Consider the following 144,179-nt stretch of genomic DNA (forward strand, 5'->3'; position numbering starts at 1 on the left):
CAAAATATTCACATGTAAGTAGTCCATCCATATGCAATTTGAGAGTGATTAAATGAATTCATCTGATACTCTGAACTTCATAGTTTATAGCTCTGATTTCAAGGCATTTTTCAGATTATGAGTAGATAAATCTGTCATTTGTAATCGACTCGAGCTCTTCTTGCCTTCAAGTCATTTTCCCACAGGTACACCAAAATGAAAGGGCAGGTGGAAAGTATCTAAAAGCTTCAATTTTGCCTGCGTAAGCTTCAACCTCTATGACTTACGTTTTTAAAACCCAACAGCACAAGGGATCCAACAAATTACAATCTAAATGTAACGCACAGTTGAAATGCCACATGAATCTGCTCCAGCTCCCAGATGCCAGTTGCTGAACCACAAACTGACTCTTAATGATCCCTTAGAAGCTGTCACTAATTTTTGTGAACCAGAACAATGGCTTCTAAATAAGGACTCTAAAGCTCTGGAGATCAATAACTGGGGAATACCTTGGAAAGTTCTGACCCTCTAAAATACCCCGAGGACAAGGAAATGCTTCCTAGAAAGGGTTTAAAAGTAAAAAAGTACATATGTACTAAATACTTGTGAGATAAAACAATGGCAATCCCTACATTTATATCCCACGCTCTAAATATAGCTCACTAAAGGCTTAAAGGAATGAGAAATAACAAGTACAATAAATACATGTTTAAAGGAACCCAGTAAAATAAGCATGTGATCTTGAGTCCAGCATTTTTAAAATTGTTGAGATCAGCTCTAAATGGAAACTAGGTCTCTGGTCTAAATAACAGTGTGCACAGAGAAATATTCTGCTTCAGTTTAGCATTTCCTGTCTGTATTAGTTTCTAGCAGAAGCCTGAGTCTTCACAGTTTAGATTCTGAAGCAGGGGTCTCTAAGTAAAACACCTTCAGTGCCCCGGCAGATAAGGCAAGTGTGAAAGAGCCTCCGTAGTCTGTGGCCAAACCAGAATCTAAATGCCTGAAGTCGTTCTGGTTAAATTAAAAAACAGAAACAAAATAAAAGGCACTGCTTCACATAATATATCTCAAGGCTAAGTCTGGCGCCAGATCAGGAGTTAGTCATGCTTGAACTAGAGATAAGAAAATGGAAGGAAGTGGAAATGTCAAAGTGTAGAAGTGATTATTGATAATTTTTAGTAAAACCAACAGAAATGTAACTACTTGCCTAAAAAAGAAAAGAAGACACCTCCCCAAAGCATTTGCAGAAACTTCTGTATAACAAGTTGAGTTTCATTCCCTCTAGTGCCCAAGTGACTTCTTGTAGTAAATTTGAAGCTTTGTTAAATATTTAAGTCCTCTAGCCCTTCAGACACCACTGACACACTAACTGGTCCCTAAGTGGCTGAAGAGAACTAATAGAAACAGAATGCCAGGGAGTAAACCAAGCAAAGGGAGAATTTTAAACAAAAGCAGAGAATGCTAACAGAGTTTCTGTGATCTAGGAAATGTTGCAGGATACTTCTTTCTCCCTTCCTTACTGGAATTTTGCCACCGGGAAGAACACCTGTGACATTTGCACTGATGACTTGATGGGATCAAGAAGCAACTTTGATTCCACTCTTATAAGCCCGAACTCCGTCTTTTCTCAATGGCGAGTGGTCTGCGAATCCTTGGAAGATTATGATACCCTGGGAACCCTTTGTAACAGTAAGTTCCAAATGACAACTAGGATTCAGAATTGCCTGTTAGGTAAAGTGATTAAATGTGCTGCCTGAAGGCTCTTCATTCTACTAAGGACTTCAGACTAAAATCCACGTTTATTATGGAGAGTTGATGTACAAATATTCACTAAGTACCTAGGACAGTCAAGGCAATCTGGGGTGCTCCAGGGGAAAAAGAAAGTGCCTATACATTTTTCCATTGCTTTCCTTGAACAACTTGGTCAGTGCATTGCTCACTTTCTTATTTTGGAAATGTCTATTTTGTATTAATTAATCCTCTTAGTAAGCTCAGCACTGCTTAGTAGTCATGTGTCTTGTGTTGGAATTTCACAGAAAATGTTTCCCTAGGAAATGTGAAATATGCAGAAAGAGTTGGAAGTGCCCTGGGAGTAAAAAATACATACAATAATAATTACTATTATTATTATATAATGATTATTACTATTATTTTATGTTATTATAATATATTATTTTTACTATTATGTTAATCTGGTCAGAAGGTTAAAAAACCAAAAGGTGACATGGAGGATGCCTTTAATAAAAGAAAGATACTGTACAGAAGATGTCTGCCAACTAGCTCTTTCCAGCTCTCCCAAAGTGAATACAAAAAGAGAATGATTAACCAGTTTTCCTAGCATCCTTTCTCCAGTGGTCTGAATGCCATCTCTGCCACAGGTCACGTTTCTGTCCTATGTGGATCAGCTCCCGTGAAGCTTTCTGTTCTCTTCCTTAGATCCTATTTTTACTGTCTCTCTTGCTGCTAACTAATTATCAGAGTCTTTTTATCCCATCTTATTTTTCTTCTTCAGGCACGTCTGGCTATTTTGAACTTTTGTTCTTCCATATAAAAACTAGAATTATTGGAATTTATTTTTTATTTTATTATTATACTAATAACATTTATTCTGCACATATTCCTTTAGGCACCAAATATTAAATTACTTTGTAACTTAAATAGAGAATATTTTAAATAGAGCAAAGAAATTAAGTAGATTTTTCACCATTAGAAAATTATTTAGCCATATATAGGAATAAGAGAAGTAAATGTATATAAAATTTTATTCTGTAGAAGTTTAAAAATTAAAATAAAACTTTGTTTGGCATGCTGAATGAGATAAAATTGAGGAGCAGTATGTCTTTAGATACCAAAACATTCACCTCTCTCTGACTGTGATTTTTTTTTTTAATTTGTTTGCACATGGACAACTTCTGCCATTGCACCTATTAACATCCTATGGATTGGAGTCCTGTGGGATTTCCATGCAGGAATGAATGAAAAGTTCAGAGTGTCTGAAGTAGAAAGCAAATTTAAGAAGTATAGTGAAGAAAGAGCATGTTTTTCATGTGATGAATTAAAGGTGATATTTTAGTGGCTGGAAGAATGTTAGATGTCAATAATTAACTCTTTCAGTAAACCAAATTGGTACATTTATGGAATACTGGAAAGATACTGTCCAGAAAGCATATGAGGACATAAGCATGCAATGTCTAAGGAAGGTTTGATCTAAAGCTGTACAGGTATGGGTGTCTTGTAAAAGATGATCAGTGAAACCACAGGAATGGATAATTTCATCCAAGAAGAAAAGTAGAGAGAGGCAAGAATTACCGTGAGGATTAAATCAGATATCTTATTAAAGTATGTGATACCATATCAGACACATTAATATGTGTTCAATAAAATGTTATTTTCCTTTTTTCTTTCACTGGCCTAATAAATAAAACAGTTCTTGTCTAGCTTCCTATCCTTCCCGCCATCCACTACACCCTTACATTGCCACATACCCTAGGCAAGCTGTTCACCTAACAGGCCCTCTTGTACAATCAACCTGATCTTTTCATAAATCAATATACACCAAACAACCATTTGGCTTTAATTATATGCCAGTGCTGGATCAAGACTGGAGGACACACTGGTGATCAAGAAAAGAGTTTGTGCTCCGATGGGGCTTATATGATGCATAGAAGAAAGCTTATCTCTTTTATTATTACCTCTGCTTAAAATGTTTGACTTGAAAAATCTGTCTTATTTCACCTCTGGCAATTTTCCTCAGTCCTTCAGGGCTCTTTGCAAATCTCTCTACCTAATGAAGGCTTCCTGAAGCCACCCAACTGGGAAGAATTGATTCTCTCACTTACACTCCCCCCCCCCCCCCCCCCCGCCTTCCCTCCCTTCCCTATTTCTCCTTCTCTCCCTCCCTGTCTCCCCAAAGGCATCGCTGTATCTCTAGGGGTACATATTATCCCTAGTACAGCAGCTCTTTGTTTACCTGTTTATCTTACTGCCCTTAAAATGTTTCAATTATTTTCCACGTTAATTGCTGAAAAATATGTGGTGATTGCAATACAGACCGCTTCCCAAAGAGATTTAAGGTTGTTTTAATTTTATTTCTCTGAAGGCTTGAAAGAGCATTCAAGTACAAAATTTCATATGTGTATGAAATATGGATTTCAGTGTAGAGTTCTGGTTTATGAGATTATGTTGGTAGGATTTAATTTTCCATGGAATTTTCATTTTAATGTGTTCTCTTGAAAAAAGCATATGTTGATTTAACAAATACAAGGACATCTATCTGTTATTGTGATCATCTTTTCCTCAGGTGATTTTGTGTATCACATATTTTCCCTATTCACAGAAGTTGGACATGATAACTTATTTCCTCACTTTAATGCCACTAAATATGCACTTTAAAAATTTCCTCTTCTACCAAGGAAACCCTGTTTTTCAGTGTTCGTGCTATGTATACAAATTTGAAAAGCAAAGCTAAGATCTCTAAATGTTCTATACATGTTCACCGTTTCCCATCTTTTCCCCAGGCACTGAGGGTAGGCCAATTAGGAGAAATCCAGCTGGAAACGTGGCTAGACCAATGGTGCAACGTCTTCCTGAACCACAGGATGTCACTCAGTGCTTGGAAGTTGGTTTATTTGACACACCTCCTTTTTATTCCACTTCTACAAACAGTTTCCGAAACACAGTGGAAGGCAAGTAAAAATCGGTGCTCTGAATTGACCTAGTTGTTACACGGAAAACTATTCAAATTCAAATCTCTTTGAAAAAAACCTTTGAATGCCATATGTATCCTGTAAGTTTATGTGAATAGGGCCGCCTATTATGATATAATCACAATTCTCTGCTTAAAAAAAGAACTTTCTTAAAGAAAAGTGTGAGACCCTGAAACTTTTTATCATAGGAGAAGCCCTTGGAAATGATTCTGTTAAAATACCTAAAAGGTATTAAACTCAAATTTCTGTTAGGTAGCTGGCCAATATGTGTATAACTATATCAAATTCTAGTATAGGCAAATAATATTCAAGACTTGGAGAGATTATTAATTTTTTTCTTAAAAAATATAATAAAAAATCCTGAACATAAGTTGCCATCTACTAAAGCCTGGTTTGGACACCTGTTTTATTTAGGTATCATCCTGCAACTTTTATTAAGATCTATAAAAATTAGAACTTGCATCTAGAGGTATTTAATTTGGTTTTCCTTGCTTAATTCAAAGTACTTTAAAGCTGAGAAACTGAGGTCCAAAGAAGTGAAATGAATTTCCAAAGATATCCAGCTAGTTAGTAACAGAGCACAGATTCAAATCCAAATTTTCTAAGTCCTCTAAAATAAATTATATTTCATTTATAATTATTTTATAAAATAATTTACTTTATAAAATAAATTTTGATACCCCTAAATTATTCATGATACATATTTAAAGTTTTAAAAGAGTAGAATCACATTTAACTTTATTATAAACTTGTTATTGTCAAATTTTACCTTAAATACAGCATTGCACATGTTAGACCGCCCTCCCCCAACCAATAAAAGGGACTAGATCTCTCTTTCCCATAATCTGAGATACCTGATGTATAGATCCGATAATTATTTTCAATTATCTCCCTTTTTATCATCAAAATTATCTGCCATTCTTTCCTATCTTTATGTTAATTTTCATAACTACAATGATACACTGACTTGGAGATGACTCAATAAATAATAACCGTATTTTGACTAAGCTGGTATTTATAAACTAAGACTATAAGTAGTGATTTCATACAGAATTTGCAGATTGTGTCTTACTGATGCCCAATCAAAAGACAAATTGTACTGATTTCCTGGCAGAATGCATGAAAAGATTAGTGCTTAACCACCTGCTGTGTACATTACAGACAATCTTTAAACGTTTTATGAGTCAAAAAATAATGGAATAAACATATAAAAAATGAGTAAATGAATAACTATAATTATACAACTGAGTTAATGTATTTCAAATTCTAATTTTGTTTTATAATATACAGCCCTTCCCTGCTATTCCCGCTCTGGTCCTTCAAGCTAACTACACACACTTGTAACTCCATCCCACATCAGAGACTATCTATTTTTGTTTGTGATCTATCCTTGTCTTCTCTCTAATATGTATTCATGAACAATATATATATGTGAGTATATATGGGAAATATATATGTTATATATAATATGGGAAATGTATATATTATATATAATAGATATATAATATGTGGATTATATATAAAATGGGAATATATATATGATCCACATGTGAAATATATATAATATGGAAATGTATTTGGAGAAGATATATATATATAGAATACAGATCATTCTCAAAAGTTCTATAAACGTTTTGACAGCAGTCTTTTCAGATATTTAAAACTAGCACAGAGATGGTAAGAAAGCTCTGAGAAACTGTAACTTCTCCACAAAAATAATTTTCTAAAAATAAACATGCTGACAGTCATTCAAAAGGAATAAGGTAGGAGACTAAAGTAACATCTGGCAATTTAAGCTCCAGGACAGAGTGGTGTTCTCCCAATTGTATCAGCAGTTTTTGTAGAAGCTAGAGCTTTCCACTATCTTTATTTCCATGTAGACCAATGTTACCCTTGTCAAAATAGAGTGTTCTATATATTTTGACTGGTAGTCTTTGCAGGTCATTATTTTTAACCTAGAGGCTACATTTAGAATGTCATGCCACTAGCTTCAAACTAACCTAGCTCTCGGTACAGCAAACACATGTCACCAACCATAGGTACAGAGAAGCAGTGCTATTACACTAAGGTAAAAATTGGCCTGACAAGCTTAGGAAAAATTGTTTCCCAATATAATCACTGCTTTGAACTTGAAAAGTTAGATATGTGTAATGGTTTTTACTATTCTCATCCTTGTTTTTGTATCTAGGTTACAGTGATCCCACAGGAAGGTATGACCCTACTGTGCGAAGCCTTCACAATTTGGCTCATCTATTCCTGAATGGAACCGGGGGGCAAACTCATTTATCTCCCAATGATCCTATTTTTGTCCTCCTACATACTTTCACTGATGCAGTCTTTGATGAATGGCTGAGGAGATATACTGCTGGTAAAACTCTTTCATATGCTTTTTGCAGGCTCAGCAAAGGAGATTGTTCAGATGGCATAGTTACCACTTTAGGCTAAGCATCTGGCACATTTAAACTACACTTAACAATAGGATAAAATAGCTCTAATATCTAGCCATTTCCAACTATTCTAAACCACTTTGAAAAGGCAGATGAGAAGTCTCTCAGAATAGTAATTGTAAGATGATACTTATTAACATTCAATAGGACTAAAAAGGTAATCCCTTCTCCTTTTTACCATGTAAAGATGACTACCATGTTTCCCCAATTTTTCTTTCTCATATCTTCCAATGAACATCCTCATTGTTTTTTAATATGAATGCAAAAACCTTAAAGAGCTCTTCTTTGATACCCCAAAAGACAGAAAAAATACACTCATAATCCACAGTTCTGATTCTTATTACTTTACGGCCTCTCACAAATGGAAATTTTATTCAACTTGAAAAGTTAATGTTAGTTTTTATATCACACTGTAGAAAATCTCTTTTAAGTTCATTGTAATGCATTTTTAAAATATTATTTAAAGGCTACTTTCTCTTCACTCAGCTGAGAGGGTTGTATTACTATTCAAACAATGAATGTGCTTTTACTGGTTAAAACATCATAAATTTTCACATTTTAAAAGTGTTCTAAGTTTTGTCTTATGTGCCTTTACTTCGTCATGCACATAAACATAATATTGGAGATTAACTATCTACTGATTCATTTATTCATTCAGCCATCTCTTACTTCTGTGCTGTGTGTGTATGTGTGTGTGTGTGTGTATGTGTGTGTGTGTGTGTGTGAGAGAGAGAGAGAGAGAGAGAGAGAGAGAGAGAGAGAGAGAGAGAGAGAGAGAGAGAGAGAATACAATAGAAACCGCTAATCTAACCTGATTTGGACCATTAATTGATGAGTTGGTCAAAGTAGTTTGTTTCATCTGAAAACAATTTAAGAAATAAATAGCTTAAATACAAATATTTATTCACTTATCAATCTTCTATGAATTCACTGATTGGAGTTCCATCTGATTTTTCATGTGTATTTATACACATACATACAACCAAAATGAATTGTCTATAATTTACAGTGTCTGTTTCTTAAAAGTGAAACAAGAAATTAACAACCCTTGTGATGCAATCTGAGTACAGTATTATTCTAAATTTTCATAATGCTCCCCTAACCCTTAAAAATCATAGTTGCTCATTCCTAATTCTATAGCAACGTTGCAACCACTTATTCTTAATAAATCTTTCCAAAGCATTCCATTTATTTATTATAAAAACAACATCCTCCTCTTTTTACAATCATAATTATCGATTTACGTGTGTTTTGTTATATTACTTTTATTTCAATAACAAATAACTAGAATTAGTAGGTTTAGAAATGAACATAACTAACTTTTGTTAAACATACACTGCTGGAAACTAGACAGCAATGTATAAACTGACAATAAGCATATGTAAATAAATATAGAGTATGTTATATGGGGGAAAGTCTTTGTAGACAAGTAAAATCAGGAAAGGGGATAGGCAGTACTGCGTAAGTATATGGAGAAAAACGCTCCCAAGACAAAGGAACAAAGGAGCCACTGTGGCTGGAGCAGAGTGGGGAGTGGGGAGAAAACGGAGGGAGATGACAAGGTCAGAGAGAAAACAGGGGGCAGATCCTTAAAGACATTGGGTTTAACTCTCAGACAGAAGGGGAGCCATTGAAGGGTCTGACACAGGGAAGCAACATTGCAATCCAATTGCTATTGTTATTTTTATTCTTCTTCTTTTCCTCCACTTATTTTAATGGACATAACTTTTTTATGCAGCTGTAACTGGACTAGGTTGAGGCCAATTCAGTAAAGATGAAGTGGGAAGTTTAAAAATGATCTAAGTTATTAGCTTTAACATCTAACTTTAACAAATAATTAACAGGAGTAGTGCCTTGAGGCCAGGAACCTTGTCTTTTGTTTAATGCTATACCCCATGTGCCTAGATCAGTGCCTGGCATTAGCCTGGCTCAATAGATTTCAGTGGATAAATATTTAATTAGCATTAATTCATAGTACATTTAAAATCACTAGATTTTAAATTTAAAGTTACAAAAATATAAACACTACCTGCCATTTCTATGATCAATTTTTCTTCAGAGTAGATGCTAAAATACTCTCCTGTGCTTCACAGGATCACAGTGACTGTCCAGGTAATATACTTCTTGCGAACAGAAAACCTAATATTTCACTAGCCTTCTCACATATTCCAGCTCTTTTAAATGTATTTCCACTAATGTCCTACCCAAACCCACTTCCAACTCTGGTTTTGTGACATTCCATTTGGCATTTAATTGTACCAATATAAACAACAACAACAACAACAAAAAGGAATGATCTTTTGTCACAAAGAGTATATCACTCCTTTTATCTGTGATAACAGAAACTTACTAATAATATAAATGCCTATGATTTTTATTTAAGTAGAAAGATGAAAGGCGGCAGGAAGCAAATAGGATTCTAGGACCTTGATTCAAAGTGTTAAGTGCTTTTTGTTAACAGAGTAAAACCCAGGGAATAAGTTAATATTTATTTCTCTAATTAAACAGAAAAATGAAAAATACTAAACAGAAATAGTCATAGTCAAGGACAAACCTCATTAGCTACAGTGTCTCTCATATTTAAATCATAGATGATACTACAGCAAATTACAGGTCCAATCTTTTATTTAGCTTTGAAAAGTAAGTTTAATGAATTTTATTCAAATTAGTTTCTGTAATATAAAACAACTAATGATCATCATAGATAAGAAAAGACTAAAATTTCCTTATTTTTAAACTCTCTTTTTGTGTTGGATGACATGTTAGTGCTGTACTCAAAGCATCTGAGCTCTGTTTTATGCAATTCCCTGTTCTGCTGTAGTGAAATATTTTTATGTCTTTACTCAGTGTAAAATATGAAAGAATTTTTAATGTTACCCTTGAATACTTTGGGTCACCTTCAGAACATAATAATAATGTATTAATATTAGCTTGAGTTTGTCTATTAACAAGGTGTCTTTGACATATTTTAGATATATCCACATTTCCATTGGAAAATGCCCCTATTGGACATAACAGACAATACAATATGGTACCATTTTGGCCTCCAATTACCAACATAGAAATGTTTGTTACTGCTCCAGACAACCTGGGATACACTTATGAAGTTCAATGGTCAAGTGAGTACTGAAAATGTATTTTTACTGTGGAAATTTCCGAAAGCAAATTTGTCACCCTTAAAGTAATCACATTTTTCTGAGATAAAGTAATCCACAGTTTTCCACTTGGATTTAGAAGCTTTCATTTGAATTTTTATTTGTGGATAAAGAGACTGAATTTAACATTTGTTGAGAGTCCACTCTGACCTGGTATTGAGCTGATTACATACCACACTATTTCATTTAATCCTTACAACCCTCTGAGGCAAGCATTAAAATCCTCATTTTACAAATAAGGAAGACGAGGCTTAGAGGGAGTAATTGTCAAGGATCACCTTTCTAGTGAGCATAGAGAATGAGTCTTGAGCTTAGCCCTGTGTAATATGCCCTTATTTTTCTACTGCATAATGTTGCTTCCGTTTATTTAGCCTAAAAAAAAAAAAAAAGAGATGGAGATATTCTGAGCTGTTTTTTCTGAGGTTTTGAAATTCAAAACTTTCTCTTTTAATTTTAAATACCTTTCTTAACAAAGGCAGTGGGGTACAGTGGAAGAGCACAGGATCTGGATCCTGAAAGACCTGGGCTCCAAAACCAACTCTACTGCATACTAACCAAATGACCTTGGGCAAGTGACTCAAACTCTGAGCCATCGTTTCCTTTAGAATGAATATAATAACTATCCCAGTAGGGCTCACTATGAGAAATTGTGCTTTGAAGATGCCAGGTGCCATAACAGGCGATATAGCCAATAAAAATTAAATATGAGTACTTTGTAAAGTGCCTGGAACAGTGCCTCTGTTAGGGTATCCAATTTGGGGTGGCAACTGTTTTATTATTTATTTTTTGCTCTCGTTTTCTTTTTCACACAGGTCGGAATTTTAGTATTTCTGAGATTGTTACCATAGCGGTAATTGCTGCTTTATTACTGGTTGCAGTCATTTTTGTGGGTGCTTCTTGTCTGATTCGTGCCAGAAGAAATATGGATGAAGCAAATCAGTCTCTCCTTACTGATCAGTATCAACACTATGTTGAAGAATATGAAAAAATCCAGAATCCTAATCAGTCTGTGGTGTAATTACAAGTGGTATATTCTCTTATGCATTACTATCATAAAACCATATGGTTGAAAAATAATAGGTTGAGTTAGTAACTGTATTTTCTTTCATTCCGTTATTTCCGTCCTTGTGCATGCACATGCTGGAATTCAAAGCACCAGATACTATTTTCCAGAACTGGGGAAAGTCACAATATTTTCAATGTTTTCTATTTTTCAGTTCTATTTATAATGGTAGGTTGCACCCATTCTATGGTATTTAAGCAGATAGTATGAAGATTTGGGGCATGTTTTGAAGGTCAACTATATGACAATATAAATAAGTTGTTGTACTTTGTTCATATTGTAAAGAAAAATCATGATTGATCGTAAACCCCTGATTAAAATACATGAGTAGGATGCAAATGAACTTATTTACGAAGCAGAAACAGACTCACAAACATAGAAAACAAACTTTCAGTTACCAGCTGGGAAAGGGGGTGGGGGAGGGATACAGAAGGAGTTGTGATTAGCAGATACAAACTACTATACATAAAATAGATAAACAACAAGGTCCTACTGTATAGCACAGGGAACTATATTCAATATCCTATAATAAACCATAATGGAAAAGAATATGTATATACATGTATAACTGAACCACTTTGCTGTACACCAGAAACTAACACAACATTGTAAATCAACTACACTTCAATAAAAAATTAAAAAAAAAAAAAGAGTAGACATTTCTACAATGTCAAGATGTAAATACATTTCCATTCATTGACACTGGCCAACAGATATAAAGGAAGCTACATTTGTAGTTTAAATTAATTATGTGACATTATAAATGGGATCCCAATTAACTTTTCCAAACTGATCTTCCCCTTTGATCATCAGCCTATATTATTTAGTTTAAGGTTCAAGGCCACAACAAAATCACAATCTTTGTCACACTTTGGAGAGGTAAAAGCTTTACTTTGTTTAAAAGACTGTCAATAGTGCCTATGCTTGCAGCGGTGTTTTCCTACCTCAATTCACTGAAAAAAGAACTACCCATCCATGCATTTCACCTCCCACTTCCTCTTCTAGTTTCTTAGAGGTCCACAAGGAAGGCATAAATGTAGAGAATATGTGTCATAGTGCTCTACAAATAGCATCAGTTCATGGTGTTTAATTCAAATACCATTTTCTTGTCATTTATCAGCCTTTTATATATTTTCAAAACAAAATATTAAAATATTATTTCGTCAGTCTCCCTTTTCTGTACAATTCTGCGAGAACGTCATTCTTTAATTTCTTCCTATCTTTTAACAAAATATTTTTTCTCTTTTTGATCTTGTATTACAGAAACAATATTCCCAATGAAGAACTCTTATAGGCTGGTTATATGAACAAACATTTTAATGAAAATTGGTTGAAAAGAAATAATATCAGTAATAATTATACACTATAGAAAATGGGTAGTCTCATATTCCCAACTCAATAAACAGAAACAAGATTAAAGTTATATACACCTGATTGGTTACTGGGTTTCCTGCTATTAAGCAATCTTCAGGCTATGTACACAAGATAAACAGACGAAACGTGTTAGTGAAAGAGAATGTATATAACAACAATATTGTTTTAACTTTCAAAGAGGATTACTCAGTTGGTTCTCTCGAATACATTTTGATTTATTAAAATCTTATGTACTCAAAGCTTTTCAGATAAATTATTGTACAATGTAAGGTTTATTTTTATATAAACATCAATGAAACTGAGTTCCTTACTTCATATTTTTGGAGATTTACTAAGTACTCATTTCATAAACATGTATCAAGCACACACTACGGATTTGGGGAGGGGAAAGTCAGGAACATAAAATTAAGGTGACATTTGACTTGGGCCTTAAGGAATACCATTGAATTTACCAAATATAAGAGTAGAGAATGAGATTCCATGCAGAAGTGACAGCATGAGCAAAGTCACAGAAGTTTGAAAGAGCATGGAACATTCAAAACTATAAAGCAGGTCAGCGTGGTTAGAGCACAGTTTTCATGGAGGGGAGAAGAAATATAAATTGGGAATAAAATCAGTGTCCTATGCGCAATCCTCAGAAATTTGGAATTCATTCTATTTGAATTCCAAATTTGGAATGAGAGAACAGGGGACAGTCACAAAGTATGTCTGAGAAAGATAACGGTGGAGGTAATATTTTTAAATAATGATGATTAAGAATGATTTGGGGGCTTCCCTGGTGGCGCAGTGGTTGAGAGTCCGCCTCCGCCTGCCGATGCGGGGGACGCGGGTTCGTGCCCCGGTCCGGGAAGATCCCACATGCCACGGAGTGGCTGGGCCTGTGAGCCATGGCCGCTAAGCCTGCGCATCCGGAGCCTGTGCTCCGCAACGGGAGAGGCCACAACAGTGAGAGGCCCGCGTACCGCAAAAAAAAAAAAAAAAAAAGAATGATTTGGAATGGCCAGAGTACAAACGAAGAGACTAGTTAATATCAAATAGTTCATGGGAGAGAGGAGGAGAGCCTGTCCCGAAACATGAGCATTAATTCTAAGAAATCCTAACTCTAATAGAGAGCTACACCCATTACCTTATAAATATAGCTTTGATAATTTCTCCCTAAATGTGCTGCTTTATTTTTCTTTTACTCAAGGACTTCTTTCTATTTATTTTACAGCTCTGTAAGATCTTAAGACTTATCTTGATCAGGTAACCATTCCTCCCCCTATAATATGCTACATTATTCATTGTAAATAATACTCTTCTGCAATCTTGGAGATTTTTCACTGGTTCTCAGTCCTCCAGCCCTCTTATAAAACACAGTAAATGAAATTATTATGTACTCACTGGAAAGCACACTGCATACCACTTAAACCCACTCTTTCCTGTTGCATAAGCATACATTGCATGCCAATACCACAAACTGAGCTGAGCTTTATAGTCTAAACAGAGGTAAAAATGCCTGATTGGACCTTCCTATATAATCAAGAATGAAAAGCTATTACTTTTGTATCCCTCTGAAGTTATATCCTGTCTTCTTTCCTATAAGCAGATTTCAGAGATGGTGCTCACTTACAGCTCCATGTAATCTTTAAAACTGGATGCAGGGAGAAAGAAGATTTGTCTATTAAAATAACTGTTCCAAGATTTGTTATGAGACACTTGTTCTGAGCTCAGTCCATGAAGACCCAGTAACATCATGCATTTTGTTCTTCGCCATTTCCTAGTCAAAATCATTACACAAGCAACCAATCAATGGAAGATCAAGTTGGGCACAGAGAGCTAATATGAAACAGAAAAAAGAAAAAAAATGTAAATATGTTAACAAACCAAGAACAGAGCTTGATATGAAAGAACTGAAATGTAAAAGGAAAAATGCAAAATCTCCCACTTTGAAAGCACAATTGAAAAATTAAAGGGTAGAACAAGACAGAAGCTAGCAAGAGATTTTAGTGAATTTCAAGGCCAGTATAAGGCAATAGTGCAATGCAACCAATAAAGTCGGGGGAGGAATGCTATGTGATTGATAAAGAGGAAAGAAATACTATGGAAGTGCTAAGGTATTATGCGTCACTAACACAGGAACAGAAATCTGTGGTGTCTGAGTCACATCTGGAGTATTTATTTGACTTAAAGGTCACGGTTTAAGAGAAACACTAACAAACTGGAACATGCCTCTCCATCTTTTAAGTGATACAATGACTAGCCCAAGAGAGAAACTTGGAAGTCACCCTTGAATTCTACCATTTCTCTCAATCCTCACATCCAATTAATTAATCATCTTGATAATACTATTGGTCAGTATCTCCTGGGCACTGAACCCATCATCTAAGACAATGCTTCTCAGTTGGAGAGCAATTTACCCCCAGGAGACATCTGGGGGTGGGGCATTCTATGGGCATCTAATGGGCACAGGCCAGGGGTGCTACTGAACATCCAACAATGCACAAAACAGCCCTCCAGATCAAAAAATATTCCAGCCCAAAATGTCAATAGTGCTGAGGTTAAGAAAACCTGATCTAAGGCCACAAGTATAAACAAGGTTCATAGTGCTTGTGGCCTCACAGAGCTTGAAAGAAAATGAAAAGAGATGAAAGAGAATGGCAAAGCCAATGCACTGTATTAGGAATGCATTATTTTCTCACAAACTAGGAAGTCTGAAAGGCAGAGCCCAAGGGAAGTAAGACAGCACAATGATGCCTTCAAGAGTACAGGCTCTTTATAACTTTTCTCCAGCACCTTTAGTGTGTGGTTTTTACCTTTTTATTTATACTCTCAGTGCTGTGAAATGGCTGCCACATCTCTAGACTTTATATCTATCCCACATAGAAATTTTCTTTTTATTTGGAAATAGATATCCTCCCAAATTCTGCCTATATTGCATTAGAAGTCTATCCCATGGCAGGAGAGTATAAAAAATTGAGGGAGTTTTTTGTTGGTGGTGGTTTGTTGTTTGGCTGGTTACTATCCTGAATAAAATCAGAATCCTAATCGTAAGGGATAAGAAAGAAAGAATCTGGAATTGTGGCAGCTGGGAGTGCTGCCACAGCAATAAACAAGCAAAAACAATCAAGATATGTAATAATTATAGCAGAATGAAAGAAACACACAGTGTGCTTTTCTTTAAAAAAAAAAAACAATCTGGTGGTGGAGGGTGGCATCTAATTGATAGATGATTAAGGAAAATCAGCTAAAGAACTGAAAATTAAGCTGAAACCTAGAGGATGAGAAAATTGCTGGAAAAGTACACTGAACAGGTCTATGATAAAAGCTGAATCCCCACTGTCCTCAATAGAATGTTAAAACATGCTACCACTAATTTTTTTTAAGGTAATAAATATACTGTTTCTGTTTAGAAATAAAGAGGCAAAATCCAAACAATCAACTTGAAGTGTGAATTGTATGTGGGGAAGATTGGAGCAGAGGCCAATTGTACTTGTTCATGAACCCTGACTTTTTGAAAGGAAGTTTTAAAGAAAAGAGTGACTTTTTTTGAAATCTCAGTAAAGAATGATTGATTTCAAAATTTATGTCACTAAGCAGAAGTTTATTCTTAATTTTTCCACCTATGAAATAGGAAACTTTAGACTTTGAATTGGGGGACGAAGGAAAGAAAGGACAATGAATAAAATCTGTCGTGGCTCTCAAATAGAAATGAGTAAAACTGGTCATCAATCAGTTAGATTAAGTAAATCCCATGTAGAAATACACTCTTGTATTTTTTTTATGTAGGCTTCAAAACAGACCTTCTGACATGCTGTAAAATGTATTTCTGCAATGTTCTTCTAATCTTTGGATTTAGTCAGCCTTTTATTAATATATCTGCTAAAAGGTGAATAGAATCTGACCACAAGATGGCAGCTTTGAACACATTTCAAAATGTTGATTATGAACATCAAATGTCTCCAACTGAAACGAACAGTGAAGACATCTGCTCTTCCTCTTCTGGTTTAAAAAAATGTTCATGTGATCCTTGAAAGCAGAAGAAATGCAGTTTTTCATTTTGTTAGAAAAATGGTCTGTGAGATTAATAATCTCCACACGGCTGAAATTCCCAACTGAATAATAATGACAAAAATGTGTCTTCTTATTGACTAGAACTCTCTTGTATACATTATCCTCCTTTATCACGATCACTTATCATCAGGCCACAAAATGAAGAGTGAGGGGCAGATCACCCAGATGGGTTTCACATACAATAGATGATTACGTCAGCACCAAAGACACTGATAACTTGTGACAAGGGTGAAAGGGCTAGTCAGCTGTGGGAATCAGCTCTACTCAGCCCCTGAGACTACACATAATGAAAGTCATGGCTAACTTTGCAAATGTATGCCTAAAGCTGTCAAAGAAAAACTGGCCTAATAGAAGGCTAAAGAGAATATCAATTCATTTTAACTTACCTTGAAAAAAATCCAACCTAGGCAATAGATGCAAGAATACAACCAACTCCTGCACAGTCTCCTAAATTTACCAATTGTCAACATTTTGCACATTTCCTTTGTCACTCTATTTTCATATTACCTGTGTACATATCATGATTAATATTTTTCCTGAACAAGACTGAAAGTAAGTAGCAGGTATTGTGACTTTTTATCCCTATTTCTGTGTGTCCCCTGAGAAGAATGGTAATGGCATCCTCTTACACAATCCAATTGTCAAATTCAGGAAATTTAACATGGTTACAATATTATTTTCTAATATACAGTCCATATGAAATTGTTCCAATTGTTGAGTCTTTTACAGTAATTTTTTTAAATAACCAATTTAATACTTTAAAGAAGAAATAAACAAATAGCATGATATAAAAATGTTAAATACGTAAGAAAAACTTATTTAACTCAAGTTGAGTAAACCCAAAGAGTAGAAAAAGGGGGGACCTTCTATTAAATTCCTTTTTAAAAAAGTACTCAACATCTGATTGAAATAGGCAAATTATAGGACAACTCTAAAACCAGACAGCCCTAGTTTGGCCTCATGTCTATTCTACTTATTAGCAATGTGTCACTGAGCAAGTTGCGTTACTTCTCTATGCCTCAGTTTTCTTATCTGTAACAGAAAGGCAGTTCTTTCAAAACAGAAATTTTTAGAACATTAAAAATGACTTTATATGGTAAGTACATCTCCCAATGCCTGGAATGCAGTAGGTGCTTACTAAATTCTATCTTTCATTCCTAGAATCTTGAAAACTTAACTCTTCCCGACAACTTCCTTAAAAACTAGTTTGGCAAAAAAGAATTCATGCTCCAAAGTTAAATCTCGTGGTTCATGAAGCCACGTTGCACACTGGTTTCCAACTGAACGCTCTCATCCCACTGCCATCGAGGGCATGTCACAGCTAATTATCTGTCATCACGCCCTGTTGCATAGGCAGTACCTTGCCTGCTGCTGCTGGGACCTCGCTGCTGTCTGTTGATTCATTTGCATTGCCTCCTGAGTGTCTCTGCTGTGTATGGATCACACAGAATGAAGCCCAGGGGCCAACTGGCAGGCCCATCTGAATTGTGGAACATATCTAAAGCCCCTCCTCATTACTTAGTGAGTAATGCGGGGGATGTTCGCTGGTTCACACACCCTGGCAACGTAAACGGTCATCTGCTGCCTCATCTGCTTTTCCGCGTCTGGGGTGCAGGACCAGATCGGCTGAGGAACTTTGCTAGCACTTATGCAAATAGCTATGGGAGTTCCTGGGTTTGGCAACGTTTCCTTTCAGTAGCCTCATTTGTGGCTGCACCGTCTGCCTCTTTTGTGCTTCCACAGCTTTGTAAGGCGACCTCAAAATAGATCTCTCCCATACTCATGTTGCGTTTATGCCCCTTTACCACAGAAAGACTATAAAACTCTTCTCAATACGTTTAATACACCCTGTTTAGTGACTGATGTTTCTGTTTAAGCCCTAAAAGAACATATATTTAAGAATGAATCACACTAGGTATATCTAGTTTTCCAAATTAAGGGGGAATGCATTCCCCAATTTAAAGTACATAAATAAAATTTTAATGTATGCATAGACATGGAACAATGAGGCCTAAATTGTTAGACATACACATGTAATATCATAATTTTGTACCAATACTATTCTTCCAAATACATTACATAATACATCTTCTTAAAAAAAACAAATTTGCTTCGAATTTTTAAAATTATTTTCAAATTACCAGCTTCGTAGACCAACTATGGAATCTGCAACAGCACATTAATAAATGACAAGGATACAATATAATCTTGATATAAATTCTTATTCCATTAATGGATGAAGTTTCTTAATTTTTTCTCTTTTTTTCACGTGCTATAATTTTTACTATGAGATACTCCTATAGAAACTAAATTCAAAGTTTGCTTAGAAAAGAAGGAAAAAATAAAGCATTATAGTAAGCCACAACTGTGGGAACTTGATCTACAAGGGACTGGGAAAAGCACTGCAAATAAGTGATACTTAAAACTGATTTCCTCTAGGTGGCAGTAGAGTCCCAGAACGTAAACCTTAACGTTAATGAAAAACTAAGAGCACGGCAAAATAATTGTTTATGCCAGTCCATACTATTTATACATTTGAAAGATTTTTCTTTTGAAAACTGAGCTAAATTTACAACTGTGAATGTTCATCTGCAGATGACATAGTGGATTTTGTACAAGAAAGAACAAAATGTGGCTATGATATATTTCAGCAAACATACATTGTTTTCCATGTCTTTTTTGGCACTGTAAGGCCCTATCATTCATTATTGGATATTGTGATTTACCTTCTCCTTTACAGAGACATTAATGTTTTAAAAACTCAATAAACTTTATCTTAGATAATTACTGATATCCATTACAATAACTGGACTCAATTCAGCAATGCCCATTGGCATGGAGGCTTGAATTATATATTTTTCACCAACAGTGTAGATTTGTTTAATTAGGATAACACAGAATTTTAAAAGTAACATAACATACAAAGATTCTAATGAGTGTGTAGTTGATGTGTATCACAAAATGTACTCAGTTGAAACACTAGACTCCCCATTCCCTCAGCCATAGAAAATTCTTCTCTTTCTTCTCTCCAAATAGTTTCCTGAGTCGTCTATATATCATCCTGATGTCTCCCAGTGATAAGACCAGAAGTAATAGTGACATATCTTCACCCACAGATTTAATGCATTTCAGAAATTCATTACACCCTACCTCTTAATTTTTCTCCAAACTTTATTTGGAAAATGTCAAACCCTCAGAAAACTGAAAAAGCAAAACAATGAACACTGACATACACATACATACATCTATTTCATCAGTTATTAACATTTTATGGCATGTTTTACCACTCTAAGCAAATACCTTGACATATAATTTTAAGTAGAACATATTTCTGAGTAATAGAAAATTGTTATTAATCAAAAACTTTGGTAGTGTAAATAAGCCTGACAGTTACTCATGAAGTCTTCAGTCTAATTACTATACTATATTACACATACAGGGTTCCTGTTTGTATGCACGTGTCTAGTTGCCTACTGGGATGATTTGTAGTCCCCAGAAAGGGCTGGAGATCTGAACACAGAGCAATCAGGGAACACTAAGATGATAGGATATTTGCAAACACTTTCAGAGCTCACATTACAGAGCCAGCACATTATTCTGTAATCTGAGGAGGGAGAAGGCTAGATGACCTGGGTTACCAACCTATAAGGGTCTGGAAGACATCACTGGAAAAATTCAGAAAAAAAATCGTTCTGATGACCTCATAGACAACTCCTTCTATTTATGGCAAAATGCAAAGTGGTCCCTCTCTGATCAAATGAGATCAGAAATTTTTTTCTTTTAAATGAAACTAATCTAAACTCTATAATGGAAGTGACCCTGCCTATTAAATAAATGAATATACTGTATATTTTTTCATTAACAGTTTGAAATGGCTGACAAATTATTAGCCTGTCCTGGGCACCAAATCTTAGTCCTATTCAATTTTCTTCCATAGCTCTATGGCCAACTATACTGACCATGTCTCTCTCACAGTTGTTAAAGTTCACGTATCAAAGTTCTCCAGAGAATAAGACTGAAACTCTGCCCACTTTTTTTGAGGCTTTATTTTGTACTTTGTCCAAACATAAAAAGAAAAATTTCTCTCTTTGCTTAAGTAAAAGGTTTCCGGTTTTTTGTTTCTTTTTAATAACTCAGGAGATCTCTACAGTAATTATTTTATGAGTTTAAAATACTGTTTTACCAGAACGGACATCATCACAAAATCTACAAACAATAAACGCTGGAGAGGGTGTGGAGAAAAGGGAACCCTCTTGCACTGTTGGTGGGAATGTAAATTGATACAGCCACTATGGAGAACAGTATGGAGGTTCCTTAAAAAACTAAAAACAGAACTACCATACAACCCAGCAATCCCACTACTGGGCATGTACCCTGAGAAAACCATAATTCAAAATGACTCATGTACCAAAATGTTCATTGCAGCACTATTTATAACAGCCAGGACATGGAAGCAACCTAAGTGTCCATCGACAGATGAATGGATAAAGAAGATGTGGCACATATACACAATGGAATATTACTCAGCCATAAAAAGAACAAAACTGAGTTATTTGTAGTGAGGTGGATGGACCTAGAGTCTGTCATACAGAGTGAAGTAAGTCAGAAAGAAAAAACAAATACCGTATGCTAACACATATATATGGAATCTAAAAAAAAAAAATGGTTCTGATGAACCTAGGGGCAGGACAGGAATAAAGACGCAGACGTAGAGAATGGACTTGAGGACACGGGGTGGGGAAAGGGTAAGCTGGGATGAAGTGAGAGAGTAGCATTGACATATATACACTACCAAATGTAAACTAGATAGCTAGTGGGAAGCAGCTGCATAGCACAGGGAGATCAGCTTGGTGCTTTGTGACCACCTAGAAGGGTGGGATAGGGAGTGTGGGAAGGAGGCGCAAGAGGGAGGGGATATGGGGATATATGTATATACATAGCTGATTCACTTTGTTATAAAGCAGAAACTAACACACCATTGTAAAGCAATTATACTCCAATAAAGACGTTTAAAAAAATGCACACAATTTAAGTGTTAAAAAAAAAGAAAAATGGCTCCCAAAGATATCCAGGTCCTAATTGCTGGAACCTGTGAATGTTACCTTTTATGACAAAATGGATTTTTGCATTTTGTCAAATCTATCCGCCAGCAGACTGATTTACTAAATCTCAACTATCTCCCCGCTCCACTTATAACAATCAGTAACCTGCAATCTTCTCAGCATGGCATCCTCAGCCAGTCTTCTGGGACCAGTCTCGGATTGCTTTGCAGACCCATCTTCTGTCTCTGCTGCTTCCCAAATTTTAAGTTCTAGGATTACAAATTACTTGCTTTTCTGAAAAACCAATGTTTTTTCTTAGTTCTGTGCTATCGTTCATGATGCCCCTCCGGTCCACCATCTCTGCCCCTGACTGCTTCTCAGGCGAGAATCCTCCACTGAGAGCATCACCTCCTCTAAGGCTCAGTGCCCCTCTGCACCTCAATTTGCCCAAGGTATATCCTTGGCAATTTCCATGCTAGCAGCCTGGCAATATTGTGTGTTCTTTGAGGGAAGAAATCATATCTTACTTATTTTTGTGACCAGATACCCTGCAGGTCACCTAGCCCCCAGTGTAGAAACATGTAGAATATCAAACTGAACAAAACTGAGTCGAGTGAACTTGAAGGTGAGGCTTCCACATCTTCTAACCTCCACCAGATGGCACTATTTTATTTTCAGTGGAGACCAAATCACAAAACGAGGAAGAAGTACAGTGTTCAGAGCATTTGTATATACCCATGCACATGTATGTACGTTATGTAGTGTGGAACTCTTTTCACTGCTACCCATTTATACTAATGCAAAATACGGACAGTCAATTTAGGTACTTCCTTTTTGATCTTTACAAAAGCATAGTTGAAAAAAATATTATTAAATTACCAGGCAGTTAATTATCATCAATCTTCCTGAACAAACGGGACCTGGTGTCCTTTTCATTTATAGTGTTATCACCCAAAGGTTTTCAAGAGTAGAACTGACAGTGAATTTCCACTCTTGAGATGATTCGAGTTATTCCCAACTAGAGAGACAGGAGGATGGAAAGATTGGGGGGCTTATAAGCAAAGAGCCCTTGCTTTGTACGATTTTAAAGATTCATGATCTCAAGTATAGAAGCTGGATAATGATGCTTACCTTTAAATGGATATTAAAAGATTAAACGTTATGTAACCTATAATACATTTAAAATACTCAGCACAGTGAAGAAACTGAAGACATGGATGATGATTATTATTAGAGAAATAAGATGGAGCAAGAAACTTAGGAATTTCATCTGGTCTTAAAGTTTGTTAAAAGGTCAACTGAGGCATATTAAAAATTTAAAGAGTTCATCTGAGCAAAAACCAGTGGGAATAGGGCCAAACTACCAAACAGGAAGGAGTTAGGAGCTCTCTGCAGAGAGGAGCCAGTAGGAAGACTTATAGAGAGAAAGGGGGGAAGGAAAGCAAGGAAATGGTTTGATTGGCTAGAGCTTGAAGCCTACTTGGCTGTGTGTGATTGGTTGTCCTTAGCATTTGAATTTCGTAACCTTGAGGCATTTACAGGCTGAGATTTTGGTTTGCTTTTATGCAGACTGCCATGGCATTAGAGCCACCTTTGTCTAAAGGCATCCTGGTTTGATTAATTTAGCAAGTTTTAAAAATTCAAACTGCTTTTGCTTTCAAAAGACTGCCTGGGCTAGAATCTGTTTCAACCACTGTTTTGATGTGTAACACGTCACCCAAGCCTATTATTCTCAGCTGTAAAATGAACCTTGTAGCAATCTCTGCCACCTGACTGCTAGAGGGACTGACTTAGAAATTAGCTATTAGTTTAACGGTAATGGTGCAGCAAGAGTGGTAGAAGTCTAGGATGTAGCAAATTATTTGCCCAAAGCTCTATCCATTAATCCCAAACCATGGTCTAAACCTGAAATTTCAGTTCAGAATGCTGAGCCCACCAGTGGTGCTGCGTTCAGATAAATGGTGTTTAGCCGTTTCAAGCGGGTTCAAAAATTGAACTTAATGTATGTTTTCTGCCCTCTGTCTCCTACAAGAAGGTGATCTTTCTCTTTAAGGAAGCAAAACCCTTTTGCCTCATCTGGATATTTACACGGCAAATGCAAACATACAGGTACTGCCTTAATTCCTATGCCGGTGCTTCCCCTAGTTGAGTGGAAAAAATGTTTAATGACAATGTCATTGATAGCAATAATATTCTGTTTGGGAGTTCTGCCCTTCCTACTTAGAGATTAGGCACTTCTCTCTTAAATAAGAAACAGAAGAAACCTGGCACCTTTTTAAACAAAAACTTAACTACCAAGAAAATTATCCATCTTACTTATTAGTCACCACTTCCCACTTGGGTGTTGACTACTAAGTATGCAGACTGCCTACCACTTCCAGGGGTGGAACAGAAAGCATGGGGAAGTGACTATCTGAGCAACGAATTTCTCCTTCAATAATTAGTTAATTCCTAAAATTCCACAGTTAAAGATTCATTCTTCGGGCTTAAAACCTTTGGCCCCTGGTAAACATATACAAGGGCAGGTACACTTGAAGTCTTATCAGTTATTTGCATCTAAATATGAGTAATCTGATCAGATCCCTTCCCCCTTTAAGGTTTTGAAAAGGTAGGAATGGAGAAAGCATAAAGTCTCCAAAAGCTGGAGGGCAAGCGGGAGGCTGTTGTGGGTACACTTGATTTTAAATACTCTCAACCATGCCCTGAAGGTCATATTTTTAAGACAGTTACTCACATTTTATAGATAAAATGAAGCTCAGATAGGCCATGTAAAATCAAGTGACAGAGCTTACACAGGCATACCTCGGATATAATGCAGGTTCTCTTCCAGACCACGGAAAGAATGCAAGCCACATGAATTTTTTAGTTCCTTAGTGCATATGAAAGTTAAGTTTATACTGTACTGCAGTCTAGTAGGTGTGCAATAGCATTATGTCTAAAAGGAAAACAATGTACATACCCTAATTTAAAAATACTTTATTGCTGAAAAATGTTAACCATCATCTGAGCTTCAGCGGGTCATCATCTTTTTGCTGATGGAGGCTGGTGCCGCAATGTCGACGACTGATCAAGGTGGTGACGGCTGAAGGGTGGGTGGCTGTGGAAATTTCTTAAAATAAGACAACAATGAAGTTTGCTGCATGGATTGACTCTTCCTTTCATGAACCATTTCTCTGTAGCATGCAATGCTGTTTGATAGCATTTTACCCACAGTAGAACTTGCTTCAAAACTGGAGTCGACCCACTCCAACCCTGCTGCTGGTTTATTAACTAAGCTTATGTAATATTTTAAATCCTTTGTTGGAATTTCATCAATCTTCACAGCATCTTTGCAGGGAGATTCTATCTCAAGAAACCACTTTCTTGGCTCATCCATAAGAAGCAACTCTTCATCCATCCAAGTTTTATCACGAGCTTGCAGCAGTTCAGCCACATCTTCAGGCTTCACTTCTAATTCTAGTTCTTTGGCTGTTTCCACCACATCTGCAGTTACTCCCTCCACTGAAGTCCTGAACCCCTCAAAGTCATCTGTGAGGGTTGGAGTCAACTTATTCCAAACTCTTGTTAATTGTGATATTTTGACTTCTTCCCATAAATCAATAATGTTCTTAATGGCATCTAGAATGGTGAATGCTTTCCAGAAGGTTTTCAACTTACTTTGCCCAGATCCATCAGAGGAATCACTATTTATGGCAGCTACAGCCTTACAAAATGTATTTCTTAAATAATAAGACTTCAAAATTGAAATTACTCCTTAACCGTGGGCTGAGAATGGATGTTATGTTAGTAGACATGAAAACAATATTAATCTCTTTATACATCTTTATCAGAGCTCTTGGGTGACCAGGTACACTGTCAGTAAGCAGTAATAGTTTGAAAGGAATCTTTTTTTTTCTGAGCAGTAGGTCTCACCAGTGGGCTTAAAATATTTAGTAAGCCATGTTGTCAGCAGAGATGCTGTCATTCAGGCTTTGTTAGTCCATTTATAGAGCACAGGCAGAGTAGGTCCAGCCAAATTCTTAAGGGCCCTAGGATTTTCAGACTGGTACATGAGCACTGGCTTCAACTTCAAGTCACCAGTTATATGAGCCCCGAGCAAGAGAGTCAGCCTGTCCTTTGAAGCGTTCAAGCCAGGAGCTGACTTCTGCTCTCTCGCTATGAAAGTCCTAGATGGCGTCTTCTTCTAATATGGCAGTTTAGTCTACATTGAAAACCTGTTGTTTAGCGAGGCCACCTTCATTAGTGACCTTAGCTAGCTCTCCTGGATAACTTGCTACGGCTTTTACATCAGCACTTGCTTTATTCACCTTGCACTTTTACTTTATGGAAACCCTTGGGCTTTTTCCCTTAAACCTCATGAACCAACCTCTGCTAGCTTCAGACTTTTCTTCTGCAGTTTTCTCACCTCTTTTGGCTTTTGTAGAATTGGAGAGTTAGGGCCTGGCTCTGGATTTGGTTTTGGCTTAAGGGAATCTTGTGGCTGGTTTGATCTTCTATCCAGATGGCTAAAATTTTCTCCATAACAGTAGTAAGGCTTGGTTCACTTTCTTATTCATGTATTCACTGGAGTTGCACTTTTAATTTTCTTCCAGAATGTTTCCTTTGCATTCACAACTTGTCTAACTGGCACAAGAGGCCTAGCTTTCGGCCTGTCTCAACTTTCAACATGCCTAATCACTTCTCAACATTTTCACTAAGAGTAATCATTTCTAACTTTCGATTTAAAGTGAGAGACTCGCGACCCTTCTTTTACTTGAACACTCAGGGTTATTAATTGATCTAGTTTCAACATTGTTTTGTTTCAGGGAATAGGCAAGCCCAAGGAGATGGAGAAAGATGGGGGGAAAGCTAGTCCATTAGATTAAGTTTGCCATCTTATATGGGCATGGTTCACAGTGCCCCAAAACAATTACAATAGTAACATCAAAGATCACTGGTCACAGGTCACCATAACAAATATAACAACAATGAAAAAGTTTGAAATATTGCGAGAAGTACCAAAATGTGACAGACACAAACTGAGCAAATGGTGTTGGAAAAATGGCGCGAATAGACTTGTCTGACGCAGGGTTGCCACAAACCTTCAACTTGTAAAAAACACAGTATCTGCAAAGCGCAAAAAAGTGAGGTGCAATAAAATGAGGTGTATCTGTATTCAGATGAAATCTGTATCTCTAAATTATACATATTCAAAGTGCAGACTGTGAGACCAAGGGAAGACTGACTTTATCAATGCCACAGTTCTGTGCTGAATGCTCTGTCTCACCCTTTTTATACTTATACAAGGCTGCCAGATTATGGACAGTTAAAGGAAAAGGAACTCTCTAAATAAAAAGCCCATGTTAAAATGGCAACCACAACTTTACAGCTCTTTTCCATACATCTAGATCTTTCTCCCTTGTCATTCCATACATGTTATTAAGTTTAATTTAATATATGTAAGAAACTCGAAGGATGTGTTTCAAATTCTAGTCTATCTTCCTGCAGCTATGAGGGTTCACAGAAAATATCAAAACTAGGAGTTAATTACTTTAGGAACTTTTCTCCACAACCAGAAACTATTTCATTTGCTATCCAGCTTTTTCTCCCCCAACTCAAAGCAACTACAACGTACAAGAGATGTCATAAGGGAATCTAAAATGATACTATACTGCTTTCTTTCACAAAACTGAATATAGAAGTTGAAAGTGACCTCTGTTACGACTCTTGAAGAAATTTCACCATCAGAGCTTGACATATCTAATAGCATTTTGCACAAGTGATGGCTCTATCATGAAGTTTTCAGCATTTCTGTCATTGTGTTTGACAGGTGGTAAAACACATTTCTACGAGTAAAAGAACAAGAGTGAATTTATCAAAATCTTTTCTAAGCCAGTAACGTTTGTTAGTGCAATGCCAGGCCAGATCTCATACATCACCTTCAAAAGTCAACCATTTTGTTAAAATTCAACAATGATACAGGACCTGTTCAGTACTCATGATCCACGGTGCAATTTTCTTATTTGTCTACTAACGTGGTTTTCTAAAGTGCTTTTTTCAGTTGACTAACCGAAGCAATGAAAAAAATCTTTTTCGAGTAAAGAACTTATAGAATGTGGCAAGGTTTATTTATTTGTTCACTGGTTTAATTCACTCAATAAGTAATATGTTACCAGCCTACTGTGCATAAGGCAGTATGAGTTGACAAATATGTGTAAGATATGTGTAAGTACAGGCTTTGGTCCCAAGAAACTTACAGAAAATGTACATACGAAAACAACCGCGAAAAGCAGTGTATAATAAGGGAGTAGCCAAATAACCTTGCCTTGCTGAGCCTTCCACTAAACTATGGTAGGAGTCAAATGTCTACAGGAGGCACAAGTTGTTATCAATGAGTGAAATACTTAAAAAAAAAAAAATACACACTTGAAAAGGGAAGCTGCCATTCAATCTAAGCTTATTGTTATCATGCAACTATGCAAGTGCAAGATTGTCGGGTCTTATTATTTTTCAAAAGAAAATCCAGGGCTTCCCTGGTGGCACAGTGGTTGAGAGTCCACCCGCCGATGCGGGGGACACGGGTTCGCGCCCCGGTCCGGGGAGATCCCACCTGCCGCGGAGCGGCTGGGCCCGTGAGCCATGGCCGCTGGGCCTGTGCGTCCGGAGCCTGTGCTCCACAGCGGGAGAGGTCACAGCAGTGAGAGGCCCGCGTACCGCAAAAAAAAAAGAAAAAGAAAATCCAGATTTTTATGTGGAAATCTACCGTTATTTAATTAGTGTCATCTATAGGTTTTTTAAAATACTGTGTAAATTAAACACACACACAGGACAAAATAAAAATCAGTTTGCAAATTCTGTAGTTTTCAAGAGAGCAAGGAACCACATCTGACCAGCGTGTCCTAGAAAGACTGTGCCAAAGGCAATATTTTAGTTGTGTCTTTAAGAGGAAATAAAATTGTCAAAAGATGGTAGGAAAAATAAGCAATCCAAATGGAGACAAAGGTTTCAAGAATGGGAAGGCACCTGGAAAATATATTTAGGAAACAGATAAGTAGGTTTCTTTTTCTAATATCTTCAGAATTCTTTATGATGTGATCATAGTGAACTATTCATCTCTTAAAAATTAATGATGACAATATAGTAGAACCTTAAAATTTAAACCATTTTGAAAGAGCTGTTTTTTCTTATTGTTACAAAATGAAATGTGTTCAAGTTAAGAAAATAATGTCATCCTTATGCTATCACCTAAATATGACAACTGTTAACATTTTGTTAAATTAAAATAATAATAACATTTACTATATTTTGAGCACTGTACCAAGCACTCTGCAAGGCTTCACCTCATTTTATGTAAATATAGATTTTAAGCCCAAACTGATTATCATATGTATACTGTTTTTAACTCATTTATACACAAAAATATTACGAATATCATTCTATGTCATTATATCTTCTTCCACAGTGTCATCTTTTAATTCCTGCTCATTATTCCATCGTATTAGTGATTTTCTATTTAACCCGTTCTCTATTGGTTGATATTTAAGATGTTTGCAGTTTTTCTCTCTACAAAGTATCGATTTTGATGAATCCAACCAAAAGAAAAGATCTAATTCAAACTGCTAAAACCACATTAAATGGCTTATTAAGGCTCGCGTAACTGGTTAAAATCCAGATGTAGGGCACTGGTCAGCTACGTTTAAATCAGAGCTAAGACTCCATTTCTCTCAGATCCTTTTGGCCCTGCTTTTGCCAAAGGTCCACTCAGTCCTTTGGTGGTGAAGAAAAATGATAGCAGCAGTTCTGGGCTTTACATTCAAATACATCCAGAAGAACAGAAACCACCTCTTCCAGTGCCCCTGGCAAATGTCCTCTTATGTCTCATATACCCACTTATGAACCGTTTCCTGAGATGCGCAGAAAGCCATCAATAGGTTGGCATAGGCCAGTGTTTCCAAATAATCATTGGAAACAGAAAGCAGATTTACCCAGTGAGGCTCAACTTCAGGACTGGAATAGAAAAACGTTAGCCCTAAAATAATAGGGGTGTGATGGATAATTGAATGCAAGTTTAAAATTCTTGAGAAGGGGAAAATAGATTGGATAAGCAACCAGTGATGTTCACGACAATAAATAATGCAACAGACACCTTTAGGAAAGGAAAGGTGGAGAGACCATGTGATTGTACACAACAATTATTTCCTGAGGAGTCATTCCAAGAAGAGGAATTGCTAAAGCAAAGGAGATTGTTTTTAATGTGGGTTTGGGGGTTTTGTTTTTGTTTCTTTATGTAATGTTAAACTGCCAACCAGAATTGCTACACCAGTTTATGTCCCCTCCAACAGTGTCTGAATTCCAGGAAAGAAGTGTCTATTAGTCTGGCACAAAAGTGAATGCAACTGTTACTTGATAAGACTAGAAACATTGGTCGGGCTGAACTGTGGACATCCGTAAATGCCGGAATCAGGAATTTGAACTTTACTAAGTATTTAAATATTTTAACTCCTTTTTAAAATTTGACATGCTACTTTTTCTTAAAAGGGTTTTGAAAGGGCTTAAAATAAAGGATAAATATACAACAATATCAATTAAATATAAATTTGGGAGAGTGAGAAGACAAGCCACAAACTGGGAGAAAATATTTCCAAAAGACACATCTAATAAAGGACTGTGATCCAAAATATATGAAGATCTCTTAAAACAACAGTAAGAAAACAGGCAACTCTACTAAAAAAAAAAAAGGGGGCAAAAGACCTTAACAGATGTCTCACCAAAGAAGATATATAGATGGCAAGTAAGTATATGAAAAGATGTTCAACACCGTATGTTATTAGGGAACTAAAAATTAAAATAACAATGAGATAGCACTACATACCTATTAGAATTACCAAATCCAAAACACTCATGACAACAAATGCTGACGAGGACGTAGAGAAACAGGAACTCAAATTTACTGCAGATGGGAATGCAAAATGGTACCACCACTTTTGGAACACAGTCTGGTAGTTTCTTACAAAACTAAACACCAATCCATTAGTCATGCTCCTTGGTATCTACCCAAATGACCCTCACATGGATGTTTATATCAAGTTTATTCATAAATGCCAAAATTTGGAAGCAACCGAGATGTCCTTCAGTAAATGAATTAATAAACTGCAGTACATCCAGACAAAGGAATATATTCAAGCCATGAAAAGGCATGGAGGAAACTTAAATGCATATTAACACTAAGTGAAAAAAAGCCAATCTGAAAAGGCTAATATGATTCTGTTGGACAGTCTGAAAAAGGCAGTAAAGAGATTAGTGGTTGCCAGGGGTTTGGGAGAAGTGAGGGATGACAGAGGATTTTTAGAGCAGTGAAAATACTCTGTACGATACTATAATGGTGGATATATTTCACTATACTTTGTTAAAACCCATAGACAGTACAACACCAAGAGTGAACCATAAATTCTGAACTTCGGATGGTAATGATGTGTCAGTGTAGGTTTATCAATTGTAGCAAATGTACTACTCTAGTGGGTGGATAATGGGGAAGGCTGCACATGTGTGGTGATGGGGGTATATGGGTAATCTCTGTATTTTCTGCTCAATTTTACTATGAACTTAAAACTGCTCTAAAAATAAAGTGTGTGTGTGTATATACACACACGGCTTTTTTTTTCTTTTGCAAAAGAGACTGGCACATACTTTAGAAGATTAAACCTGCATTATTGCTGAGGAAGAAGTGAAAGTCAATGAAGCTGGTGGAAAGAGACATGTACAAAGCTGCTGAAATTGTCCACATAGAAGTCATAACATATTAAATTAGGAGGGTGCCAGTAGACTACAATAGGCTACACATGGGAAGTAGAAGAAACACTAAGATTTGCCGGTTGATTGCATGCTGATATGTAGGGGACAATGTGTAATTTCTCATCTATATTTTTACTCAGACATACTAAATTATTTAGCATTCTCTAAATAATACCATGTTCTTTCATGCCTCGTATCTTGTACCATCTATTCTCGAAGATTAACATATATCTTATCTTGACAGAGTAAGGCTAAGATATCAGATCTGCCACTGACTGGCTGTGTGACCTTGGGCAAGTTAATTCCCATTTTGAATCTCAGTTTCTTCACCCATAAAACTCAGGCAATAAAATAAAAATATACATTTCATAGGACTGTTGAGCTAATTAACTGAGATAATATAAAATATCAAGCAAAGTGCCAGGAACATACTCAATGTACAATTTTTTTTTCCCCTTTTCCAATGATCCTTCAAAACACACATACACGCACACACAGAGGCTGACTCTGGTGACCTTGTTTACTCTCTACCCAGCTCTTTTTAAAAACTTGCTCTTGGTGTAAAGACCTGATACAGTGATTCCTATAAAAGTGTAAATAACTGGTAACTCGTGGAGTGTTCCTTGAGGTATTTCCCAGGTAATCTAGGCTGTAAGCCAACAAAGAAAAAAAAATTTCAATCTATAACTGAAATTTAAGTATAAGGTGATGACTGCAAAAGGTATTCTCCTAGGCAGGAATCTTTTCCATATTCCATAAATGCTTTCTACCTGCTGCTACTCCCCTCCGCCCCAAATCACCCAAACATCACAGCTTTACATTGCTACACTTTCCTGAGGTCATTTTATTAGACTGAACAAGCAACAAACCTATCTGGGTCAGGACAGAATAAGAGGAACTAAGGAATCTTCCTTTCCTGAGATATCCTAAGTAAACTTGCACTCAGGAGGCAGGAAGTTACACAAATACTTTTGGGGGATTTCCTAAAGGTGGTTATTGAGAACCAACTATAATTTTCAAAGCAGCAGCATTGGGCATGAGAGTGCAGCAGCAACAAGATATAATGCTATACACAAAAGTACACGCACATTCAGTAGCTCTAAATATGGGCAACAGGACAAAGACCATTGTTCCACCTTCCCAATTCCATCTGCTTGCACTCAAAAAGGTAATTTAAAATGCTTTATATATGATACCTACAGGCATCAAGGACAATGAAACAGGGATAAAACTTTTAAGAATATTTATAGTTTAACTGCCCCAATATTTTGCTCATATTCCCAAAGTTGCACATCTAATCACCAGTTTTTTAATGTTTAATCATATATTTTCCCTGTGCATTTCATGTATTGTTATTTAAATTTTTAATTAATAAATTGTGTTTAATAAATTAGTTTTTTTAAGTCTGTTAGTATAAGAATGAATGATCAGAAATTCCATAGAATGATCAGGTTATTTTGATGAAATATTAATAAACTGCTTTCAGAAAAATATACTTACTCTGCTGAACTAAAGTGACATAATTCAAGTGCTTTTTTTTTTTTTCTAATGTAGGCATGAGTTTACTGTGGATCTGTGTTAAATTTAAGTAACTGGTCTGATTACAAAGTTGAATATTTGGTTTGGTCTAAGCTCCAAGTGTAGAGACAAGCTCTGTGCAACCCTGGAGCTTTAGAATCACAGCAGCTGATCCAGCCTCCTCATTAAGGGAATCAAATTAGACACTCAACGTGTTGGCACCTCCAAGCCTCGGAGATTCCCCTAGAACTCTCACTAGAGTTTTCCACCTCACTTCTGTTTTTCCATCTGAATGAACCATTCCTACCAGGTGACTGGCCCAGCAATGACCTCATTTTGAAGGTGAGCCCTCAACACGATCATGTAGAAGCATTGCACTGTGACTCAGGTACATCCTTGTAATTACACCTTAAATCAGCACACCTGTGGTTTTCCTCAGTTGGGTGGCAGGGCACCGGAAAGTGATGGATATTTTAGTAATATTCCACATAATATTTATACATGCTTAAAAGAAACAAATACCTTGTTTTAGTCTAAATGAGTTGCAAACTAATACTGGATGAGTGGTGGCAGACATCAAAGATTTCAAAAAACTTATAGAAGAAAGAGCCAAAGTTAGAAAAATCTTTAAATTAATTTACAATAGTATTTTCCTGAGTATTAGAAGATTCATGCTGTGGAATTTTATTTCATTGTGGAAGACAAGCATGGCATCAGAGAATAGTTTGTGAATGACTACGACCCAACAAACATAGTGTAAAACAACTGTAACACTGCCCATAGTGTAACGTGGACAAAAAGTGTAGCATCTGTGAAATTTACTGAGAAATTATAGTAGGGAGAGTGGTCCTGTGTCTATAAGGACACTGACTTGAGGGATATGAGTTCTCTTACAAAATATTTGCTTCTTAGTCTCAAAGTTAGGCCAAAAGTCCACCAATAGAGTCTAGTTCTTCTGTTTAGCTTTAGTAAAATGAGGTTCTATCACTCTATTTACAGCCATTAAACAATGGTATCAATGCAGAAAATGTGTGGTAATTTAGGCTACTGGGAACTTTTAAGTCTAAAGACACAAAGCCTCTTTGGTTGAACTCCTCTTAAGCCATATAATTTGACTGGATTTTGAAGGAAATTTGGGCCCAGGGTGAATCAATTTGATAATTCTGATAATGTGTTCTTGGAACTCATTTATTATTATTATTATTATTATTATTATTATTATTATTAGAATGAAGCTCATTACTCCCCATTACTCTTAATGAGCTCATTTTTAAATGAACCTAGTCTCTCTTTCCCTCAGAGATCCTTTAGGAATCTTAACCAGATGGTGAAGCAGTAACATCTGCTGCTCATTTTAGATCTTCTTAATGGGACTTTTGCAGTTCTCAACAACAGAATCATTTCATATGGAGCCTCAGTCTTCAATAGCACCCTTTAAAAAGAATGTTTAATAGTCCTCTTGACCTATGTAATTTGTTATGAAAAGACAGTAGCTCTACCTCATGTTTAGGTGTGGGCTGAATAAGAAATGTCATGAACCAAATTTGGGATCATGTTAACCTCTTGCCAGCTTTGTGGTCATCTTCTCACAAAATCTGTGAAGACTAGAGCCCTATTACTTCAAGACTGGCATAAGGCTGGCTTTAATTATTTCTATCCCAGGGAGGATTTCCTCAACCAAGCCTGCCTTGGAAAGCTGTACTTCTCTCAGGTCACTGCCCTGTCTCTGGTCACTCTAGCCTTACACATGCCTGGATGACAAAAGGCTGTGCACGATGTGGTTGCCACCACTGGGCTCACCTGTTTCCTCCAAGTGTGGTCTATGGACAACTCATCAGAATCACTTGAGGGTGCTTGCTAAAAATGCAGAGTATTGGATCTCAGCGTACATCTACTGAATCACAGTCTCTGAGGGTGGTGCCCAGGAAGCTACTTACAAGCTGCCCAAGGGAATATTATAAGCATTCACTTGAGAACAAGAGAGAAAGTAGGATGATAATATGCCAGTCCAGAGATAACAGTAGTTATCTCAATGTGGTGTCTAGTTATCCTTAGGAGATTAATTTGGTCTGAAAATAAATTTAAATGTAGAGGGTTTTATATTTCTTTCTGTGGATTTAGAAACTCTCTAACTCAATGAAACCCATGTCTTTAAAGCTGACTTAAATCTAGCAGACTGAGTACTGGTTCATCTAGATTTTAGGATTTTTATGTTCCTACTTAAAATTGCCTTCAACTTGACTTTGCAGCAGAAAAATATGAAAGCATTTCATGTCCAGCTATATCATTAAATCTGCTGTGTAACTTTAAGCCAATAGGAACATCTGGGAACCAAGCTCTATTACAAGTCAAGTTTTGAGTTTGTTGCCATGGGCATCCAGGAACCAGTTTTATGCTGCTCTAGGAGGAAATGAGAAAAATGTTAGTAGAAGGGATGCTTTAGTGGTGACATATGCTTCTGTGCATGTTTTATAGCTCTCAGTACAATTACGGGAGTTACACTACCTTTGCTTAGCAACCATGTTTCTTGTGTGGTCATTTTCATTTTCATTTCATTTCATTAATGTGCAGCTGGTTAAATATTTCTTTAACTACCAGTAAAAAAATAAACACTTCAGGCTGTGAGATTACAGCCCGGATAAATTAGAGGGAGAGGGCAGGAGGGAGTGAGGAAGAGAAGGAACGGACTAGACAGCTCAACTGACACTCAGCTCAGGAATCTGGTCTCTGACTCCATTTCGGAGAGGGCAGTGTCCAAAGGACGCTGAGGGCAATGGAAGGAGCTGGACTACAAGATAGGATGCCAGTCTGCTCATTCTACCCTCCTACTATTTGTGGGATCAGATAAATATTTTAAATCTCCAACCTATGTCCTTTTCTATAATGTAAAGGAACTGAACTGAAGTGTCTCAAGAATTCCTTTCATTTCTAACATTCTAGAACTAAATATAGAAAACTTGATCCAACTTAGTAGAAAAGTAAACTACATCACAGGAATGAATTTATTTGATTTAAATTCATTCTCAACCACATGGATCAGTAGTTCAGCAATTTTTATGGATGGGAAGCTCTTTTCTTAAAGAAAACACAATAAATCCCACGTGAAAGTATTTCTATTTTGGTTATAGATGGATTAAAAAACAAAATCTAATTCTATCAGAAATCCACAAATACACTTAAGTAAAATTGTATTAATCATAACAGCATCCACGAACTCTTGAAAAATAGCACCTAAAAAATAAAACTGATTCAGTGTAAAAGCAGTTCTTAGTTTTTATATAAAGATTCTCTGATTCCTTGAAATAACTCCAAAAATACGTGGGAAATTACCAAAACAGACTATGAGAAATAAACCTGAGCATCCCTAAATAGAAGCTAGATCTTTTCATCTCAAGGAGACATCAAAAAGTAGGGAACCACCCAAACATAATGGCCAGGGCAGTCTTTCTGAGGAGGTGATATTTGAGGCTGAAACCTAAAGGAACAGAAAGATCTAGGCACACAGAGCTGGAGGAAGAGCATTCCAGAAAGTACCACCTGTGAAAGGCTCAGAAGGTAGAACCTACTGGGCTTGCAGTGCTAAGGGTGGGGTGGCGTGACTTTGGAGAGATAGATGAGTGCTATAAAGCAGAGTTTTCTGGTTCACTGTAAAGAGCGTGGATTTAAGACTAAGCACAAGTATGGAGTGGGACATGTAAGCAGATGTAAGCTTTTATATATAGAATGTATGAACAACAGGGTCCTACTATACAGCACAGAGAACTATATTCAATGTCCCAGGATAAACTATAGTGGAAAAGAATATATAAAAAAAGAATGCATATATATGTATAACTGAATCCCTTTGCTGTACAGCAGAAATTAACACATTGTAAATCAACTATACTTCAATAGAAAAGAAATTGAAAAAAACAGACTAAGCACAAGGAGAAAATAGCGAAAGATTTTAAGCAAGATAGTGACACAATGCAGCTACATTCTGAGAAAAATACATTCCATTGCTATGTGGGTAATGGATTGGGATGGGGAAAGAGACCAAATGAAAAGGCCAGCAGAGACTTGTGGTGTAGTCCAAGTAAAAGATGATGTTCATCTAGAATAAAGGTGAAGACAGGAAAGATAGAAATGGAAGAATGTGAGATCATGTGGAGTTAACAAGACGTGATGATAGATTGAGTACTAGGGATAAAGGAAATTGGGCAAGCAGAAATGACTTCTAGTTTTCTGGCTGGGTGATAATTCTTCTGAGATGTAAGTGAGGAAATAAGCAGAGTGGGGGAAAATACAAATGATACTTGATAATTTTCTAATAAATTGCCTATGCAATTATTATTTGGAAAATAAAGAAGAGAATGAACAGGAAACACTAGATGCTAAAGGAGAATATGTTCATTGACTGCAATTTTTTTTTTTCAGATTAAAAGCATTCTTAGAGATCTGCAAGGTTTCTCTTAATTTGGACGTCAGTCTTTTAATGAAAATCCCCTTCCCACAGTTTGGTAGAACCTTCAACCTTCACTGTCTATAGTGGCCTGACTCTTGTCCCACTTGTAGCCTAGGTTCCCAGTGGGGCCTTGTGTTTTGGTTACTGGCAGCCTTGAGCTGAAGGCAGCATGATGGAATGGGGAGTGGTAAGAGGCTGCTTATTAACTAATCATGACAATATCCACCCACCCTCTGACTTCATTTCTGCTTTAATGGAAGGGGGATAAGTAGGTGGATATGGCTCTAGGGTTGTCTAACTAAGAAATGTGAGACTAAATTATTATCTTAAACCTAGCAGATGCTGGAAAATGCAAGAAAGAACACTTTCCACATTTTAATTCAGAAAAATTTCAGTACAGAAGAAATTTTTAAAAATTGTACAGTGAACACATACATACCCACCACCTAGATTTTATCAGTAATATTTTAGCAAAGGTGCTTTATATAGATAAAGGTATCTATCCATTTATCCATCCCTCTATCCATTTATTAATTTATCTTAATTTTTAATGGATTTCAAAGTAAATTGTGAATAATAGTATACTTCCCACCATGCATATTCCAGTATGCATATCATTAAATACAATCAATGTTTGTTTTTCTTTCAATGAAAAATTATACATGTAATGCACAATTGTTAACTGTACATTCACTGAATTTTGACAAATCTATATATCTCTGTAAACCAAAGCCCTTTCAAAATATAGAAAATTAACATGATTCCAGAAATATTTCTCATACTCCTTCACATTCAATCTCTACTTCCACCTCCACAGAGGCAACCACTGTTCTCATTTTTTTCCATTCTAGAATTAATAGAAAGGAATTCATAGAGAATATACTCCTTTATGTCTGTTTTTGTTGTTGTTGTTGTTTTGCGGTACGCAGGCCTTTCACTGCTGTGGCCTCTCCCGTTGCAGAGCACAGGCTCCGGACGTGCAGGCTCAGCGGCCATGGCTCATGGGCCCAGCCACTCCGCGGCGCGTGGGATCTTCCCGGACCGGGGCACGAACCCGTGTCCTCTGCATCGGCAGGCGGACTCTCAACCACTGTGCCACCAAGGAAGCCCTGTATTTTTTTTTTTTTTTAACTCAGCATACTGTTTTTGAAATTCATCCATGTTGTTGTGTATATCAGTATTTCATTCCTTTTTATTGATGAGTAGTATTCCAATGTATGAATATACCATAGTTTGTTTATCCATTCTCCTATTTGATGGATATCTGAAATATTCCAGGTTTTGCTATTATGGATAAAACTGCTATGAATATTCTTAAACAAGTCTTTTTGTGTACGTATATTTTTAGTCTCTTGCATAAATAACTAAGATTAGAATTGCAGAGTCATAATGTAGTTGCATGTTTAGATTTTTAAGTAATGTCCAGAACTCTTCCGAAATTAGTTGTACCATTTTACATTCCAACCAGTAAGAGTTCCAGTTGCTCCACACTCTTACCAACATTTGGTTTATCTTTTTTTAAAATTCTAGACACCTCAGTGAGTTTATAATGGTATTTCATTGTGGTTTGAATTTCCCTCATGACTAATGGTGCTGACCATTTTTTGTTATGTTTATTACCATCTGTGTAACTTCTTTTTATGAAATAACTGTTCAAATCTTTTGCCTGTTTTTTAATTGGGTTGTCTGTGTTTTTATTATTAAGTTGTAAGAGTTCTTTATCCATCTAACACCAGTTCTTTGTCAGATACATGTTTGCAAATATTTTTCCTGGCCTGTGACTATTTATTTTCCTAATGATGTCTGCTAATAATCAGACGTCTTAAATTTCAATGAAGTCTAATTTATCATTTTTTTCTTTTATGGTTATTGCTTTCTATGACACAAATAACCTTTGTTTACCACTGAATCAAAAAGATTCCTCCATGTTTTTTCCCAAAGCTCTGTAGTTTTAGCTCTAAGATCATAGCTATATGATTCATTTTTAATTTATTTTGGGGTATGGAGTAAGACAAAGATCAAGTTTCTTTTCTTTTTTTTTTTTAAATGAATATCGAGTTACTTGGTACCATTTGCTGAAAACACTTCCTTCCCCGGGCAAGTAATTACATTCCCACCACGCATTGCTTATCCTGAATTGTACTTCTTTGAAATACCTTTTTTTTTTGGCCAATTTTATGCGCTTATTTACTTTAAAGAGAAATGTAAAACAAGTGAGCAGTTTTCACTTTGTGTAAATATTATAGAACTTGCTTCATCCTCCCCCAGCAAAGCCAGTCATAAAAGACCAGTTGAATCTGACCCATGTTGTCATCTTCCTCTCATAGACAAATGCTGTTTATTACACTGAATAGAACAGCTCTGTACACTCGGATGATTCAGAGATCCTGGAAAATGAGGAGTTAGCTTTGATTCATGGGGCACTTCTTTCAGTGCTACTTACTAGTTGTGGTTTGTGGCTCATCTCCTACCACTCCCTGACAAACACCCTGCCCTCAACAATTCTGAAATACTTATTCCCAGAAAAGCCCAGGCTTTTCTCACTTCTAGGGATCTGCACGTGCTATTATCATTGCCCATAACGCCCTTGTCCTAATGCCTAAGGAACTCTATTCATATCACAGGGAGCTTTCCTCAACCTCCTCATCAATGTGAAATATTCCCTCCTAGATGCTCCCATGCACATAGGTCATAATGTATTATATCACTTATCCATATTCCTCTGATTATTCGTTCTATATTTCTCTCTCCTCCCCACACATGGCCTTCTCATCATGAACCTCTGGAAAGTATAAATCTAATCTATCTTTCTCTGTACCCCAGTAAGTTACAATAATAAACACAACAATAGTAGATTTGCTGGATGAAAAAATTTTAATCTTCTGATATAGTTTAAATTTCAAATCTCTTCCACCTTACACTTAAGTATATTTATATTTATATTTACTAGATCTCACAGCCTGACCATTTGGTTTGGAAACTGTAATCATCTTCCTATATCCTAGAATAGACCAAAAAAACTTCCTTGAAAGAATAACAAACACCTAGTGTTTGAAGTTCCCTTATATATGGAGATTGGAAGAATAACTGTAGTAGGATATTTGAGGTACATCTCAAAGAAGTGTCTTACGTATAGCCTATTGTTTTCCTAATTAAATTTCTTCTAATACACTGTTTGAGATTCTGTAAAGAAAGTACACTAATACGTAGATGGAGTCCCAACTCTGCTATTTACTAGCTATGTGTAAATATCAGTGAGGACAGGCTGGGTTTTGCTGCAGTAATAGCAGTCTTGAACATCGTAGTTGTCTCACTCACATTACAAGACTCATCATGGATCAGCACAACGCTTTTTCATGTTGCCATCACTCTAAAAATGAGAAATACTGCCCATCATCGATACAAAGGGAAAAAGAGACATGGCAATCGGTACCCTGACTCCTGGAGCTTCTTCCTGGGAATGTCACTCACATTATTAATGGCCACTCCTGAATTCATCAGAGCATAGTCTTCAATTAGGGGGGAAATTTGGAATGCATTATTTGGCAAAATTAAATCTACTAAATAAATAACTTTAGGGAAAACACATTCTATCTGAATCTCAGTTTCCTCACACATAAAACGATAACTATGCAATGATAATAAAACTACTTCATAGGGTTATATGGATTAACAGAGATAATGATTTAAAAAAAAAACACTTAGCACAATACCTAGCATGTAATTACTACTCAGTAAATGTGTGTTTAAAACATTAAGAAGAAAGAACCTCAGTTTCTGTATCTTTCAAATAAGTAATAGACTGATAGAGCTCCATGGTATCTGGGGTTTTAGCTGGGTGGTTAAAAGAGCTAGAGATGATTAGGATGGCTCAATTGTGGACATGTGCCTAGGGTCTTCATGCTTTTACATGTGGAGTCTGTTGGGCTGAAATATGCAAGATGTTCACATGCCCAGTGCCTGGGCCAGGACAGGTATAACTTCCGGGGGCTGGTCTGCATTACTCTCTGGCCACACATGGGGGACTCAAGGTAGCCTCAAACTTACATGGCCACCAGCTTCTCCCAGAACAAACATTACGACAATAAGCGTTCCAAAAGGCCCAGAAAGAAGATGTAAGGCTTCCTCTGATATAGCTTCAGAGGTCTGGAATATCACTTTTAATGTATTTTGTTAGTCAAGCAAATCACTAAGGCCAGCAGTGTTCTTATATCTTCACTAAAATAAGCTGAAAAACTAGGGTTTGCTACAGGAAAAAACATTATAACATTATAATATAAAAAACATTATAATAGTGGTTTATTTATTTTGCATTTCCCTAATGGCTAATGAGGTTGAACATCTTTTCATGTGCTTATTTGATATCCATGTGTGTTCTGTAGTAAAGTGTTCAGATTGTTGACCAATTTTTAAATTGGGCTGTTTGTTTTCTTATTAAGTTTTGAGAGGTCTTTAAAGATATATCCTAAATATGTATGTCTTTTGTCAAATATGTGATTTATAATTATTTTCCCAGTCTATAGTTATCTTGTTATTCTCTTTATAGGGCTTTTGTAAAACAAAGTTTTTAAAGATTGATGAAGTTTAATTTACTGAGATTTTCTTTTCTTTTACGGATCATGCTTTTGGTGTCAGATCTAAGAAAACTTTGCTTAATTCAAAGTCACAGATTTTCTCCTATACTTTCTTCTAAAAGTTTTGAAGTTCTACATTTTAAAGTCAAATCTATAAACCATCTTTGGTTAATTTTGTGTATTGTGAGGCATAGGTCACAGTTCATTTTTGTTGCAGATGGATGCCCAGTTTTTCCAACACAATCTACTAAAAGGAGTATCTTTTTCCATTGAATTGCCTTTGCACCTTTGTCAAAAATAAATTTACCACACTGAGTATATTTTTGGACTCTAGTCTGTTTCATTAATCTATCTGCCTATCCCTTTCCTAATATCACACTATCTTGATTAGTGTGAATAACACTGCATTATCTTGATAGCTGAATAACATGTTTTAAAATAAGGTAATTTGAACCCTCTTTGTTCTTCTTTTAAAAATTAATTGTTCTAGTTCTTTCCTCCTCTCCATATAAATTTTAGAATCAACTATCTAAATATGTACAAAATCATGCTAGTATTTTGATTTGTATAGCATTAAACCTATAAATCTGTCGGGGAAGAATTGGTACTTAACTACGTTGAGTATTCCAATCCATGAGCCCTGTATTATCTCTCTATTTACTTAGGCTTTTGGGGTTTTTTTTTTCAATTCTTTCTTAAACCTGCATTTTGTAATTTTTGACATACAGATCCTGCACATTTTGCTAGATTTATACTTAAGTATTTCCTTTATTTGGAGGTACATAAAAGGTATTTTTATTGTAATTATTATTGATAGTATAAAGAAATAATGATTTTGTACGATGACATTGTACAATGAGAACCTGTTCAACTCAGTTACTAGCTCCAGGAGCTTTATTATGGATTCTGCGGGATTTTCTTAAGAAGACCATCACATTATCTGAAAACAGGGATAATTTCAATTTTTCTTTCCTGTGGGTATATGTGCTTTTTTTTTTTTTTTCTTGCCCTCATGTACTGACTAAATAGGCATGCAGAGAGTGGACATCCTGCCTTATTCAAAATCTTAGAAATAAATAATTTGGCCTTTCATCATTAAGTATGATGTTAGTGAAGGGGTTTTTTTGGTAAATGTCCTTTATCAGCTTAAGGAAGTTCCCTTCTTTTCCTAGTTTCCTCAGAGATTTTTTCATGAATACATGTTAAGTTTTGTCAAATGTTGTTTCTGCATGAATAACTATGAACCTGTGGTTTAACTTTTTAGTCTATGAATATGGTGGATTACACAAATTGTTTTTCAAATGTTGAACTAGCCTTGCATCCCAGGATAAATCTCACTCGTTGTTATATATTCTTTTTATATGTGACTAGATTTTGAATTGCTAATATTTTGTTGAGGATTTTTGTGGCTATGTTCATGAGGGAAATTGGTCTCTAGTTTTCTTGTACTGTCTTTTGGCATCCGGGAAATTCTGCCCTCATAAAATGAGTTTGGAAGTATTCTCTCTTCTTTAATTTCTTGGAAGATATTGTGTAGAGCTGGTGTTATTCCTTCACATGTTTGGCAGAATTCACCATTGAAACCATCTGGAACTGGAGATCTCTTTTTTGGAAAACTTTAAGCTGCAAATTCAATTTCTCTAATAGACATAGCTCTATTCATGTTATCTACTTTTTTAAAAAAATCATTTTAGTTATTTTTTAAGGCTGCATTGGGTCTTCTTTGCTGCGCACGGGCTTTCTCTAGTTGCGGCGAGTGGGGGCTAGCTACTCTTCATTGCGGTGCGCAGGCTTCTCACCGTGGTGCCTTCTCTTGTTGCGTAGCACAGGCTCTGGCGTGTGGGCTTCAGTAGTTGTGGCTCACGGGCTCAGTAGTTGTGGCTCACGGGCTCTAGAGAGCAGGCTCAGTAGTTGTGGTGAGTGGGCTTAGCTGCTCCACACCATGTGGGATCTTCCTGGACCAGGGCTCAAACCCATGTCCCCTGCATTGGCAGGCGGATTCTTAACCACTGCGCCACCAGGGAAGCCCCCATGTTATCTACTCTTTTGGTGAGTTTTAGTATTTTGCAGCTTTCAAGGAATTGACCCACTTTATCTACATTATTAAATGTATGTACATAGAATTGTCCTTGGTATTTTCTTATTAACATTTTAATGTCTGTAATGATATATTCTCTTTCATTGCTAGTAATGATAATTATGTCTTTCTTGATAATTTCAGTTAGAGATTTATCAACTTTATTGATTCTAAGAAACAGCTTTTGATTCCACTGATTTTTTTCTCTATTTTGTTCTGTTTTCTATTTATTTCTGACCTAACCTTTATTTAATTCTTTCTGACTTCTTCAGGTTAATATTGCTCTGCATTTTCCAGTTTCTTAAGGTGGAAACTTAAATTGTTGATTTGGGACTTTTCTTCTTTTCCAATACAAGCATTCAATGCTATAAATTTCCTTCAGAGCACTGTTATAGCTTCATTCCTTACATTTTTATATATTGTACTTACATTTTAGTTCAGGTCAAAATAGTATATTTTCTAATTTCCCTTGAGGTTTCATCTTTGACCTCATGGATTATATAGAAGAATGTTTTTATTTGAGGATTTTCCAGATATCTTTCTGTTACTGATTTCTAATTTAATTAAATTGTTTTCAGAGAATGTACTTTGTATGAATTCACTTCTTTCACATTTGTTAAGTTTTATTTTATGATGTAAGATTTGGTCTACATTGATGAATGTTTCTTGGACACCCAAAAAGAATGTATATTCTACTGTAGTTAGGTGGAGTGTCCTATGAATATCAGAGAGACCCAACTGGCTGATGGTGATGTTCAGTTCTTTATACTTCTTGACTTAATATTAACTTGTTTTATCAAATACTAAGAGAGAAGTCATCACAGCCATAATTGTGGATCTATTTCTTGTTTCAGATCTATCCATTCTCGCTTCATGTATTTGATGTTTTGTTAAGACTGTACATATTTAGAATCATTAGGTCTTATTAATGAACTTATACCATTATGTAATAACCTTTTTTTTTTTTTTTTTTTTTTTTTTGCGATACGCGGACCTCTCACTGTTGTGGCCTCTCCTGTTGCGGAGCACAGGCTCCGGACGCGCAGGCTCAGTGGCCATGGCTCACGGGCCCAGCCGCTCCGCGGCATGTGGGATCTTCCCTGACCGGGCACGAACCAGTGTCCCCCGCATCGGCAGGCGGCCTCTCAACCACTGCACCACCAGGGAAGCCCTGTAATAACCTTTTTTATTCTTGGCAGTTTTCCTTGCTCTGAAGCCTATTTTGTCTGATATAAATATAGACTCTCCAGCTGTCTTTTGATTGGTGCTTGAATTGTATCTTTCTTCATCCTTTTATTTTTAACCTATGTAGCTTACTTAAATCCAACGGATAATGTTGAATTGGTGTAGTTGCTTTTGCTGTTGTTGTTTCTGTAGGCTGGTCACATATTTTGACTCACATTCTGTGGACTGTGGTTCCAATATCAATTCACTATCCAAAGCCTTTGCTAGGCCATTTACAGCTGTCCTGTGTGTCCCTCACCCAGCAGCCAGTCTAGGACTTGGGCTGTAGTCTACCCCACAGTTCTGTTCTCAAAGCATTTAACATGCTTTTTAGCTTCAGATCCACCCCTGGCTCAGGAGTGAGCACAAGAATTCATATACATTTTATGGGATCATTTTCTCAGGCTGTCTCCTCCCAACTAATTTGCTCATTTAAAAAAATGTAATCTTACCAAATTAGCAAAACATCAACTAACCATTCTTGTTCTTCACTCAACTTGAGTTCTACTGAAGCTGTCAGATAAAGACACCCAAACTTTTATATCACTGCTTCAGGGTCTTCTACTCAACTCCACCCTAAATGACTCTTAGGGATTTATTCAATATTTCCTTAGTCAACTTTCTTTTCTCTCTCTCTCTCTCTCTCTCTCTCAGTGGAAATGTCCACCAGAACACACTCTCTCCTGGCCCAGTGACTACCATGTATCTATTATCTACCTCCTGGCAATAGTGAGTTTTGCCTATGTCTTCATCTTACTTTCTCAGATCCAGTTCATGTGAGGAAAAGCACACCAATACCCTGTTGGACAGCCTCCCTCCTTTTCACGAGCAGTGAACTGTGTTGATCTTTGTGCACACTGTCACCAGAGAGCCCACCATCTGAACACCAGAACTGGTCCTAAACCAAAGTGCTTAAGTGGGAGATGTGTCTCGAGTTGCCTGCTGCACTCTGTCTCTGCTTGCAGTTCCTTTCTTGTCCTCTCAGCACTTAGCTCAAGCTATTTAACTGACCAGAATTCCCAGGCTTGCCTGCTCTCTGGTATAAGAGAGAAAATTATTAGGATAAATGAAATCATACTGAACTGTTCAAGTCATACTCCTTCAGGGAGCATTTGCATTTTAAATAAGCTTGTGAAGACAGGTTACTCCCTGCATTCTGGATTTTCTAGCAGGCTGACACTTGGAACAAGGGGTTAGTATAAGGCAGAGGTGCCCCTAATTTTTTTAAAAACCCTTCTGTTAATATAAAGGATTGAAAATGAGAAGAGTATTTTGTTTCGTTTACTTGGAGGGGGGAGGTGTCTGTATGAGTGTATGAGAAAGATAATTTGTACAATTTGTTGTCCACAATATTCTAAATTTCAAAATACCTATAAAATCAGATGGAGAAATGAGGGACAGAAATGTATTACCTTCCCTTAAAATGCATCTCTTGATTCTCCTACTCAAACTGAGTGCATAAAAACTCTTCACAAGCTGTGCGTGGTGATAATGTATAATAATCTGCAATGATATGTAAAATACTTCATATTCCTCAGTCATATTAATAGGCTCACAAGTATAGAGAAAAGACCTGGTTCACCCACAAATAGCTATTATAGCTGACTACCTATGTGTGTTATACATTTCTACTGAAACTTTAGAAAAGTATTTCATGAAGCGTTTTATGTAGAACAATTGCCTAACAAATGTTTCTAAGAGAAAGGGAACCCATGTAGCTATAAACCATATCCCCTCTTGGAGATTTAAAATGTATTTGACCATATGAAAGGCTCTAAGTGGCTCTGCAGTAAAGAAATCTAATTTTTTTGGCAAAACTTTTCCTAAATTGATTAGACTACTAACTCTTCTCTTCACATGACACCCATTAACATCGTGAACCAGTGTATTGCATAGCACATTGTGGGAAACATTCCAGTACATTCTTATCATTTGGGAGAGAGATATTCTGCTGCTTTTATAAATCCCCAAATTCATGAACGCCACTGCAGCATATAATTTCTATCATAAATTATATGAATGTTGATCTTTATTGAAACAGTTTGTTGAACTATCTTTCCTGTTCCTGTGAGGAATACATGGTAGATTCAATAATGTCATAAATCCCACTACCTTCCACTGAATTAGGCATTTATCTCTGGACTTATCCAAAAATACTCTGGTTAGAAATACCACTTCTTTTTTAACTTCTTTACTTTTTCTTCATTTCCATCATAAGGATTAGCAGAGGATAATTTGGGGAACAATTTCTGTCTCTGCCTCTGCCCCCCCACACACATATACACACACAATTTTCATGCTTTTGTTTTGCTTTGTATTTTGTGGAGTAATAAAAAGTAAATTATGGGGCTTCCCTGGTGGCGCAGTGGTTGAGAGTCCGCCTGCCGATGCATGGGACACGGGTTCGTGCCCCGGTCCGGGAAGATCCCACATGCTGCAGAGCGGCTGGGCCCATGAGCCATGGCTGCTGAGCCTGCGCGTCCGGAGCCTGTGCTCCGCAATGGGAGAGGCCACAACAGTGAGAGGCCCGCGTACCGCAAAACAAACAAACAAACAAAAAAGTAAACTGTGGCCCAAGTTCTCAAGGCACTACATGCACGTAATCAGAAAAAAATACATAAGCAAATATGTATAATCAGCCTATCCCTTAACCCATAATGACCTTCCCACAAAACAGGAATTGGGGGGAATGTTGGTATCATATCTGAGATGGTTTTGGAGTCAAACAGAACTGGGTGGATTCTAGGTGACACTGAGTAAGTTCCTTTATCTCTCTGGGATGTGCTATCCTCATTTGTTAAATGGGATTATAACAGTTATTTGAAGACTAATTGAGATAAGGTGTAAATGCCTGGCACCTAGTAACTCATCCAAAGGCAGGAGTAATCATGTAAGGAACAGCCTCATGGCCGAAACGTCATTAAAATCTAAGTCTTTAAAAATTACATGTGTGGGCTTCCCTGGTGGCGCAGTGGTTGAGAGTCCGCCTGCCGATGCAGGGGACACGGGTTCGTGCCCCGGTCCGGGAAGATCCCACATGCCGCGGAGCGGCTGGGCCCGTGAGCCATGGCCGCTGAGCCTGCGCGTCCGGAGCCTGTGCTCCGCAACCGGAGAGGCCACAGCAGTGAGAGGCCCGCGTACCGCAAAAAAAAAAAAAAAAAGAAATTACATGTGTGCCCATGTGTACAGCAATCAAGGCTAAGAGTGTATTTGATTTTCTCAACAACTTTTGCAAGCTAGTTCAGACTTATGCCACATTACAATTCAATAAACATCTATTGGGACACTCTTTTCCAGCCCTACATAGAAAGAACAATATTCTTTGACCCAAATTCTAGAAGCAGATAACCTTCCTGCACCAGTCTTCTTTTCTGAGTAGAGGCAAATAGGACACTAGTTTTACATACATCTCCATATCTTATATTTCTTCAGGAATTAATAATCTTTTTCTTTGCAAAGATGCCTGGACACCAACTTTCTACCTACTTCTATTTAGGTCAACACTCAGCAATTTTTTTTTTTTTTTAGTAAAAAAATGAGTATTAGATGAAATTATGAAGAGTAGGTATTTATAGCAATGACTGACATGGAAAGAAAAATAAAATCACACCCATATACCCATTTTCCTAAATACAAGTTATTTTTTTTACTTTTCGTATCTTCTATTTGACCTCTCAAATACTCTCTATGTGACCTGAAACAAAACAATGTGTAAATAAAAAATAGTAGAAAACCTTCGTGTTGAATCTTCTTTTGTTCAACTTCCCTTCATGGCAGTGAAATGGGACAAAAATCTCTCAGATGTAATGTCACAGTGGCAGAAATACAATACACAATGCAGTGTTATTTCTCTATGTCATACACACACACACACACACACACACGGAAACCCATAGCACAAGTAGATGGTGTTTTATACGAGGAAAATTAAACAAAACACAAACAATGGCTGGGTTACTATGACAACAGAGTATATGCCATGGTTTCTGGAAACACTTGACAGCTGTTTTCAGTTTTAACTGTTTGCTCTGGTACCTTATATCATGTTAGCAGCTCCATGGGCCTTAAAATGTGTGCCTTGGCCATTTTTTAAAAAGTTTCACTCGTTCTGTGTGCTTCTAAGCATACAGAAATAAGGCCACAAGTGAGTCATGCTCAAGGCTGAGCCACTTCACAAGACTCACTCATAGAGAACCCAGAAGGTCTTCTCATTGTCCTGTAGGCTATGGAGAAACTGCAGTAGTGAGACTGCGCTGGTCAAACTTTTTTAAATTACCACAGAATTCTTAATTTCAGGCCATGTGAGTTTTAAGTGCTATCATCTTTTCTCCCATGGAGAAAAAATTCTGATATGAAATGAGAAGTCACCTTTCTTAAACAAGATTGTTAGGTAAAATTAATTTAACCCTCTGAACAATCCTGTGATGTAAGTATTATCGCCTTTATTTTATGAATGATGAAAGTTGAATTCAGAGAAGTAAAGCAATGTGTACCAAACCCACATTTTGAAAATAGGAAATCCTGGATTAAAACAGTTACTCTGAAATCCTATTCAATTCTTCCCAATTTGCACCTTCCTATGTCTTTTACTGCATTCATGAGCATGGTTCAGGAAATAATGTTTTGGGAACATCTTTGTCTAAGAAATATTTAATGAGGGCAAACAGTACAACTAAGAATAGTGCTATTGTTGTCAGTCTCCACTAGGTCTGTGTGTATATATGAGAAGGTTAAAAAAAAAAAGAAGAAGAAGAAAAGAAAAGAAATTCAGTGAACACTTTTGAAAGTTGATAGATGCATCTGAAAAGCAAATAATTATCTTCTCTCACAGATACCTCCAAAGAATCTTAACAGAAAATGGGAAGATGTGAGTGTTTTAATCCCAGATCACATTGAGGATCTTTCTAACTTTACTGAAAGATATTGGATAGATTATTTAATCCCCTTACGCATGGGTTTTACCAACTATAAAATCAAAATTATACAACTTGGGTGAGTTGTAGAAAGAATAAGTAACTTGATGGTGATAAACTTAAATTCACAGTATTATTGCCTGTATAGTTTAATGCTTACTTACAATCAAGAGACAATCCTTTATTGCCCAGATCAGGTCTAGATGCTCTGGGAGATAATAATAAACATACGAAAACACATGTCCTCCTGGAGGAGCTCACCAGGAAGCTGGTGAGACAGAATTCACAGACATAAAAGAATTAGAATATGCTAGAAGACAATGTAGAATCAAATGGTATAAAGTATGTTGCCCCCATCTAGCAATTATTGTTAGTCACATTTATTTTTTTCCGCCCAAACCAACTAAAGACCCATTCACCCTGTAAAGTCTTCCCCGAATTTTCTGGCTCATAGCTTCCTCCCTTGATCACTTTTTATTTGAGCCACATTTTAATCATCTTTTGTCAATTATTATATGTATCTTTGAATTTTAAAATTTGTTAATATGCAGTCTGCTTTCTCTAATAGATCATAAATCTCTTGATCAAAAGCCACATATGCTTCTTTATTATATCTTCAAAGCCAGATGCTTTGTTTTGCACAATGGACGTATTGCTGATTTTTTTTCTGATTATCATGAAAACGATGACAATTACTAGTCAAGTATGAATTCACAGAATGGAGCCACCACAGGAACAACACTTACATGAATGTGGTTACATTTCAGACACACTGGAGTCACTTGACCTTGAGTTCCTTAAGCACGAGGATTGTCTTTTTCACGTGTATCCTTTGTTTTTGTCCTAGCGTGATGCCTGACATAATATCAATAGAAATGGAAGTGTCTGACAAAGGAAGGAAAGTAGGAAGGGAAGAAGAGTTGGAAGGAGGGAAGAAGAGTTGGAAGGAGAGAAGAAAGAGTCTGTTTACTGAAGAATGGACTTAAATATGAAAAAAAGTAGGAAATCCTAGACAAGAAGGACATTATCGGCAAAGGCAGAGTGGTTGAAATTGGCAGTGTGTGAGCGTGTACACATGTGTGAAACTATGTGGAAGGCATTCCAGCTGGAACAAGCAATTTTCTTTGTGAGGGCATGGGACATTGTGTTGAATAGGTAAGATGTTTTTTCATGCATGGAGGTCATACTGTGAAAGTCAGAATGAATAATTTAGAACCGGGGCCAGAGGCAATGGAGCCATTACAGGTTCTTAAGATGATGAAAAGCATTTTTAGGAAAAGTACTTAGGAACAGCAGTATATGAAGTAGACAAGAGAGGAAACATTAAAGGAAGAAAATCCGCTTAGACCCAATTGTGCTAATGTAATCATGGGGTGATGAACCTGAACTATAGCAGAGTCACCAAAACAGAAAATCTTTTTATTGAAAAATATCAGTAGGATTTGATGATTAACTGAATATAAGAGTAAAAGAGATAAAGACATAGTAAATATTGCCAAACTGCTAAACGATGAAAGAGGCTGAGCTCACAAACTGTGGCACCATAAATTAAAATAAGGAAGTACAGAAATAGCTGGTTTAAGGAAGATGACAAATTTAATTTTAGACACGATGATTCTATGTAGCATGAGGTAGTAGGAAGAACACTGTATTAGAGATAAATTTGCAAAGCCTCTGGCTCTGTGAAGAGCGTAAAGAAGTTACTTATGCTGTTGGGTTAATATTTTCATTAAGTCACTTAACATCTCTGGGTATTTACGTTTCCTAAGATATTAAAAGGGCACATACATTCCTGCTATAATTACCACACTGTGAGGATAAAATAAGATGGTGATGGTTAGATTTCTTGGTTATTGTCAAATCTTATGTAAGTTAAAAATCAGAGCTCCGAGGCAGAGGTACAAGTTGTTGCCTGATCCATATAGAGGTGGTTTATTTGCTCTTTCTAGGATCTTACAGAGGAATGATACTCTCCCATATCTACTTTCAAAGGGATGGAAGATAAAACTGCAGAGAACACAGGATTTATTTTCTAAGAAAACAAATCCTAGGATTGGCCAAGCTTTCTCCTGTCAACCAAGTACCTCTATTTTCCTAACTATAGAACAAGACATCCCCAACCCATTTAACGGATTTGTTCTACAAGCTTCAGCAAACACAAGAACAGGGACATTGGATGGGTGGAAGAGGGAGAAAGTGGTGCTGGGTGACAGGGATATATGGCTCTCTGAGTTACAGCAGATCTACAGAAAGCTAGAACCAAGTAGAAGGAAGGGACCTTTTGATGAAAAGGGGAGAAAGCATTCAATAATGATTAAGCTAAGTGCATGGACTCTGGAATCAGACAGAAGAGTGTTTATCTTGAGATAAAACACAGCTCCTAGCTGTGTGGCCACACACAGCTTGCTGAAGTTAGCTAAGCCACACATTTTAACATGGGCACAGTAAGAGCACCCACCCCCCAGAGTTGTGAAGCTTAGATGAAATACGAGTAAGTACCCCATAAATGCTAACATTATTAAAAGGAAACAGTGTTAGATCAACCTGAATCAGCATGAGGACACCACTAATTATTTCTAGTCTTTAAATATAAGGATAAAAAGAGACAGAGAGAAAATGGAAGAAAGGAGAGCAAAAGAGAGAGGAGATAGCAGCCAGGATAGGTAAAGGAAAAATGGGATAAAAATGAGGGAAAATGGGGAGAGAAATTGACAGGGAAGAGCTGAAAAGAGCAATGGCAAAAGGGGACAGGGGAAAGATTCTTAAAGTTAACACTTAATAGTTTGAAATTTCCACATTTTGTTCCGTGGTCATTGAAATAGAAGAACACAATAAAATATGATTATGAATGAAACTGGAAAAAAATGTTAATGAAAGACTCATAGGAAAGCTTAGTGGGAAAGCCAAAGTATAAAGGAGGAAAAAGCCTCCATGTTGTACTTGTGAGAACTGATTAAAAGACAGAGAAAAATAATTTCATCTAATTATTTTCTGTTCTTCTGTTTTACATATTTCTATAGCTACATAAAAATGCTATTTAAATAACGTGCATTGCAAGCCTTCTGAGTCAAATACGGTTTGGCCTTTATACACTATTTTAAACAAAGTGCACATATAATTAGGAAGGGTACCATAATACAAAGCAAAGATATTGTATTAGACGAGGAAACTTAAGTTCTATAAAACAGAGCGTACATTCCAGCAAACTAGCAAATCCTTTTTATAATCCCTATTCATACACAACTCAGAATGATGTAATGCCAGGTTATATATCAACTAAACCATTCTTTCAATGAATCTCTGACCCAAATGCCTAAGGAGTCTGTCTGGAGTTGATGGCCTGTTGAAAAAATGAATAAACCCTGTGGTATGACTATCTATTATGGATTATTCCAGTTCTCACACAAGAACCAAAAATAATTCAATTCACAACACTCACATTATGCTTAGGAAATGAAGATTAATGTGATGTAAATTCATTGAGTTAGGACGTTTTGCAATTTTCTTGTGAGTTGAGAAATCCTTCATATAGACTGAGATTTACAGATTTAGTGACCAAGACACTTTGAATGTGTAAGACATGTACATTCAGGGGTGGCCATGGGAAAACTGTGTAGCACCTAGCTTCTATTTGATGACCCATCACCTCTCAACCCTCCTTCCCTCCCACACATCCAGATACACGTACCGAGAGACTCATCTATCCCTCCGGACACAGGACACCCAACCAAGTCCCTACATTCTAGTTATGGCTTTGGCCCCTTCCCATAATGTTATCCCATCTCTTAAACCTTCCTACCTAGTTATTTGCTACCCTACATGGCACAAGCAAACCAGGAAAGGGTTACTGAACATTCATAGATTGAACTCCTTTCTAGTTAACATATTTGAAAGATAATGTTAAAAAAAAAAGTTCAGTGGGAGTGCTGTGGGATGATAATTTTGCTAGATCATTTATTAAAAATATAGAGCACCCATTATTTTATGTCACATATAGTCTGCTTTTGACTATGATATTCCACGTTGTATCAGGTAATAATCCTACTGAATTTCTAGAGTTATTCTTTGCTCCCTACTTAAAAGTGTTATTCCAAAATCATATGCTATTCCAGAGTAAGCAGCCTCCTTCACTAGGGAAAGGTGTAACACAAGTTTGCCATGAGGTAGCCAGAGAGTGATCATATTATTGCCATTGTATAGAGTTAGGGTTTTAATATTCAGTATTAACAAAGGCTATTTAGAAAATCCCCCCGGATTCCCCTTCAAAATTATTCCACTTAATTTCTTTCTTTAGGGTTAAAAAAACCCCACTTGTTTTCAAATGTATGCATAAATATTTAAGAATAAAATAGAAGGCACTAAAAAGAAATTTTAAAAACAATGTTCTGAGGGTTTTTTAATAATTAATTATAGTTAATAAAAATAGAAAAGCACAGAGATTAAATTAAAACTCCCATCATCTCACCACACACTGATACTTTTGATAAATTTGCATACACATTTTATATGACTTTTATATACATCTAATATGTGAATGTATGTATGTGTATATACATATATGCATGGCAGCTTTTGCTTGCTTGGTTGTTTTTCTTTGGGATTTTGTATTGAACATATTTATAAATAAATCTCTCCACATATTGCTGATTACCGTTTTAGAAATAAATTCCTAGAAAATGAACTGCTGAGTCCAATGGTTTGCCTGATTTAAAACCTTGAACACCGGCTCACTCAAAATGTTATCAATTTACATGTACATCAACAGTATATTTAATTCATCCCAGATATAGTCACAACTCAAGTGTTTTGAAATCTGAGATGGTAAGTAAACAAACAAATACTTTGCCTTCTGTTTTTCTTGTAAAGCAGTTGTAACAACTTGCTTAGGAGAAATCAAAACCTGTCTTTTCAGTATCCCGTTATCCCCCTAAATCATCTCTAGCACAAAACCAAATCTGAGAATGAGAATGAGAGGTGTTTCTGCTCCCAATTTGTACATGGCTGTCTGATGAAAGCGGCTGCTGTTGCAGCAGAGTGACCTTCACTGTCTGCAGGGAACTGTTAGGTTTGCGCTTGTCAGAAGCGCTCTCTGGCTCCCTCTATCTCTCCCCCCACCCCCGACACCCATCCTTTTTTCCTCCTCCTCTCCCTCCCTCTCTCTCTTTCTGAGACCATATCTTGTCCTATGGCACCTCAGATGTTTATGATCACATTTTTCCACTGACCCCTAAGGATCAGCATTGACGCAAACTCAACTCAGGTATGAAGTGTTTCTGGTACAGCATACTGAAATTTACCTATCGATAGAATTGAGCAATGTTCTTAAATCAAACCTTGATGTGTTTGAACTACCAAAGTATAGCCTAAGGTAACACGTCAAAGGTTATGGAACGGAGGGTCAGCTACTGCAAAACCAGCTACAACATGTGGGCTGGGTATAGGAAGAGTACAACAAGAAGAGATGGAGCAATGGCAGTCTCAGCTGCCTTTTATCTTCTGGAACGGCAGTGTGCCTTGGGCTTTTTCTTTCCCCTGTGAAGTTGCCTTGCCCTTGGCATTTGCCACATCAGACTGGAAAAGAGCAGTCGCCCTGGTGAAGAGGTCATGAAACCTTCCGCACAGTGCTGATCATTGCCCAAGCTTTCCTACAGCACCCTTTCACGATTGCTCTGCTCCTCCATTTCCATTATTTCTTGCAGAGCTAGCTCCCTTTGAATGAAAGGACTAATTCCCACATCTATTCAGATCTGGGCTCCACCGAGTGCCAGATTCGGTCTCAAATACTGGCCCCTTGCTGGAGGAGGGAGTGATAATTCACATGAAACCAAAGGTGGAGAACAGGAACCTCCTCATGTCCCTTAATGATGCGCTGTAAATGAATCTCCCATGAACGCACTTATTTCTTTCTAATCTATTTCACTTTTTAACTCTACCTCATTTGGAATTCGAGTTTCCCCAATAACATAGGAAGCAACTCAGTGTTGACTTCTTAAAAATATATGTGTAGCAGTGGAACCCCTTAACAGTTGTGAAGGAGGGCTAATGCCCATCTTGCAAAGAAATGGAAACAATAGGAGTTTGGGAGTAAACTCTAACTTAGGGCAAATCCCAGCTCTTCCACTTATGCTAATGAAGCATTAGGTGAGTAGTTTCACCACTTGGAGCTTCAAATTAATCTTATGAGAGCAGGGTTAATAAAATTTGCTTCTCTGGGTTGTTATGAGGATTAAATGATACAAAATATGTAAAGAATCTGTCATAAAATGATGTTTAATATATAACACCGACCCCTTTAGCCAGTGCTTTTTCAGAGTTTCCTCCACTTTATCACTGATTTGTGCTGCTCTGAGTTAAAAGTGCTTTTCTACTTCAAAAAATGTTCTTGCTGATTCATCAGATGGGCATTATAACCAGTAACTATCTGCCTGAATATTCTGAGGACATAATTACAGTATTTATCTTTTATATAAGGTGCATATACTCAGTATGTCTCATTATGGTCACAAAAGTATTCTCATTGAATCATACATACTGAAAGAAAATCACATTCTCTCTCTGACTCTCCAGGCAGCAAGCTTACTTAATAGCTTAAGAAGGCTAACTTTCAACTGTTGAGTAATGCTCTTAAGTCCTAAGACTAAGATCTGCAATTCTGCTATGGGGAGTTCTTGAGTTTTCACTTCCAAATAATACTAACTAATTTATCTGTGTCTTTACATATAATCCTTATGATCTTTTCAAAATTAAAAAATGCATAAAACGTTTATTTCTCTTCCTCCCAAGACTTTTGAAAGGCACTTCTGCTTTCCCTTCTGTACCTATGATGCTAAGCATAAGGAGAAAGTGGAAGCCTCAAATACGGACAGGAATTGAGATATTCATAGGACATTACCAGAAGTGGGCATTGATCCTGAAGCCATGACATTCAGGTGGGAATTCTATGTCGTGTGCCAAACCTCCAGGTCAAAGCTCTTGTGGAAAATCACAGTTCTCTGTAAACTTCTTGGACACCATCCTCTCTGTGAGCATTCACCATTGCTTTTTTCTACCCTGATCAGGGTTCTAGTTCAATATGCTTAGCTTCTGTGTTCCATAAAATCAATACTTCAAATAAAATCTGTCAAATAATTTTCAAATCAGTTCATAAGTTTGCCTCTAAGCTAGGACATAGAAATAGGGTATTTCTTTAGGCCTTTTATTTTTATTTGTAATGTTTACACTATATAATGTTAGAGCCAACCTCAAATTCAATTTTAGAAATTGTCAAGGTATTTGGTGAAAGATATCAAAAGTGGATTTATGAATTATGTCCAAGATCATGTAACTGGATTTTAAGATAGGGATGTTTCTGTGATCAAAGTTTTCTAGTCTATAAAAGCATACTTTAAAAAATAAAGCTAATAGCTGTTATTAACTAACTCAGACGTGATTATTAATAAAGGAATAAATACATTTTTACTGATTAGAAAAGAGACTGTTAACTATTTCTTTTCTGTGGCTTTAAGCCTTCAAGGTGACCTCCATACATCACTGCCAAATATAAAAAAGTACCAAATAAAACGAAGATTCCAGTTCTTTCGTATTATTCGCAGCCTCATGTCTGAAGTGGACCTGCAAGACCTACATCATTCCACAGTGTTATGGGCTGAATTGTGTCCTCCAAAAAGATATGGTGAAATCCTAACCCTATCATACCTCAGAATGTGACTTTATTTGGGGATGCAGTTGTTGCAGTTTTAATTTGCTAAGTTAAGATATACCGGAATAGGATGGGTCCCTAACCCACAATAACTGACATCCTTACAAGAAGAAAGAAGTTTAGACACAGACACAGAAGGAAGACAGCCACCTGATGATGGAGGCAGAGACTGGAGTTATGCTACCACAAACCAAGGAATGCCTGGGGCTACCAGAAGCTGGAAGAGGTGAGGAAGGATCATTCCCTAAAGTCTCCAGAGGGAGTATGGCCCTGTCAGCATCTTGATTTTGGACTTCTCGTCTCCAGAACTGTAAGGCAACAAATTTATTTTGTTATAAGCCACTCCATTTGTGTTACTTTGTTATGGCAGCGCCAGGAAACTAACACAGTTTTATGAGACCCCTCATCTTTCTACTTTGACTTTGGGACTCACTTCCCCAATTATCACTTTACCCAACCTTAGACTTAAAGCTGAACTGCTTTCTCTGGCTTTGAGTTTTTAATCTCTTTTCTTAACTAGAATTAATGATCATCCCCCAAGATTTTATGAAACAGAGGTACACTGGAGCCAGCCCATACCAGTTTACAGCAGCCAATTGTTAAATTTTTAGGAATTTTGTAAGCCAGTTGCTAAACACAGCCATTATTTTTAAAATAACATTGTATAAGTTTTAAATTAGGTAAATTATACTAAGACAAATGTAATAAATATCAAAACTCATCACTTCCTAATTGTTTGACTACTTTTTACCATAATCTGTGCTTTTGAGGTTATTTATGTCAAATGTATCTGTTTGGTGGAAACAGTTGGGGAAAAATGTGCTACTGCTCATTTTTTCCCAGCTTACGCTGGTAGCTTGAAATCAGCCATGGTGGGAATACTTACACCATGAAAACTGTCAAAAGCCACAAGCCAGTTATTTTTATATTTTCAAAGAATTAATTGTAAACATTTACCAGCACTCCACCGAAATAACCTTTAAGTCCATTCAGTAAGCCAAACTAGGATGACTACAGAGGAAAAGCTCGTGGTTAGCTTCATTAAAGATATCTCTTTTCTGGGCCCTGCTATGCACCTCTCAGTAGAAATTCAGAGCTCAGGACAGCAAGTAAAAGGAAATAAAGGAGTCTATTACAAACAATGAAGACAGAGAGATTTGACAGGGATTATGAAGAGGGGATAAGACAGACTTAGATGCTGGTGACCTATTTTTAGTATTGTCTAGAAAATCTCTCAGGAAAGTGTTTAGCTCTGATTATACATATTAATTACACTCCAATCAGAGAACTATTTAAAGGATCTGTGCTCCTTAGGGAAAGGTATTTCAGACAGATAGATAGATAGATAGACAGATAGATAGATAGATGGATGATACAGGGATATATATGGCATACACATGTATAAGTTGTTCAAGTTGGTAATAAACCAGATGATTTTTCTTAGTAAAACAGACCCAACCAAGCTACAAAATTATAATTGAATTAAATGACTCTATAGACAGGCAGGGTAAAATCTTCATAGCTTTAGCAGATATATAATTCCACTATGTATGGATGGGATCAACAGTCTTTAGTTTTGCTATGACACCTTCCTTGTTAAACACATCATCAGCTGAACAAAAATATTTATAGGAACAGTACCTCTACACATTTAAAACAAAGATTTAAAGAACCTGACACCCATTACATAGTTACTTCCTAAAATTCTTAAAGGTAACTTGAGGCTGTTAACTGTTTGAAATTACTCTGCACTGTGGGGATTGGAATCTCAGGTTAGAGACTCTGCCCTAGTCCTTGAACTCTGTGCCAGCGAGAGTTGGGAATGCTGCAGACTTTCAATCCGTGCCAGAGAGAAGGTAGAAGGCCTTTTTTTTTTTCTTTTCACCGTAAGGCCAGCAGCAGATTATGGAGTGGCATTACTCACACCATACAAAGTCTTGCTGAGTCTACTTTTGCTCTAAACACTGTCTCATACCAGGAAGTGTTCTAAGGGTGGAATGTGTAAAGCTTGCACCACATCACTCTGTTTTTGTGACTGAGGCATTCTTTTAAAACCTGTCATCTGAGTCCAACAATGTTCCCACTTCATTAGCTACCAGATTTTTTTTTTTTTTTTAATGATAAATAAGAGTCTCTCTTTCCTTCTTTGTGAACACAATCCAACTGGGGAAGAAACCCAGTCTCTTAAAAGTTCTCCATAGTTTAATACCCATTCTTAGATTCCTTAGGCATTCTAAATGGAACAAAGGCAAATCCAGCTCATACAATAAGGCAGTCAGAAAAGGACACATATAATAAGGTAGTCTGGGTCTGGAAAATTATATCACAAACACAAATAACAGAGTAACTACTTTTATGATTTTACTTTTCAGTATATTAGTCTTGGGGAAACATCCTGAGTTTAGGTTGTTGCTGGAAGATGCTATCAATTAAGGAAACAAGAGGTGGCTGGAGAGGGACAAGAAAAGCAGGAGCAGGAAGGGAGCACTGCTGAGAGAGGGGGACCAGATAAATATAAAGAATTGCTCTGCAGAGTTTTTCCCTCCTATTTCTTCTCTGTTCTCTCCATGGGCCCTCTTTTTTGCTGATGACCTCACTTCCTCCCCAGGCCTGCTACTGCAGTTCTTGTCAACTAAACCCTCAAATCAACGTATAATATAGGGCTAACAGTTAGCAATTAGTTAAACCTCTCACACATTCTTTTTCATCTTAGAAAAATCTTGAAGACAAACAAAATATTCTCAAGACCCAAAAGTAAAAAAGATCCTTATTTTTGAACGTTTTGGGCAAGGAATTTTCTCACATCAGACAACATAAAGCAGTAACTGACAGGGTTAACACAGTCAATTAGAGGCCTAATAAGATTACTGTGATTCTAATATGTTTTGAAAATTATCATTTTGGCATTCAAAACATCTCTATTTTAAACTAAAATGTCATAAAGCATTAAGTTGAGAAATTTTAAAAGGCTTATCATAACTAAGCTTTTCTTAAAAAGCTCACATTTGTTTCATATTGCACCAGCACAAAATACTGATTTACATACAGATCATGTTTTTACCTTCAGAGATGGTTTCTCTGCAGAAATCTAAAATGAAAAAAATAGTTTTCTATTTTTGAATATCTTCGGTATCAAATACAATTTTACTGTCTGTGACTCACAGCAAAGGAGGTGTTCCTTTTTTGTACAGTTACACTGATGATAATTTGACAATAAACTACTTTTATGGACCAAGTTCAAGTTAGATACTGTGTTTACGCGCTACTCTTCTCAGCCAGCCCTATGCTGAACTTTGTAAGGGCTTTATGACAAAAAACAAAACAAACAAACAAAGAAGAGCAAAGTAAAAACCTCTTCTTTACTGAAATTCAGGCTTTCCATAATTACATGTTACAGTGGAATTCTTATCCAATGAGCTTGTGGTTTTCCAAATTTAGGGCAGAGCACGTAGTTTTATCAGTGATTTGAGATTTAGTTTTGTTCTCCTTTGCTTCCATAAATGGTTGTTCCAACTCTAAAATGGGCCACTTAATTTACAACTATTTTCTTCATTTCTTTTCTTTTTCTTTACAGGTTTTTCACCCACAATAAGCCTTTTTTTTTTTTTTTAAGAAGAGGTTGGGGGTAGGAGTTTATAAATTAATTAATTTATTTTTGCTGTGTTGGGTCTTCGTTTCTGTGCGAGGGCTTTTTCTAGTTGTGGCAAGCGGGGGCCACTCTTCATCGCGGTACGCGGGCCTCTCACTATCGCGGCCTCTCTTGTTGCGGAGCACAGGCTCCAGACGCACAGGCTCAGTAGTTGTGGCTCACAGGCCTAGTTGCTCCGCGGCATGTGGGATCCTCCCAGACCAGGGCTCGAACCCGTGTCCCCTGCATTGACAGGCAGATTCTCAACCACTGCGCCACCAGGGAAGCCCTCTTCATTTCTTTTTAAGAGAAGAAATAACATACAATTTCTGACATGTTGACAAGAGAACTTTAGCAACTTTCTCCCTGACATGAAATAGTTCACTCAGAAGGCGTGTTTCCTATCTATCCTTAGGCTTCCTGGATGAGGCTCAGCTAAAAAAGTACTCTGAGATGTATTTGCCCATATGCTTAGAAGTGTAAAACCTGAGTGATGTCTCTGGGAAGGACGAAGAACACAAATACTTACTTGTCCCAGAAAGAGAGGGGTCCCTATTTTGAAATATCGTAATGGAACCCCAAATAGAGCTTATAGATTGAAAATAGTACCCTCTACTTGAAGATTCTTAACACGAATTCAATGTTGAATCAAACCTATAATCCATATAGCTCATAATAACTTACTTGGTAGAAGAATCTCAGATCAATAGATGGCAGGCTTTGGGTTTCTTTCAAATAGTTGAAAAATATAGATAAATTATCAAAGACAACTTTTCACTAGTTTTACCTTAATTATGGAGAAAGAATATTGAGTGTAAGTTATCTCAGCAACCTTCTCCTTTTAAAATCCACCACTATCCTCAGTAGTCATAGAGATTATTCTGGCTATTTTTCACATCTGCTTGCGGTGACAATGTAGCATTTGGGAAGACAATTAGCTTTGGTTGCACATTCTCACTGAACTTTTGGTGAATTTATTACACTGTATATTAGTACAAAATTATTAGGAAAGCCTTCTAAAGCTAAATTTTTGTCATTTAGGAAGATGGGGGGTAGGGAATGACACTACATTTAAAGTCATTCTTCTGCCTCTATTGTTACCAGGCCTAAAAGTTGTAGCTACCCGGCAATTTCGTTGGGAAAACTGAAAATCTAATCCCCGTATTAGGCACTCCCAACTAAAACAGGATGTTGAAACTACTACTGGCAGCAGGGGTAGGAAATTTTCTGTTGCTCTTCTTGCCTGTGTTTTACGGTACAGGGGTTGGCCCTGGTTTGGTCCACCTGCCAGCGGAGCTTAAAGTTTCCGAGGCTTGGGGGAACACAATGACTTGGATCTAACAGCCTAAATGAGAAGAAGGGAATTTGTGCTGCCTCGAGGAAGCCGTTAAACTCCTGCTAAGCGAACTCTCTTTTTTATGCATCTATGCACACGACCGACCTCCTCTATCACTGACTAGAAATAATTTCTGACAATCCAGGATATTCCGAAAGCTTGGAGACATATGGCTGGAAAATGAAACTACCCTGGAGTGTGGCCACATCATTATTTTGTGTCGCATGGTACCAGATGGGCAGGTGGTGAATGGCGCTGGGATGTGAACGGACAGTTTAACAATGTGAATTTTTTCCCCCATAGAGCTCAGACAGACTTCATTTCCCTCTTGTCTTTCGGTCTCTAGTACTTGGAATTTCCCCCTCTCTGCAACATCAATTAACTCAACTTTGCAGTGGGGTAGCCAAAAAGGAAGAGGATGAAGGGGGCTCTATAATCTTAACAAGTGTCGAGGGAGTCACTGCGCCCCGGGAACCGCGGCGGCGACCCGCCCATCCTGTGCGGATTTCAGGGCTGATACCGCGCGGGCGGTTATGGAGCGGACCGTTTGATCCGCCGAGGATAGAGACCTGGGCTCGGTAGGGGTGTGCTGATCTTCAGGCAGACGTGGAGGCCCCTGCTGCTTCTCATCCGTAGCGTTTTATAACCATTTTCATCGTTCTTCAAAAGTCATGGACGACGGCCCGCTGCCCGACCTCCGAGACATCGAGCTGAAGCTAGGGCGCAAAGTGCCCGAGAGCCTAGTGCGCTCGCTCCGTGGGGAGGAGCCGGTGCCCCAGGAAAGGGACAGAGACCCCGCCGGGGGGAGCAGCGGCGGTGGCGGAGTCTGCAGTAGCAGCAGCAGCAGCTGCAGTTTCCCTCTCTCCCTGTCATCCTCCTCTTCGCCCTCCCCAACCTCTGGCTCCCCACAACCTAGCCATTCCAGTAGCGCCCTGGAGAGGCTGGAAACCAAGCTTCACCTCCTCAGGCAAGACATGGTGAGTGTGGTTCTCCAGCTGTGGGAGTGGGAGCCCGCGCAGAAGCACCGGGAGATCGGAAGATGCGGTCGGGGGCAGAGAGGGCGGCCGGGGCGGCCGAGCTGAGCCATGGGTGCGTGGGAAACACGGGGAGGGGAGCGCGCAGCGGGTGCGCATCTGGAGGCAGCAGCCGGGAAGCTTGTTTACCCGAGACTTTGCTCGGTCACGGTTTGCTAAGACAGCAGAGCCTGCCCTGCTCTGTGTACTTTCTGACGTCAACTCCCTTTTCCCGGCTCTGACCATTGAGATGCCAGTCTGCAGCCTCCCAGGCACAAGCCCGCGGAGGGGGTCTGCAGTTATTGCACGCATCTGGGGCCTGCTGTGCGCCGTTCACACTTCCAGTTCAAAAGGTGGCTCGGTCCCTTGCACTTACTGCAAAAATACTTCCTGGTTTGCCGAAAGGTGGCGCGGCGGGGTCCCTGCAGCCCTTCTTCCTGGCTCACTCCTCTTCCACCACCACCGCCCCGCCCCTTGGTGCAGCAGCCGAGCAGTTCCTAGGCCACTGTGGAGCTGATTCTTCACTGCTGGTTCTGAAAACAATGGCCCACTCGTCCTTGATGTCCTTATGAATAGCTTGTCTCATGGTTGATCCAAAAGAGCAGGTGATCCCCAGGCCCAGGCATTTGCTAATGACCACTTCCTACCCTCCCCCGTCAGTCCTCAATCTGCAATTGTTTTCCGTGCTGTTTGCAAATGTTAGCCTAAGAATAGGACAATGGGACTAGGAAGGGTCCGAGAATACTTGTTATTCCAGATGTACTTAGAGGGAGACACTTATTTACTTACCATGAACTCAGGCAAGTCACTTAACCTCTGTGGACCTCGGTTTATTCGTACAATGAACTGCTTGGAGGAAATGATTCCTTCCCTAATCCTTTTAAGAAGGTGACCACAAAATAACAGCATTTTCCACCAGCTTGGAAAGGAGGAAAGTTACAACAGGGGCCTCAGCCACTTCTACATAAATGACCCTATCTACTGGGGCTTTGCATAAAAAAGAAGTAACCGGTGGTGTTACTTTAGCTCCTCTCTTTTTGCAGTTGGAACACTGGGAGGGAATAAATTCCAAGCATAAAGTAATCTTGGCAAATATACTAGTGCAAAAAGCCATTCTTCAGAGATCATGTCCTATGCTCAGAATTTTTACCACACTATCAACACAAGGGCTCTAAAAACCTCTCTCAAGATCTTTTAAGCTGGTTTACTTAAGAACTTTAGTTTTTATGTCTCAAGAATCCATTTTCCTCCCAGTTTGAATGCAAATATATAGAGACATACATATATAGGTCTATGTATGTGTGTGTATATATATGTGTGTGTGTATTCATACAACATGTGTAATGCAAATGATTTTATTACTCTATTCACGTTTCACTAAATACACACACACACCACAGGTTATACATGTTAGTTATTCAACAAGTATTGACTAAGCACTGACTATACCTGGTAATTAACTGGGTGCTCAAAATACAAAACAAAAAGTTCAAGGAGCCTATTTAGGGCTCTCAAATCTCTTGCACTCATTTGCCATTTATTATTTGTAGTATATAAAGCCTAGTGTGCTGAAGAATTTTGTAGGGTAAAAAAAGTCTGGTTATTTTCAACAAAAGACATTTTCCAGCCTTGTCTATTTTTCTTAATGAAAATGTCACAGAGTTAATAAAAATCTGTTTCCCCAAGCCAGATCTTGTTATGCATAACGATTATGGTATATACATAAATACATTTTAAAAAAGCAAGCAGAAACAACAACAGGTGGGGTAGATTATTAAACTGACTATTCATTATGTTTTCTACGTGAAGCATAGTTATCTATGAACGTAGGAGAATTTATGTCAGAACAGATGTTTTGTGTTCAACTCTGTACTCTAATAAAGGTCTCCTTTATTGAGCAAATGATAACATTGGCTATGGGAGTTTAGAGGGAAAGGATTGAAAACAGGTATATTCCCCTGCCAATGAGACAGTTTTCCCCCATTTTAACATAACTCTTACGGGTACTAAAAACCCCAGCTTCAGCATAATTGCAAAGCAACAGATTTGTTTTTATGCAGACTTGGCAGTTTAGTTATAAACATGGAACAGATGCAGTTGTGCAGTTCTTCCTGTCTCCTGGCATCCCCATGTCGAGAAGTTGGGCAATGCCCCTGTGAGTTTTATGTTCTTTTCTGCTCTCTTCTACGAGCACTGAGTCAGCCTCCTTGGTCTAACGCTTGACCACACATTTCATGCTCCTTACTTTGAGTTGTTCACAGATTTTTCTTCTGGATGGTCTGGAATTATCAGGCTTCGTTCAGTCCTGCCCTCAGAACTCCTTCGTAAGAAACACCTTAGCCATGTACAGGATTTTCTAGAGACTTTCAGGAATTAAGCCTTCCTTCTTTTCCTATTAGGATGGATGTACTTACCACTGACACAAGGCACCTTAGACTTGCAGGGACGGAGTCTCAAAACTTAAACTTATTTACATGCACCTGATCTTCTCATTGTCTCTCTCATCTCCTTTTATGAGATGAATCATTTCCTTAACTCTTCTCTGTAAATATTACAATCAATGCTCTTGAAGTCTGTGAGATACAGGTGGAAAGGAAGCAAGATGAAAGAGATTGAAGTTGGGGGTGGGCAGGGGACTGTTTCTGTGGCCAGACTTCTTCACCTTGAAACCCTTATTAACAACATAAATAGCACAATACATAATAAAGGGTGTGGGAAGGAAAATATTGGAAAAGAAAACTTGCAGGCATATATTTGATACAGTAGGCCAATTCAGGAGGTTCTGGAGAGAGAGCACATTTTCCCAATGTGTAAAATATTTTTTATTTTTAATTTAAAGATAGGGAAATTTGACAATAAGCAAATGCAGGGATACACATAGGAAGTTTATAATGAAATCAGAAATAGATGTCAGACTTCTGGTACGAAGTCTGCCCAATTATATTTGTTCACTACTTTTCAATTCACAGTGTTTTACGATCTGTCATATTATTTGAGCATAAGGTCATACTGGGAAAGAAGTATCTTCATCCACATTTTGCACATGAGATCACTGTGGCTTAGAGATGGTTGAGAAATCAGGCCAAGGTCACATAGCTAAGCAGTCAACAGAATCACAATTTGAACTCATATCATCTGACTCCATGTACTGTGCTTTTCCCCCATTCTCGTCTGCATCCTAATAATTTCTCTTCAAAATAGTTTTTATAAATCTGTGGTAAGTCAGCAATCCCTAGAGTACTAAGGGACCAACAAACAGAAGCCATCAGGATGCATGTCAAGGGCTGTTTCAGATATGGGTTCATTCAATAATCAGCAAATATTTATTGAGTGCCAACAATGTACCAGGCCAGCCTGGAGACCTTGGGAATATAGTACAAAATGGCTACTTTAAAAAGTCAGTCTTCGGAAGAGGTCCTGTCCTATGATTGGACTTTTCATTCCACTGTCTATGCAGACTCCTTTTGCAAAATTTTCTTAAGACTTTAAGCATTACTTATCAACTGCTGCTCTAAGTTTTAGAACGCCTCATAACATCTGAAATATTTTTCCAGTAAATGTAAATAATCTCTGTCAAAGTCAATGTTTACCACTTAGTAATACATTTTATACTGCACTTTTCTTTTACAAGATGTTCAAAGGATTTTAGTGCTATCTCAATAATGTCCATATCATACCTCCAGTTTAAGACTGAAAATTATTTTCATCGATTTACTCTGGAAAAAATTTGAAATGCATAAGTTTATAAAGGCAATCACTAATGAATCAGAGCCTGGAATTAGAAGGGATCTAATGGACGCTCCCAAGTTTGCCTTCCTAGATAATTACTGTTCAGTCATGAAAGTATAGTTTGAAATGAAGTATATACTACCTATTGATGCCGTATTCCAGATTTTAGTCAATTCTGTGTCACGCTGGAATGGTTAATGCGGTACCATTATGAATAACTAATTTGAAGATATTGTGTCCTGATCCCATATTTTTAGCAAGTACATATTGGCACAGCAGCTGTGTAATAGTGAGAGAGAAACAATTTCAAGCTAGTTACTTGTCTTACTATTAAAGCATTCAAATACCCCACCTGATTCCTCAACTCTTGCTTTAATAAAGTTTTCTAGGCAATACACAGGGCTAGACACAAACACACATAAATGATACCAGAAGAACATGAATCAAAATGTCAAAATTTTTGAGAAGGATACAATTGTACTTGGTTTTATTCAATATTTTATCTTATTGATCTTTTTCATGTCCCCGCACCCCCATAATAAAAGGCTTGTCTATTTTGTAATAAAAAATATACTTTATATTTCCTCAAAAAGAGATCATAATTTCATTACATTAACTTCACAACTGCTTTGGAAAAGATTCAGAGTAGGCTAGGAGCTTTCTATCATTTGTTCCATAATACTTTCAATAGTATTTTTACTATTTTATCATTTAGGTTTTTTTTTAATTGAACAAAACTTTAAGGAAAACCCTTAAGGAAGGCGTCTTCCTTGATGAGTTCACAAGATAGCTGAAAAGATAAAATGGGGATATAATTTTGCCAGAGAAAGATTACAAACCAGCACGTCAGCACGTACACGATGCCATAGTGGAAATCAGACGTAAGTGTTGAGATTAAAAGATAAAGCTGAGGAGATCGGTCATGGCGAATGTGCCTTGTACAAGGAATTAAAAGCGCTGATAGGGCTTCCCTGGTGGCGCAGTGGTTGAGAGTCCGCCTGCCGATGCAGGGGACACGGGTTCGTGCCCCGGTCCGGGAAGATCCCACATGCCATGGAGCGGCTGGGCCCGTGAGCCATGGCCGCTGGGCCTGCGCGTCCGGAGCCTGTGCTCCGCAACGGGAGAGGCCACAACAGTGAGAGGCCCGCTTACCGCAAAAAAAATAAATAAATAAAATAGATAAACAGAAAATAAATAAATAAAACCCGAATAACTCTCCTTTTTAAGAAGGGGCTAAACACTGTGCTGGATGTTTATATATAGCTATTATGTTCATTTTACAGATAAGGAAACTATGGCTTACAGGGGTTAAATAATTTGAGTAGGTCACCATAAGTGGTTTCCCAGCCATTCATTCAAACAAGAACCACTGGCAGTCCGCTGGATCCAAATTACTCCCAAAGCATACTATATCTCAGCACCATGAAGTGTGCCTATGTATTGTGACTGAGTATTTCTACAGTGATTTCATCCCACAACTACCAGTGGATCTTTTGGTATTCTTTTAAAACTGTTATTGTTTCCTTTTTAAAATTAAATATATGCTCTCATTATAAAACTTCCAGAAATATGATATAAAGAGAAACAAAAGTCCCTTTTTACCTACTCCCAATACATCTTCCCCATATTACTCTTTACCCCAAAAGAAACCACTGCTGACAGTTTGGTGTGAATCCTCTCAGGCCTTTTTCTACGTCTTTGCCTGCATATATAGGCACATATACATTTACATAATTTTAAAATGTCTGGATTTCACTTTTCTTATTTTACATAATAATATTTTATTATGTCACTTGACATTTATTGGATGATTACAATATGTCAGTTGGCACTGTAAACAGTTTTCATGTATTATGTCATTTCATTCTCACTCCTCACCCACTTGTGAGGTAAGCACTGTGGGTTGTTAGGTAATATAAACAGATTCCTGATAGAATTTAAGAAATGTTTAGTTAATATTTATTTATTCTGTCAATTATCTTATATGAACCTCAGCTAGTTACTAATTAAAATGAAAATGCCATTACTTTGCTTTTTATAATAAATGATTATCCAAATATTCAATAGTTCTTCTAGAATCAAATTCCATCCACAGAAATCTGACTTAATCAGAACACTTCATTCCTCTGTTGAAGAAATAACCAAGTCTTCAAATTGGAATGTACTTCTCCTCCATCACATACCATTTTAACATAACCTTTTTGTTGAGTTTTTTTTTCTTTTTTGATAATAATAATATCAGTAAAACCTCTAAAAGTTGGATCAGAATGCTAACATGGCACAAGATGATCCATACCACATGGAGAAGGCAGAATGGCCACCAAGAAACTATGGCTCAAAACCATCTTAGGTTTGTTCAGACTTTAGAAGGCCCATGATGACCAAACAGATTCTGCTCCTAGAGATCTGGCATAATCAGAACACTGGATTCTTTAGTTGAAGATATAATTAATATCCTTCAAATCAACTCATAACAAAGTGATGTATAACACTGGAACTAGGGACTTCCCTGGTGGCACAGTGGTTAAGAATCTGCCTGCCAGTGCAGGGGACACGGGTTTGATCCCTGGTCCGGGAAGATCCCACATGCCACGGAGCAACTAAGCCCGTGTGCCACAACTACTGAGCCTGCGCTCTACAGCCCTCGAGCCAGAAATACTGAGCCCAACTGCCGCAACTACTGAAGCCCGCGTGCCTAGAGCCCATGCTCCGCAACAAGAGAAGCCACCGCAAAGAGAAGCCCGCGCACTGCAGCAAAGAGTAGCCCCTGCTTACCGCAACTAGAGAAAGCCCACATGTAGCAATGAAGACCCAACACGGCCAAAATAAATAAATAAATAAATTTATCTAAAAAACCCAAAAAACTGGAACTATAATATATTACTAACTCGCCCTCTCCCTGAAGGCCCATTTTATGGACAGTTGGAAGACTGGTGAAGCAGAGGATCAGCACAATAGTGAGATAGGAATTTGATGGTATCCTGGCATTACCGGACCCAGCGCTGCATTTGGCATCTCCAGGACAGCCATTTCCCTTAATTGTCTTGGTTGGGTCTGCCAGCATGTCCACTGCTGTTCAGCCTGTATTCTAACTGACACATCTTATTCTTCAAAATGTTAATCCCATCAATCAGGAGTTGGTCATATTGGACGTCTTTAGGGTGAGTTTTCAATCTTGATCTCTTATTATTGATTTCAGATTTTCAGAGGATAATCAATTTCCCTCATTTCTAAGTGCTAGGGGGCACATCACATTCCCATGTATTACCCCTCTACTATCAGCATCACATTGCTGTTGTAGAATTATTTTTAATTTTTAAAAAACATTCTGGATAACATGGCTTATTTTTATGTAAAAAATGATCAGATTATCCATTTGTAATTAAAATTACGGAATGTTCTTTTTTTCTCTGTATTTTAAATTAGGATGCCTGAAGTGAGCCAGATGTAAGTCTTCAACTTTCCATATATTTGGGAGCAGAACAAAATTGTTGCTATATTAGTACCCACCTCAGGAAACACATAGAAAGGTTTTAACACCAGCACCCCAAACAGTGAGATATATGTCACAACTCAGGGATTGATAGCCCAGGATATGATTATAATAGTTTCTCTGATTATTTATTTAGTTAGTTAGTTTTTGCAAAAGACATTTAACTAAATTTACATTGATTTTGTTGTTTTGGTGCCGACCAAACGAAGCTTGAGACCAAAACTGAGAAGGAAAGTCCTTCCTCATGGTGATAAAGTCCAACTTTCATGGCTGTGCAAGTCACAGAACTACCTGTAGTTCTTTTGCTGAGAATTTAATCATAAAGAGCTACTACTAGCTCTTTATTGGTGTGATGTTAATTTTGTTTCCAGGTTTTCCCTTAATTTCATAAAATGTTTAAATTATTATAATTGAAATGATACATGCTGTTATTAAAACATGCAAATAGTACAAAAGGATCTAAAGTAGAAAATGAAGGTTCCCCACATCCCCCTTCCCAATTTCCAATCCCTAGAGATAACTACTATGAATAATATTCTATGTATCCTCCTAGAAATTTTCTGAATATATGTAAGTATAACTATAGTTTCTTATATACCTTTAGCTATAATTATAGACATATATTCGTGGAGGCATATGTGTGTGTATAATTTTAAAATTGAGACTCTCAGAAGCTCATGTTGCAGCTAGTTTTCTAGATTCAGTAAATACTCTGGTATTGAATATATATCTATAGCTTCAAAACACAACTTACAGTGCTCCCACTTTGGATGGGTTACTGGCAAAGGACAGCAGTTAGAGTCTATTTGTATAAAAACATACTGCAGTTGGTGAGGCAAAAAGACAGAGTCAATAAACTCTAGAAATAGAAAAGACCACTGTAGAACCCTAGGGTGGGAAAGAACTTAAGAGGTTCCTTGGTGCCTTTAGACCAATTCCCCACTGGCATCCTCACCCACTGATCATCCATCCTTTGATGAATTTCTTCAGTGATGGGGACTTCACTGGTTCCCAAAGCAGAGCATGCCATTTTCAGACACTTCTATTCGTTATACTTGTTAACTGGCAATTCCAGTTGTTCATCAAAAAGACAAAACTATAACTGTTCATCAAGAGGTAAAAAAAAAAAAAAATGCTCCAGCCTGTTGCCTACAAGCCATGAGTTTATAACTTAAGATGGATGCTCTATCAGGTGTAAAATAACAATGAAAGCTCAGTGAGTTTCTCCTAGTTTGATATGTACATGACTAAAATAAAAGCCTTTCTTGCCTTTCTTACAAAATGAAAAAAAAGAACGGCAATGCCATGGATTGGCAAGGATGGGGAGAACTGGGCACTCTCCTGCACTGCTGCCGGAAGCATATGTTCAAAGCACCTTTTTAAGTGGTAAACCTGACACTGTATTTAAAAGAGGGGGGACTTCCCTGGCGGCCCAGTGGTTAAGACTCCGTGCTTGCACTGTAGGGGAATGGGGTTCGATCCCTGGTCAGGGAACTAGGATCCTGCATGCCACAGCTCGGCCAAAAATATATAAATAAAAATAAAAAAGGGAAAAAAAAAGATACTCAACACAGCAATTCTGGTATCAGTAATATTTAACATAAATATAAAAATTTACTCTAAGAAAATAATAATGAATTTGTACAAAAATATAGTTTGTGTGTACCTTTGGTATTATGTATGATTGAAAAAAAATGGAATAATCTAAATGACCAATAATGATAGGTAGGCTATTTATCTGCATTATGATAGAAATTTGTGTAGCTATTAAAATTATACTGTAAGATTATTTATGGAAGAGAGAAAATGGTTATAGATATTTACATGCTTAGAACAAAAGGCTGGAATCAAATACTACTGTTAACATTATAGGGTATCATTGGATGGTGGGGTTATGAATGACATTTTAAATTTTTTCTGTTGTGCTCTGTTGTTCTATTTACTTTATCTGCACTAAGTATACATTGTATTTTGATAAGAAAAAGTATAAATAGGCAGAATTTTAGAAAATAAAAGAGTATGGGCTTTAGAATAGGTAAAGGTGAATTCAAGGCATCACAGCCCTGCCTTTTACCAGCTATGTGTCTTTAAGCACATAATGAGTTTAATATACATAAAGTAGCTGGGAGTCTGCCTACTAAATAGTAAGCACTCATTAAGCATTAGTTTTTTTTTGTCTTTCTCATTTGATTAATGGCTTAACTATTTCATACTTATAGGAAAAGATGAGATTAGAAGTTGTCCTATTATCTTTCTCTTCTGTCCTTTTATTGTATTTCATAGAAGGGGTAGGGGCATGGCTACATGTAAAACAACTTCTTGTCCTGCACAAACTACATCTGGGTTGCTAAATTTGGCATTGAGCACAAAAGCAACACCAGGAATGATTAGTGCCCAAGTAAGAAATGACCACTTCAACTCTGGCAAGTCCTTTCTGTTGAAAAAGGTGAATTAAAAACCAACTGACAGGGCTTCCCTCGTGGCGCAGTGGTTGAGAGTCCGCCTGCCGATGCAGGGGACACGGGTTCATGTCCCAGTCCGGCAGGATCCCACATGCCACGGAACAGCTGGGCCCGGAGCCTGTACTCCGCAACGGGAGAGGACACAACAGTGAGAGGCCTGCGTACCGCAAAACAAACAAACAAAAACCAACTGACCCATCAGGATCTTGGAGTGGCTGGTGCTAATCATGGGCAAGACCACCACAAGAAGGTAATGGAATGGACGACTGCTCTCAGAAACATTTACCAAGCATTCCACAGTCTCCTCCTATGGGCCTTATGCCTCCTGCCAGAAGCAGATGGGTAGAAAATATGAAGACTCTGATAGATGTTCACATAGGTTTTAAGAGAGAAAAGTAGTCACTGCTCAGAATACAGAAAAGGATAAGAAATAGTTGATTACAGACAAAGCCCTTTTTTGGATTTCATGGGTAAGAATCTGAAACCATAGTCCAGCCTTCTACCATCTTACAAGGTGATGATAACACAGTAGTGCAAAATATAATACACAGAGCCACCAATGTAATCACTTAGATCAGTGATTTTATAGTCACACTATAAAACTTAATGATTTCATGGTATTTTAAATATTGTTCATTGACACAATCTTTCTGCAGTAAAAGCACATGGTTATTTAAGTTATACTTATAAGTCTCTGGAGCTACAGATTTCCACAAGGTGAAAGTCTGACAAAATCCTGTGTACCTGACTTCATTTGTCACTTTATTATTGGGCCAAATGTTCAGCTGTATATTTCAACTTGGTTAATAAAACTGCTGTCTTTTTCTCCCTCCCTATAATCACCCTGAGGGCTGAAGCTATGATTAATCAATGCTTGTGTTTCTCTAACACCCAATCATTTAGGGACTCAGCATTTGTTTAATGTGTAAATTAAAGTACACCTTAGTCCTAATTCTAATTTTTGGGTTTGGAATGCATTAGCAATATTGCTTTTTTGGACAGGAACACAGAACCCCAATCCGTCCTCTGCTTCCCACTGGCCAATTCCACTCACCTGGAATTTAGGTTCTTGGTTAAGAAAGACTAAAACATTTTTCTTCCTATTACCTGTTACTGTGACATTTGACTTATAAAGAGAGAGGGAGAGAAAAAGAAGAAGCAGGGGGCGGGGGGTGGGGGTGAGGGAGGAAGGGAGGAAGGAGAAGAGAAAAGAGTAGAGAAGAGAAGAGAAAGGAACCTTTCTTCCGCTGTGAAGTGATACAACAGAATTTCTTCTTGGTTGCAGGACCTACTCTATCCTCAGATATGGTCAGTTGCAGAAACCATTGCTGTCAGGGGTACTGGCAACACATAGAAATGGAAGAGTTGTTTTGCTACTCTGTTAGGTGCACAAAGAAAAGGCACATTTTATTGATAGTTTTTGCCATCGTCTCTTCCTACTCAGGAATGAGGTTTTGAAGTTTCAGAGTGAAAAGAAAGAACTTACAAGAAAAAAGACATAATTTATAATTGTGTACGTATTGATATATGGTACAGTCTATGTGGTTTGGGTTGAAAAGAAATAATAGTCTATTTTGGCAGCCTACGTTAGTACCCAGATAGCATTGATTGTTTGGGCATTCCTTCTCTCACTATCCTTAGCACATCCTCAGTATAGACTTCGGAACTTAGGACTACAATGTCACTTGGGTACATTGTATCTGACGTGTTTGAGACAGTTAGCAAACTTGTAGTGAACCTCATCAGTGATGACCAGATGGTAAGTTAGATTGACAGAATGAAAAAAGCTAGGTTTCTTGAGTATTCATAAGATTCTAGAAGTGGAGACAGTTGCAAGGAATCAACCTATTTTTCTGTTTTTAATTAGTAACTAGATTTGAAAGATGAAAAATGGCTATCAAATACTCTAGTATTGCTACTAAAGCAGCAACTGCATGGGTTTCCTTCTGAATTTTTTTGTCCTTACATGAGCTTTTACATACCATTCACTTTCCCAAAGGCACTGGTTTTACCACCTTGCAAGAAGCTATACTACATGGACTTTTGCTGCTTTTAATCTTCATATTTCTTATTTATATTATCTGCAGGAAAAATTTACAAATATGTGGAGAAATATTTTTTAAAACCTGTACTTTAAAATAATTTTGGACTTTACATAACAAAAACAGTACCAAACATCACTATATACCCCACCCAGACTCTCCCACGTTACCTTTACCTTCTCATTCTCTTCCCTCCCCCTCCTCTCTCTTCTTTCTTCCCTCCCTCCGCAAACACACACACTTTTCCTTAAACATTCTTCAACTTAAAAGCTGCAGACATGATATTACTTTACCTCTAGATAAATACTTCAGTGAGCATTTCTCAAAAACAAGAACAGTCATAAATGTTGTCCTTCCTCTCTCCTATATACAGTACAGTCATAATTAATGACTTACATCATTTTTTCCTGCTGAGTTTAGACCTGTCCTAAGAATATTTCAACAGAGCACTACAGGTGGCCACCTTGCATCAGTCAGAAGCCTACCTCAGGCCAGCATTCAGTTAAATAATACAAGTGGGCCTACCTGAAGCATAGTAGGGGCAATTAGAAGAACATGCCCTCAATTTCCCACCTTCCTATTGACTTAATGTCAGAAATCCTGTTCTCACAAAATCATCTTTTGAGCCAGAGCTTGTGATCCATATGAAAAAATGAAAGAGTAACTGGAAGATTTTGGACCGTGGGTGGTATTCAGGAAATGCACTTTGAACGTTGGCTACACTAACAACACTATCACCTTCTACCATGTAAGCTGTATGGGGGCAAGGATGTTGGGAGCCAGTTTTGTTAAGTGAGGAAGAAGAGAGAAGAGGACATAGGAAAAGGAAATATCTTTTAGCATTTTTGTCTAAGAAAAGATTTTTCCTAGGAGTCAGTATTTTGCACTGTACACAATAGTTTACAAAGCATTTTCTCATATGCTACCTTCTTTCCTCAGTCCTGGGGTTATGAGGTTACAACAATTAGGCAATGAATATAACATTTGCAGCATATGCTGTTATACCATGTTTACAGCATGTATTTGCTAGAATATAGTATTTGCCCAGTAAATGTGACCAATAATAATAGGCTTCTGCCTGATATTATACTTGCTTGGCCAAGGAAGTAATAAATCAAGCTATGCTATGACTGTCACTATGTGCTACATTCAGTTTAGTTCTTAAAATTCAGACAAACTCCTTTTGGGGATTATATTGAATAGTAAAATCCATTTGTTGAATTAACTCTTGAAAATTATCCGCTTGTTTTTCCTTTAATCTGGCTATGTTCAGAGTTTGCCAGGAACTATGGCCCCGACAAGCCTGATGAAATGAAACAGAATTTTAACTTTTATATTGTGCTTCTTAATTTTGAGTTTATTAGTTCAATTTCTAAATTTGTTTTGTGTTTGCTTTATAAAATAATACTTGTTCCAATTATTCCTTATTTGAAAGTTTTTAAAAGTTAGTTTGGGAACGCCAGAATAAATATGCGAGAAGAAAGTCAGGATAACGAAGAGATGAGGTTTAGGGTCTTCTCTCTACGTGTGTTTCTGTCAGTGGGGAAAAATGAACTAGAATATGACAAGGATTCTTTTGGTGAATACTGGACTCATGATGATGAGCCCACATGGTTTTTATGGGGACCAAACTCACATAAGGACTTAGAAATGGATCTTGAAATTTCCCCCACTCAGTCCAGTTCCCCTCCCTCCAACCATCATCCTTCAGTAGCCTGGGAAATTATACAGATATATGCCATGTCTACCAACATGCACCCTACTTCAAGATAATCTGGTACCATAGGGAAATGCAGTCTGGATTCTCCTTATCAGTATGCTTAATGTAAAATGAAACTATTTTCTTAGATGTCCATATTGGTATGATTTCTTTGGCTTATCATTTAAGTTGATTTTTATCAGCACAGTATTGTCCATGACCTTGATCTGTACTTTGGAGTGGAGTTTGATGAACATCCTGTGTGTCCTGCTAAGCATTTTTTGGACTTGTTCAGTTACTCACTGGCAGTAATTTTTAATTGCCCTCCTTTCCAACCATGTAACGATTTACATTTATAAGTGGGATTAAAAGAGACCAATTTCATAGAAGATGGGAAACTTGTTCAGTGAAACAACTGACTACTTCTACACTGTTGCAGTTGAAGTCTCATATGGATTCATACATGATAAGATCAGGAATTTTGAGATCTTAATGGTTGTCATGTATTATATTAACGTGTACTATAACTTTAAAGGGAAGTTAAGAAGACACAGTGAAAACATTTCTTTCAACAGTATTCCTCCCAGGCACAAACAAAGCAATCTTTTTAGTGAACCATAACTTTACTTGGCACTAGATGTGGAAAATCAACATGATTTGAAGGATGGTGCCAGCACAAAATGGAATTCCCCAAACATTTTGATTTAATTAATAAACGAAATGAGTTCAGAATATTGTCATTAGCAGTCAATAAATTAAAAAAAACAAGGCTAAAGTCACAAATGCATACTACTTTTTGTGCTGGAGACTTTTAAATAATCACAGCACAACCATATTATCTTATTGGCATTAATAAGCAAGTGGGTTAAAATGATTATTGTTAGAGTCTGTAATACTTTTATTTAAAACCACTAACCATTAATTAAGTCTCCTAGGAGCACTATCAAATGATCACATTGCTGAGCTGGACGTGGAGATACGGAGACAGAGTGATTTACAGTAGATTAAGACAAGCCCAGATTTCCCACTTTCCAAACTGATTGTTCAGGATGCGTGGAACAGCCAATACAAATAGAGGAGACGCATTTCCATTTACACTTTAATTCCAAAAGTCCAGACATCATTACTGGGACTGCTCAGTAATTTCCTAACATTAAGTGTTGCGTTATTTTTGTTTGCTTTCAGTCTTAAGATAAACTGATTCTATTTGGATTTCACCCAATATTCTTTAAGGAGAAATGTACTGTTCCTTTTTTTTTTTACATCTTTGATTTGATTTTGTGTCGACAGGATCAAATAACTTGAAAATTTTATCTACATGAAAACCAGTGCCTTTTTGTAAGCAAAATTTGGTGCTACTCAAAGGCACTAACACTTCTGAGAACAAATAAAGTAAGTTAAGTACACACTAAGAATGTCAAATTGATTCACGCACTTGGAAATGAGTCTAACAAGAATCATTTTCCATCTTGACCTTACACATGATATTAATTTTGCTCCAGCCAAAAATCTTAGTTGTTCCAATTAAACACTGATGATGCATATCTATAGTAAATATACATATTTCCAAATCCTCACTCTTTGTTGGGCCTTAAAGACAGATGGAAACTCTCAGTTGCACACCATTTAACTATGTAAATGTCCACCCTGGACACTGTTCCCCATCTCTGCTTATAGAAATGTTTCTATAATAGAAATCAAGTAAATACAACACATTTTAAAGCATCAACTATATCCCACTCTTGTATAAACCCCAGAAGAAATACAAATGAATTTGAAGACATGAATTTCACGGAACTTGCAAATCAATCAGGTAAGTAAGGCATGAGGTTACTACTAAAACAATAGCAATATTTAACTTCCATAGTATTGAAAATTCTGATCTAATACCAAAGGTTCATGATCCATAATAAAATGCAATTTTTATTTGAAACAAATTATACCATAACCATCTGCTGCTGTGCCTAAGTGCTTGTCTTTTACATCATAATGTATGACCCCACCTCAGCTCCTGAAATGTGCTGTGTATATACTCTTGTCTCTGGACATTTGTACGTGCCATTCCTTTTGCCTGGCTCTTTCTTCCTCTCCCACCCTTATCCCTCACACCTCATCCAGTTAACTCTGACTTTTTATCCTTCAAGTCATACCATTGATAATATTGTATTTTGTTTTGTTTTTTATGTCCCTCATGAGACTATAAGTTCTCTCATAGCTAGAACCTTGTTCAATTATTTCATTTCTAGAATTTAGCAGACTGTAAGAGCTCAGTATTGGAGGAATAAATGAATAAAGCTCTCTAAAAAGTTATTACAGAGGAGGGTAACAGTAGGTAGAAGTAAGAGTAACAAGTTTGGGGTTATAAGCATTGACTGCCCAGGCAACAGTAATGATTGTGAGAGTGACTGAAGTAGATGGGAAGGTTATGTTGGAGCTAATGAAAAGAAGATTGGAATGGTAAAATATTCCCAATGAATAGAAAATACTATTCTAAGAAGTTTGAATACAATTAGATAGGCAATAAGGACCAACAGTAGTTGTTATTTTAGAGAATTTATATAATGAAAGCTGTGTTATATTTTTTAATACTCTAATTTTTTCTTATAGTTGTCTTCTTGAGAACTAAATGGTTCCATGTGTTTTATATTATGGGAACCTTAAAGTATGCTGTCCTTTTGAAATACTCATTAACAAGAAAGCATACTGTTTATTACTGAGGAATGAAAGTACGCAACAGAATAAAAAATGACAAAAATATTTTTGGAACAAGGAAAGAGAAAAGGTTATATTCATTCAAGATACAAATATGTCAAAATTGTTTGTTTTCTTCCTACTAGATATAATTTCATAAGTACACAGATTTTGATTATATGTCCTCAATAAATTTAAGTTGCCTTTATTAGTTATGTTGACACTTTCTAAACAACAACAAAAAAATAAGTATGTTTTAATCATCCAAATGACATTTACCTATGAACATCTATTTATACAATTCTCTATGCTTAGGATTGTTTGATTTATTTTGAAATTAAGGGTTTTTCTGATTCAAATGTAAGATACTTTCCTGATATATATTTCAGGGAGTACATAAAATATAAGGAAAGGAGGGAGGGACCAAAAAAACATGATTACATTACCCTGAAGCCACTGTCTTAACATTTTTATCTTATTAAAGTATTTTTCTTCTGTACTTTTTCCTTTGTGTTGTTGAAGTTATAATATATATCTTATGTCTTACTTTTTGTAGATCCTGGTTTTTTGTTCAACATCATATCATAAACCTTTTCCTATATGATTTTTCTAAACTTAATTTGTATTACCTGAAAAATATTCAATTTTCTGTGCATTTCTCTAATATTGGATAGTTAACTTGCTTCTTGTATTTTTGTTGATGATATAACATTTCAGATTATTTCCCTAATAATTCCTAGGCAGGGAGAATAAATGTCATTCCTTTTGTAACATGATTTTCCAACTCTTGATTCCTTTTTCTTTTGTCAGACTGAATATTGAGTAGTTTGTTTTTTTAAAGGGTGCATGAATCCTGTTTTCTTATCTCTTGCAAAGGAGAAAAGAAGCAGGTAAGCACAAGGGCTTCAGAGCCTGATAGATCTCAGTCTGAATCCCAACTCCATCACTTATTGTGTGAAGCTGACAAGTTACAGATCCTTTTTGAGGTACAGTTTGAAGACAGTAATATCTATCATTTAAAGTTTTGTGAAGATTAGGTGATACTCATCATAGTGCTTGGAACTAGTGCTTTATTAAAGAGTAGCCATTATTTTGTATGCTATTATTATTGTTGGAATTCTTTGTTGTCACTATGGAAGTTACCTTTAGTTAATTAAAAATTTCTGTGTGGGATTACAAAAACAATAAGACAAAAATCAAAACAGCAAATACTTTATCAAAACAAAAACCTCCACTACCTTTAAAATGCATTGCTACCAGGATTCCTCCTATTTCTGACATCAATCACAGGGCTTTATTTAAGGTACCTATGCTTATTTCCCAGAATTCAATATACAACCTCCAGCTGCTCTTTATCTGAGCAGTAAATTCTGATCATTGCAAAACCAGCCTAGAAAGATGCTATTATTACTATTGAAGAGTGGCAATGAGAATCACTGTGATTAGTTTATAAAAGCCGTACATACAGACTGTTAGGAGGGAGCCATGTCAAGTTTTAGTTGATTACAAGAATTACATTTCTGAATCAGGAGATAGACAGTGGGAAAAGAAAATAGGCTTTTTTCTACTTTTAGAGGAACCTAGGCACATCACTGATTATGTTTTAAATTGCATCCACCAGGATTTTAATTAGCAGACAATAATCTCAAACTCTAGTGATATCTGAGTGAAAGTCTGAGCTGTTATTATGGTAGTTTTGTCTTTTATTCTGTATTATAAGATAAGCTTTCAAGTTTTAAATTCAGAAAATTCTTCAAGGATTTTATTTCAGTTAGACTTATATATTTTCTTTAATAGAGAGAGATGAAATCAACCCAAATAGAGCCTTATTTAGAAAATTCACACCCAAGGAAAAATATATGATTTGGCATCATCTTTGCCAATTATATGGCAAACACTTGTATAAAATCCAGCTATTATTTACTATAACATGTGTGAATATAAATACTTTGGGTTTTTTTATCATCTGAGTTAACGAATGGTATTTATGGAGCCAACTCCATAGATGATGGACTATTTCTTAAAAATGAACAGTAGTTTAGAAGCAAGCATCCCATCCTGGGGTATCTCTGTATTGTTTTATAGGTATTAAGTCAAAGTTTTATCATAAGCATCATTCTTATTTCAAATTTATAAAAAACGGCACATATAATTATAAAACTATAAATACTTCATAGATGAAACTTTCAGTGTAATGTTAGGATAAGGCATCATCTGAGTAAAAATAGTACAATTTGGTATTACTACGAAGCCGGGTGTCTGGACATGTCCTGATGAATTCATCATGTGCCATCTGTTCCAATATGTCTTGCCACCAGCAACCATTTTTTTTTTGGCCAGTAGCTATTGTAGGTTTCTACCTATATTTGTTTGACTCTATTATGGATTTTTCTACATGGTTATGGAGAAAAATATACTCCATACTATGACATACATTTATACTATGACATAAAAGTCCTATATGTTAATAGGACATTTTAAAACTATAGGAAAATTAGGACCCAATTAAGACTGCATTGCCTTGATTTTTTTTTTTCTTTTCCATCCTTCTCACCTTATGTGATAAGAATTAAGAAAAGTGAACCATCCTATTCCCAGTAGCTCTTTTTAAATGTGGTGACCCATCTGTTGCCATATGCCAGGCATCTGTTTTTATCACCCTCATTTGTGGTCCTTCAAAGCTAAAAATGATGAATTAACATTGAATTTATGCTAATTTTTACTGCAAGAGAACAGCTATTTGCAAACCATTTAAGCTGGCAGCAGTGATTTTCAGGTGTAAGAGAATATAAGAGGATAAGAATAGAAATCAGCAATGTATTTTTATTCTCAGCTACCTTTTTGAATAGGTGTACAACTTTTAGGTAATTGTAATAACTGTGTGGCTCCATTCTTCAAGAGCAAAATGTGAGAAGTGATTCTTGCTTGTAAAATATCTGTTGAATTTAGATCAAAGGAAATATGACATTAAATGTAATAGGGTCGAACTGTTCATGAATGCTTATTCAGGTGAGTGCCAGTTTAATCCAAGTAGTAGAATTGTTTCTTTTTTGAAAAGATGATTCATTTTTATCCAATCCTAAACTATCATCAGAAAGTGTTGATGGACTATTAAAGGCTAATACTACTCTGATCAGAACATAATGTAATATTTCTCAACTTTTTAGTACTGTGGAAATATCAATGAATTGGAACCAGAAGACAGAAGTCTCAGTACTATTTCTGCCACTAAGTGGTGATACAATTTGGGGCGAGTCATCAATCTTGAGTCCACGTATAAGTCTCATAGCATATGGTAACCTGACTTCATTATTAACTGTGGTTTTTTTTACCACTAGCAATCTGAGATTCTTATGCCTGTCTTTAAGGTATATACTTTTTGGTTGCATGGAATTAATCATGTATGCATTTATCAATTAATCTAATTTTTCAATGTATACATTTAATTCTGAAGTACAATAGATATCCATGATATTAGATATTTAGATTGAAATAGCACTGACTTTAAAAATGAAAATTAAAATGTCTTAAATAATGTGTATTATGCAGATTTTCTATCCTGAAGCCAATGTATAAATAATCTTTTTGAGCAAGGGAACAACCAGATTTTTATTGGAAACATATTCAGTCAGCTTCATTGACCTGCTTAATTACCTTGAATTTCAGCATCCTCAAATGTGGCAGACTTTATTTTAAAAATTCAGGTCATTTTGGGCTTCCCTGGTGGCCCAGTGGTTGAGAGTCCGCCTGCCGATGTAGGGGACACGGGTTTGTGCCCCGGTCTGGGAAGATCCCAAATGCCGCAGAGTGGCTGGGCCCGTGAGCCATGGCCACTGAGCCTGCGCGTCCGGAGCCTGTGCTCCGCAACGGGAGAGGCCATAGCAGTGAGAGGCCCGCGTACCGAAAAAAAATAAATAAATAAAAATTCAGGTCATGTTAAAAGTAAAGGAGGTAACTGAAATTTTTTATTGTGGTAAAAAACACGTAACATAAAATTTGCCGTCTTAAGTATAAAGTACAGAGGTGTTAAGTTCATGTACCTTGTTGTACTACAGATCTCTAGAACATTTTCATCTTGGAAAACAGAAACTCTATACTCATTGAACAACTCCCCTCTTCCCCCTTCCCCCAGCCCCTAGCAACTACCATTTTACTTTTTGCTTCTAAGAGTTTGACTACTTTAAATACCTCATGTAAGTTAAAATTTTGCAGTACGGTTGACCCTTGATCAACAGGGGGTTTGAACTGCACAGGTCCACTTATACATGGGTTTTTTTCAATAAATACCAGAGTACTATGCCATCTGCAGTTGGTTGAATCTGCAGATACGGAACCATGGATAAAGAGGGTCAACTATGGGACTTGAGCACCCTCTGATTTTGGTATCCTTAGTGGGTCATGGAACCGATCCCCAGGGGATATAGAGGGACAACTGTATTTGTGTTTTTCTGCCTTGCTTGTTTCACTTAGCATAATGTCCTCAAGATTTATCCATGTTGTAGCCAACGACAAAATTTCCTTTTTTTTTAATGGCTGAATAATATTACACTGTATGTGTATCACATACACACATTTCACACATCACATTTTTTTTATCCATTCATCTCTTGTTGGACATTTAGGCTGATTCCACCTCTTGGCTATTGTGAATACAGGTATCCCACATTTTTCAAAAGTTTGCTTTATGCCACTTCGCTTTTACAAAAGACCTACACTAGTACTGTACCTGTTTTTGCTAACCAAAGACATATGCAAAGTGTTTTTCCTTCCACAAAAAAAGGCAATTGCTTCTACCATTTATGACATTTCAGCTTAGAAAAGGTTTCATAGGAATGTTCTACTTTTGGATAGCTGAGGAAAGCTGTAATGCTGCAATGAACATAAGTCATTCTTTGAGATTCTATTTTCAATTCTATTGGATATATACCCAGAAGTGGGATTGCTGGATCACACAGTAATCCTGTTTTTAATTTTTTTGAGGACCCGCCGTACTGTTTTCCATAATAACCACCGTTTTACATTCCTACCAATAGTGCCAAGGGTTCCAGTTCTCCACATCCTCACCCACACTTCTTATTGAATGATTTTTTTGGATAGTGGCCATCCTAACAAGTCTGAAATGATACTTCATTGTGGTTTTGATTAACATTTCCCTGAGGATTAGTGATACTGGGCATCTTTTCATATGATTATTTGCCATTTGTATATCTTCTTTGGAGAAATGTCTGTTCAAGTCCTTTACCTATTTTAAATCCCATTATTTGTTTTTTTGTTTTTATGCTGCAGGAGTTCTTTGTGTGCTCTGGATATTAACCCCTTTTCAGATATGTGGTTTACAAATATACTCCCATTCCATAGGTTTCCTTTTCATTCTGTTGATTGTTTCCTTTGCTCCACAGAAGTTTTAAAGTTCGATGTAGTCCCATTTGTCTATTTTTTGCTTTTGTTGTCTGATCTTTTGGTGTCATATCCAAAAAAACAAAACATTGCCAATCCAATGCTATGAAGCCTTTCCCTCAGGTTTTCTTCTAGGATTTTTATACTTTTGAGTCTTAATCAGTTTTGAGTTTATTTTTGTAAATAGTTTAAGGTAAGAATTCAACTTCATTCTTTTGTACGCATATATCCAGTTTTTCCAACACCATTTGTTGAAGAGCCTATCCTTCCTGCATTGTGTAGCCTTGGCACCCTTGTTAAAGATAATGTGACCACATACAGAAGGTTTTATTTCTGGCTCTCTATTCTGTTCCGTTTGCCTCTATGCCTGTCTTTGTGCCAGTACCATACTATTTTGATTACTGTAGCTTTGTAACATGTTTTCACTTCAGGAAAAGTGAGGTTTCCAGTTTTTTTTTTTCTTTCTGAAGATTGTTTTGGCTCTTTAGGGTCCTCTGAGATTCCATATGAATCTTAGGATTTTTTTCTATTTCTGCAAACAATGCCACTGGGATTTTTATAGGGATTGCACTGAATCTGCAGATCACTTAGGGTAGTATGAACATTTTAACACTATTAAACCTTCCAATTCATAAATACAGAATGTCTTCCCATTTATTTGTTTCCTCTTTAATTTATTTCAGCAACATTTTGTACTTTTCAGCATACAAGTCTTTCACTCTCTGGTTAAGTTTATTCCATTTTATTCTTTTTGATGCTTTTAAAATGGAATTATTTTCTTAATTTCCTTTTCAGATTGTTCATTGTTACTGTATAGAAATGCAACTGGTTTTTGCACGCTGATTTTATATCCTGCAACTTTGCTGAATTTGTTTGTTCTAACAGTTTTGTCTGTGTGTGTGTGTGTGTATGATTTAGGGTTTTCTAGATATAAGATGAATTCATCTATGACCAGAGATATTTTACTTCTTCATTTCTGATTTGAATGCCTTTTATTTATTTCTCTTACCTAACTGTTCTGTCTAGTACTTCCAGTATTGTTGAATAGAAGTGGTGAGAGAGGGCATTCTTGCCTTGTCCTTGACCTGAAAGGTAAAGCTTTCAGCTTTTCACCATTGGGTATCATATCAGATGTGGGCTTTTAATACATATCTTTTATTTTGTTGAGGTAATTTCCTTCTATTCCTAGTTTGTTGAGTGTTCTTATCAGGGAAGGATGCCAAATTTTGTCAAATGCTTTTTCTGCATCAATTGAGATGATCATGTGTTTTTTTGTCCTTCAGTCTGTTAGTGTGGTATATTTGGTTGATTTTCCTATGTTGAATCATCTTTGCATTCCAAGAATAAGTCCTACTTGGTCATAGCATATAATCCTTTAAATTTATTTTTTTAATTCTATCTGCTAGTATTTTGTTGAGGATTTTTGCATCAGTGTTAATCAGGGCTATCTGTTTACAGTTTTCTTATTGTATGATATCTTTGATTTTGGTGTCAGGGTAATGCTGCCTCATAAAATGACTTAGGAAGTACTCCCTCCTCTTCAAGTCTTTGGAAGAGTTTGAGAGGGATTGTTCTTAATTCTTCTTTAAATGTTTGGTAGAATTCTCCAGTGAAGCTTTCTGTTTCTGGTCTTTTCCTTGTAGGGAGGTTTTTGACTGATGATTCAACCTTCCTACTAATTATAGGTATAGGGGAGAAAAAAGTTTTCCTTGACCCTCTTAGGCCCGCAGCTGGGTCTGAAAATTAAACCGACAAAGGCATAGTAACAGGAGAAAAGCATACGAATTTGTTTATTTAATATAAAGTTTATGTGACATGGGAGCCTGCATAAGGAAATGAAGACATGAAGAAATGATTAAAACTGAGTACTTTTATGTTAGGTTTGCTGAAAAGTGGACAATCATGGAGAAATATCATAGGTCGAAGAGTATGAGCTCAGTATAATAAACTGGAGGAAACTTAGCAAGGCCTGTTGGTTCAGATTCTTTTCAGCGAGGGCAAGAGCAAAGGCAAGGGCCTTTGAAGATAAGGATGCTTCTTTCCTCTGAAGATAGGGAAGGCACCTCTCACCTGAGAGTTTCGGGACCTGTTTCAGGAGAAGAGTGGGGAAAGGTGGTCAGAGTGACCTTCCTGCTTCTGCTGTCTTCTCAAGCTCGTTCAGCTTAAGATATTCAGTATACCAAGGTTCCTTTTTTAGAGGTAGCCTGTCATGAATGTCATCATAGGCCTGTTTAGGTTTTATTTATATATGATTCAGTCTTGGTAGGTTTTATGTTTCTAGAAATGTATCCATTTCAACTAGGTTATCCAATTTGTTGGTGTATAATTGTTCACAGTAGTCTCTTATAACCCTTTTTATTTCTTCTGTGGCATCAGTTTTAATGCTTCCTATTTTATTTCTGATTTTTGTTACTTAAACCTGCTCTCTTTTTTCCTTAGTTTAGCCAAGGGTTTGTCAATTTTGTTAATCTTTTTAAAAAGCAACTCAGTTTCACTTATTTTTTATCACTTTTCTATTTTCTATTCTGTTTACTTCTGTTCTAATTTTTTTTTAATTTCCTTCTTTCTGCTAATTTTGAGTTTAGTTTGTTCTCCTTTTTATAGTTCCTTTAAGTGTAAAGTCAGATTGTTGATTTGTGATTTTTTTTTTTTTTCTTTTCCCAATGTAGGCATTTACTGCTATAAAGTCCAGGAGTTAACTAAGTTTTATTGAACACCATTGGGCCAGGCTCTATGCTATGTGTATACATTATTCCATGCAGTTCTTCCAACCATACTAATATAGTAATCCAGTAGGTAACATATGCCATCTTCTGGGTGAAAACATTGGTATAGAGAAAATACTAAGTAACATGTCTCATTGACCAAAATCTAAGAGCTAATTAGTGGAATAATTGTATTTTATCCCTGATCTTTCAAGATCCAAACCCAAGTTCTTTCTAGGATACCAGTCTGCCTGGGACACCATTTTCCTACACTGTTTAAGTCTGGAACTTCATAAAGATGTAGCAAAGAAATGCCCAAATATACTGAATCAAAAAGGAAAAAAACAAAATAAAACAAAAAAATCTATTGTTCCTTAGTTTATTTAGAGAAAACGGTTAGGTAAAGTGTTTCTGTAAAGTGATATTACCAATGTATGAGCAAGATTCTGTTAAGATTATTTGAACGTCGAATAACTTTGTAGTTTTCACAGTGAAAAAGAAATAGTGTCTGGATGGTAGTCTTTTCTTGACAAGCTTAAACAGAAACTGATACCTCTTAATTTTGACTAAGCATAAAGTTAAGGTGCAAAAGCAACTGAAAATATTTAGGGCTTTTACATAATGATACAGATCAAATTCTTAGCCTTGGTACAAAAATATTTTCCCATGAGTTGCAAAAGCTGAGAATGAGATCTCCTAATTATGATAATCATACTGCAATTCCACATAGTACCTTTTATCCAAGAACATCTAACCACTCCACAAACTGTAATCAACTGAGTCTAGCTGCATCTCTCTGAAGTAGCATGAGATATTATTTTGAAAGTGGTTAAGTATATTAAAGCTGTCTAAAGCTGTCAAGAAAGTTGCTCAGAGTGAAATGAATCAGGAATCACCATATATCTTAGGAATCTATATCCCTGTTCCACAGAATGGAGCACCAGGCTATTTATTTTTCTTCTTAAGGAAAACGAGATTCTCATATCATCATTCATTTAAAGAAATTATTACTACATTAACTTCTTAAACTGCTATAAGGATATAATTTAAAAAGGAAATCTTGCCTTAAGAACTTTTTTAAATGCACTCATTTAAAACATAAAGTGTGTTTAGCAATTAAGTTGAAAGGCATGTAACAAACTTCTTTTGTGTTCATTAAAAAAAAAAAAAAAAAGGCAGCATAAACATAGACTTCAGAGAAATTTAAGTATGTCCCTAAATAGGAAGCCAAAACTCAAGAGGAAGAACATATTTGTCATGAGAATTTTAAGAACAGTAAGACTGCGTTTATGGGGAGGAAATGGGAGATCAGAATAAGAATTTGGAGTCAAGACCTCTGGGCCTTTCTGTGTCATATGCTTGAAAAGCATTTTACCCACATCTTTGCTCCTGATTAAAAAATGGAAAACAGCCTTGTTTCACAAGTACAAATAGACGTTTTCTGAATGCTCAGCCCGATTCCTCCTAAGAAAGAATCTATCACTTTGGATTCAGGAGCGTGAAGTAGTAGGTTATTTACAGTTTGGCAAAACTCTAGAAAAAGATGCACAAGATAAAGGTGGCCTGGTGTCAGTCTAAGCTCTAGTCCTTAGCTAACTTCTCTACACAGCCAAATTGTTTTCTTTAATATCTTTTGTTGTTGCAATTAGCAAAATTTTGTCCACCCTGAAAATAGGCCTGAGATACTAATGAAGCCCCGTGAAGCTCTTCTGAGGGCAGCTTAGAGTCAGGAACCCGCAGCATAGCAGTGTGGTGATACCCTAATCAAGAGCTTCTGTTTAAGACAATAGGGTGAGCTTTTCTACAGCATGGACTCTCACAGCATTTCTTACCCTTGCTCAGCACTCCACACTCTCCATAACATGCCTCCAGATTACATTCTCACCTTCACCTCCAAAAACATTCTTGATCCTCGGCACCTCTGGTTGGCTTGCCACTTCCCTGATCAGGAAGTGAACTTTTACATCTCTAGTCTTTGCCTATTTTCTTCATTACAGGCTCAAATTATAATGTCCTTCTTGACATAAGCCACCCATATTCATCTCTCTCTATCCAAATCCATCTTGTTCGTCATTATGCAACTGACATAAGTCTTCTTTTCCCAAAGAAAATTAATCCATACTTATTCTCTGCTACATTACCATATACATATGGACCAGTTCTTTTTCTCCCTCACCTGTTTCTTCATTCAACATACCTTTGTTGATTTGCCATGGATTGAATACTAATAATCCCAGTCAGAAACTAGGATTAATGGATAGGATAGACCCATTGCACTGGAGGAGTCCCTGCTTACCACTTCTTTGTCATTTGTCTTTGCCTTTGATTGTTATCACTATATCTGTTCCTGCCATGTCTCGAAAAATTCTCTGCCTTATAAGATCCCTTAATCATGTGTAAACTCTTTCTACCAATGCAGTCATGTCCCAGAATGAAACTCTGGGATCATTCCAACAGTGTTCTATTGGACACATGGGGGAAATTTCACTTTTCTTTGCGAACTGTATATTGATCATATACTATTAATGTGATATTTTGGAGAATCAAGACATTTTAGGCCTGGAAGGAATCTTAAAGATAATCTCCAATATTCTTACCTAACAACAGGAAAATGTAGGCATGGGAAGATTAGGTGACTTATTACAAGTCATAGGTTAAGTTACTAATGGAACCAAAACTAGAATCAAAGTTTTAGGTTTCCTTGTTGTTCTCAACAAACTACCCCATCAGTGGGTAATTGAGTCACAGGACATCACTGATATAAATAAATAATAAGTCAGCCATCACCTCTGTTTTAAAAGTATTGTATGTTTTTAAACATACAGAAATAGAAATAGAGAATATATCTACACAGAAATAGATCAGTGTAGACATAAACATGACAAACTACATCACATTCAAAGAAGAGCAAACTCTTACACATCCAGGTGAAATCATCTAATTAGAGTAAAATTCTAGGAGAATACTAAATTGGAAAAATAAATATAGTTTTTGAGGCAATGTCATTTAAAGGGCTAAATAAGTTCATTTAAAATAAATCAAACACAGTAATTTTTTAAGATGGTATCATGCAAAGGGGCAGTTTAAACACTTTAATTTCTAAAAGACTAAAGATAGAAGCATATAAGTTTAGTTATTGATAATCTTCAGTGCCAGAGGCATCAATAAGCTATCTGCAGAAAATGGAAAGGGCTCAATAAGATTATGAGCACTGGATCATCACAGTACTAGATATATGCTGAATCACAGATAATCAGAGAGAGAAAGCCATTGGAAATAAAGAACACAGGCGTGTCCAGTCATTTGCTGTGGCTGCTGTCTAGCAAATGGGTGCCTTTGCAGAGACCCTAAAGACTAGCTTGGGTGTAAAAGATATATAAAAAATTCACCCCTGAATTTGGGGTCTTATCTTGAGAAGGTAAAATTAAAAGGGTTAAAGTATTATTAGAATAGATTTAGTTGTTTGATTAAAACACAAGCATATGTGCCTGGAAATAATGAATGGTCATAGTTTGGAGTTAAGAATACAACACAATTTTTAAGTCACTCAATAACTCTTTAAGCAACTTTTTTTTTTTTTTTAATCAAGGACATGCCAAAGTCAACACAAAGAATGGAAACTTTTCAGGTTAGATAAGGAATCTCTGCTATCTGGGCAGATTACACAGAAGAATAACCTTTTACTTCCTCTTGTTAAGAGCAAACTAAATTCTTCTACACCAATTTTTCATTCCAACAGAGGGAAAAAGAAAAACAAGTTCTAGCTTTGCATTAATAATAGTAGTAATTTATCCACAAACTCCTTTATAAAATTGTCTCCTAACATATTGTCTAAATATCTTTGATAACTAAACTGTTTAATATTTAATGAAATTTGTTGTTATTCATTGTTTTAAACCTATTTGTTTTTTTCTTCTAATAAAGATTTAGATTTTTAAAAAATTATCTCCTAATTAATCCATCAAAACTGAGCAAATTTTACCAACATTTTGACACATTTTATTGCTTTTTTTCCAGAATCATTCTTTGCAGATATGATAATTCAAGGCAAATATAGTTTGCGTTTGTTGGCATATTTACTCAGTTTCTATTTCAATTCAAGCTCTGTTCTTTACTATCTCCTTTCACATTCTGGAACAAATCGTATTAACTGAGAACAAAAATACTCTCCTCTTTGATAAGCAAAAACATTTAGTTATAGTTCTTTGCCATGTTTATTTCTAGTTTAATCTCAACACATATAAGCCATAATTTTTAATCAAACTTACTATTCGTTCGGAGAAAAACTGGAAAGTAATCACTGTCTGTCATACATAAGCATTCTAGGAGACCAGCAAAGCTTACACCACTACACTGTAAGATCTCCACAGCCAAAGGTATACCTTTAACACTTTTGTAGATGGAAAAATATGTTCATTAAAATGACCCAAAGATATAGTCACGTTATTACTGTTAAAATTAAAAGCAAAGATACACATAACAAATTGGTGTCCCATGTTTCAATATTCTATTTTCCTTAGAAATTAGATATCCATAGATTTTTAGTTATTAACTTGATTTATATTAAAGTTCTAAAATTAATAAATATCTTGCAAATTATGTTTAAACTGACACAGTACAGAACATAATTACAGTTGAATCAAAAAGATTAAGAGTTATAATGCAATATAGTTGAATACAGAATTGCATGTTTTCTTAATCTCAGTATATGGAAGAAACATTAGCTTATCTCACAGTAAACCAGTATAAGAAATTTAGGAATTTAGTATTAACTGGTCTCTTCATTAGAAAATAAATCCAAATCTTAAAAAATAAAATAAAGTTGTATGTTTAGTCTCCATACTGAAAAAAGAAAAAAGGAAAAGGTATTCTGTGATTATAACCTAAAATTACCAAACCAATTCATGTCTAAAGATTCACTTTGATGCTTCTGCGATAACACTGTGAGGATTTTTTTTTCCTTAAAATGTCAGTGCATTCAATATACTAGAGTTCGATATTTTTATTTTCTTGAAATTCTGGGAATGTTAAAATTTTGCAAGTATTTATTATGTCTCTAATTAGAAAATTCTCTTTTTGCCTAAGAGACTTTATAATTTATTAGTATACTCTAGAAGTAGGGAAATATTTCGTTTTCTTATCGGTGAGCAGTAAAAGGTTCTTCTCAATTAAATAGCCACCAACAGGACTTGAAACTTTAGTTCTACCACCCCAGACACAGGGCACTAGAAAATGCAAAGCACACATTCTCAAAGAGTTACTCTACTAATCAATGGAAATAATATTTTATACATGGATTTGAGCACACCAAAAGACAAACAAACAGTATAGAACGACTAACCATATTCCTTGTCATCTCTCACCCAACAGAGAATAGATTTCCATCATCCTAATAGAGATCCCCAAGTGAACACATCATGAAACCAGATTGCCAATTAGAGCTACCCCAAATGGGGAATAATTTATAGATTATATGACCTTGAGTGGCCTAGGGGTTCAGTACACAAGTTCCTGGAATTGGCTATTTCACACATATTTTTTATACAGGAGAGTTCAGTACCCAGTTGTGGAAGTGGATATTACCTAAACAGTAAGTTAAGCAAAACGATTAGCCAAAAATCCAGAACAATAACAACAAAGCAAACAAACCAGAATAAAAAGCACCAAGTCAGAAGAAAACTGAGAGTCAGAGAAGATAAAGTTCAATTGCTATTTGTGATTTCACTCCAGAGGCCACTTCCTGGGCAACTCTGTTTAACTAGTTCCAGCAGGTGAGCACACTAGGCATCTTGACGGCAACCTCCAACCCTATCAAAGTGTAATTATTAAGTAGTTGGAAATATGGCTCTCGTACAAACAGAGGGAGCACGTGTTGAAGATTTATTTAGCTCATTTAATGAGAGAAGCATCAAGATGATATAGCTGGTCCAAAAGAGAGGAATAGTTTATATATTTTCTCAGGAAAGACATATGAAATTATTTGGTTAGAGACAAAACTGTTTAATGTGGAGTGGGACAGTAAAACCATAACTTTGAGATTTATTTTTTTTCACTGGACAGAAATCATTTTCATGTCTTCCAGACACAAATCTACAAGTCAACTTACAACTTCATAAATCTGGGCCAAATTAGTAAATTATGGGTCACACAAAGGTATCTCCCCATAGATAGTTAAATTATGCTTTGGGAGGCCTCTTAGGTTATGCCCCAGCACATCACTGAAGAGACATTTAAACTTGAGCTCACTGATCCTTTCCTTGGCTGTGTCCAATCTACTGATACATTCATCAAAAGCATTCTTCACTTATATTTTAGTGTGTTTGACTTATAGCATTTCCTTTTGATCCTTTCTGCAAATTCTCTGCTCACATTACCCACCTGTCCTTGCACATTGCCTTTCTTCATTAGATCCCTTAGCATATTAATCATAGTTATTTTAAATTCCCAGTCTAAGAATTCCAAAATGTGTGCCGTATCTGAGTCTGGTTCTGATGCTTGCTCTGTCTCTTCAGACATTTTTGCTTTTTAGCATGTCTTATAATTCCTGGCTGAAAGCTGTATATGATATAAAAGGAACTGGGATAAATAGGTCTTTGATGTGAGGTTTTATATTTATCTGACTAAGAGTTAGATTGTGTTTACTGTATGCTGTAGCTGTAGTTATCAGAGAATAATATTTCCTCTAGGATCTTTTTTATGTCTATTCTGTTGTCTTTGGGTTTTCCTAGAGACTCCTTAAATAGAGCCTGAGGCCTGTAGTACTTTTAGCTGTAATCCCTTTTCTTATGCAGAAGCCCTATCGATGTGATGTTAGGTGTAGGGAAGGAGAGGCATTCTGTAGTCCATGATTAGGTCTCAGTCTTTTCCGGAGCCTGAGTTGGGCATTTCCCTTCCCCCAGGTTAGTTAGGCTTTGGTAAAACCCCAATCAGTGAGGCTCTGGTAAAACCGTTTCCCTTGACAGCAGGCCTTGTGCAGGAGAACGGAGAGCTCTGGGCATATTTGAAAGGGCTCACTTTCCCCCTGTCTGTGCCAGCAGCATCGGGGATAGTGAGAACCTGGTGGGGTTGCAGGAGGAAAAACTCATGAAAGTGTGGGGCTCCCCCTGAAGTTTTTAACTCTCAAGGTAGTCCACACTGAATCTCCAGCACTCATCAATTAACAACTTTAAGTCTTCCTACTGATAACTGGCTCCAGATGGGCCTCCTGCTTCTGGGCGTCTGTTTTCGGTTAGCTATGATCCTCTGTAGCCACCTCTTTGTCTCCTGGGGACAGCAGTTTACCCTGTGACATCAAGTCTCTGAGGGATCTAAGAAAAGTTGTTGATTTTCAGTTTAAGTTTCTTTCTTGTTGGGAAGATAGGAGTGGTAACTTCCAAGCTCTTTATATATCAGATTGGAACCACAATGAGAATAATCATCAGCTTCACAGATTTGTTGTGATAATGACATTAAATGTATTAGATAAGTTAATATTTAAGGCATGGCATACAAGTAGCAGTTAATCAATGACAGATATGTTTACTAATATCCCTAAAGCTGTTCTTTTTTTTTTTAAATGAGACAAAATCACTCGATAAAAAAAAGTCAGCGTATGATCAACGGATGTTGGAATATGGCAGGTGTTTCTCACTGGCCGCTCTTCAGGGTGTGAGATCACTGCTCCAACTTGTGTCATCTGGAGAGCCCCACCCAAATTTTCCCAAATGAAAATATTTAGTCAGTGTTTAGGCATCATATGAAAAAGAAAAGAAAACTAATCTTCATCATAAAGTGAAATATTCCAAATATTACCAAATTATCAACATTACGTAAAAAAATGAATGGTTCTAAAAAAAATGCCAGCGCCTCAGTTACATTTCCCATGCAAAAGGACCGTTCTACAGAAGGCCCTTTCTAAAGAAGATGGGTTAATACATGAAATACAAAGTCTGGCTCATAGGAGGCACTCAGTAAATACAGGTTTTATCCTTAACCTAATCTCCTCCTTCCTTTCCCCTAGTGAGGCCAAATTAAAGTGAATTCTTCGAATTAAATGAAGAATTTTGAAAAGCAAGAGTGTAATTTAGTCAATTTGTCAATATTGGAAATTCAAAGATATTAGTATAGTTAATCTTAGTGTATTCTAATTCCTTAAACTATATCTGAATGTTACTATTTACATTTATTATCTTATACCCTCCATTTTATGACCATCAAATTATAAGGAGTATTATTTATAAGTGGTATCTATTGAAAGCATCATCTGTGTCACTAAATACCAGAGATATCATTTGTCATTTCTCCTTGAGGGTAATAAGCCATCTTTTCTTAGGGAGAAGAAAGGTGGTCCTATGGGAGATACAGATGGTGCCTCAATGAAGACCTTGAGTCCCTTGAACATTTCTTGTCTTCATCAATAAACATTTAACTACTTACTCAATTTTTTACCTTTTTCAAAATATAAAACAATGTATCAATAGTGTAACATTCCACAGACATGGTGGTCCAGCATCTATCATTCAAAATTATCCACAAGTAGAAAGATATCTAGATCCTTGCTACTCATAGTGTAACCCATATATCAACAGCATTGGTGTATTAGTTATCCCCACTGCATAACAAATACTCCAAAACTTAACAAGGTAAACAACAAATGTGTTATCTCACAGTTCCTATGAGTCAGAAGTCTGGGCACAGATAAACTGAGTGACTCTGGATTAGGGTCTCTTCCAAGTCTGCAATCAGCACGTCAGTTGGGGCTGCTGTCACATCAAGGCCCTATTCAGAGAGCATCTGCTTCCAAGCTCACTCACATAGCCAGTAGCACATGGCAGCCCTAGCGCCTTGCTAGCTGTTGTCCTGAGATATCAGTTCCTTATCATGGAGATCTCACAATAGGACAGTTCACAGCCTGGCAGATGGCTCTCCTCAGAGCAAGTGGGAGAGTATACCCAAGACAGAAAGCACAGTCTTTTTGTAACCTTTTCTCAGAAGTGACATCCCATCATCTTTGCCATATTCTATTCCTGACAAACTAGTCAATAGGTCCAGTCTGCACTCAAGGGCAGGGAACTACACAAGGATGTAGATACCAGGAGAGAGGGGGTTTATTGGGAGATATCTTAGAGGCTGCCCACCTGTACTGGCATCCACTGGGAACTGGTTAGAAATGCAGGATCACAGAACTAGTGAAGAGAATCTGAATTTTAACAGGATTCCAAGGTGATCCATATGTCAAGAAGCACTGCTCTGAGGAGCAAGGGCCAGGTGCTTTATTCTGTTGCAGAGGCTGCTTCCTCACTTAATTTTACTCACTGGTGAATGTTACTTTCTAACAATTGCAAACATTAATTTTCCTTGCAACTCAGTTCTCTCATACTCAAGAAAAAGGAAAAAATGTAGGGTTCCTGAAGGACTACTGGGCTGCAGATAGCAGATCAGAAAGAGTTGAGGGACTGAGGAAGAAAAAGGGAGCAAAAGGACTGTGACAAACAGATCTAATATCAATGTCCAGTAATTACTGAAAGAGAAGATTAAGCATTTGTACACGTAGGGATGTTCAGGACCATGGGAAAAAAGGACTAATGTCCTATTCCCTCAACAGCCCTTAAGTGCATTGCTGAATAATTCTGAATTAGAAATACTCTGTTTATGGTGGTGGCCTCTTACTACTTGATTCTGCTTGGGTCTACTTCCTTCTGTTTACCAAGATAGAGAAGTTCACAGCATATTTTAGAAATAAACTATCAAAAATTATAATATAGAAATGCAAATACTTGAGTTTTAGGCATCTTGATTATTCCCTTTCCAAATACATTTTATATCTCAATGATGCTTAAAGAATAATCTACATTCAGTATTTGAAACCTTTCCATAAAAAAACACTAATAACTTTGGTATAAATATTTTATATCTCCCTCAAATTCTTCTTAGGGGAAAAGATAAAATTCCATTGAGCTTGTAATCCTCCATTAAAAAATGGCCTAAGGGGAAAAATGAAAATCTCTAATCTACTTATCACAAACATAGTAGATTAGGGAAAGCCTCTATTCTATACCTTCACTGGTAGACTGGAGCCGACTCCTACTTGGGTGTGGGAGATGTTTGTTAAATTTTTAGTAGTTTTACATACTAGCTTTTAACCACAGTCACAATTAAAACTTAAAGTATGTATATAAACCTACAAATTAATAATTTATATGAAAAAACAAAGGTAACAAATACTCAAAATCATCACTTTGTAATTATTTTCTACACTTTACGATTAATCTTTTTTTTAGGTTATTTAAAACATCTGTTGTATCTACAGGGTTTTCACACTACATAATGCTGTACTACTGAGAATCTCTTACGAACCCTGTTTAGTGACATCACATTGGTAGCTTGAAACTGGCCATGGTAGGAGTATTTACAGCACAGAAATTGGAAAATGCTATAAATCAGAACTTGACTTAATTTTGTTCATTGTCCTCAAGACAGGGAAATGTTAATACTACAGATTCAGCTTAAAAGTGTGTCATGTCCTTAGCTATTACATTATCAATAGCACAAAAAAAATTGGTAAATACTCTTCATGCAGTCAAAAACTATTATCCGGTTCAGCAAAATTGCTCCCATCACTGACAAACCAGTAAAGTTCAGACATAACTCGTGCTAAGGCTGAAACAGGCTTCAGTTTAATGAATATAATTTGTACTAGGGTAAAAAATACTTTAACAACAGATCACGTATCAGATTTAAGGATGAAAAATTATTTAGAAAAGAGTAGGTGGACTGGGATCAATTCTATTTGTTAAATTATGGTTGAAACTGAAACCACAAGTTGCTGTACATACAAGAATTCAACAAAAATGAACAAAAGCAGTCTCTGAGAATCAATTAGTTACAGTATATGGAATTTATAATAAAAGGTACTGTATATTTTAGTGTTATTTGTGAAGAGTGTGCTACACATCTTTTGTATCAGAACAGTTTCTACTACATGCATGTATGCATGTTTGTGTGTGTGTACGTGTGTGCATAGTTTTGCCAGGGAGCCAATTATTCAACATCTACCAGCACACCACCCTGTCTCCTTCCCTCCCAAGGGAAACATGGCCACTACAAATCACAGAGGGGTACATTACCATATCCTAGTCTTCCATGTAAAAATATCATTTTAAGTTCTAAATTAAAAAAATGCACATGCAGAGAGAACATTTATTATAAGTTAGTGGAAACACTTCTTGGCTGGTCTGTGTTCTGCTACAAATGTGTGGAGTCCATGTTTTAGTGACATCATTCCAAATGCATTTCAGCTCAGGTGATTTACAGTCTCTTACATTAGCCAAAATTACACTTTGCATATACATATTAAAAGCTCTCAGGAAAACAATTTTCACTGTACTAGGATGTGGAAAAGGAAATGACGTCATAGGCATCTAAGTATCAACTGGACCTAAAACCTGACCGAATAAGGCTGAAAAGCTCTCTGTCTTATTTTGGTAATCAGAGGACTCGCCAGCAGACACTATACAGATCTCATGAGCAGGCCTGGTGGCAGGAATTTATGTTCAAGATTCAGGGGAGTCACACGTGCCCCTTTCAAATAAACCAGATGCAACTTTCTAATTTATCAAAACAACATCAATTGGTCAGCTGTGCTGATGATACTGTTTTTATGTAGTAATTTAGTCTTTGGGGAAATTACTCTTCTGTGAGGTTTTAAGAAAAAAGTGAACTGTTTTAGTTAATGTTCAATTCCACATAAAAACAACTGAAATGGAGGAAGACGAAGCCGACTGATATAAAAATGGAATCCTTTGTTGCCCAGTTCAAAACAAATTCTGTTGTAAATTTTGAACTGGCTAAGAAAGCAGAGGAAAGCTTTGGCAGAATAACACTGACTTGTAAATGCTACAGGCTCTTCTCCTAAAGCATTCTAAACCAAAAGCAGTGGGTGCAAATACTGTAGAGTGTCTTCTCAGACTGTAAAGAGACAGTGATATCCTTATGGGTCCTCTGAGAGAACAGTTAGAGGAGTGCTTTAGAATTACAGCTATTAATAAAACTGCTGGAAATTTTAAGGATGAGTAGGCAGAAAATCTTCTGTATTCATCAAACTGAGGATGAGAATTTGGCAAATTTGAAGAGGGAGCAAATTTAGACACGAGGAGGTTATATAAAGGGAATAGCCAGATAAACTGCTGGAAAAACAATATTCTAAGCACCTTTACAACAGCTCTTTAAATGAGTACACATAGATGCTTTTGAATATCTTTTTTGTATATTTAGAAATAAATATGGCTAGAAAAGAGGCCTCCCACTAACTACAGATTTGAAAAAAAATGCCAATTGGTTTCTTCTACTTACACACTAGGATTAGAGCATCACGTTAAAAGGTAAATCTTATTTATTTTCCTTTCTTCATGTGCATGATTATGAACTTGCTTGCAAAGTAGTCTTTCTTCTAATTCATATAACAGCTTTCTGGACATTTGGGATTTGGGTCATGGATACTGTGGATTTTAGAGTAGGGATTTATAACTGGGAGATGGCTTGCTTTCATCTGATTAGTCAATTCCCATAAATAAAAGGATAAAAATGGCGCAAGAGAGCTTTGTGAGAGAGATGAACACACGGCGCTGTGCAAGCCTGCACGATGACAAGGTGGAGGGAGCAACGTCCCTATTTGGCAGATACATCCAGCAGCCCATGTGCACATTTCAGTTAATATACAGACCTATTAAAGATGATATGTATGTTTATCTTGGAGCAGACACAAATTCGATTTTTAGGGAAACTCAAATGGCAAAAGCTAAAATTACTGTTACCACACAATTTCTGATAAGGTGATTAAAATTCACATGGAGAGCTCAAACTTTAGCCATGAGTGTTTTACTAGCTAAGTAATTTGCCGGAGATGGAGCAGCAAATTGACTGGTCTGTCTCCTGTAGAGCTTGCATGGTTCTCTAGTCGTAGAAACAATTTTGTAATCAAATGGCCACAGGAATGACAATCAGAGACTATGTTAGAATGAAGAGTAATCCTGAGACAATCTGATCTACAGAATCTTCTTAGCAAATAACATTTTCAATGAAACCTCAATATAAAAGGCAAACAAAAGTGACAGGTGGACTCCTCAGTTGAATTAAATCTTCATTATTGGGCAGAAATTAGTCTTTGTTCACAGACTGCTTTCCTACGTTCACTGGATCCTGTGGCTCACTGGAGCTCAGAATAAACCCCCAGGATTCTTCTTCATGTATACAAAAGTTGTATATACCAAGCCACCTTGCCCAAAGGTCAACAGGTAGACGGTGGCAGTGGCAGGCCAGAGCCCTGTCCTGTGTTCCTCACACCATCACCAAAGAAGTCAACTTAGTTGGCAACTCCCTGATTAAATGAAAATGTGACCACCTTCTCTCTTTCTTGGATTCCACTGAGCCAATTCATAACCTTTGTATTCTTGCAGTATTAAAATGATAGTCTGGACAAAAACATAGATCTGGAAAAGTTTATTATTAAGAATATTTGCAAGATCTTTTCTGACCCACCTCCTAGAGTAATGAAAATAAAAACAGAAATAAACAAACGGGTCCTAATGAAACTTCAAAGCTTTTGCACAGCAAAGGAAACCATAAACAAGATGAAAAAACAACCCTCAGAATGGGAGAAAATATTTGCAAACAAAGCAGCAAAGGATTAATCTCCAAAATATACAAACAGCTCACGGAGCTCAATATCAAAAAAACAATCCAATTAAAAATTGGGCAGAAGACCTAAATAGACATTTCACCAAAGAAGACATACAGATGGCCAAGAGGCCCATGAAAAGATGCTCAACATCACTAATTATTAGAGAAATGCAAATCAAAACTACAATGAGGTATCACCTTACACCAGTCAGAATGGCCATCATCACAAAATCTACAAACAATAAATGCCGGAGAGGGTGTGGAGAAAAGGGAACCCTTTTGCACTGTTGGTGGAAATGTAAATTGATGCAGCCACTATGGAGAACAGTATGGAGGTTCCTTAAGAAACTAAACATAGAACTACCATATGACCCAGCAATCCCAAAGTACTGGGCATATACCCTGAGAAAACCATAACTCAAAAGGACACATGTAACCCAATGTTCATTGCAGCACCATTTACAATAGCCGGGACATGGAAACAACCTAAATGTCCAATGATAGATGAATGGATAAAGAAGAGGTGGTACATATATACAATGGAATATTACTCAGCCATAAAAAGGAATGAAATTGGGTCATTTGTAGAGATGTGGATGGACCCTGAGTCTGTCATACAAAGTGAAGTAAGCCAGAAAGAGAAAAACAAATATCGTATACTAACGCATATATGTGGAATCTAGAAAAATGGTACAGATGAACCTATTTGTAGGGTAGGAATAGAGACACAGATGTAGAGAACGGACATGTGGACACAGAGGGGTAAGGGGAGGGTGGGACGAATTGGGAGATTAGGTTTGACATAAGTACACTACCATGTGTAATATAGATAGCAGTGGGAACCTGCTATATAGCACAGGGAGCTCAGCTCGGGAGGGAGGTCCAAGAGGACGGGGATACAGGTATACATATAGCTGATTCATTTCACTGTACAGCAGAGACTAACAACATTGTAAAGCGATTTTACTCCAATTAAAAAAAAAAAAGAATATTTGCTCTTTCAAGACCCCCCATTTCAATTTCTACCCTAGACCCAGTTCATTGCTTGTTCAAAAATGGTATGAAACTTCAGGCTTCATTCAGTCTAGAGTTGAGAGACCTGTTAGGATACAATCCTAAAGCATGAGAGACTTATGAAGTACAAAGATGGATTGCATTGCAATAACTGTAATGGCCAAAGTGGACAAGTGAAGAGGAAAAGAGGAAAGGACATTGACATCTCTTTGGATCAATGAATGAAAACCTTACAAACAAATTTTTTTTGGTAATGTCCTATTTGTTTGTTCCCTTTAACTTTTTTCACCAAGTGTTCACAGAACAACTGTGCTGTGCTAGTATCAGTTATTACCTCGGAACAAACAGAGTAATGTTTGGAGTGTGATTCACCCCATGAAGTCCACTTCCTTTCAGAGATACTATCTTGTGATCTGTACATTTAAGCTAGGAATAACCTTGCCCCGGTTATTCAGTGTTTGAATTCTGTGAATGAATGGGAATGGGATTTCATGCTGGATTTGCTTCAATACTGCAAAGCTCTTTCCTGAAGTTACTTTATTCTTTCCCTTCAAGTATCATATCACAGCAAAACCCAAGGGAGGGGCGTTCCTGACAGATGGTTCAACCTGAAGCAATCATTCAGCCCTTGGACAAATACTAATTGTATACCTACTATGTGTCAAGCACTCTTGTAGGTCTTGGGCACAGAGTGGTGAACAGGACAGACCAAGTCCCCTTCACTGTGATGCTTACAAGCTCATGTGGGATACAGAAAATAATAAGTAAACAATAATAAGTAAGATGATTTCCACTAGTCATAAGTATTATGAGAGAACATAAAAACATAGAAATGTTGTGTACAACTAAGCGTGGGGACTGGATACCATGATTGATCAGACAGGCGCTCTCCAAGGAGGAGTCACTTAACCTCAGACAATGAGGAGGGCCTCCCAACTCCCAATATCTTCAGAGTAAAGCCCTGGGATCTTATATGACCTCAAGTGAGAAAACCACACATATTTCTGCCCAAGAGGCAAGTCTACCATCTTTTTAATGGATGGCCAGACTTCCTAAGGACTGACATACTAACAGTGAGGAAAGGCAGGGCAGCTACTGGAGACAGAAGCCACACTGTGATTTAGTCCTGTGGTGAATTGTTCCTACTTTGAAGGTTCATCCGCAGTAACATAATCGCACCTTAGCTCCAGGAGAAAGCAGTGTGAAGTGGCCTGGAGCGCCAGGTAATGGGCAGGAAGCCGTGGGCTCCCACGGTGGGAAGCTGTTTACTCTCTCCCCAGGAGGACACAGGGTTAGACACAGTTAAGTCTGTAATCATTATCAGCCAGATCAACACGTTCTAAGTGACTTGCTTTTGTCATTTTTCCCCTAACAGTGGTTCAATGGCCTGTGAATGTTTGCTTTCAGAAGAAAAGAATTTTTTTTATTTCAATAAATCATTCATGGTCAAAGGAAGCTTTTGTTACTTCAGCGTCTACTCCCCTCTCATTCATATTGCTCAACAAAACTGAACAATTTTTATGTGATGCAGCCGCTGTTTAGCTCAGACAAAAACTGCTGGAAAAAAACTATCCTAAGTATGTTTTAACCCCCAGTTGATACAGTTGCTGGGAACGTGTATTATTGTTGTCTCAAGAGCTGAACTTTCTCAGATCCTAAAATTATGACTATTTCCAAAAAAAAAAAGCAATCCATGCTTAAGACAGACCTTAAAAGATGTACGAAATGTAAGACACAGCTTCTTTAAGGAACTGAAAGCTTACCTGAAGAACCAGTGAGAAGACACAATAATAGGTAGCAACATAAGTGTACAAAATTAAGGTATACTGTTAGATACAAACTAAAAGGACCGCGAGGTTAAGCGGGCCAGCAGAAGAGGCTAGAATCAGCAAGTGGTGCTTGATAGGAGAAGTAGGACCTCAACAAAGGGGAGGATCTGGACAGCAAGAGAGTCAAGTATTTCAAGTGAGGGGAGTAACAAGGAACACGCCCAGAGCTGGGCAAGTGCGGGAACAATTTCACAGGACAGGGTGGGGATGTGAACAAATGCAGCTGTGTTTCGTTTGCGAGGTGTCGGGGAAATGGTCACACCTCTGTTGCACCACGCCTACAATGGGCACAGCAAGTTTTATCAGCTACAGATGACTAACTGAAGAATTTTGTAAGACTACAGCTCCAATTTATTTTCCAGGCTCCTTAGTGGATGTAAGCAAATTGTGGATGATTTGTAAATATTGGTTGTATTGCTTGTAATTTGAACAGTATCTTGATGACTCATGGAGTATGGGGAGTATTTGAATATGAAGATTGCCAAAAAAACATCCTGCCCCCACACAACATTACTGCAAGGTCATTGAGACAACACTACAAATAGAAAAGCATCTCAAGACTTACTAAGTTCTGCTCATGAATACCTCAGAGAGAAATGATTGTCATTGCTGACCCCCTATGCATTTTTGGTGCATTTCTCAGAGAAGATAAGGTAGTCACCCAAGTTACTTTATTTAATATCCTAGCAAAATTAAGGGTTCTTAAATTGTACTTCATGCTTTTTATATTTACACATACGTATGTATGTGTATGCACACACATTTCAACCTATAATCTTACATCTTTGAAGTCACTGTAGAAATTCCATCTGTCCCAATATCTGTTTATCATATTCACTCAATTCAAAGTTCCCCTTCAGTTATAGATTAACTCCTACCCAGGAAATATTTTTACAATATGAATGCATACATCTGAAGACAATAGGCTTCTTTCTCCCTTATGGCTTGAGTCACTCACAACTGAGTGCCTTTGAGAATTCTAGAAACCCACAAATCTGAATTAGTCCTGGGTCTTAAAGAGAGAATTAGCAAAGTCCAGCCTCTTGGGTTAAAGACCCCAACAGAAGAAACTGGAATCCCTTTCAAACCATAATGAGTGTGACTAGGACCTCTGGTGGCCAAATTTGTCTCTGCCTCCCTGTCCAGGCCCTGGCATTTTTGTAGGAGCCTTATTTCTTCAGTTCCAACAAGAACAAGGGCTATCATGAGACTTCTTGCAGCCTCCCTTTCCCCACCTTCCCCAGAACAACCACACCCTTGATGTTAACATATATTCCCATTGAACTGTAGGGCCTACAAAGAAATTCTGCTTTGTGGCTGAGAAGACAGATCTCTCTGAAGTAACTTAAAACCATCAAAAACACTATACACCTAGAAAGCACTATGGGGAGTTCTAGAACCTCCCCAGAGTCTCATATCCAATTTTGATTGGGACTTCCCTCGACAAATTTGAAGGAAATAATCAAATCTACAGAAAACATCTGTACATTCATTGTGTAGAGTGGATTGGCCTCGTTTATCAGCACACTTCTGGATTCAGGGAATATTAAAACAGTTTGGTTCTTCTTAAAAATAAAAGCATTATTCAGCATTATATATTTGTCAATATAATCATAAAAAGTGCAGACCTTGGGGCTTCCCTGGTGGCGCAGTGGTTGAGAGTCCGCCTGCCGATGCAGGGGACGCGGGTTTGTGCCCCGGTCCGGGAGGATCCCACATGCCGCGGAGCGGCTGGGCCCGTGAGCCATGGCCGCTGAGCCTGCGTGTCCGGAGCCTGTGCTCCGCAACGGGAGAGGCCACAACAGTGAGAGGCCCGCGTAACGCAAAAATAAATAAATAAATAAAAAGTGCAGACCTTTTCTGTACTCTGAACTTTTTTTTTTCCTAGATTTCAGTTTCTTCATCTAAAAAACGGGGATAAAAATAATAATACCTACGGCACAGGGTTACTGTTATAATGTAATGAGTGTTAGGTTTTGTAATGGTGCTTGCCACATCATCACTCAAAAAATAGGAGCTGCTGCAATGACGATGATGATTCCTTAATTTATACATTCCTCTTCTCTCCACCTCTCAATGTCCACACACATGTTCTCAATTAACATGGATAAACTATTAATCTGGCCAGAAAGAGAATAAGATTCTTGACAGAATCTGCCATTCAATAGGTTACTTCCAGGCGGCTTGCTTAAGGTCAGGGATGCAGTTGGAGTTTTATCGTGCTTTTGGCGCCTGATGGGGCTGACAGGAAGTGGGTTCTTTGATTAAGACGTCTACCATTTGTCAGCAGTTTTCAAAAAGATCCTGCACTCAAGTGAATTTGTATTTTATTCTATGGATTTAAAATCATAGACTGCAGAAGACAGCATTTAAATGCCTTTTGGGTCTTTCAAGAACACAGAGTAACTGGCAGGTCTCTCCTCTCTCCCTGTCCTCCGTAGGTTAACCTCAGAGCCACAGACGGCAGGCTCATGCGCCAGTTGCTCCTCATTAACGAGAGCATTGAGTCCATCAAGTGGATGATTGAAGAGAAAGCCACCATCACCAGCCGAGGCAGCAGTCTCAGTGGCAGCCTGTGCAGCTTACTGGAGAGTCAGAGCACCTCCTTATATGGCAGCTACAACAGCCTCCATGATGGCAGCGACGGGCTCGATGGCATCTCCGTGGGGAGCTACCTGGACACTTTGGCAGACGATGTCCCAGGCCATCAGACCCCCTCAGACTTGGACCAGTTCAGTGACAACTCAGTCATAGGGGACTCACACGCACTGCACAAGCGTCCCAAATTGGATTCTGAATACTACTGCTTTGGCTAATGACCCAGTTTTTTGCATGGGATTGGTGTGCAATTAACTTGTATTTATCCTTCTTCTCCGCTGCTATATTTTTGGTGTGATTTTTTTAAAAATATGACAACCTTTTAAAAAGAAGCTTATTTTGGACGGCTTGATGGTATTTCTGTTGCTCCTAGTATTTCTCACCTGGACTGATTAATCTTTGTCTCTCTTATGTCTCTATTTTTATTTATTACAGTGATTTTTCTCCCTTCTTTCACAGTGGCACAAATAAGGTAGGGGGAAAAGAATAAGCAATAATTATGTTTTTGCTTCTGTTTTCAGGGCAAGGGGTCAGGGATTACAAGATAAACTTTGCTAAATTTTACAATAAACCAAAGTCTGATAGTAGCTAATTTTGTTGCTTGTATTCTTAAATGTTTCAGAGATTCATTTTCCAGAAGACACTGAGGTTTATTACTGTTTGTATGTTGGGTTGAACAAAATGCTCGGGACAAAGCTAGGCATTATTTCTAGGCCACAATGTCCTAGCGTGAAGTCAACAATACTGTTAGTCACACACTTCTCATGACAATCATTTGGAAGCCCCAACTCTATGCAATCTGTTCAGTTAAATTTGCTGTTCATAGATCAGCATTTTGTCATCAGTGATTCTAACTCAAGCTGTAGACTAAGTTGTGTAATGATATATATGATTCTCCCAAATTTCAAAGAATAATTGAGATTAGGTATGGAGGTGATTAGAGGTTAAGGTGTCCTAAATTTAATTGTATTTTAGATTTTGTTGATGCTTACTGCATGCATTTTACAATTCTAGGATATATAAAGACATAGATGCACACAATGGATGGATGGATGGATGGATGGATAGAGTGGGAAGTAGAATCACTATTCCCTTAAGAAGTCTAATAGTCTAATAGATTCTTTCATCCTGGGATGGGTAAATAATCTCTTAATTTTCTGAAATGACATCTGAAAATATCACTCGTACTGAACATTTAGTTTTGATGTAATATTATTAATCCTCTACATTTCTTTTACCTTGATGATTCCTAGTGAGTGAATCTTATTGAGATTTCAAGCTGTTCTTTGTAATGATATAGGTTTCTGCACTAAACACTTGACAATAGGAATCAAAAAGTCCTTCTACTTGTAACTTTAAAATGCCTATACTTAAGAAATGATTTCCCCCAGATTTCCTTTGTTATTATACGTATTGCATACTTGTCAAATTTGTTCTTTCCAGGTTATATATTATTCAATTTCCAATTAATATAGACCCTGTACGTTTTTTACAGTAGTCCTTTTTTCATAAATTGCTGATAAAATCCTCATCAACAACAATCTCATGTCAGGATTGTCTCCGTTCTGTGTTTGAGGAAAATGAAACACGTAGAAAGTAGGTAACCGGGTGAAATCTCCCAGTAAGTGTCAAAGCTGGCACTTAAACAGGAGCCTGTCCTATTCTAACAGTAAAACTTGGTACCTATAGTAGTAAAATAATAACGTATGGATGAGAATGCAAACTTAACCCCTGACAAAAATAAAATGAGCAATCATTTTTCTTCCAAATCAGTAGGACCTACATTTTTGAATATGAGCTTTCTGAGCCCTTTCTTGAAATCACATGTCCAGTCAGTGATGTGCTTATAGGTAAATCAGGGAGTTGGCCACATGCCATCTATTCCTCATCTATTTCCCCCTTTCTACTTTCTTTCATTTTAAACTTAGTAAAGGCTGGTGGGTTGGCTATTTTATTTGTTTAGTTTTAATCTGGAATTAAGCCAAGCAATTTGTAGCACAGGTTTTTTTTTTTACCATATTAAAATCCAAGAGCATGCATTATGATCTAGTAGATAAAACATCCTTAGAACCAAGACTGAAGAATTTCAAACAGAGGGTAATGACATATGTAACTGTATGTCCATAGCACTGCAAGGAGAACATTTCCAACAAGAGAGAAGTGAGCAGACAGCAAGACTATACGAGGCTTCGAGGCTAAATTCTAACCTCTTCAAACCCTGAGATTTGTCTAGAACAAGCCAGGCACAGGAAAGATGATTTCTGTCCTCAGATCACTGTTTCAGATTGTAAATTCAATCCGGCCAATTTCTTTCACACCCTCCTTTTACCAATCAGCTTCCCCTGCTATCTGTCCATCCTACGCCCGCTATAAATTTCTTCCCTATACAAAGGAAATGAACAAGCATGAATGAAATGTGTAGAATAGTTTTCATTTATGCATCTTATTTTAAGGGACCTATAATGAACATTGGAAGAACACTTGAGAACTTTTTTTTGGCTCTATAAATTTCACTGTTGCATGTGCTTTACAGCTATTCCTATTTTTTTTTTTGTAAAAGATACCAAATATAGAGTCTATAATTTAGACATATGGAGTAACATATAAGCCAACAATGTTTTGATAGTTGATTTTACTAAGAGGAGGGGAATATGCAACTAAACACTAATTATTGACATATTCATTGGTCTCAAGAGAATGAATGCATTTTCAACTAAAAAATTCCCATAACAAATCTATGACCTGGAGCGTTTGATATTTGATCTCTGTCAGTACCACGAGGAAATGGGGTAAAAAGTTGAAGTGCCTTCAAACTATTCTGCCTGCACTGAGTTGTGTTCTCCCAGAAAAATGGAATTTTCCTCAGCTGCAGTAACTTCTCTGTTTTATGGACTCGTCTGTTTTATACTGGGGAGAAGATAAGATAATTGGAGGTAAGGAATTTAGACAATTTAAAGCTATTACATTTTTGGAGTTTTGAAAATAAAGGAACTCAAAATAACCAACTTAGAAGTCTTAACTTCAAAGAAACTTCAGTATTTATACTATGTCAGCCCCAAATTGCATAGCATCAAGTTCTAGGTATTTGCCAACCTTTAGAAATGCAATATGATCCTTTGCTGCCGGGTGAATTGTAAAGACACTTGGAGCTCCACGAATAATGTCAATCAGGCATTTTGATCCCCAATCCCATCAAAATACAATCACCACCATGATGCCCAAATAAATGGTTATTTTGAGGTCCTCATCTCATTGATATCTCAGCAGCAGTTGACACATTTGATCACTGCTTTCTTTCTTTCTTTTTTTTTTCTTATTTTATTTCTTTATTTTTTGGCTGTGTTGGGTCTTTGTTGCTGCACGCGGGCCTTCTCTAGCTGTGGCGAGAGATGGCTACTCTTCGTTGCAGTGCGCGGGCTTCTCATTGCAGTGGCTTCTCTTATTGCGGAGCACGGGCTCTAGGTGCACAGGCTTCAGTAGTTGTGGCTCGCGGGCTCTAGAGCGCAGGTTCAGTAGTTGTGGCGCATGGGCTTGGTTGCTCCGTGGGCATGTGGGATCCTCCCAGGCCAGGGCTCGAACCCATGTCCCCTGCACTGGCAGGCATATTCTTAACCACTGCGCCACCAGGGAAGCCCCGATCACTGCTTTCTTGAAAGACTGTCTCATTTGGCTTCCAAGGCATCCCTCTCTCTTGGATTCCCTCATTCCCCACTGCCTGCTTGTTAGCATAACTCTGTTGCGGCTTCTCTTCATACTCCTGACCTCCACACACAAGAGTGTCTCTTGGTTCAATTCTGGTACCACTTCTTTTCTGAAATTATTCCCCTGGGGATTTCATCCAGTTCCGCAGCTTTAAATGTCATCTACATGCTGAGATTCCTCAAAGTATATCTCTAGGCTCAGTCTCTCCCCTGCACTCTAGCCTCCTGCATCTATCTGACCCCACGGCATCTCTACTTGATGTCTGATAAGCATCTCAATCTAAACATAACCAAAATTGAAATTCTGCTCTTGTTCTGTAATCTTCCCCAGTTCGGTGAAGGATGGCTCTAATTATCAAATGCTCAGCCCAAATCCTTGAAGTCATTTCTTAAGTGCTCTCTCTCACACCATATCTACCATATCCAATCTGTCATGTAAATCATATGTGTTCTACCTTAGAAATATATCCAGAATGAGCTATAGATTTTCATAGTACCCCTGTTACCACTCTAATCGAGTCAGTGTCACTTCTTCCTGGGACTATTTCAATAGCCCTGTCTTGTTTCCTGGCTTCCACCCTTACTTTCCCACAGTTAATATTCAACATAGCAAACAGTAATCTTTTAAGAAACAAGTCAGATTTTTTGCCAGCCTCTGTACCAACCCTTTAATGTACTTCCATCTCTAAGCATAAACTAACTCTTTAGCACAGACTACAAAATCCTATGCAATCTGTAATCTTTCTACCTGTCTGACTTCATCTCATACCATTCTCCACTCTCTCTCATTGTGAGCCTCATTTACATCTTTACTATTCTTTAAAAATCTCAAAGTCTGCGCTTCCCTGGTGGCACAGTGGTTGAGAGTCCGCCTGCCGATGCAGGGGACACGGGTTCGTGCCCCGGTCCAGGAAAATCCCACATGCCGCGGAGCGGCTGGGCCCGTGAGCCATGGCCGCTGAGCCTGCGCGTCCGATCTCAAAGTCTATGCAAGTCCTTACCTCAGAATCTTTGCACTTCCCATTTCCTCTTTCTGAAATGTTCATCTCCTGAATGTTCTTAAGTTTTGATTCCCCAGTTCTTTTTGGTCTCCAACCAAATGGCAAGAGGACTCCTTACATAGCACACCTGGAACATGCTGCCCTTACCCTGGTTTATTTCTCCTCATATCATCACTTGATACGTAATTTTTGCATGTACTCTCTGCTTCCCCACACTAGAATGTAAGGTCTTTGAGAACAAGACCTGTGTTTTGTCCACCACCATGTGCTTCCAGACTCCTATTACTCCCCGAGACACGTGTGCGCGCGCACACACACACACACACACACACACACACACACACACACGCACACACCAGTCAGCTCTGGGGCTGCAGTATGTATGACCAGTCCTATGAAATCACCTGGATAAAGTGAGGACTCAACAAGTATTTGTCAAATGAATGAATGAATGAGGGAATGGGTGACTGAGTGGCTGCATGAACAGGCAGACATATCCTTAGAGACTGCTTCCTAATCCAGGATGCTGAATGCTTCCAAAGAAAGTCATTTGGGACTTTCCTACTGAGCGCTCCATGACAGAGCCACACCCTCTAATTTTCCTCTAAAGTGTCTTACAGTAGACACAAAATAAATTTTTTTTTGACTAAAGCAATTATTAGTTTTCTGAGTGCCTTCTAGGTACAGGCAATAACTGTGCTAGGATCAGGTGATAAAAAATGGAAGACGGTACCAACCATGCTCTCCAGGAACTCATTTGTGTAGCACATTCTTTGGTAGGAAAAAATAATGGCCCACCCCCTCCATCTCCCAAAGATGTCGTATCCTAATTCCTGTAACCTGTGAATGCCTTACGTGGCAAAAGTGACTTTACAGATGTGATTAAGGTAAGGATCTTGAGACGGGAAGATGTCCCTAGATAAGGAAGGGGGGAAGAGCTTAATCAAAAGGGAACTGGGACTTGATGAAATAGGAAATTCTTAGCTATCTAGATTGCAAAAGACACTACAATTAGGAGATTCACTGTTGAGAAAGAGTGTTCTGGTGGGAAAACCAAGAGTGTGTCTGGACAACCTTTTTCTAATGCCTCAAAAAAATCCAAAGGTCAGAGTATTCAGTCACAGTGAGGACTCTTTGAAGAGATCAGGCATGTGACTCATGGATCCCCTCAACCATGCCAGCAGAAGCCAAAAACAGAGATGAAATTCTCTAAGAAAGGCCTGTGGAGGGGCTTCTTATCTAAGGTACTGAATTCCTGTGACATACACAGGAGACTCATAACGTCCTTGATAATTTTATACCAGCAAAACCATTGCCATCTTGGACTGAAAGGGATAGAGAAGTCAAAATGAAAGAGCTATAGGAACCCCAAAATTCCATAGGGAGGAGACAGGCTGATAAAGCTATTCAGCTGCAAATACATGTTACCCTTGGTGGAAAAGGGAGGATGGCTCCAAGGGCGGAACCTCAACCTCAGAGGGAGGAGTCACAAGCCCAGAGGACAGAGCTGACGACCACAGAGGATATTCTCAGGCCTTGAAACCTAACACTCATGTTTCAGCTGCATTTTAAAATTGCTTGAGAATGGTGACCCCTATTTTTCTTTCCCTTCTTTTTCCCCCCTTTTGAATTGAAATGTCTCTGACTGTTATTCTATACCTGCCCCACCACTGTATTTTGGGAGCAAATAATTTGTTTCTTGAGTTTCACAGGTTTGCACATGGAGAACTGTGCCTTGGGAATGGATGATACCCAAGCCACACCCATATCTGATTTAGATGATTTAGCTGAAGAAATGTGGGACTTTTGAGGTGATGAGATGCTGTGTTGAGTTGAGGCATTTGGGAATGTTGAGATGGAGTGAATGTAATTTACATATGAGATGGACACACACTGCAGGGGGCCAGAGAGCAAACTTTGTTATGCAGTGTGATGACCCCCAACAAAGCTGTCTACCTCCTCATCTTCAAAACCTGTGAATATGTTACTTAACTAATACAATGCCTCTACCTAAGTCTTTCTCTGCTGTAGTTCTGCGCTTGTTTTTATTACCCAAGAAGAAAGTAGATACCTCAACAAGAAAGTTCTGGGCTAAATTATAAGAGAAGGTACAATAGGATTTGGCCAGCTACCCAGAATTTTCACAAACCATGTCTTAAGACAATTCATGTGGGACCAAACTCCCATTCCTTTTGACTTCATGAATAAATATGATGAGTGCTAATAAATATGCTTGGGCTCCTAACAGCTAAAGTGACACCACTTGAAACCTCCACTCTGGGAAGAAGCCCTAAATGTCAGATCTTCCTAAGAAGCACTTAGGACACTTTGGGGGGGGGGGGGTGACTTGAACCATATTACATGAACCGGTCAGCATGTGCTCTGTAATCTCCCTACCACACTGGTAAACGGGAGATCAGCCATCTTTTAAAACTGGGTTTTTAATTTCAACAAGATAATTTTCATTTGCTTATTTCCTCAGTGACTCTTATGACTCATTCAGAGCTACCCTTCATCTTGAAGTGTTTGTCATTAGATGGCCATTTGTTTGAAGAGTGGTTGAGTTTCAAATACATTTTCTGTACTGTCAAAATGGATATTATAACAATACTTATAATTATTAGTTTCAATAAAATGCATTTGTGGCCAATAATATTGCCTCCGTTTCTCCATATTTTAAATACCACCTGAACAACAGCCAAAAAATTTTAAAAATCTCTAAAATATTTTTAGCTTTTTGTCTTGCTCATATAAGAGCTTATAATCTAAGGAGGAATGAAGACAATTACAATACAGTATGACAGTTGCTGAATAAGAAGCATGCTCTAACGTGGAAAGTGGTATTGTTGAATTAATGTAAAATCTGTAAAATATATCCTTGGGAAATATCAAAACTATTATTTTAGGGAGATTTATTTTATTCGTTCTCATTACGAAGGGAGACATAGTATAATTCAATCATCTCTACATAAATCTTTCCACTATTAAATCGTGTTTAATCTTGGACCATTTTCCAAGAGAACTATTTAAGATAATGCTAATAAATTGGTGGTTTGGAGTTTGTCAATAGATTCCTTGCTAACACAGCATCTATTTGTTACTTGTTCCAAGGGGATACGTTTATTTAACAGAATCAGAATAAAAACTAAAGAGAATGAGAATACCTATTTCCATGATTACTACCAGATGCTGAATACCAGAAACTGCATCTCATGGAATTGAGAATATTCTTCTGCTGAGGGCTGTCTAATGACCATGGGTACAGTAGCAAATCCAGGCTATTTCGAACCCAGCTAAATCTCTAAATAAATTACTGAAGTTCATTCAAATAGTAATGGTCAGATCTAAGATTCTAACTTAAGCATTACAGACTCCAAAACTTACAGCGTGCAGATTATAGCACAAAAATATTGTGCTTAACTCAAAGTACCTCTTCCTGGCCTGAGATGTACCAAAATAAGATTTGTCTGCATATAGTTATATTTATAGCTAACATGTATTGTTATGGTCCAATATCATGCTATCTATGTTTTCCAAAGCAGAAGAAGGATTTCTCAGAATAAATATGGAAATATAATAGTGGTATGAAGCAAGGAGAGAAAAGGAATTAGAATTAGATTTGCACAGGGTTTTAATTCCTTGCACAGCAGGATATAGTTTCTGTTTGGATTTGGTTGACTGGTACATCCATCTCACACTATTTCTATGCAACCACAGTTACCATTGCTTAAATGTTTAGCAGAGCATTCCCATAAATGCTAAACAACACTCTTTCAAATCTTGTCACCTATTATTCTGGATTATTGTGTAGCATGCTTAACCTAAGGCCTGGACAAGCCAAACCAGAGCCAGTGCTGGGATCCTATGACATCCACCTGTATTTATGAGTGCTAGTTAAATTCCAAACATTGCCTCAAGTTGGCATTCCTTCAAGTCATTAACATCATGCCTGTTTGTCCAACGTGGGAGAAAGAATTGTCAAAGCCTGTGTTATTTCACTCTTTACTAATGAGGGATCATGTACCAATAGAGAAATGCTTCATTCTTGATGTTTTTAGATTATTCTCAGAGTAATTTACTACAATTATTTTTACATCAGCCAAATCCACCTATAAATCAAATATAGTTTTAGCTATTAACTCTGCATTTTTTCTCTCTCAGGCAAAGGAATATACGTGAGAAGTCAGGAGACCTCCTACTCCTTAATAGCTGATGCATTCCAGCTCCTTATCACTTTCCCTCCCCTCAAAGCATTATCTTTGTGTTTTTTTAATTGAAGATTCTTTGCAAATTTACTAGTGATGACTCTCAAACCATCTGAAAATTTTGTCCCTCACAAAAAACGAACTGAGGTGACTATATTCTTCTGGACCCTCAAAGATCTGATATTTTTTTTAATTCAGAGATTATATGATGATGGATCTTGAAGGGCTGCTAGAGGGCATGAAGAATAATCTATCATTTTGCAAATAAGAAAAATGAAGCATTCTTGGGTAGCTTGTACCACATGACAGACAGTGTGGCCAAGTTGTCTTTCTGAATTATGTTTTAGAAAATGATCTGATCTACACTTGCTGCAAAGAATGAATGGCTTAAGGTTTTTTGAGGCAAACAAATAAAAATAATGAATTCTACTTAAAACATGAATAATGTAATACAAAAGGGGAAAAGAAAGACATTTAAGAAGCAAAATGGCACAGTCACTAACCTACAATTAAGGGGTGGTATAAAGTGTAAAGACTGGTTTCAGAGTGTTTTCCTTCTGCCAATTACTAGATGTATGAACTTTGAAATAACTAACTTTACTTCTCTGTGCTTCAGTTTTCTCATTTGTAAAATGGGCATGATGAAATCTGCCTCAGAATTGTTTGGAAAGGGCTTGAAATATGACCTAGCGCACAGAAATGCTTGATAAATTATGTTATTACCATTACAATAACTAGTTAAGAAACGGAATATGTTTATAATGAAGAAAGAAGAAATTAAGGATGACCTATTAATGGGCATATAATATAGGTACATATACTGTTGTATGACCAATCCAATAATTATTCCCAACTAACTTCTCTAATGACGACCCCTCCTGCAGAAGTTAAAATAACCACCCTTGTAGCTAGGCATGGCCATGGGACAAAATTTTGGCCAATAAGTTGTGAGCAGAAATCTGACAAGTGTTTCTGGAAACCCTTTTGCTGACTTTCAGTTGTTTATATAAACCATTCCTGAACTCAGAACATTTTGAGCTTCTCATATCCTTATTTCCTATGGCAATTGTAAAACTCTTGCAAGAAAATGCATTAAAAGTGCAACTTGCATGTTAGGACTGTTAACACAAAATGCCAGCAGTGAATTAGACAAACTGAACACAGTTGTTTTTCTTTTGTCCTCAGGGTCACAGTAATACAGCTAATAATTCTGTTTTGTTTTTTTTTAAAGCAAAACAAGCTTTTGCCTTTATAATACATGCTTTAGAGTAAGAGTCAAGTCTTCAGAATGATGGAAAGGTGCTAAATTCAGATTCTGCTTTTTTTCAAATTTAGTTTTTGGAAACCAATCAAGGTACACAGAGAATTATTTAGACATCAATATTTTCTGAAACATTGTTAATTTGCTGTCTCAAATTTCACTTGGAGCTATGTTTAAAAAACTGGAAAAGGAATATTTATATGTCACTTTTTTTCTTTCAGCTCCCTTACAGATTTAGTAACAGAAAACTCATGATTTACTTTGGTAGATTTATTATAGAATGAAAAACAAAGCCAATATAAATACGAATAGAGTTTAAAATGTAACTATACCTGACCCACTTTTCCTACTAGGTTTGTCCTATCAATCAATGAGAAAACAATCGTTGGCAAAATGATGGCTAGTCACATGTACTACTTATCATAGAGTACATTTTAATTCAGTGGGAGTTCAATGATTTATTTTTTAAAAATCTATCATGAATCTACATTCTTCCACATGTTTACTATGTATAGAACTTTGGAACATTAAAATTCTTGTGGATTTTCACATTTTTGTGGAGGCTTGTGTTCCTAAGAAGGAAAGTCTATCCTATTTCACATTATACTTAGATTCCCTTTGAAGAAGTAACTATAAAACACTTTTTATGTATAACTTCCCTTTAGTCATAGTTATTCTATAGTTATATACTCTTAACATATTCCACCTAAGAGCTTTCTATTGCAGAATAATTCCCTTACCTTAGCATTCATACCTACAGTTTTATCTGCCCATGTTAGCTTTGCAATGTAAGAGCACTCTTCCTTCCCAATGGGAGGAGTAAAAAGACGAGAACTATCATAAAGATCTAAGGGATAAACCAGATAATAGCATCATCACTGAAGATTTGCTTAATAATCAAAGCCAATAATAAAAATTTGCAAAACCACAAATCATGCTCAACAGCCAAAGTCAAAGGACCAGAGAGTTAATCACAAAAAAACCACGTTAAAGAGCAAATCAGGATACAAAGCTAAAAGTGTTAAATCTTGGTAAAGGAAACCAGGGAAAGAGGTTAGAGTTCAAACGGGGAAAAGGAGTAAACTCTCATCCACTATGCAAAACACTGGGCAGTTCTAAAGACCAGCAAAAGCATGGCTCATGAGTGAGTCAAACTAGATAAATGAAGCAGGGAAAGGCCACACCCACTATTCTCACCTTGAACACTGGTCTGCCTATTCTGAGTATACCTTGAGAATACTATATCCATGTCTTTGCTTTTCCTTCCCCATGCTCAAGAATGCCTTTCTCTTTGTTCTCTGTCCATCCAAATCCATTCATCTTTGCAGATCTACCTTCTCCAGGTAGCAGTCAGCTTTACTGCAATATTTACTGACTGTACCACATGCTTTGGAACTTAAGAATTTGCTATAATATGATGTGAGTATATGTGTATATGAGCGTATATATGTATATGTAATTTGATGGTAGAACCATAAATTTTTAGCTCCTCATTGCCTATGTTACATATTTCATAATATTCATTCTCAGTATATGTTCAACAGATATTTCTAGAAGTAAATTAGTTGAATTTTTATTTGTAAGCCCTACCAAATAAATAAAATTTCAGTCATTAAAATCAGTAGAAAAATTATTCATACCATCAACATATTACCGTTAAATTTTCTTCAATAAATGGTAAAAAAAAAAACGTGAGAAGAGAAATAAAAGGTATCAAAGAAAGAAACAATGGGAAGTTTTATAAACACTAAATTTAAATTCAGAACAGATTCAAAATTCAAAATGGATTAAAGACTTAAATTTAAGACCTGAAACCATAAAACTTCTAGAAGAAAACATAGGGAGTAAGTTCTTTAACATCTGTCTTAGTAATACTTTTTTGCCTATATCTCACCAGGCAAGGGAAACAAAAGCAAAAATATTGGACTATATCAAACTAAAAAGCTTTTCCACAGCAAAGAAAACTATCAGCAAAATCAAATGGCCACCTACTGATGGGAGAAGATATTTGCAAACTATATATCTGCTAAGGGGTTAGTATCCAAAATACACAAAGAATGCATACAACTCAACATCAAAAAAACGCTATTAAAAAGTGGAAGAGGGGGCTTCCCTGGTGGCACAGTGGTTGAGAGTCCGCCTGCCAATGCAGGGGACACGGGTTTGTGCCCTGCTCCGGGAGGATCCCACATGCTGCGGAGCAGCTAGGCCTGTGAGCAATGGCCGCTGGGCCTGCGCATCTGGAGCCTGTGCTCCACAATGGGAGAGGCCGTAACAGTGAGAGGCCTGCGTACCACAAAAAAAAAAAAAAAAAACAAAAACAAAAATGGAAGAGGATCTGAAGAGAAATGTTCCCAAAGAAGACATACAGATGGACAACAGGCACATGAAAAGATATTCAACATCATTAATCATCAGGGAAATGCAAATCAAAACCACAATGAGATATCACCTCACATCCGTCAGAATGACTATTATCAAAAAGACAACAAATAACAAGTGTTGGTGAGGATGGGGGGAAAAGAGCAGCCTCTTGAACTATTGTTAGAAATGTAAATTGGTGCAGCCACTAGGGAAAATAATATGGAGATTCTTCAAACAATTAAAAATAGAACTACCATATGGTCTAGCAATTCTACTCCTGGGTATTTAATTGAAGAAAACAAAAACACTAACTAGAAAAGATATACGCACCCTATGTTCACTGCATCATTATTTACAATAGCCAAGATAGGGAAGCAGCCCAAGTGCCCATCAATAGATGAATGGATAAAGAGACGTCATATATTTATACGACGGAATATCAGCCATAAAAAGAATGAAATCTTACCACTTATGACAACATGGACAGACCTAGAGGGCATTATGCTAAGTGAATAAGTGAGAGAAAGACAAATACTGTATGATTTTACTTATACATGGAATCTAAAAAACAAAACAAATGAACAAACGTAACAAACCAGAACAGAGTTATAGATACAGAGAACAAATAGGTGGTTACAAAGGGGAAGGGGGTAGGGGGAGGGAAGAAATAGGTCAAGGAGATTAAGAAATACAAACTTCCAAGTTGCAAAATAAATGAGTCATGGGTATGAAATGTACAGTGTGGAGAATATAGTCAATAACTATGTCATATCTTTGTATGGTGACATATAGTAACTAGACTTTTCATAGTGATCATTTTGAAATGTACAGAAATATAAAATCACATTGTTTTGTAACAGGAACTAACACAGTATTGTAGGTCAATTATATTTCAAAAACAAATAAACTAACAGATAAAGAGATCAGATTTGTGGTTACCAGGGGTCAGGGGCTGCGGGAGGGGGAATCAGATGAAGGCAGTCAAAAGGTACAAACTTTCAGTTGTAAGTCAAGTACTGGGGTGTAATGTACCATATGACAAATATAATTAAATGTGGTTTATGTTATACATGAAAGCTGTTAAGAGAGTAAATCCTAAGAGTTCTCATCACAAGAAAAAATTTTTTTCTATTTCTTTTATTTTGTATCTATATGAGATGATAGATGTTCACTAAAGTTACTGTGATAACCATTTCATGATGTTGGTATGTCATTATGCTGTACATGTTAAACTTATACAGTGATTTATGTCAATTATATCCAAAAAAAACTGGAAGAAAGAACTATGAAAACAGAAATAAAAGGTATAAAAGAAAGAAACAATGGGAAGTTATATAATATTGTGATTAGAAAAGCCAAAACTATCAAATAAAATTTTTAATTAATAAATAAGTTAATAAAATGAATGACTAGATCAATAATTTTTAAATATATCATTTTGTTATATGCCAGAGTCATTTGAGAGATGTGCAAGGAGATATCCTTCACAATAAAAACATATAAAGTAATTAACAGTAATTCTAATGAGAAATTATTTGACCTACTGAAAAAACTATGAACCTTTCAGAAAGATAATATAAAAGTTGAAAGAATGTAGACATATTATAAATGTGTAAATTTTTTCCAATTAATTTGTGTTTATGGAACTAAATAAGCAGGTGATATAGACTGCTGTAGAAGAAAAAAACAAACAGGATAAGAATTAAATCAAGTAGGGAAGAATGGGCAAAAATATGAGAGAATATATTCAGCCAGGAAGAAATTCCCTATCAGATAATAAACCTCTTTGGATCTATAATAATTAAAACAGTGTATTGCTGGTACCAAAAATATATATATATTCTGGAAGAAAATAGATAAAATTACACATAAAGATTTAATATTTACAAAAAGAAGCATCTGAAAATAATGGGAAAATAGTTTATTTAGTCAGTAACACTGAGATAACATGTTAGGAATTTGAGGACAAAAATCTCTTTTAGAGCTACAACTTATAGTATAAACCAAATTAATCCCATGTGCATTAGAGTGTCAGTTTTTAAAATAACCATAAGACAGCTAGAGAATAAAACATTTTAAATTTCAAACATATTGGATAAAAATCAGATATTAAAAAAATTTAAAATGTATATGTAAAAGGTTACAACTCTGAAATTTAGAAAAAAGATAGACTGAGAAAACTAATTGCAGCAAATAGAATAAAAAGAATATAACTACAGAAAGTAGCTCTATTGGGAGCTCTTATCAATTATTTATTATTGTCTGGTGCTTGTGATCTTTATGATTCATTTGAAATTATTTCAAATGAAATTATTCTATAAAGCAAGACTAATTGAAAATTCCATAGTTCCAGAAAAACTAGATAACCAGTTATTATTGAAACATAAGATTTATGCTTTCTTTCATGCTCTGAGATTGTCACAAAAGAGTATCTTATCTCTAGCCATGAAAAGACTTTTAAAAACACTAGTCAAAAGCTATCAGCACTAAGAATTATTTTTCTATCTGCACTAAGAATGATTGAATCTTTTTAACTTAGGGCCAAACACACTGTAGATACTCAATAAGTACATATTATATGATTTATACCATAAAAATATCCCACTTACAAATCATTTTCCAGAAAGCCTTTTGAAGTTGTTTGGTTAGTTTAAAAACAAGTTTATAATTTGATTTTGTATAATATGACTTTGTAATTTGTAATAATAATGCTTTTTTACTCCTTAGATTGGCACAATTACCATTTCGATTTGTACATTATTCACGTGTGGCTCTGCTTGGTTTCAGAATTAAACTCTAAGTTAAGTAGCTCTCACTGAAACTGCACTCAGGAGAGAATGTCTACGTCCAGCTGTTTATGCTTGCTTTCTTTTTTTCTTCTCTTAACTTACCAATTAACTGCCATTTTAGTCTAAATCAAATTCTCACAAAAGAACTGAAAACCTCCTTTTAACCCCAAGAGTCTAGTAGAATTTCTTGAACTTGTGAAGAGAAAAATATGCTTATATACAAATAAAAGAAACGATAGGAAGATGATTTCTGTGTCGTTTTATGAATTAAAATATTATCCTATTTTAAGATTTCTGACAAAACATATGATATACAACTAATCTATACTGGGTCAACACTCACACCTTTGGAAGAACAGCAAGAGAATGTGGGAAGATGAGAAACAGTTTTTGTGAAAACAAATCTAATCTTTCAAGTGGTCATTCACTCAACAAACACATTTATGATGTGCTCTAACTGAGGTGGGTGCTATGTTGGAGGTTAAGCTAACAAGGAAAAGGCATAATTTGATTTTGAACAGTTCACAGTCACATAACAATGATAAAGTATGATGAATGCTGTAAGAATGTGACAGAAATCACAATAATAAAAAACACAGGTATCTATCTTTCTCTCCACCTTCTAAGGATTATCATTTGTAAGCAAGGCCTGATTACATGGCTATTGTTTTTCTAAGAAGCGTCATGGCTGGAGCAGCAACACTGGTGAGCCCAAGGAGGCACTGACTAGCTTTGAGGTTAAGATACAAGTATCTGGGGAAAAAAATTTAAGAATTGGTGAGAAGACTGGAGGACTGGTGACAATGATGGAAGGGAGACACTAGAGAACAACAGTGAACTTGCGATGCAACAGAGAATTAGAGAAAAAACTAAGAAAGGAAGAAGCTGTCATAAAGGTAGATCATTAATTGGTAAAGAAAGAGGAAATCTATTTTAGGAAGTACTACTGGGTTCTATGTGGTGCAGCTGTTACGTAGGTAGTCAGACATGAGCAGGTCCTGCTCCATCCTGGATGGGTTATCCCCCACTTGGACACGTGATCAGAACACACCCAGAGATCCTCCCTCTTGTGGTCAAGGACTACTGCTAGATTTCCAGCCATATGAGGACCGAGCAAGACAAAACTGCCAGCACAGGTTGATGCAGGCACACCAAGACCTACAAGGTGACTCAAGGTAACCTGGGGTTCATTATGCCATATTTGTAATAAATTAGCATTGTGGCTTTTGCTTTCCCCACACCCATCCCTACGGGTTTCACTTGGCTGCTTATGTGTTAGCACCTGTGCACTAGGAGAAACGTTACATAACCTAAGCTGTCCATCAACTTGTCAGTCAAATGATGCAAGACACAGGGAGGGACCGCCACTCTAAAAAACCCAACCCTACCCCATTGCAGGGCTGCTTCTGGTTTCCAGACAGCCTGCTCTCATCCTTTCTCCAGAGTGTAGTTACACTTCTGCTTAATAAAACTCTTGTTACTTAAAACTACTCTCTGCCTCTCAACTGAATTCTTTCCCTTGAGAGGGCAAGAACCAAGGAAATTGTCATTCTGTCAGTAACACAATTCCTCCTCTGTGATATCAAAACTCTTTCCATAACAATGAAGGTTACTCTTCAATCCTTTTTTAGAAGGATTTTTTAGAAGGATTTGAGTGCTTCTCCGGGAGCATCTACATTTGAGATTGGACTTAAGGTTAGCTGAGTAGTTCAAGATGGCCTACAGCATTTGCTTGGAAGTTATGTTTGAAGTGTTATGGGATAAGAGAAGAAAAAGCTGCCTTATTCTGAAAATAGATGAGTGATGTATGGAAAAGACTTCATAAATGTAGTCTTTGAACAAAAACTTAAAGATGTCAAAAAAGGAGAACATGTGTAAAGGAAGGCTGATGAATTTCCAGTTTAAATGTAATGGGTGAAATTTGGGAAATCAGACATGACAAGACTAATGATGGCATGTAATAGGCAGTAAATAACATCATCTAAATTTCAGTACCTAAAAAAGCAGGAACCACTGTATTCTGATAAGAATCTCTAGATTTAATAGCCAGATTAAAGGAAATCTATGAAGAACATGTTAAGGCACATGAAAGTGAAATCACCCAAAACCAGGATATGGACATTCTATAAAACAAAAGGCCAGGCTTCTCTAAAACAAAAGAAAGAAAGAGGGAGAACTGTCAAAGAAAAAAAAAAAAAAAAGATTTAAGAAAAATAAGAGCCAAATACAATATATGGACCTTGTTAAAGCTAGGTTGACACAAACCAATGGGAAAAAAAGTTTTATTTGAGAAAATTAAGGAAATTTGCATGTGAGAGAATATGAAAAATTAATGATAATTCTTTTAGATGTAAACAAATATATTTTAAAAATTCTTCATCAGAAGTACTTACGAATGAAATGGCATGGTGACTACATTTACAATAGTTAAAAGTGTAGGAGGCTAACTACTTCGTGATACATGTAAATCAAATCATTATGCTGTATATCTTAAAGTTATATAGTGCTGATGTCAATTATATCTCAATAAAACTGGGAGAAAAAATGTAGAAGGCAGAAATAGATTAAAAATTAGATAATGTGATCTAATTTTGAAATTAGGTGATGGGTACATGGATGCTCATTAAATACTCTTTACCTTTTATATAGTTTTCAAATTTTTCATAATAAAAAGTAAAAAATAAAGTAAATGTAGTAGAAGAAAGGTTTCTCTGCTCTTTTTTAACTCTCTAGAATCACAGTTCCAGAACTTCCTCTTTTTTTTTAATATTTTGTATTTCTCTGCTAATATTTTGCACCATCACATTCACTATGAACATATGATCCTTTATATCTTTGAATACCAATGGAATTGCTGATTTAAAATTCTTGTTTGACAGGTGCCACATCTGGGTTATCTGTTGATTGGTCTCCACCATTTTGGTTTACTTCTCTTGAGAATGGGTCACATTTTCTAATTCTTTGTATGTCAGATAATTTTGAATTTTATGTTAGGCTTTGTCAACATTAAATTGTAGAGATTCTAGATTCTGTTATAGTCTTCTGAATAATCCATTTGTTAATTTTAGTAACCACAATTTATTTGGATTCAAAAAGTAAATTTTGTTTTCTGAGTTGCTCATATCTTATGTCAGCCTTTTATCGTTAGCTGGATTTTGTCCTGCGCCAGACAAAAACATGGGCATAGTTTTACATGGTACTTGGGAATCCTCCTCTCCAACTCTCTCCTTTATAGGATCCTCCCTCAAATTTTAGTGACTTTGGTTGCACTGAACTCTGTAATCTGTTTTTTCAGTACTCAAAGCCTTCACGGTTCTTATTAGAGTATTAGTCACCTCACAAATAATCAATTTCAGCCAGTATTCAGGCTAAAAGTCATTAAAATGGAAAAAATATCTCTTTGTTGACATTCCCTTCTTCCAAAGGTCAAATTAACTCTAAAATCTACCTATTTTTATTTTCTGTCCAGGGCTTCCCATCATTTAAAAAAAAAAATGTATGGGCTTCCCTGGTGGCACAGAGGTTGAGAGTCCCCCTGCCGATGCAGAGGACACGGGTTCGTGCCCCGGTCTGGGAGGACCCCACATGCCACGGAGCGGCTGGGCCCATGAGCCATGGCCTCTGAGCCTGCACGTCCGGGGCCTGTGCTCTGCAATGGGAGAGGCCACAACAGTGAGAGGCCCGCGTACTGCAAAAAAAAAAAAAAATGTATTCATTGATTGCTGTTATCCATGGGAGAGCTGGATTTGCTTGGAGCTTTACTAGGCATACTACACACACATAGACATACACGCGCATGCACACGCACATATGCACACACACATTATTACTTAAGGCTGAAGTCAAGTAGTGAGATTATAAGAATATTAAAAGGAGTCCTTCCCACCAGGAAGCTTGCACAAGCCTCTTAGACAGCCTCATCCACCAGAGGGGAAGAGCAGAAGCAAGAAGAACTACAATCCTGCAGCCTGTGGAACAAAATCCACATTCACAGAAAGATAGATAAGATGAAAAGGCAGAGGACCATGTACCAGATGAAGGAACAAGATAAAACCCCAGAAAAACAATTAAACGAAGTGGAGATAGGCAACCTTCCAGAAAAAGAATTCAGAATAATGATAGTGAAAATGATCCAGGACCTCGGGAAAAAAATAGAGGCAAAGATCGAGAAGATGCAAGAAATGTTTAACAAAGACTTAGAAGAATTAAAGAGCAAACACCTATAAGAATTAAAGAACAAACAGAGATGAACAATACAATAAATGAAATGAAAACTACACTAGAAGGAATCAATAGCAGAACGACTGAAGAAGAAGAACGGATAAGTGACCTTGAAGACAGAATGGTGGAATTCACTGCCACAGAACGGAATAAAGAAAATAAGAATGAAAAGAAATGAAGACAGCCTAAGAGACCTCTGGGACAGCATTAAATGCAACAACATTCACATTATAGAGGTCCCAGGAGGAGAAGAGAGAGAGAAAGGACCCGAGAAAATATTTGAAGAGGTTATAGTCGAAAACTTTCCTAACATGGGAAAGGAAATAGCCACCCAAGTCCAGGAAGCACAGAGAGTCCCAGGCAGGATAAACCCGAGGAGAAACATGCCAAGACCCATAGTAATCAAACTGACAAAAATTAAGGACAAAGAAAAATTATTAAAAGCAACAAGGGAAAAATGATAAATAACACACAAGGGAACTCCCATAAGGTTAACAGTTGATTTCTTAGCAGAAACTCTACAAGCCAGAAGGGAGTGGCATGATATATTTAAAGTGTTGAAAGGGAAGAACGTACAACCAAGATTGCTCTACTCGGCAAGGATCTCATTCAGATTTGACGGAGAAATAAAAAGCTTTACAGACAAGTAAAAGCTAAGAGAATTCAGCACCAGCAAACCAGCTCTACAACAAATGCTAAAGGAACCACTCTAAGTGGGAAACACAAGAGAAGCAAAGGACCTACAAAAAAAAAAAAAAACAATTAAGAAAATGGTAATAGGAATATACATAACGATAATTACCTTAAAGGTGAATGGACTAAATGCTCCAGCCAAAAGACACAGGCTCGCTGAATGGATACAAAAACAAGACCCATATATATGCTGTCTATAAGAGACCCACTTCAGACCTAGGGACATATACAGATAGAAAATGAGGGGATGGAAAAAGATATTTCATGCAAATGGAAATAAAACGAAAACTGGAGTAGCAATACTCATATTAGATAAAATAGACTTTTAAATAAATAATGTTACAAGAGACAAGGAAGGACACTACATAATGATCAAGGGATCAATCCAAGAAGATATAAAAATTGTAAATATTTATGCACCCAACATAGGGGCACCGCAATACATAAGGTAAATGCTAACAGCTATAAAAGAGGAAATCGACAGTAACACGATAATAGTGGGGGACTTTAACACCTCACTTATACCAATGGACAGATCATCCAGACAGAAAATTAATAAGGAAACACAAGCTTTAAATGACACAACAGACCAGATAAATTTAATTGATATTTACAGGACATTCCATCTGAAAACAGCAGATTATACTTTCTTCTCAAGTGCACATGGAACATTCTCCAGGATAGATCACATCTTGGGTCACAAATCAAGCCTCAGTAAATTTAAGAAAACTGAAATCATATCAAGCATCTTTTCCAACCACAATTCTATGAGATTAGAAATAAATTACAAGGAAAAAACACTGTAAAAAACAAACACATGGAGGCTAAACAATATGCTACTAAATGACCAAGAGATCACTGAAGAAATCAAAAAGGCAATCAAAAAACACCTAGAGACAAATGACAACAAAAACATGATGATCCAAAACCTATGAGACACAGCAAAAGCAGTTCTAAGAGAGAAGTTTATAGCAATACAATCCTACCTCAAGAAATAAGAAAAATCTCAAATAAACAATCTTACCTTACACCCAAAAGAACTAGAGAAAGAAGAACAGACAAAACCCAAAGTTAATAGAAGGAAAGAAATCATAAAAATCAGAGCAGAAATAAATGAAATAGAAACAATAGCAAAGATCAATAAAACTAAAAGCTGGTTCTTTGAGAAGATAAACAAAATTGATAAACCCTTAGCCAGACTCATCAAGAAAAGTAGGGAAAGAACTCAAATCAATAAAATCAGAAATGAAAAAGGAGAACTTACAATGGACACTGCAGAAATACAAAGCATCATAGAGACTACTACAAGCAACTCTCTGCCGATAAAATGGACAACTGGAAGAAATGGACAAATTCTTTAAAAGGTATAACCTTCTAAGACTGAAACAGGATGAAATAGAAAATATGAACAGACTAATCACAAGTAATGAAATTGAAACTGTGATTAAAAATCTTCCAGCAAACAGAAGTCCAGGACCAGCTGGCTTCACAGGCAAATTCTATCAAACATTTAGAGAAGAGCTAACACCATTCTCCTCAAACTCTTCCAAAAAATTGCAGAGGAAGAAACACTCCCAAACTCATTCTACAAAGCCACCATCACACTGATACCAAAACCAGACAGAGATACTACAAAAAAAGAAAATTACAGACCAATATCACTGATGAATATAGATGCAAAAATCCTCCACAAAATATGAGTAAACAGAAAACAGCAACACATTAAAAGGATCATACACCATGATCAAGTGGGATTTATCCCAAGGATGCAAGGATTCTTCAATATACGCAAATCAATCACTGTGACACACCATATTAACAAATTGAAGGATAAAAACCATATGATCATCTCAATAGATGCAGAAAAAGCTTTTGACAAAATTCAACACCCATTTATGATAAAAACTCTCCAGAAAGTGGGCCTAGAGGGAACCTACCTCAACATAATAAAGGCCATATACAACAAACCCACAGCAAACATCATTCTCAATGGTGAAAAACTGAAAGAATTTCCTCTAAGATCAGGAACAAGACAAGGTTGTCCACTCTCACCACTATTATTCAACATAGTTTTGGAAGTCCTAGCTATAGCAATCAGAGAAGAAATAGAAATAAAATGAACACAAATTGGAAAAGAAGTAAAACTGTCACTGTTTGCAGATGACATGATACTATACATAGATAATCCTAAAGACACCACCAGAAAATTACTAGAGCTAATCAATGAATTTGGTAATGTTGCAGAATACAAAAATTAATGCACGGAAAACTCTTGCATTCCTATACACTAACAGTGAAAGATCAGAGATAGAAATTAAGGAAACAATCCCATTCACCACTGCAACAAAAAGAATAAAATACCTAGGTATAAAACCACCTAAGGAGGTAAAAGACTGTACTCAGAAAACTGTGAGATGCTTATAAAAGAAATCAAAGATGATACAAACCGATGGAGAGATATGCCGTGTTCTTCGATTGGAAGAAACAATATTGTGAAAATGACTATACTACCCAAAGCAATCTACAGATTCAATGCAATCTCTATCAAATTACCGATGGCATTTTTTACAGAACTAGAACAAAAAATCTTAAAATTTGTATGGAGACACTAAAGATCCCAAATAGCCAAAGCAATCTTGAGGGAAAAAAACTGAGCTGGAGGAATCAGACTCCCTGACTTCAGGCTATATTACAAAGCTACAGTAATCAAGAAAATATGGTACCTGCACAAAAACGGAAATATAGATCAATGGAACAGGACAGAAAACCCAGAGATAAACCCATGTGCCTATGGTCAACTAATTTATGACAAAGGAGGCAAGGATATAAGAGTCAATCAGCCATATTTGTATGGGTCTATTTCCAGACTTCGTATTGTCTTTCGTTGATCTATGGTCTCTTCCTTTTACCAATACCACATGGTCACAATTACTGTAGCTTGTATAAGTCTTAAAAATCTGGCAGTGTGATTTCTCCATCTTTATTTTTTTCAAAATTATTTTGGCTTTTCTATCAATTTTGCCTTTCTGTATAAATTTTAGAATCAGCTTATCTATACAAAAACACTGCTGAGATTTTGACTGAAATTACATTAAATCTATATATTATAAGTTTGGAAAGAATTCACATGTTTATGATAGTGAGTTTGCTAATCCATGAACATGACATATTTCTCCATTTATTTACATCTTTGGTTTCTTTTACCAGCATTTTGTAGTTTCAGCATGCAGATCCTGTGTAAGTTTTGTTAGATTTATAGCTAAGTATTTATTTCCTTGGAGCTGTTATAAATGGTACTGTCCTTCTAAAAAAAAAAAGAATATTAAAAGGTATAAGAATAACTTTAGAAGAACTAAGATAATATAATAAATGAAAATATCATTGTAGTGGTGAAGAAAGGATGTGGGAAGAAAAGAAAATATTACAGAGTTCTCATTTGTTACAAATATTATATTAGTGCTAAAAATAATAATACATTCCATATTCTAGAGTTACTAATACATGGATTAGTGGGTGGGGATGTTGCAAAGTAGCTTAAGATGAATTCGATAAAATGGGTTCATATCAAACCTTGATGAGCTTCATGTAATATGCTAAGGTATTTGAAATTTTTCCTATAGATAGAAAAGAAAGGAATCCCCATAGGCAATGGGAAAGCTACTCAAATAATAACTAGAGTTCATTGGGAGAAGATCTGAAGAAGCCAAAAAAATGACGTGATATATTTTTTCTAAAATAGAAACAGTCTTGTGGTGATCATTTCACAATGTATACAAATATCACACCACTATGTTGTATAGCTAAAACTAATATGTTGTATGCCAATTATATCTCAATAAAAAAGAGTGAAATTTATATCCAAAGTAATTTGTAAATTTTTGTAAAAACGGGTTATTTCTTCATGATCCATGTTTATATTTTTAAGCCAGCACAGAGAAAAAAATGCACCCCTAACATAATGGACCTATCAATAATGAGCCTGAAGATAAATTGCCATTTATTAGAAAGAAATTTTGCTCTTTTAAAAAATAAAACTAAATGTTACTGAGATATTACAAGTATGGATTTCTCAAGGTAGTTTTGGATTTACTATAACAAAAGTGGGCTGCAAACATTCTCCCATGAAACAAACAGCCATTCCACAAATGGCTAGGGCTAAAAAAAAGAAATGAGATGAATATTGTTCTCACTAACTTTTCCTTAAAATAGGCTTTAGCATGTAGCTTTAAAAATAAATGAATAAAAACAAAATTGTTTACCTCTGAAAAGAAACACAGCTTTAAAAACATGGCTTGTGGATACACAGAATGAAATATATATATTACACATATATAAAATCTGGAGAACACTTAGTTAACATATAGTAACTACAGACTTGCTACAACATACATTGTTGTTAACATTTTTTTCTGCACTTTCTCTATATGACATGGATCAGTTTTAAATCCCATTCTCTATAAATAAAATAATAGTAATAATTTTTAAATGCTACCATTAGTATGAACTAATTATGTATTAGAAACCATATGAGGTATAATTATTTTATTTAATTCTTGGCATGTGTTTATAGCTTAGATACCATCGCCTCATTTTACAGATGAGGAAATTATCAGGGGCAAGTCAAAGTATATCAATGTGTAATCAAGGTCATATAGCCAGTAGGCAACAGAGCTGAAAATGGCAACAGAGCTCAGTTTAGCGTGAAAGCCTTCTCTGTCCATTACAATTGTATTGTGCTGCCAACCAAGATATAATACTATTCTAATATGGCCTGCACCACTAGCTGGAAGTCTCCATCACTAACACAAAGTCAGCATCTGTGTATCAAGTTCGTTATTGTCATCTAAAGCAGCACATCCCCTTCAACCATCCACCGTGCTACTTTACTAGCTGCATGAGCATCTGGGAAACTTAAATTATATATGATTCATCTTCCCATTAGTGGGTTACTGCAGCAAGGCAGATAAAACTGACTCATAGTTCAGATATTAAAAGAGATGGATGTTTAAGTAACTGTATGCAGAGAAATGTGTATTCTGCCATGTCAGTATTCTGAAAATAGAAGTACCACCCCTTAATTTATCTGTTTTGTAAGTTATAAATTTGGGGTTACAGCCATTCTTAAACCGAGTCATCCTTAGAGCCAAAGCCGATTCTCAATAATCTGTGGCTTAAAGAAAGTTATATTGTATGCCTAAACTGCCGGCACAGTACCAGCTGGCTTTTTATATTTAGTCATCTAGCACCCTAAATGCACAGTTTCCACTGCAGGGTTTCATGGAAGACAGGTTTTCTTAGTGCTTTGAGTATACTGTGCCACTCCCTCTGGCCTGCAAAGTTTCCACCGAAAAGTCAGCTGATAGCCTTATGGGAGTTCTTCTGTATGTAACTAGTTGCTTTTCTCTTGCTGCCTTAAAGATTCTCTCTTAATCTTGATTTTTTTACTTTTTAATTGTAATGTATCTTGATACAGACTTTTTTTTTTATTAACAAAAATTTTTAAGAAGGATATTCATTTATTTTTGGCTGCATTGGGTCTTCATTGCTGTGAGCAGGCTTTCTCTAGTTGCGTTGAGTGGGGGCTACTCTTCGTTGCAGTGCTCAGGCTTCTCATTGCAGTGGCTTCTCTTGCTGCAGAGCATGGGCTCTAGGCGCGGGCTTCAGTACTTGTGGCACACGTGCTCAGTAGTTGTGGCTCTCGGGCTCTAGAGCGCAGGCTCAGTAGTTGTGGTGCATGGGCTTAGTTGCTCCACAGCATGTGGGATCTTCCCAGACCAGGGCTCAAACCCATGTCCCCTGCATTGGCAGGCATATTCTTAACCACTGAGCCACCAGGGAAGTCCCAATGTAGACTTCTTTGGATTCATCCTGCTTAGGACTCTCTGTGCTTCCTAGACCTGAATGTCTGTTTCCTTCCCCGGTTAGGGAATTATTGAGCTATTATTTCTTCAAAAAAGTTCTCTGCTCATTTCTCTCTTTCTTCTCCTTCTGGACCCCTGTAATGTGAATGCTAGTACATTTGATGTGGCCCCAGAGGTCTCAAACTACCCTCACTTTTAAAAATTGTTTCTTTTTTCTGTTTATCTTGGATGATTTCTACTACTCTGTCTTCCGGATCACTAATTCATTCTTCTACAACATCTAATCTACTGTTGATACCTTCTGCTGTATTTTTCATTTAAAGTTATTGTAGTCTGAAGCTCTGATGTATTTTTTTTTTTTTACATTTTCTAACTCTTTGTTGGAATTCTTACTGTGTTCATCCAACTTCTCCTAAGTTCAGTGAACAGCTTTACCTTGAACTCTTTACTGGGTAGATTCCTTACCTCTGTCTCATTTAGTTTTTTCTAGGGTTTTGTCTTTTTCCTTTGTTTGGAACATATCTCTCTGTCTCCTCAATTTGCCTAATTTTCTGTGTTTATTTCTATGTATTAGGTAGGTCCATTACATCTCTTGATCTTGGAGAAGTGGCCTTATGTAGGAATATCCTACCAGATCCAGGATCCATCAGCATGCTAGATGCTAGCCCTGGCCATCAGAGCTAGATGTTCCAGGGGTACCCTCTATGTGAGCTGCACATGCCCTTCTATTGTGGTGGGGCCAGTTACTGTGGGCATGCTAATAGGCAAGCTGGTCCCTGGCCCAGCAGGCTGCGAGGTCCTGCCTTGTGTGGTTGTATGGGTTTGCTGGTAGGTAGTGCAGGACCCTGGCGTGGCTGGATTTGATTCCTGGCAGTACACACCTGGGGCGGACCAAATGGTGAGCAGGGCAGTCTCCCCATGAGGCTGGCTATGCAGCCTGGTGGTTCATGACAGCTGCAGGCCTGCTGGTATGTGGAGCATTTTCCCCATATGGCTGGCTGTGTGGCTCAGCCATTCATGACTACGGCAAGCCCGCTGGTGGGTGGCAAGGCCCTTAGAGCTAACAGGCTAGACAGAGGATTCCAAAATTGTGCTTGCCAGCACTGGTATCAGTGTGATAGAACAAGATCTCAAAAGTAGCTGCTGCCAGTGTCTCCATCCCCCAGGTGAGTTCTAGCTGCCTCCTGCCTCTCTGAGGGGATCTCCAAGATCAGCAAGTGGGTCTGACCCAGGCACCTTTCAAACTACTGCATCTGTGCTGGGATTCAGAGCACGTGAGATTCCATGCATCCTTTCAGAGCAGAGTTTGTTTCTGACAGCTCTCTGGCTCTCCTGAATGTAAGCCCTTCTGATTGTTAAAGACAGAATTTCTGGGGACTCATCTTCCTGGTGCAGGACCCCAAGCTTGAGAGCTCAGTGTGGGCTTCACAACCCTCACTCCTCAGGGAGGATATCTGTGGTTGTGATAGCCTCCTTGTCTGTGGGTCACCAAACGGGAGGTGTGGGTCCTAATTATACCATGTCTTCATCCCTCCTACCCATCGCCTCATCGTTCCTTCTTTATATAGTTGTGGAAAACATAGATAATTGTCCTGTAAGTAGTTGTAATTTGAGTGTGCCCATGGGAGGTGGTGAGATCAGGGTCTTCCTACCCCACCATCTTGATCCCTCTGTCAAAATTATTTTTAATTAACAAATTTCACTAAAAGTTTAAATCAAAGAAAAAATAGTATAATTGCCTCCAAGAGAACAATATCTCCTGATTTTGATGATATGAATGCTAGAACATCTATGGTTGTATTCATATCTGTTCTAAGTGTAGGTATGAAAATAATCACAGAAGTTTAGATTCTGCATCCCAGTCTCCTCCTGTGTTCCAGGAAATGGACAGGGTGCTTCATAAAAAGATGTAAGAACCTCCTTTATGCACATTATGACATAGTGGTAATGAAATCTAAGCTTGCCAGCTGACTTCTGGCCTTGAATACATTATGGTTTATCTGATTCACCAGAATGGAATGGAGCGGATTTAGTGTTTTCCTCAGAGATTATATATCAGATTCATTTTAATCTCCCTAAACAAGGCCATTCCATTCATTTTAACATTTGATAGAATCAGCCCATGTTTAGAGCAAGCCATATAGACAGCTCAAATCAAATCCATATTATTTAGCTATAGGATTTTAAAGTTTACTTAGTTAAAAAAAGGCAAACAAATGTGTTACTTCTTTATTTTCAAACTGTCTAGAGTTATACCATGAATTATGAGGTTAGAGCTATAGTTTCTATTATATTGTGGCTGGTGACTTATTTGTTTGTTTATTTATTTTTTATTCTCAATACCTACTCTGAAATGCCATACGCTCTTCAAACTAACATAGTATTTGAGTAACAGCAGAAAAGGACAGAAAACCAAATATATTGTTGACAATGGTATCATGTGTGCTATATTAACAGCAAGCACAGGAACTGTGGGATAATGTTATAGAGATAGTTAAGGATGTTAGGGATACCATCTAGCGGGAAAACAACCCCTGAAATGGTTTCTACATGGTTTTAAATGTGAGATAAGCCAATTACTCCTGCCTGATTAGCAATGGGTGATAGGGCTCGTCAGAATGAATTTAAGCATGATAATGTCAATTTTAGTGAAATGGGAGGCATTCAATATGTTTAGGTATCATAATGAAGTATACATGGTGGGAAGTGACGCTACAGAGTTTGACTGGGACAAGATTATGAAAAGCCTTATAGCCTAGTGAGGGATCATAACCATTAAAAATTTGAGATGGTCGGGGCTTCCCTGGTGGCGCAGTGGTTGAGAATCTGCCTGCTAATGCAGGGGACACAGGTTTGAGTCCTGGTCTGGGAGGATCCCACATGCCGCGGAGCAACTAGGCCCGTGAGCCACAACTACTGAGCCTGCGCGTCTGGAGCCTGTGCTCCGCGACAAGAGAGGCCGCGATAGTGAGAGGCCCATGCACCGCGATGAAGAGTGGCCCCCACTCGCCACAACTAGAGAAAGCCCTCGCACGGAAACGAAGACGCAACACAGCAAAAATAAATTAATTAATTAATAAACTACCCCCAACATCTTCTTTAAAAAAAAAAAAATTGAGATGGAGAAATTATAATAAAATAATAAAACAATTTTAGAATCTCATTGTCCATATACTTTCAAGACTGGCTTATGTATTGAAGAGAGACGATCATTCAACCTTTAGCCGAAAATACCCCTGCTAACAATTTATGGGCAACATTAAAGAGAGTACTTGAGTAATCAAAGAATTAATCCATATTTAATATGTGACTCTTGTGGGTTTCTCACCCAAGAAGTGACTTTAACTATATGTAATATACTTACTTTCTGCACCCCCAATTCCTTTGATTTGTGTCCTCAGGTGAGCTTTAATTTATGGAAGAGAAGTGTTAAAAGCCAGGAGAGAATCTAGATATGGTTGGAGAAGAACAGAGGAGAAAATTAAACAAATCATTCATAGCGTCTACTGGGATAAGATTATTGTCAAGATAATGACTCCTGCTTTAACAACAACCTAGAAAACCTATCTGCAGCCTTATGAGTCCTTTAGCTTCTAAGAACCCCAGAAGGCCCCTCTGTTAATAAGCAAGCTACACTCTTCACAAAAAAGAACAAAGCAATAAAACAGATGAAACTTATTAATATAATGTTGACCAAAAGAAGAGCAGAATATGTATAGTAAGATGCAATTGTATAAAGTTAAACAACAATGTTACTTAGAGCACTGTGTATAGGCAGTACAAGTCCAAATAAATAAGTTTTTTAAAAAAGGTCATGATTAGTACAAGGTCAAGACAGTGATTACCTCCAAAGAAGAACAAAAAGGACATCATCAAAGAGGTAAATCATATAAAGGGTTTCTAGGATGTTAAAAGTGTCTTGTTTCTTCACCTGGGTGTTGGTTACATAGATGATTCTTTTCCAATTAATTGTTTTTTGTACTTTTATATCTGATGTGATATATTTTACAGTAATATTTTTAAAAGGAACTAAGAATACCTAATTTTTTCCAACTCTGGAGGATTAGCAGAAAATAAAAATTGAGCTGGGCCTTGAAGAATAGATAGAACTAACACAGGTCAAGATGAGATGAAAGGAATTTCCAAAGATATAAAACTGCATGGCCAAAAGGAAAGAGGTAGAGTACCAAACAGATAAGTCTGGCTGTATTGATGGGTGTATGAAGGAAGAAAAAGGAAAATTAAGCTAGAACACTATAGGCAAAGGAAACCCCTGAAAACTAAGCAAATTTGTTACAATGACAGGATTAAGGTAATGGTATTTTACCCAAGTAAGAGACCTGGATTATTCCTCTGTTTTCCCTATGCTCCACCAGCAAAATCATTTCATCCCAATACCCTGAACCATTGGGACTTGGAACAGGCAGGGCTGAAAAATCTTTAGCAATTGCCTCCTTCCAGGACTGAGAGCGCTTTAATATATCCACTTCCAACACCATGGAGTTTTAAATCCATCAACGCCTATTCGTCCTGGTCTCCAAGACTAAAGTTCTGCTTTGGTTCCTATATATGTTGCTTTGTTAGTTCCTGTTCCAGAAACAGCCCTAAAGTGGTTGAGCCTTTCAGGTTACAACTACACAATTCAGGTTCCCTGTCTCTGTGTTTCATCTGCCTAATGGGACACCTTTACTGCACTTGGAATCTGGCACTGAGTATAGTTTGCCTTTTTGAGGTCTGTGTGCCCATCTCCCTGAGAGCCCCTGTTATCTAGGCTGCTCTGCAGGTAATGTGGGCTTAGCACCTCCTCCTCAAAAAGCCTGGCTGTAAAACGTGTGGACAAGTTCCAAGATGGATTTGCATCTCCATTTCCAACTTAAAAAATAGAAATGATATTCATTGTTCAGCAATGGAAAGGGATGGAAAAACTGAATAAATATATGTTGCAGTTATCAACTATAGATTATTATTTTTTAATTCTATTTTCATTTTTAGGAGAAATTCAATCCTATTTGCCCAGACATGTAACAAAAATTATCTTTGAAATATACCATTTCAGTAAACTCCTTGACAAGAAATGAGAAAAATCCAAGAGTAATTTCTAATGTCCTCTAAAGTTTTTCCATTCATTAATTGTGATGACGCATACATAGCATTTTCCTTTCCCTTAAGAATGACGAGCCTCCACAGTAAAAACAAACACATGAGTACATTTTAAAAATCTTGGATGTTTATATTTTAGCTAAATGAACAATTTATTGCTTTAAAAAAATGAAGAGCCTTTGTTTTCAGATATTTTGTTTTTATTTAATATCGTCCCCATAAAACAATTATAAAAGAGGGTGGTACGAAGCAATTAAAATAGCTTTGTTTATAAATTATCCCTCCAGAGACTATGATTTGTAGTGATACAACTGTTTTCACAAATAATGATTATAATAACATTGCGTGACTACATTTTCTTCTATGTAAATATTTGTGTCCACCCAACTTATCCCACATTACTCCCACTGAAGCTATTACTGATGTGTGCTGCTTAGAAACTTCAGTGTTTTAACATGTCTCAGTTCTGTTTCCTTGCCTGTTGTATGAGTCAGCGTGCCATCCAAGGGAATTGTCAGCTCTCAGTTATTCTGTTTCATGTGTGAAATACATGAAACATTAAAATACAATGTTTTCTCGCCGGCTGTTTTCTGTGCAAAATTGTAAATCAATTTCAATTTCTAAAGGGGAATATTAAGAGTGTCTGCCCATGTTTACTTGTGTATTACTATCAGTCAAGACCCTTTAACTGCAGATAATTGGCAGTTACTCAAGCTAGCTCAAGCAGAGGGGGAAAAAGAAGGAATTCAGGCAGTCCTCCCAGGACAGAAAAGAGATCAGGAACCTTGGTGGAATTGTCTCAACTGTCTTTACGTACATCCCTGTCTGAAAACTGGCTTTCCCTGCTTCGAAGTGCACATAGGAAATATGAATGCCCCATGCTCCTGAGTTGTTAATATACGTATTAACGTATAAACTACGTATAAACTTCTTAATATACGTAGTATTCCATTCTTTGTTTCTTGGTCTCTTCTCAGTTTTCAGGAGAGTGAAAGAGGTTGCCCCCATCCCACCATGGTGAGAAACACTCCTCATTACAAGGAGTCAAAGCAAACCTAGCTGCTGGAAATCAACAATTCAGATAGGTTGATTTGGAAAATGGTTTTTTAAGAGGGTCAAACACTTTACACGTGTCTACTCTAAACTGTCTTACCCAAAACTAGCCTTTTTGTTTCTTGAAATACACATCTGCACTGTTAGAACCACCTTTGACGTCCCTGTGAATTCAAGCCCAGAATCTGAGAAGAGGCCTGAGAACCTAAACAGATATATTTTGTAATAATTAGTCCCTTTAAGAGAAAACACAAAAGTCTTTCTGATCTACTCTGTGATTCAGTTCCCTCAGGTAACTTCGGCATCAACAAATGCAGCTATTCAAGGCCCTGCCGCCTCAATTCTCACACAGAGGCTCGTTAAGCAGGTAGACAATTTGAAACAAAGCCCAGGAATGGATGTTACAAGGAAGAAGCTGTGTGAGTATTAGGCAAAAACAATGCACCATTCATTCCTCTTATTAATGAGCCGTTTCCTCTTCAGGCAAATTATTTCACCAACATATGATAAAGAAGGGCTTCAGTCAGACCCTCTTGACAAATTGGGCATGTTGCTGGACAGGTGCCACTGTCTTAGAAAGAAACACAAGGCTTTTGCAGCAGAGCTTTCTCACAAAGCAACCAGGAGAGAGAATGCACAATTTGATCAGTCTCAGATGATCTGATCTGCAACTTCAGAGGATTTCTTTATGAGCCCAAAAGACAATAAGTCATTTGGGCAGGAAGGGAAAATGAAGACTTACAGAGAACCAAAGTCAGAGATGAATTTAGTTAGTGGAAGAGAGATCGACAAGACCTACACGGCAGAATATGGGGATTAGAAATACTATCCTCTTAGCCTTTTTGTTCTGATTTTTAGCAAATCTACAGCTCAGAGGCAGAAGATGCAGAAAGCTGAAGTCATGTTGTCAGTCCAGCCAAGTACTTCCACTGAAAAAGCTCAGTTTTGAATGTACTGCTTAAACATGCTGTTTCATTTTAACAAAGCAAATGTATTTTGATGGGATTGAATTTTTTTAGCAACAGGATAAATTTAACAAAGTCATCTTCTTTGTTATGATTCGAAAATGACAGGACATTTCTCAGCAGAGAATTCTCGTTCTTGTAGCATCATTTAAGAGATGGGAAATGGATGGCAGTAGGACAAAACAGAAAGAAATAACTGAAATTTTACTAATGGGGAAAAAAGATCATAGTACTCTAATACATTAAAGAGAGAAAATAAAGGGGAAAGAAAGAAAGGGAGGGAGGGAGGGAGGGAGGGAGGAGAGAGGGAGGAAGGGAGGAGAGAGAGAGGGAGGGAGGGAGGAAAAACAGGGAGAATCTTGCATTATTGCTTTGAGAAGTCCTACAACCAATATCAATTTGGCTGCTTCTCCCTTTACTCTGTCCTATTTTATAAGATTTTATGGTTTTAATCACTTTAGGGAAGGAAGTGCAATAAAAGAGCAGTGTGATTTTCCAAATACACAGACTCCAGTAATTCCTACGAGATCCCTGTAAGGATTTTGGAATCGAGATTATGACTACTTTATGAAATGTATCCACTGAAGAGAGCTCATTTGTTACTTTATTATAACTAGCATTTACTTTGTGCCAGACAGTCTCAAGGAGCTAAACCACAAAATGAGCAGTGTTTAATATGTGCTTTGGCAGTCATGCAGACTCAAATTAGGATACCTGATTCAGATTACAATTTACCCATGTCTTTCATCCTAAAATTATGTCTCTGTAACTGCTGAGGTATTCTAAGATACTGATTTTTCAGCTCATAGGATTTTCAGCTTCCCATCAAGGACAATTTGAAATATTTCAATACTCAGCATAAAGAAGCTAGTTTCCTCCCCTCACATCCCAAAAACCTCACTCCGGGACAACATAGAGGTGACCTGACTCAGCTCCATCCTGGCACAGAGAATTGATTCTCAGTGAAATGATGGTAAAATGAGAGGTTGGGACAATAATATTTTATCTTTTCCTCTATGTGGTGTTACTACTGCTGGGAGATCATACTGGATCCAATCTTCCCAAACTCTGAAAAACATTCTACCACAAAAGTTGTATTATCTTCCTACCTGACCTGATTTTTTTTAGAACTAGAATCCCTGTTATGGACTATACAGCTATTTCAATTGCAAGTAATATGTTCTATTTTCCTCATATGCAAATTAGTATGCAGACAGGAAATGTTGAGAAATGGTTCTTATAAGACAACGTTAGTAGTAACTGGTTTCTGCACTGGATCAGGATCAGGAGTTCTCTGTCAGGGAGGGTTATGTCTCATTCATTGTTGTATCTCCAGCTTCTAGCTCAGCACTTGGCACATAGTAAGAACTCAACAAATATTGAAGGAACAGATGGACTTCAAAGGGAGCATCAAGTGGCAAAAGAAGGAGTGCCTCCATTTCTCTCCTATTAGACAATGACACCATTTAGAAAGATAAAGTCCAGTTTAAATTGAGTTTGTATAGTTCTATTGGGTTGGCCAAAAAGTTCTTCCGGGTTTTTCATAGGCTCTTACGGAAAAACCCAAACAAACTTTTTTGGCCAACCCAATACTTCCACAACAAATCAAGATCACCAAAAAATATCACACTTACGAGGGTACCTAATGCCAAAATCCCAAGAGTTAAGCCTGGGTTAAATATGAATCAATTCCTGATAAGGCATTCAACACTAGGCTTGATTACTGTGACAATATATTCATAATTGAAGGGAAATAACCTAACAATTGGGGAATGTTTCAATAGATCAGGGCACAACAATGAAACAATGAAATGAAGTAAACTGTATATCCATGGAAATACTAGTTTTAAAGCACCTTCAACAGCATGATGTATCAAATTATCTGTGCCACATTTCAGATCCTATTCACCTACTAGCCATGCCTTTTTAAAAATTCTAGCTCCGCTCCAGTGACCAGCTTTGCCTAAGTTCTAAGTGATTCCCATAAGCTCAAGTTAACACAATTTGCTTTATGTCTAATACAGTGCCTCTTCCTTTTATTCCATGGCTTCCCTGCTGACGGTGAGGTGTGGCTCACCAGGGGACCTGCTCACACACTCATGCAAGGGAGTTCATATACTGTAGAGCAGACTATGGACCTGGGGAAAAGAGTCGCTGGTGAATAAATTCTTTTCCCTTTTCTCCCCCCATGACTGACAACTCTATGACGTAGTTCATTAGCTTTCTTAGAAAATGTTTCCACAGGACTGAGTTGAAAACTTTGTATTGGTTCTACCTGCTTCACTTCCCTTTTTCCTTATTCCTCCTCCCTGGAATTGCACTTTCCAATGAAGTAGGAGCACATAAGACTTTACCTCAAGCTCTGCTTTCTGGAGAAACCAGGTAAGACATTTAGAATGTCCTAGAAAGAAGACATGCAGGCTAGGATTTTGGAGCTGGAACACCCAGTTGTTGGATGGCAGCAAGCTCAAGATACTTCTGCAGAGATGTATCACCCTCACGCTCCCTATTATACTACAGTCAGTAGAATCTTTGATCATCTTGACAATTGAGTGAACAAACTGGTCCGCTAATTTAATATCCTACTAATTTGACTCTGTGAACAAGAAGAGGTAAGTATGCTAGTTGCCCTAGTAAGACACATGCATGTCAGAGAAGTAGAAATAAGATCCACGAATCCTCAGTTCTACCACATTAGTGAAGTTCTTCTGGACCTAGTGGCCTATGGCCATTATGGTAAAGGATGTGACTGCACCTTGCACCTTATACCAAGAAAAAAGAGGCAAAACACCTGTCCTCTGGATTTTGGAGCAAGCATCTACTATACCTTTTCTCAACTCCATTTATTTGGAGACTCTTGACTGGTACTCAGAGCAAAAGAGGGACCCGTAGTACATACAGGCTGAGGTGCGTGTAGCAGTTCTATTTTATTATATTTTGGGGAGTGGGCCTCAGGAGTTCCAGAAAGTATAACAGGTGATCAGACTTCCATGTCAATCACCTCTGTTGTACTGACCTCTTAACTTCAACTCACACCTAGGACCATATGGGGATTTTTTTTTTTTTTTTTTAATAATCAACAGAGAAGAAATGAACTTGGGCCTGGTTTACAGGTGAGTTGGCACAATATAAAAGTGGATTGTGGACTGCTGAGCCCCACAGAAGGTGGCCCTAAGGAACAGTGGGAAGCTTAGGCAGTATTAGATGATCCACTTTGTATGGAGGGAGAAGTGACCTGAGGTCCAAATATACAATGACTCCTGGGCAGTGATAGATGTTTTAGTGGCTGGGAAAGGATCAGTAGGGGAAAAAGACTGGGAAATTAGGGATGAGAAAATATGGGGGAACACTAGGTGATCTGGGTACTGCAAGGGGTTTGCTGTAACCGATACAAGAATTGCTTCAGATCTCTCATCCACAGCTGTCTCTTATTCCAGATGCCACTGTGGTAACAAGGCATGCACATGTTCTGACCAACTTTACACTGTGACATCTCGCCTCCTGCCTGAAACTTCCTCACTGATGCCAAGGTTTGAGACACAATCAGAGCCCAGTGAACCCCATTTTGTAACCGAAGCACGTGCAATGCAGAAGTACAGGGGTATCAATATTCTGTGAGAAGTTGGCCAGTAGG

General features: G+C 37.0%; 2 protein-coding genes across 3 annotated transcripts in view; both read left to right on the plus strand.

Moving 5' to 3' along the window:
* The window catches only part of TYRP1 (tyrosinase related protein 1), a 15,743-nt gene extending 4,060 nt beyond the window's left edge, over positions 1–11,683 (plus strand). For both annotated transcript variants that reach the window (XM_027105859.1, XM_027105858.1), the window contains exons 4-8: positions 1,464–1,668; positions 4,497–4,664; positions 6,874–7,053; positions 10,105–10,251; positions 11,100–11,683. In XM_027105859.1, the coding sequence (XP_026961660.1) occupies positions 1,464–1,668; positions 4,497–4,664; positions 6,874–7,053; positions 10,105–10,251; positions 11,100–11,305 (906 nt within the window). In that variant the 3' untranslated portion in view covers positions 11,306–11,683. The remainder of the gene's footprint in view (positions 1–1,463; positions 1,669–4,496; positions 4,665–6,873; positions 7,054–10,104; positions 10,252–11,099) is intronic.
* Positions 11,684–62,985: 51,302 nt separating this feature from the next.
* LURAP1L (leucine rich adaptor protein 1 like) lies at positions 62,986–107,918 on the plus strand. Its single transcript, XM_027105861.1, has 2 exons — positions 62,986–63,980; positions 107,175–107,918. Exons 1-2 carry the CDS (start codon positions 63,675–63,677, stop codon positions 107,547–107,549), a joined length of 681 nt encoding a protein of 226 aa, XP_026961662.1. The 5' UTR covers positions 62,986–63,674; the 3' UTR covers positions 107,550–107,918.
* Positions 107,919–144,179: the final 36,261 nt, after the last annotated feature.

The sequence above is a fragment of the Aethalodelphis obliquidens genome, unplaced genomic scaffold, assembly GCF_003676395.1.
Source record: "Aethalodelphis obliquidens isolate GAN/ISIS:26980383/991018 unplaced genomic scaffold, ASM367639v1 scaffold7, whole genome shotgun sequence".
Taxonomy (NCBI): Eukaryota; Metazoa; Chordata; class Mammalia; order Artiodactyla; family Delphinidae; genus Aethalodelphis; species Aethalodelphis obliquidens.

Bases quoted from the DNA above. Each gene is read 5' to 3' on its own strand.
- LURAP1L (XM_027105861.1), top strand. From the start codon at position 63,675: ATGGACGACGGCCCGCTGCCCGACCTCCGAGACATCGAGCTGAAGCTA. The intron at 63,981-107,174 runs GTGAGTGTGGTT...TGTCCTCCGTAG, and splicing joins ACCTCCTCAGGCAAGACATG to GTTAACCTCAGAGCCACAGA.